The sequence below is a fragment of the Pan troglodytes genome, chromosome 1 (genome assembly GCF_028858775.2).
Source record: "Pan troglodytes isolate AG18354 chromosome 1, NHGRI_mPanTro3-v2.0_pri, whole genome shotgun sequence".
Taxonomy (NCBI): Eukaryota; Metazoa; Chordata; class Mammalia; order Primates; family Hominidae; genus Pan; species Pan troglodytes.
In genome coordinates, this window is record NC_072398.2 from 163860234 (window position 1) to 163993261 (window position 133028).

Consider the following 133028-nt stretch of genomic DNA (forward strand, 5'->3'; position numbering starts at 1 on the left):
CATCCAATGAAGGGCTTTTGGATTGTTTTGACGATTTTACTAGTAAAAATAAAGCTGCTTAAAAAATAAAATAAAGCTGCTATGGACATTTGCATCCAGGTTTGTATGAACATGAGTTTCCATTTCTCTGAGGTAAATGCGTGAGAGTGTGATTGCTGGTGCGATCTTTCTCTTAACTTTAGCGAGATCAAAGCCGCAAGATTTGGTTTGAGTTCCCCCAATCCAATGGGTTTCTCCTCCCTGCACCTCAGCCCTGAAACCACCTCCAGGAAGTAAGCTGGGCTATTAGAGGGTAGACCTCAGTTATTTCCCTTCTTTCAGCGATCTGTCCTACTCTGTTTTCTAATAGCTGGGGGCAGTTGTTTTCATATATTTTGCCTGAGCTCCTAGTTGTTGAGAGCAGGAGACTAATTCCCATAGTGCTCCATCTATTGGCAGAAGCAGAAGTCCCCCATATCCTTTGATTTTGCTTTCAGGGTTTTCATCTCTTTATTCTTTTGTGCTATGCTCTGAGATAATTTTTTAGAGAAAACTTTCGGCTCCTTTACTCACCTTTTAGCTAGATCCTTTTTCTTCTTCAATCCATTTGTATAAGGATTTTAACAAAGTCCTCTTTTGATTACTTGCTTCACTCTATTTCTGGCTCTCACGACTAGAGGAAGATTGGTGTGATTCATCGTGCGTGTGGCTACAGGAAGCGGAGCAGGCTGGAGGGACATGCCTACTATGGTTCCAAGAACTCTATGTATCTAAATATGTAGGTCTTTCCTTAAATTCTGTACTTTAGAATTAGGAGGGAGCCTTAATAATCCTCAAGTCCTACCCCCACATTTTACAGATGGGAAAAGAACGACTCAGGTCACACAGCAAAGGCATAAAAACAGTTGGTGCACTAGACCCCCAATTTTCAGTCTGTACTATTTTTCCATTATTGCCTGCCACCTAAATTCTGTGTGTGTGTGTGTGTGTAAATTGAGATTTTTTTTTTCTTTCCACCTAAGATTTTCCCCATATAAAGAGTACTCTTTTTTTTTTTTTTTCACTTTGGCTTTGCTGCAGATAAACAGGCTTCAGAGTAAAGGAAGAAAAACAACTATGGCTATACCCCTGACATTTGATTTTCAGTTGGAATTTGAAGAAGCTCTTGCTACATCTGCGTCTAAGGCAATATCAAAGATCAAAGAAGACAAGTCATGCAGCATTACAAAATCAAAAATGTAACTATCATAACCACCTTAAATTTTCAGTTCAGAATTTGTTTGTTTGTTTGTGAAACAAGGACTCACTCATTGCCTAGGGTAGAGTGCAGTGGTGCAAACATGGCTCACTGCAGCCTCAACTTCCCAGGTTTAGGTGATTCTCCCACCTTGGCCTCCAGAGTAGCTGGGACTACAGGCATGCACCACCATGCCCAGCTAATTTTTTGTATTTTTTATAGAGATGGGGTTTTCCCATGCTGCTCAGGCTGGTCTTGAACTTCTGGCCTCAAGAGATCCACCCACCTAGGCTTCCCAAAGTACTGGGATTACAGGCATGAGCCACCTCACCTCGTCCAGTTCAGAGTTTTAAAACATTACTTTATATCTGTCTTAGATTATGCAATGTATATTAAATGAAAGTTTTATGGCATATTTTATAACGGTTATGAGTTAAAATATACTAGATTAGCTTTCTGAATATTTCTAGTTTATAAAATATTTATTATGTATAATATTTTACTAGCGTAGATGGTAATTACAATTGTGAATTTTTAAAGGAAGGCTTTTCTTGAGCTCAATTATATTGCCCCAAATTAATGTCAGGATTTATTGCAAACTTTAACTGATATGCTTAAGAAAAAGTCTGCCTAGAAAACTAAGTAAGGCAATTTCTCTGTGCACTTAAAAGGGATAGCCTAAATATGTCATACTTGGTCTTTCACTGGCATTTAGTACTTGCATAATGCTATAAAATTTTTCCAAGCACATCAGAATTGTAAAGGAAAGTTCAGAAAAAAGAAGTACAAAGATGTGGAATCAACAGAACTTCAAATTAATTGGACATTGGTAGTAGTGTGGATACTGTCCTTATCTCATTTATTCTGGGTAACAAGTTTTCCTCACTTGTTCTCTGCCTAAGTACAAAGCACTACTGTGCACCCAGTTGCCAAGCCCAAAAGCTCACAGTCATCCTGTTGAATAGGGTATAGTAGTGATGAAGAGAGCACAGGCTCTGAAATCAGACTGCTAAGGTTTAAATCCAGACTTGCTACTTGTTAGCTATGTGACCTTGATTTTCACACATAGTTTAGACAGGCAGCAGCTATGACACTATGCACTAGGCAGCCCACGTGAGCACTATGACATCTGTGGGCCGGGCATGGTGGCTCACGCCTGTAATCCTAACACATTGGGAGGCTGAGGTGGGCGAATTGCCTGAGGTCAGGAGTTTGAGACCAGCCTGAGCAACATGGTGAAACCCTGTCTCTACTAAAATATATTTTTTAAAAATTATCTGGGCTTGGTGGTGCATACCTGTAGTCCCAGCTACTTGGGAGGCTGAGGCATGAGAATTGCTTGAACTCGGGAGGCAGAGGTTGCTGTGAGCTGAGATCATGCCACTGCACTCCAGCCTGGGCAACAGAGCAAGACTCCATCTCAAAAAACAAACAAACAAACTATGACATTTGCATCTAAGACCACTCCCACTTACTTACATTTTCATGTAAGTATTCTGATTAAGGCCTACCACCTGATTGTCTCGAAGTAGCTTTCTTCATGCAGCAGTTTTGTACTATTGCTCAGAGTGAAACAAACTTTTTTAGCTCAATGTTTTAGTGCAGTTTTACAGATGAAAAACCTAAGTCTGGGTGAGGTTAAACAATTTGCACAAGGTCATACAGCTAACAAATTGAAAGGCTGGATTTGAACCTTAGAAGTCTGATTTCAGAGCCTATGTTCTTCATCACTACTGTACCCCATTCAATAGGATGCCTGCAAGCTTTGGGTCTTGGTAACTAGGTGCATTGTAGTGCTTTGTACTTAGGCAGAGACCAAGTGAAGAAAAGGAGATTGGGGTGGATAAGAGGATCAAAGTGAGAAGGGCTGGGATTTATTTCATAGATGTTAAGTTTTAGATGCCCATAGGCATCTAAACATTCAGGTAGAGATATCTGGAAGAAAGCTGCCAGCATTGATGAAACTGTGGCAGGCAAACTTGTTAGCTCGTAAGTAGGGTCAAATCTCAGACTCTTAGTGGTTTTTAACACCTACTTCTAGGGAAGCTTAGGAGTAGAATAACTGATACTTGGATCCTCCTTAGAAACTGTGGTAAAAGTAATTGTATCTCAGTCTCCAGTGAGTTATAGAACACCCTTATCCAGGTCCGTGTCAGCCTAGAAGGAAACTTTATATCCATTTTATCTATCCTACAATTCTATCTGCTTCTAGATAGCAGAATTTATAATTTAGTTATACCTCAGCCAAATAAAAAAACTTAATCTATATAATAAAATGGAAACTTTAAAAAATATGACAAGAGACTATATAAACTAGAAAAGAAAGTCAAGATCAGTTGAGGACAGGATTTGTGTATAATTAATCTCATAAATCAAATGTATAATACTTAGTTTTTAATTCAATACATTGCTTATAAACCATGTTAAGTATGCATTTGTTGGAGGACTAAAAAAAAGAAAAGCTGTCAATCTCCCAGTATGTTCACCAAACTTTGGCTTTCCTCTCATAAGCGCGCTGAACTTTTTTTTTTTTTTTTTTTTTTGAGATAGAGTCTTGCTCTGTTGTCGCCCAGGCTGGAGTGCAGTGGTATGATCTCGGCTCACTGCAACCTCCCTCTCCCGGGTTCAAGCGATTCTTCTGCCTCAGCCTCCCGAGTAGCTGGGACTACAGGCATGTGCCACCACACCCGGCTAATGTTTTGTATTTTTAGTAGAGATGAGGTTTCACCATGTTGGCCAGGCTGGTCTCGAACTCCTGACCTCAGGTGATCCACCCGCCTTGGCCTGCCAAAGTGCTGGAATTACAGGCGTGAGCCACTGCATCCAGCCTAGCACACTGAACTTTTAAGAGTACTTGGGAAACTTAGTATGTTTAACACCTCCCAAAAGAATGTTAAAATGACCACAGTTTGCAAAATTGAAGAGAAAACAATGGCAACATAAAGGCACAATATTGGTAATCAAGAAGAAGCTATAGCCATGGATATGGAAGACATTAAAATAATTATAATGAATGCTTTGTGTAACTACATTGCTTTGACACATGGGTGTAATAATGGATGAACTTTTGGGAAAATATGAAAGGGAAAAATCTCAACAAAAAAGAAAACATAAATAGATCAATAACTGGAGAAAAATTTGAGGAAGCAGTCAAAGAATTCTTTTACAAAAGTGCCACTTTGAAGCTGTGTCAAAGGTGAGTTTCTTTGTAGTTTCAAAGAACTATTTAAATAGTTTTGGAACACAGACAAAGGTGGAACAGTTCTCAGTTCTTTTTTGCAAAGGTAGATTTGATCCTTAAGTCTGACCACAAGAATAGAAAGCAAATATAGATTTTTAAAGAAATATAAAATAAAATGTTAGTTTTAACTATTTCATTGCTTATTCTTGATTCAGGGACATTAAAACATAAAGCAGCCCAGGCATGGTGGCTCACACCTGTAATCCCAGCACTTTGGAAGGCCGAGATGGCCTGATCACCTGAGGTCAGGAGTTCAAGACCAGCCTGGCCAACATGGTGAAACCCCATCTCTACTAAAAATACAAAAGTTAGCCAGGCATGGTGGTGGGCTCCTGTAATCCCAGCTACTCGGGAGGCTGAGGCAGGAGAATAGCTTAAACCCTGGAGGTGGAGGTTGCAGTGAGCTGAGATTGCACCATTGCACTCCAGCCTGGGCACCAAGAGTGAAACTCCATCTCAAAAATAGTAATAATAATAAAGCAGTTTTATATTTCTCTAATTTCATCCTGATCACTTTGGTTATTAAAAGTCTGTCCAACTTAGTATTTTGATCTCACCCGTCGTCATGGCTTTCCCGTCCCTATACAAGCCAGTCTAATGACATGGGGAGCTGAAATGTAGAGGGGTATGGTCAGCAATTTGATTACTCCTCGTCCCTCAACTGAGAGTAGGAGGTTGATATGGCCTTCTTCTAGCACAACTCCTCCTCACTCTTCTTCTAATTTCTTTTTTCTCTTATATGGGTACAGTGGTGTGCTAAAGCCAGCTCCTACCAATTCATTAGAGCTGCTTGTTGAATTTTCAGCAATTTTGTGAGATGTTTATTAAACACTCACCATTAAAAATTATGTAAACTTAAAATTCAATGGCATACCAAAAATAAAGATAATACTCAAAACTCATCACTTCCTAATTATTGTACATTTTACTATTATTCATGGTTTTGAAGTTATTTACATCTACTATATCCATATGGTAGAAATTTGTATAACAGTATGCTACTACACATCTCTTCCAAATTTCACATTTAATTATATCACATTGGTAGAAATTGACAACGGGAGTATTTACACCACAGCAACTGGCAAACACTACAAATCAAGGCTTGAGTCGTTGTCTGTCTAGATTTAAGAAAGTGAGGAAGAAAATGTTAATGATGAAGATTAAACTTAAAAGTAAGTCTTACCAAAAAAAGTATGCCTTACCTATAGCCATTATGCTTTGAATAGCATGAAAAATAAGGAAATATTCAAAAACTATTATTTGGTTCAGCAAAGAAGTAGCTTACACCATTGATGAATGAGTAAAATTCCACATTAAAACTACACCCAAAGGCAAGGTTATTAAAATTTTACCAGCAGATCCTCCTGTATGGGAGTAAAGGAGGAGGGAGAGAGAAGAAGACAAAAGTTCTTATTTCTTTCTGGACACTGTTTCCAACTTTTCCCTTAGTCATCAATCATTTTCTGGCCAACTTTAGTCATAAAGAGCACATATGAGAGATCCTCAGAGGAACACATTCTCCAACCAAGGAGAGCAGCTACAACTCTTCAAATTCTCCATCAACTCCTATACTCTCCAATATACTCCACAATTTCTTCTGCAAAGGATCCCCAGGCTTTCAGTCAGCAATCTGGGTAGAGTATCAGCAAATTGACCCAAACACAGTTACTACCTCAGTATCCATTTGACCCCCTATATTAGTCAGTTCAAGCTGCTATAAAGAATACCATACCCTGGGTGGTTTAAATAAATTTATTTGTCATAGTTCTAAAGGCTAGGAAGTCCAAGATCAGTGTCTGGTGAGGACACTCTTCCTGCTTTGCAGACAGCTGTCTTCTTCTTGTATCTTCATACAGCAGAGAGAAAGAGACAGATAGCACCTCTCTCATGTCTTATAAGGGCACTAATCCCAATCATGAGGCTACACCCTCATGACCTAATTACCTCTTAAAGGCCACACCTCCCAAAACCATAACTTTGGGCATTTAGACTTCAATATATGAATTTGAAGGGGGGATGCAAATATTCAGTCTGTAGAATTCCACCCCTGTCCCCCCCAAATTTACATCTTTCTTACATGGAAAATACATTCATCCCATCCCAATAGATCCAAAATTCTTAACTGGTTCAGCATCAACTCTAAAGTCCAAACTCTCAACTAAATATCATCTAAATCAGATATGGATGAAACTTGAGGTAAAAGTACCCTAAGAAAAAATTTCTCTCCAGTTGTGAACCTGTGAAGGCAAACAAGTTGTTTGTTTCCAAGCTACATTGATGGGATAGGTGTAGGATAGACATTCTCATTCCAAAAGGGAGAGATAAAAAAGAAGGGAGAAATGACAGGTCCCGAATAATTCTAAAACCATGCAAGCGAACTCTATGAGATCCTAAGGTTTGAGAATAATCCTCTTTGGTTCAAAGCTCTGCCTTCTAGATTCACTAGACTAGTGGTCCTGCCTCCAGAACCCACTCAGGCAGTGGTCTCACCTCTGAAGCTCTGCCTAGTGGGAGTTGCACACCCATGGCTCCACTGGGCAGGGGTCTTACCCTTTGAAATAGAAGTGGAGGCAGCCCTGTCCCCTGAGCACATGCCCTCTGGGCCTGTTGTGGGAGTGGCATCCCTGATCATCTTTGAATTGCTTTTGAGGTCCTTCTTCCCTTGTCTTGAAAAATAGTGCACAGTTATAGCTGAACAGCTGCATACAGTAGCTCTATGATCTGGTCCTGTAGAATCTAAGAAGTTCAACAGTTTTCTTTCATTTTTTCCTACTTTCTCTGTTTCCCTAAGTCCCAGCTGGCAGTGTTTCTGCTGGTATAATCCCATCTCTATTCCTGGCTTCTGTTGAGATGGCTGATTTGGTCCTTGGTACACATCCACACTGACCTACCTATCAAACAGTCAACTTACTATACCTTTAGTGTTCTCTCCCAAGCATACTTTTTCATTCTTTTGTAATATGGGCAGGCTGAAAATTTTTCAAATCTTTAACTTCTGGTTCCTTTTTCCTTAATAATTTCATCTTCAATTCATTTCTTTCCTCTTGCATTTTACTATAAACATCAGTAGGAACCAAATCACTCCTCAACACTTTGCTTAGAACTAACCTCAGCTAACTATCCAATTTCATTGCCTGCAAGTTCTACATTCCACAAAATACTAAAACACAAACACAATTAAGCCAAGTTCTTTGACATTTTATAACAAGCACCACCTTTCCTCCAGTTTCCAATAACATGTTATTTACTTCCATCTGAGATCTCATCAGAATGGCCCTTACCATCCATATTTCTACCAACATTTTGTTCATTATTATTTATGGATTCTCTAAGAAAATGGAAGCTTTTCTCTTTTCTTTTTGAGCCCTCACCAAAGTCACCTTTAATATCTCCTTCATGGCAATGTCAGCATTTTCTAGCATGCACTTCCAAACTCTTCCAGCCTCTACCCATTAACAAATTCCAAAGCCACTGCCACATTTTCAAGTATTTGTTACAGCAGCACCCCACTGCTCATTATTAATTTCTGTCTTAGTATGGGCTGCTACAACAGCACACCATAGCCTGGGTGACTTAAACAACAGAAATTTGTTTCTCACAATTCTCGAGGCCAGGAAGTCCAAGATCAAAGTTCCAGCAGATTGGGTGTCTGGTGAGGGTATTCTTCCTGGTTTGCAGACAGCTGTTTCTTTGTATCTTCACGTCATGAGGAGATAGAGAGAAAGGCAAATAGAGAGACAGGGAGAGAAGGAGTTAGACCAACTCTTCTTAGAAGAACACAAATCCTTTTCATGAGGCTATACCCTCATAACCTAATTATCTCCCAAAGCTCCCACTTCCAAATACCATAGCGTTAGAGATTTAAGCTTCAGCATTTGAATTTGAGGGGGATACAAACATTGAGTCCCCAGCATTTCCCCAGAAACTCAAGTATCCTGGCCATGCCAAACAGTGTGGTGCAGGGTGTCTACTTTACTTGCTTATTCCACTCACTCCAAATTTGACATGGGGCAAATCAGCAAGTGTGGTGTCTAACAGATGTGCAACTGAGGAATAAGATGCCAGTGTCTATGAGTGATTCTTTGGGAATTCCCTCATCAGTTTTGTGGAGGAAGCATCCCTGCCCCTCCCACACTGAGAAAAGAGGAAAAAGCCACAGCAGACCCTAACAGGTCAATGACTCACAATTCTGATATTTTTCTTTTTTCCCTCACCAGTTTTCTTTTATTTGAAGGCCTAAAAGAATCTCTTGCTCCAAGTATTGGTGGATCTTTGTAGAATACAGAGTATGTATTGCTCCTTTTTACTCAGCTATGGAGTAAAAAGTCACCTGGTCACCAATTCTAAGGCAACGGAATAATTGCCACTCAACAACTTATTTTAACAAAATGAAATCCAACACTATATTAAATAAATATTACTCCACTATGACTAAGTGGAGTAAATTTCAGGAATAAGAAAGAGCATCCTCATTTATCTCTATGACATTTTGTTGATCACTTTCTAAACTTTATTTTACATAATTCTTACAACAATCCCTTGAGATAACTATTAACCTTATTTGACACATGAAGGACTGAGATTCAGAGTATTCAATACTCTATGGAAGTTCACATAGAGTCAAGATGCAAAGTAAGGTCTAACTTCAAAGCCTATGCTCTTTGGTTCACCACAAGGAAATTCGTATCCGAATATCTTTATATACTCTGCAAATGAATTTGAAAAACATACTTTAGCAACATAAGTATTTTTAAGATAAGGATAAACTATTACCTCCTTAACAAGACTATATAGCCAGCATCATCCTTAGAAACCCTTGACTCATTCTCATTCAAGTTAGAAACAGAACAATGCCCATTCTCACTAGTATACTACACTCTTCTAGAAGTCCTCCCCAATGATATTAAATAAGAACATAAGATACATTTTTTGAAAGGAACAGATAAATTGTTTTACGGAGATTACATAATTATTTATTAAAAGAAAGAACAAACTGAAAACCCATTAAAAAGTATGATGATAAGAAAGTTCAATAAAAATTTACCAAAAATCTTAGGCATTCAATAATTTTTTTTTTTTCTTTTGAGACAGAATCTCTCTCTGTCACCAAGGCTGGAGTGCAGTGGCACGATCTCAGCTCACTGCAACCTCTGCCTCCTGGATTCAAGCAATTCTCCTGCCTCAGCCTCCCGAGTAGCTGGCACTAGAGGCACATGCCACCACACCCAGCTAATTTTTGTATTTTTAGTAGAGATGGGGTTTCGCCATGTTGGCCAGGCTGGTCTTGAACTACTGACCTCAGGTAATCCACCCCCCTCAGCCTCTCAAAGTGTTGGGATTACAGGCATTAGCCACCGCACCTGGCCTATTAGGCATTCAATGAATATTAAACATGTACTATATACCAGTCATGCTATAGGTGCTAAAATACCACAGTGAATAAAACACATAAATAGTGTGCCCTCAGAGTTTACAATCTAGGATAACATTGGGAGAGAGATTATAAACTAAATAAACAAATGAATATATAATATAAATTTACCAGTGATGAATTCTATAAAGGAAAATATAGTAAATTAAGGGAATTAAAATCAACAGGGATTACTATTTTAGATGGGGGAAGTGGGGTGGGCCGGAAAGATCTTTCTGAAGAGGTGGAAATGTGAGTGGAGACTGAAATGAAAGAGTAGGCCACGTCAACCCCTTGTGGGGAGAATACTACAGGCAGAGGAAAGAGCAAGGTCCTTAAGTGGAGCCTAAATTCCTTTCCCTGAACCAAACAGCTAGAAAATTTGCTCAGCGTTCATGTGGAGCTGAGAGGTGAAGGGGTATGCAGAGAGAGGCCTGGAGTGGCATTCAGTGGAAATTCTGCTACTTAGAAATGAGAACTGGGGGAAAAGTTTCTGTCTGTTAGGGAGCATTTTGAATTTTAATCAAGTCTGATAGGAAACAGTTGAAGGAAATGATAGTCACGTTTGTATTTTACAAGTGTTGCTATGGCTGTATTGCGAAGAGAATGTTGAGGACAAGTGTAATAGCAGGGAGAGCAAACAGACGAAGGCTAGAGACATAGGGAAGGGGTTCAGATGAAAAATAAAGGGGTCTTGGATTTGGATGGGAGCAATGAGGAAAGAGGTGTTTGGATTTGGAATCTATTTCAAAGAAAGACACAGTATTTGCTGATAGGTTGGGAGTGGAAAAAGAGAGAAAGAGAAATAAAAGATGTCTGCAAACTTTTTGGCCTAACCCTCTGGTTGAATGGAGATGGGGAAACCTGGGTGAGGAGAAGATCAGGAAGGGGATGGTGGAATCAATAATTTGGTTTTGAATATGTTAAGTTCAAGATACTTATAATTAAGCTAAGTGCAGGAGTCATGTGGGCAGTTGGGTATATAAATCTGAAGTTCAGAGAAGAGGTTAGAGTCTGGACTATAAATTTGGGACATTGGCCTATAGACAACAGTTACAGTGTGGGACTGGCTTATACCAACTAAGGGTGAGTATCTGAGGTCTGAGGGCTGAGTCATGGGTTGTTCTAGCATTTAGAGGTCAGAAAGAGTATCAATTATGTAATACTATTAATTTTCTAATATACCATCACTAGCCAGTTAAGGACTTTAGAGGAGGATAATTTGTCTTTACAATAAATAAATGCTGTGATCCTTTCTAGTATCTGAATTCCCTAATTCTATGTCCCACCACTTTGATTCAGGTCCAGTAATGTCCTCAATGTCTCACTGAAGTAATTTCCAGCATATTTTTCTGAAAGGGTTAATCAGCTTGTGAATAACAGTTTCTTGGAGTGCCCTCAATGCTATCACAGCAGCAAATAGTTTTCTGTCCCCCTCCACTTTAAACGACTAAAACTAATATTTTCAGCTCCTATTCAATCAGTCCAATGTTTCACACTTGCTACTGTGACAACATTAACATAACATCCAAGTCTGTATAACTAGGACTTCACATTCCTCCAAATTTAGTTTTTAGATTTATTTTGTAATTTTTCTCATTATTTTAATTTAAATTAATTTTTATTTCTTCCAGGCATGTCTCTTTCAAATGTGAGCCTGAACCTAGAAAGAGTAATTTTGAAAAGTCAAATTTAAGACCATTCTTTGTTCAAACAAATGTAAAAAATAAAGAAAGTGAGTCAACAGGTAATGCTTTGTGTAACATATTTACTTCTTTGATTTATTAATGGGTGCTTTATTTATTTTATTATTTACTGATGTGTGTCTTAAAAGTTCTTGATAATTTGATCTCTGTCAAAAGCATTTCCATGAACTATAAAAAAGAACTTACTAAGAAGAAGAGATGTTAAATATCAGAATGGACAATTTATACAATGCACAAAATAGGAATGTATTTTTATGTTTATAGTGTTATGTGTTGTTTTCTTCTAGAAAGAAAATCTCTGAGTTTCCTTTCAGCTCAATGCTGAGAATTTCCTTGTTATTGTTTTTTAAAAGTCAAGTATGAACAGCTTGCTTAATAGAAACTTACTTTCAAGTTAGAAATTTTAGGAATCTGGCTGGGTGGGCACACTGGCTTATGCCTCTAATCCCAGCACTTTGGGAGGCCGAGGCGGGTGGATCCCCTGAGGTCAGGAGTTCGAGACCAGCCTGGCCAACATGGCGAAACCCCGTCTCTATTAAACATACAAAAATTAGCTGGGCGTGGTGGTGCATGCCTGTAATCCTAGCTACTCAGGAGACTAGGCAGAAGAATCGCTTGAACCCAGGAGGCAGAGGCTGCAGTGAGCTGAGATCGTGCCACTGCACTCCAGCCTGGGTGACAAGAGCGAGACTCCATCTCAAAATAAAAAAGAAATTTTAGGAATCCGTGAGCTAGGAATCAGCATTATCAGTTCTCAGAGAATTTGAGCTTTTCGTGTTGCCTTCGTTTTTCTCTTTCTCTCCATTATCAAACAATCATTCAATTGCATAATTCTCATCAACCTTCTTAACTGAGGTTTCTTGACTCCACATCACCCCCTATTGCTTAATTTCTCTATTATGCTTCATAACTTGATTTCTCAAAGGATTTGTTATACACATTGTTATTTTATTTCTCATGATTCACTTTCATAATGTCATATTTCCTTACGTGTCTTATTATCTTTGAATGTGTGCTGGACAGTATTTGGAAAATTATTTATAGGAACAATTTGAGAACTAGGGTGATGATACGTTACTCCAGAAAAGATTTTTTTTTTTTTATTGTTTATGCCAGGTATATGGAGGCAGTACTTGTCAGAACATACCAAAGCATTCAAGGCTTCACTTTCCCTAAAACATCCAGGTGGCAAGCTTAACTATTCTAGTTCACCCTAAGGTTGTAACCCTTTTGGATCCCAGGTAAAATGAATAGGTGTGGGGGTTTTTTGTGTGTGGGGGAAGGGAACTGGAGAACATTTAAATATCAAAACTTTGGACCTTTGGTCAGCTTTTTGTTTTTTTCTATCTCAAGCCATGAAGCTTCCAAAACTTGATCTTACTTTCACATCACAAATACTCTCAGGGAAAAAGTGGCTTGGCATGTAGGGCTTCCCTATCTGAGTTCTTATCTTCTCCTAGATTTAAGACCAGGGATCCCTTATCATCTTTTAAGTCAATGATTCTCTTTAGACTTTAAAAAATATTCCATCTAGACTTTTAAGGTGTTTTCAGCAGGAGGGCTGTTACTAATTACCTGGCCTTCCATAATGGTAGCAAAAATCTCTAATCCATTTTCTTTCCTTAAATCATATAGTGATCTTTTCAAAGTAGGCTGATCCTGATTAAAGCCTCTTCAGTGGATTCTCATTGTACTTAGTATGAAACTTGTACTTCTTACAAAGACCTGGCCGGGCACGGTGGCTCATGGCTGTAATCCCAGCACTTTGAGAGGCCAAGGCAAGTGGATCACTTGAGGTCAAGAGTTTGAGACCAGCCTGACCAACATGGCAAAACCCTGTCTGTACTAAAAATACAAAATTAGCCGGGCATGGTAGTACACACCCGTCATCCCAGCTACTTGAGAGGCTGAGGCAGGAGAATCCCTTGAACCCAGGAGGCAGAGGTTGCAGTGAGCTGAGATTGCACCATTGCACTCTAGCCTGGGCAACAAGAGTGAAACTCCATCTAAAAAAAAAAGAAAGAAAAGAAACAAAGACCTGTATATTGTGATCTTTGTGTGTGTATTCAGCCTCATTCCCTACCTCCCTGGCCTTCATTTAAATTGCATCTTCAACCAGGCAGGGTGGTTCACACCTGTAATCCCAGATCTTTGGGAGATCAAGGTAGGCAGATCACTTGAGGTCAGGAATTCGAGACCAGCCTGGCCAACATAGTGAAACCCCATCTCTACTAAAAATACAAAAATTAGCCACGTGTGGTGGTGCACGCTTGTAATCCCAGCCACTTGGGAGGCTGAGGCATGAGAATCACTTGAACCCAGGAGGTGGAGACTGCAGTGAACTGAGATGGTGCCACTGCACTCCAGCCTGGGCGACAGAGCAAGACTCTATCTCAAAATAAATAAACAAATTGCAACTTCATTAGCCTCTTTTCAGTACAGCTACCAGATTGCCTGAGAGGAATATATATTTTCCCCTCTGCCTAGACACACCAATACTCTATTCATGCAACTTATAGCTCATTTGCATATTTTGGTTAATGTCATCTGTTCAGAGAGGCCTCCTCTGACTACGCTATCAACAATATACCTCTTTTATGGTTCTCCCTCACCAAAGTGTGTTTATTTCTGTTACAGAATAAATTTCAATTTTTCACCCCTTGGTTTTTTGTTTTTTGGTGGTTTTCTTTTTCTGACACGGTCTCACTCTGTTGCCCAGGCTGGAATGCAGCAGTGTGGTCACGGCTCACTGCAGCTTCGACCTCCCTGGGCTCAGTAATCCTTCCACCTCAGTCTCTTGAGTAGCTGAGACTACAGGCACACCACCACACTCAGCTAATTTTTGTACTTTTTTTTTAGAGACAGGGTTTCACCATGTTGCCCAGGCTAGTCTCAAACTCCTGGGCTCCAGTGATCCACCTGTCCTGGCCTCCCAAAATGCTGGGGTTATAGGTGTAAGCCACTGCACAAGTCCAATGTCTTGTTTTTTTGTTTGTTTATTTTCCATATTACCCACTAAAATGTATGCATCATTGGGCATGAGTCACAATTCCAGAGTCCATCAGTGTCTGGCATATAGAAGTTGATCAACAAATAACTATTGATTGAATGACTACCAGACTCCGTATTAAATTTGTTACATCTATTATTTCATTTAACTCAGAAAGTATTTCTATAAGTGCTATTGTTTCCAGTTAACAAATGAGGAAAGTAAGACTCACAGATGTTAAGTAACTTTCCTATGGCTATGGCTATGTAACCCACACAAAAAGGTGCAATTTGGACCCAGGCTATCTAAGTCCAAAGTCTGTATGCCTGACCCCTGCACCATACTTACTTTAAGAATATCCATTGGATGATAATTCAGATTAATAAAACTCATAACTGAATATGAGAGAAATGCAGGTAGAAGGGACTATTTCTATTTCTCTTTTCAAAGGAATTAGCCAAAATATTTTTTGAATAACACATATGATTCTATTTTATTTAGAAATCCATCATTTTCCAAGACAATATAGCTTTATCGTATAATAGTAAATAATTGAAAGTTATAGTCTGTTAATAGAAATTCACTTTTAGGGCAAATTATTCTAAAATAGATTTAGCTCTAACCATGTACAAGCAATGCATATGTAAGTAAATAAAATTATTCTTTTACATTTCTTAAAAGTTTACTGCAGTGGAGAAAATGGTTGATTGGGTTTAATTAGAAGTAACTTAACAGCATGGAAATACTTATGTTTGTTTCTTTAGAGCCAGTAGAAGAACATCTAAAATCAAGATCTATTAGACCCTATCTTTATCTTAAGGATACAACTGAGGTAGGTGTAATTTGTATACTCCGTAATTACTTAATAGAAATTCAAACTAGTCCTAACAATTTTATATATGCTCCTACAAATCCAAAATTCAAGTGAATTTTAGGATTCAAAATGATAAAATGTTAAAGTGATTTCATCTCTGATATTATGTAAAACTTTATGTATGGAGACAGTAGAGAAGATAATATATTATTTGTTGGAGATATTTCAATACAGTAGAGATTATCGAACATGGTAAGGACTAGCACTTATAAAGTCAGTTAAGACAGAGCATCATAAAAAACATACATGTATAACTTAAACATTCAAATTTATTAAATAAAAATATATATCAATTTGTTAATCTTTTAATGTGTAACCAAGACCTTTTTTTGAGTATGCTATGTATGGTGGTTAATCAAATTACATAATTGCAATAGCAACTACCACAAAGAGGTTTGGAACCAACACTATTGACTCTTGATAATCACTTCAGCAGAAGTTCATGGGCATGCTGAAGAGTGACTAGCTCTGAGCATTGAGTGTGCCTTGGACATCATTCAGTAGTTTTTATATAGGGAACTATAGAGATAAATTAAACCAGAGAATTAGCAAGGGAAAGTCACTTTAGAGACTCTCTTAAGTATTAATTTTTGTATTTTATATATATATAATATATATATAAAGAAATATGGAGAAATACAGACTTAGGGCCATAATTAATAACAAATTTTTGTTGCATATTCCTATATTTTATAATTTTAAAAATATTAAAAGGATTATCAGTTTTATCTTCATCTACATGGTTTATTTAATTTCATGTTTTATTTAGGTTCGTGGTTAATAAAAGTCCCCCAAGATATGTATTACAACATAACATCACAATCAGGTTACTTATCATAATACATTTACTAGCATCTTATGTAAAAATTATAAAATTTTAGTTTTTTAAAAATAAAACTATCCACGTGATATTTTAAATGCAAATAGTAGAGAAACACTAATAAGCACACACAGCCCTTTCATTCTCTGCTTCCTCTTCTAATTTCCTCTTTTCAGAAGCAACCAAGTTTAACCTTTTTGGGTTTCAGTACCTTATAAGATTAACTCCATATTTCTAAAGAATGAGTTTCTACTGCTGATTTTAATTTATCAACTTTAAACATTATCTAGTGAAAATCAATAACAAAGATTGTTTATACCACTGTGCATCCTGCCTCTCCCCACTTTCCTCTTCTGGATCTTTGATAGTTACTTTTTTCCTTTCTTCTATTGTTAATTTTTGCAACTTGAAATAATATATCTAACTTTTTTCCCATCATTTTTAATCACTAACTCCTGATTCCCCTTTATATACGATGAAGATCTTAACAGTTTTATCCTGTCTTCCAACTATCTTCCACACTTCTTCCCTAGGTCAAGTATATATTTATTTACTTTTACATTTTTAAGTCAACTATTATATTCAGCTTTGAACTCTGATTAAGTTGTTTGTAGGTTAATTCTAAAACTCAAAATACTATTAACAGCATTTATATTATTATTTATAAATGATCATTTCATTTACATTATAGTAATGTCTCTGTAATAATCATTACCGAACAAAGTAATGTGCTTGGATTACCTTTCTTCTCAGTGGGTACAATTTAACAACAATGGACTCTTTTTTCTCTATCTATTACTAAAAAAATGCCATGTTTTAGTTTCCCTCATATTTAGACCTTAACTCTCCAGTACACTTTTATGCTTTTTCTTGGACTTTCTAATGGCCTTTCTTTTTTCTTGTGGGAAATGATGATAATAATATCAAACATGTAATTGCATATGTGCCTCAAGCACTATTCAAAGAAAAATTACATCCTCAACAACCCAATGACGTAAATACTATTATCCCTGAGAAAAAAGAGGCACAAGGAAGATAAGCAACTTGCCTGGGATCAAATAGTATATGACAGAACCAGGAAGAACCCAGCAGTTTGATTCATGCTCATTGTCACTAAGATCTGTAGCCTCCAAAAAAGAAGCATGTAACTTTCTTATCATATGTCAAAATGATCAAGTTTTTTATTCATTCTCTCTATTGTGTGTAATCCATTCCAATGTTCTTGGAGGAATTGTTCATGAAGCCCAGTGACTTCTTGTTCTAAATTTGACCTGTTACCTATAAGCCTACTTTTACATTGTCATTCCATTCCTTGGCTCAGTTCCTCAGATTCTAGTATCCCATGTCTTCTTATTCTTTTTTTTTTTTTTTTTTTTTGAGACGGAGTCTCGCTCTGTCGCCCAGGCTGGAGTGCAGTGGCGCCATCTCTGCTCACTGCAAGCTCCGCCTCCTGCGTTCAGGTGATCTCGGCTCACTGCAAGCTCCGCCTCCTGCGTTCAGGCCATTCTCCTGCCTCAGCCTCCCGAGTAGCTGGGACTACAGGCGTCAGCCACCATGCTGGCTAATTTTTTTGTATTTTTAGTAGAGACGGGGTTTCACCGTGTTAGCCAGGATGGTCTCGATCTCCCGACCTCGTGATCCGCCTGCCTCGGCCTCCCGAAGTGCTGGGATTACAGGCATGAGCCACCGCACCAGCCTACTTTTAATTCTTTAAGGTATTTTCATACTGTTTTCCATAGTGGTTATACTAGTTTACATTCCCACCAACAGTGTAAAATTGTTCCCTTTTTACCACATCAATGCCAAGATCTATTTTTTAAAAAATTTTTAAATTATGGCCATTCTTTCAGGAATAAGGCAGTATCTCATTGTGGTTTTAATTTGCATTTCCCTGATAATTAGTGATGTTGAGCATTTTTTCATTTGTATGTCTTATTTTGAAAATTATCTATTCATATCCTTTGCCTACTTTTTGATGGGATTATTTGTTGGTTTTCGTTGTTTGTTTGTTTTTTTGAGACAGAGTCTTGCTCCATCACCCAGGCTGGAGTGCAGTGGCACGATTTCTGCTCACTGCAACCTCCACCTCCTGGGTTCAAGTGATTATCCTGCCTCAGCTTCCTGAGTAGCTGGGACTACAGGTATGCACCACCATGCCCAGCTGATTTTTGTATTTTTAGTAGAGATGGGGTCCATGTTGGCCAGGCTGGTCTTGAACTCCTGACCTCAGGTGATTGCTGATTTTTGTCATATGTGGTTGCTATGGTCTGAATGTGTACCCTCAAAATTCATATGTTGAAACTTAATAGCCAATGTGATGGTTTTAAGGAGTGATGCCTTTAGGAGGTGATTAGGTCATGGGGCAGAGCCCTCACGAATGGGATTAGTGACCTTATAAAAGAGATTCTAGAGAGCTGTTTGCCCCTTCTACCATGTGAGGACACAGCAATAAGGCACCACCTATGAATCTGAGAGCGAGCCCTTACTAAACACTAAGTCTGCTGATGACTTGATCTTGGACTTCCCAGCCTGAGAATTGTGAGAAGTAAATTTTTATTATTTCTATTACCCTGTTTAAGGGATTTTATTATAGCAGCTTGAATAGAATAAGACATTGGTACATTTTTATTTGTGATATTTAAGAATGAAGATGCGGTTAATTTTTCCAGGAAGCTGCCACTAATTTTACAAATAAGTCTATCCCCAGAATGAAAACCTAACTGTTCTCTGTATATGGCAGAATTCTCAACCACCTTACTTTAGGATATGAGGGCAGGGAGTAAGCAGTTTGCCTGGCAGCCTTTTTTGCAGATGCTACTATAAAGAGAATTTTGCTCTCAGGAGCCAAAACCCACACTAGCAGGAAGTTTATTAAGAGAAGGGCACTCTTTGTTTTAGTGATCTCGGCTCACTGCAACCTCCACTTCCTGGGTTCAAGTGATTCTCCTGCCTCAGCCTCCCGAGTAGCTGGGATTACAGGCATGCGCCACCACGCCCGGCTAATTGTTTGACTTTTTAGTAGAGACAGGGTTTCTCCACGTTGGTCAGGCTGGTCTCGAACTCCCCACTCACCTCAGCCTCCCAAAGTGCTGGGATTACAGGCGTGAGCCACTATGCCAGGCCAGATGTCTGTCTTATCTGATATTTATAGAACCACTGCAGCCTTCTTATGCATCCCGTTTACATAGTATATATTTTTCCATCAGTTTACTTTCAACTTATATTTATAGTACATTTTTTAGATACAGCATATACTTGAGTCTTGCTTTTTAAAAAATCTATTCTGACAATTTCTTTTAATTGAAATGTTTATTTTATTAATGTTTAATGTAATTGGTGATATGGGTGAAATTAATCATTTTATTCTTTTTTGTTTGTCCCTGTGCTTTTTGTTTCTCTGTTCCTTCTTTCCTGCCTTTCTTTGGATTATTTGAATATTTATCAAAATTTCACTTTAATATATCTGTTGGCTTTTAGTTTTGTCTCTTTTTATTTGTTTGGGATTTTTAGTGTTTTCTGTATAGATTAAAGTATACATCATCAACTTGTCACAGTCTACTTAGAGTAAAATTGAACTACTTCACATAAAGATGTAGAAATCTTTAAATTGTATAGTTCCATTTACTTCCCCAAACCTTTGTACTATAGTTTCTGTATGTAATACTATAAACCCTACAGGACAGTATTATAATTTTTGCTTTCAGCAACTTGCTGTGTTTTAAAGAAAGTAAAGGGGACAAGAGTCTCCCTCTGAGGCTCTTATTAAACATGTCAGACTTTTCATTATTGTCCTACAGGTTCCTGAATCTCTATTTTTTCATATTAAGTAATTTCTATTGATCTATCTTTAAGTTCTCAGATTCTCCCCTCAGATATTTTCACTTTGTTTTGAGCTCAACCAGTTAACAGATATTACATGTTTTAATTCTATAATTTCCATTTTAAAAAAGTTTCTGTTTCTCCGATAAGATTCCCTATGTTTTTCCTTTACTTTGAACATATTTTACTTTTTTCATGAAGCATAGTTTTTGTTTGTTTGTTTGGTTGGTTTATGTTCTTGTTTGTTAGATGAAGTCGTGCTCTGTCACCCAGGCTGGAGTGCAGTGGCGCAATCTCAGCTTGCTGCAACCTCTGCCTCCCAGGTTCAAGCGATTCTCCTGTCTCAACCTCCTGAGTAGCTGGACTATAGATGTGTGCCACCACTCTCAGCTAATTTTTTTTTCTTTTTTTGTATTTTTAGTAGAGACAGGGTTTCACCATGTTGGCCAGGCTGGTCTCGAACTCCTGGCCTCAAGTGATCCACCCGCCTCAGCCTCTTAAAGGGCTGGGATAACAGGCATGAGCCGCCGTGCCTGACCCATCAAGCATAGTTATAATAGCTGCTATAAAATCTATTAATTCCAATATCTGGGTCATTTCAGGCTTGGTCTTGTTGGGTTATCTTTTATGTTAACACTAGGTCTCACTTTCTTGGTTCTTTTAGGTCAAGTTGGATTGATCTTGGGCATTGTGACTATTATATTGTGAAGACTCTGCACTCTCTTGTTGTCCTACAAAAATTATTGATGTTTTTGTTCTAGCAGTCAATTATCTTGATTGTACTCAAAATACAAAACGACTCGTGAACAGCAGCTCAAATTTTAGTTCAGTTGTTTTATCCTTAGCTGTCTGCTTGCAGGAGTTTCTAAACATGCATGGTTTAGGGGTTAACCAGAGACTTGAACAGGTAGTCCCTTACATATAGGAGTCTCTCATGCAGGGAATGGAGCTGCCATCTTTGGCTCTCTTCTTTCTAGCATTCCTTTCTCACTTTCCAGCAGCTCTGTTTGTCCTAACTTTGTCTTCTGGTTCTTCTGGCCAGAAACAACATGGTTTTTCTAGCAGAATTTTAGATGCTCCATGCAATGCCAACTTCAGTCTGCCTTCAGACTAAAAGCTATACAAATAGCAGCTCCACCCCATGCAAGTCAGTTATACCAAGTGTCAATACTTTTTCTTTGCCACCTGCTTTTGTTTATTCTCCAGGACCTTAAGGTCATGTGTGTGCATGCATGTGTGTGTGTGTGTGTGTGTGTGTGTATTTTGTCTAGAGCATTTTGTCTAGAGTCTATGGTTTTCATCTGTGGGAGGGTAGGTCTGATAGAGGATTACTCAGCTATGTTGAATCAGAATTCCCCAGTCTTTACTACTTTTATTATCTTTTCCTGTTGCATTACTGGGCACTCCCTAAAAATTTATAAATAATTGTGGTGATAGATGTTACTGTTGCCATGTCACAGACTAATATATTACCATTAATGATGATGTTGGCTGTTACTTTTACATATATATAGAATTTTTAAAATTATGTTTAAATTTTTTTTTTTTTTTTTTGAGAAATAGTCTCGCTCTGTTGCTCAGGCTGGAGTGCAGTGGCTTGATCTCAGTGCACTGCAACCTCTGCCTCCCAGATTCCAGCAATTCTCCTGCCGCAGCTTCCCGAGTAGTTGGGACTACAGGCGTGCCCCACCACGCCCGGCTTATTTTGGATTTTTAGTAGAGACGGGGTTTCACCACGTTGGCTGGGCTGGTCTTGAACTCCTGACCTTAGGTGATCCACCCGCCTCGGCCTTCCAAAGTGCTGGGATTACAGGCACGAGCCACCGTACCTGGCCAATATTCTTTATCACATTAAGAAAGTATTATCTTTATGTAGTTTTATTATAGTTCTTATCGATAATAGTTGTTAAATTTATCAGATTTATCAGTATTGCAGCTATTAAAATAATTACAACATTTTAATCCTTGTTGACTTATGGGTAATGAGTTATAATAACATATAGAAACCTTTAATTTCTTGATGGTTTTATTTGGCTATTGTAAATTTGTACTAGTCTAGTGTTGATTGGTATTTTATTTTAAATTTGTGAAAAATCCTGAAGTCATTGGTAAGATTAGCTTGTAAGCTTCTTTATTTTTCCAGACTTTGGCTTTTAAGACTATGCCAGCTTATAAAAAGAACTGAAAAGCTGTTTACTTTTTAATTTAATTGATATTATATTGCATGAGAACAATTTGTTCCATGAAAGCTGAAAACAACTTATTTGTAAATCTATCCGGGGCTGGTTACTCTTTTAAACTATGTTTTAAAGGTAGTTATTAGAAACTCCCTTACATTCCTTTTAAGAATTATTGATATGCTCCAATTTTCTATTCCTCTTAACAATTTTGTTAATTTTTCTTTAGGATAAATTTGCTTTATTTGTCTTTCAAGACATCTGTGGTCTATCCCTCTCACAACTCGTCTTCTTACCTATTTGAACTTATCTTTTAATCCCAATAAATAATAAATGCCTTCCTGCTATAAATATGCTATTTTTCTGCCTGTCTTATGAACATTCCAGGCTTATGCTGTTGACCTCGCCTGCAATGCCCTCATCTTTTAAATCTTAGCATTTTCTTCTTCTTCTATGAAATCTTTCCTGTCTATTCTAGTCTTTATTGATATCCCTCCCTTTTTAAACTCTTCCTCATTTGTAGATTGTATTGATTGGTTTGCTTTTTAGTAATATTACTCTATTTTATTTACTACTGTTTTGTGTATGCAAATCCTATCTATACCATAAAAATGTGAGGTCTTTGTGGCCTAGACTTTTGTCATATACCTTATTTTTATTTCATATTATCCAGAACTAAATATATTCTGTGCCTAGTGTGAAAAATATATGGGTTCTAAACATTTATTTGTTTAGCTTGTTAACAGAGAATCACAAAGTATTCAGTTTATATTAACATGTGCATATGTATATTTTGAGCGCCTAGATATGTACATTTTAATAAAAAATATATGGACCCAATCTGCCAGTCTGATACTCTAGCTTAGGAAAAGCCAGATCATTGTTTTTCAGTTTCTTCTCTACTCAGAACTGATCTGCTGTACCTACTCTATGTTAGAGAGAGTAATAGTTTGTCAAAACAGAGAAGGCTTTATTTCTCAGCATTTGAACTTTAGACTTTCCCTGAACTTAGAGAGATGAATTTTATGTGAATATAAAGGCTAAGTTTTATAGACAAAGAAAATAAAAATTAGTAAAAAATGTGAGCATAAGCAGATCTTTTAACTTCTGAAGATTTGTTTTTTTATTGATAATGCCCATCTCATAGTAGGTTTTTTTGAGAATTAAATAAATCACATTTGAAAATATTTAAAGAACCAGACAGCTGTTAGTTATCATAATTCAATATTGCAAATGTGAATACTCAAGCATAAATTATTTATTAATATACACGGAAAGAAATAGTTTCTAAGATAATTTTCCATTTTTCCTGATGTTTAGATGGAAAATGCAGGGCCTTTGAATGTTCTATATTCACAGCATAGACAAGCATGTAGAAGATCACTGGGTTCTACAGACTTTTCTCCTATGTTCAACATTCAGTCTAATGCTCATAAAAAGGAAAAAGACTCTACTTTATTTACAGGTATACAAATTGCATGTTTACATTGAAATAACTGAAAATTATCTGCACCTAAAATTAATGTGTAAGCATTAAGAAAATCTTTAACCAAGGAATATTAGTCTTTGATCACATTACCATAACGATCTTTCTCCAGCCTTCTTTTCTTACTCTTAAACCTATCCACACCACACTGATTCTAGTCATATTTAATAGGCTGTTTTACTTAGTTAACCAAATTACTGTGTGATTTGATTCACTGTCTGTTGTCTATGCTTAAAACATATGTTTTCACCTGATGGATTCCTGATTGTCTTTAATAGTTAAGAGATTTTAGCCCTAAGTAAAAGAAAATCCAACTGCCTGTAGCTTAAACAGTAAAGATATTTATTATCAAAAAAAAAAAACAAGAAGTCCATCAGAAAGGCTTTTGCAGGGTTGACTCATTCAGGGGCTTTATAATGTCATCAGATATTCAGTTCCATGCATCTATTTGACAGACCTGGAGTAGTTACTGTCTGCTGCTAAGGTTTCCACTACAGATGCAAGAAAAAAAATATTCTCGAGTTTTCTGTCTGTCTGATTGTGGCTGCTGAGATTGAATAGAGGAATACAGTGGGGGAAAAAACGTCCAGTTCCTCTCTCTTTCGTCAATGGTCTTAGCAGGTAGCTTGTCCTCCTATCCTTGCTGTACAATATGATGACAACTATTCAAGATAGCTTGTGTGACTGGAAATGCTTTTTATGCCTTGGTAAGAATGAAAAAAAAATGTTTTCCCAACGCCAACTCCCCCTTATGTTTCTTTGTCTCAAATAGCCTCATGCATCCACATCTAAACCAATAAATCATCATTGGCTTAGATCACTTTTTCCAACTTTTAACACGGCCACAGTAAGAAATGCTTTTTATATTACACACACACACACACACACACACACACACACACACACACGGAGCAGAAGATTCATCTTCCTAGAGTCCTAATTATCTCTCTTTCTCTCTGTCAGTTGAATTTGATTGTAGTATTTCTGTATTTTGTACAGTAATTACTAAGAATCCAGATGATACATTCTGTTATACTCTATTCTACTTCATTTTTTAAAATGCTGTTCAGGATACACTAAATTGATTTCGCAAGACATGAATGGTTTGTAGCTCACTATTTTGAAAAACACAGCTTAGATTACTCAGGATTTACTCTATTGAGCGGGGAAAGATCCCAGCCTTCTTTGAAGGACGCGGTTGCTTGGAAGGAGATAAGATTGGAGTGCTGTTAGTAAAGAAGGGTAAAAAAGAACTGTGAAGTAGGCAACCCTCTGTTTACTACATTATCCTTTAAGGTTCCATTCAGATGCCACATCTTCTCTGAAGTGTTCCCTGAAAGCAGTGACAGCGTGTTCTATTAGTTCAGCAAAGCAATCTCCCTTTAGAAAAGTTCTTAAGCCTCTCTAAAGAAGCATTTTATACTTTTTATCAAAGTCTCAAAGTAAGACTTCTGGGAAAGTTGTCAACATAAATACAAGTTCAGTTCATCCTGGCCAAAATGAGTAACACAAAAAGAAAATAAGGAAGAAAAATTTATTAAATTGAAAGTGGGACATTTTATCCCTAACTCAAAGAAAATCTGCCTCATATTATAATATGAAGCAGTTTGAAAGAATCTTCCAGAAGTCAGTGCACAATTCCATTTCTTAGGAGAAAGGAATAACCATTGAAAGAGCCAGTAGAGAATATTCTGAAAAAAAATCCCCTGTTATAACCACCTACTCCATCACACACACACACACACACACACACACACACACACGTACACACACACACACACACACACACTCTTACATTCAACATAAAGAAATGGAGTTTGTTATCAATGATAGGTCAGAGAAAGATGCGAAATTCTCCCCCTTGGGATTCCTTTCCTTATTGTAAGTCAGCAGCATTCAAAGTCTGTGTTAGCAATATTTGGAGAGAAATGTAACGATCATAACTTGTCACTTTTTTTCTCTGGCTTCCTCGTATTGCTTTAGATGTACTCAGAGCTAGGGTAAAAACCTCCTAACTTGAAGGAGCAGGGACTTGAAAGGAGGGTTGATAACAGAAGAGACAAAATACAGTTTTCTAGGAACGATTTTTGGATTGTGACCAGCGATAACTGTGCAAAGAAAAAACATGATTCCATCAAATAGCCTGTGAGCCATGAGGCCCTTACTTGACTAAATTCCTCCCCCAACTACCAAACTAAGTTGCTTACCCCAAGAGAGAGATAAAAAAATGAAACCCAAGTGACACCTCACACATAAACAGAGTACTCACCACCACCACCACCCTGGGGTCATGAAAAGGTTTCACAAAATATACAGTGCCCAGAAACAAACTTCTCCACGATCTTCCAGGGCTCCAGCTTCCTTAGCAGCCTACTGAGGTAGCTAAGTGCCTGAACTCATAATATAAGGTAACAACATCTGGATTTACATGTTAATTTCTAAGGGGAGAGTTTAACAGTGCCCAAGTAAACAAGGAGAACATCAAAAAAATGTACATCTATTGTTTTTGGACAAATAATAAGCCCAGATTTAAGTGATCTGATTCAAAGTTGAGTAGAAAGAAAAATAAGAACAAATCATGGGACCCATGAAAAAATTCCGCAGCAAAGAGAGGTCATAATTTAAAACATAGCTGATGGTCACATTTTGGCAGAATTTGTACCCCATGAACCAGGAAAAAACTTAAACAATAATTGCCTTATATGCTGAAGGAGTTAAAGAAAATCAGAATTCTGTGAAATAAGATTTGGAAATGTAAAAGATAATCATCAAGGATGAAATGATGCTACCAGAATTTAAAAATATTTTTAAAGAAACAAGTAATGCTAATAGGTAACTTAAAATTATATTAAAAGCAGCAAAGAGTAAAATAAACATTGAAGTAAACCGAATTGAAATCTGAAAAGCAGGTGTAGGAATATATACAACGTGCATTGTAAGGGGACAAAAATATGACCACATTAGACAAGATAGTATTTTGAGGGAAGAAAACAGGTATCCAACACTGAGATAACCAGTGTGTCTGAAGGAAAGAACAGAACAAATCAAATAAATTGACTAAAAGGGGGCAGGGGAAAACGATCTGAGAATAATGGAAATACTCTATATCTTGATTTTACTTACATGAGTGCATATATTTATCAATGTTTATCAAACTGTGCATTACATTAAAATATGTGTATTTTATTGTATGTAAATTATACCTCAGTAAAGCAAAGTTAAAGAAAAAAACAAAAGGCTGACATGACAGAAGTCTAAAACACCAAAAATACAATAGATTAAAATAACTGCAAAAAGCTTATACAAGTGCAGCAAATATTCACAATATTTCATTTAAAATACAAAATACTGTTCGTTTTTAAAGACAGTGCCAATTAAATACATAGTAGTTTATCAAATTCTGTGCTCATCATTGACTCCTGTATTCTGCCATTTGTGGTTTACTTATTTATTTCTTTTGAGACGGAGTTTCACTCTTGTTGACCAGGCTGGAGTGCAATGGCGCAACCCTGGCTCACTGCAACCTCTGCCTCCTGGGTTCAAGCGATTCTCCTGCCTCCTCCCAAGTAGCTGGGATTACAGGCGTGCACCACCACGCCTGGCTAATTTTGTGTTTTTAGTAGCGATGGGGTTTCACCATATTGGTCAGGCTGCTCTCAAACTCCTGTCCTCAGGTGATCCACCTGTCTTGGCCTCCCAGAGTGCTGGGATTACAGGCGTGAGCCACCACACTCAGCCCCATCTGTGTTCTATTACATTTTTCCTGAAGAGCATGTGTTAGTCATTCTTTCAATGGTGACCTGTTGGCTATTAACTCTTTTCATCCTTGTATATCTGAAGTGCCTTTATTTTGCTGTCACTCTTGAGAATGACAGTTGAATTTATGTAAATGTCTACACTGTAAATTATTTTTTCTCAGCACTTTACAGATAATTTTATTATCTTCTTGAATGATTCATAGATTAGAATTCTGTTCATGGTCCAATTGTCATTCCTCTACAGACAAGCTTTTTAACTTTTTGGTAGTTTTAGGATTTTTCTCTTTATTCTTTACAATCTGCATTTTTAGTACAAAGTATCTGGATATAGACGTATTCTGTCTGTCATCTTCAATCCTTGAAATACACTTCTATCAGTTAGAATTATTGGTTATTATCTCTTCAAATATAGATTCTTTACCATTTCCTCTATTTTCTTCTTCCAAAGCTATTGGAGAAATGTCCAAGACTTGCAGTCTGTTTTTCATGATTTTGAACTGTTCTTTCAGGTTTTTATTTATCTTTCTATGCATTCTTGGCGAATCCCTCAACATTTTCTCTCAATTCATTAATTCTCCCTTTGTCCATGTAATCTAGATTTATATTTCTTACTTCCAAGATTTCCAGTTTTTAAAATATTGACCTGTTTTTATTTTTACCTTAGTCTGTTTTTATCGAATACTAGCTTATTCTCTAATGTATTTTTTATTTATACCCTTGAAATTTCTAAACATATTTCATCAAATCTAAGATGTCACCAATTGACACTGTTAATTAAACTATGACGCATGCTAATATACATCTTAAAATTGAGGTGTATATCTTAAGATGGCAAAGGTTTTCAGGTTATTTTTAGATTCTTCTATTTAATTGTATTGCTGACCCTCTTGTAGATTTTGTTGGCTGCCTTTCTAAAATTTATATTTTTCATTTTTTTATTATAATTTTTTTTTGAAACTGAGTCTCACCCTGTCGCCCAGGCTGGAGTGCGGTGGCACAATCTCCACTCACTGCCACCTCCGACTCTGGTTCAAGCGATTCTCCTGCCTTAGTCTCCCAAGTAGCTGAGACTATAAGGCGTTCGCCACAATGCCCAGCTGATTTTTGTACTTTTAGTAGAGATGGGGTTTCACCATGTTGGCCAGGCTGGTCTCAAACTCCTGACCTCAAGTGATCCACCCACCTCAGCCTCTTAAAGCGCTGGGATTATAGGTGTGAGCCACTGCACCTGGCACTATTTTTCATAGGTTTTAGAATTTTAGAAGGCTCTCTGTCTCTTATTCACCACTCACTATATGTCACTCTTTCCTTTCCAGAAGTTTTGTAGTTGCCATTACTCAGACCTCGTGACCCTCAGGCCAGACCAGATTTTAGAGTTGTGAATGGAATTCGTCTGCCAGGGTGACAATTGGGATATGGTAGATTGGCAGATTCAGTCATCCATCTCTTGTGTGGTTTGACTCAGTTCCAGGTTAGCCAATTGGCAATGGAAAGGAGTGATTTTTATTCTCCTTTCACAAGTCAGGGATCCTTAACCCAGCACCTTGTTTCAGTCAGTGGGCCTGTTTTTCTCTTACCTATCCCATTCCTGCAAATGGGAAAAAGTTGGATCTCCCTCTAGGTAGAAACTGAAGCCAACGATTTCCCACCACTTACACTGCTACAATCCTTATTGAGTCCACCAACATGTTCATCTAGACAACAACAACAGCCTCCTAATTGGTTACTCCATTGCTGCTCTTGCCACCCACATTCCCCCTTCTCCCCACAGACCATCCATCACTGAGCAAGCAGAGTGATCTTTCTAAAGCATAAATGAAACTGCATTATTGTTCTGTTGAAAACCCTCCTAAGGATCTCTATTGTAACCAGAATAATATCTTAACTCTTCACTATGGCTTATGTGACCCTAGATGACTTTGCCCTGCTACGTGTTTCAACCCATCTTACTCCACTCTCCTCCTAATTCACCACACCCAAGCAACACTGGCCGCTTTGTTCTTTCAGCATTCCATGCTGGCTTCACACTGAGACCTCCACACTTGCTGTTTCCTCTGCCTCTTTCTCTTTACTCAGATTTCAACTCAAATATCCCCTCTTAAAAGAGGCCTTCTATAGCCACCCTAGGTGAAGTACCATGGTTATATTCTTCCATGGTACTTGAACGCTGCAAATACTTCCAAATTATTCGAAATTATATTATACATTTATTTGTTGGTTGGTTTACTTGTTTTTGTTGTTGTCGGGTTTTTTTTTGTTTGTTTTTGTTTTTGTTTTTTTGAGATGGGGGTCTTACTATACTGCCCCAGCTGGCCTCAAACTCCTGGGCTTAAGCAGTCCTCCCACTTCAGCCTCCTGAGTAGCTGGGATTACAGGGGCATACCACCATGCCCCTTGTTTACTTGTTTATTGACCATTTCTTCCCTCTAGAACAGAGCTTCCCAAATAGAACTGTGGTAACCTGTTGTGCTTGGAGGGGGTTATAGGTGTGCTGAAATATTGATTCCTTAGCCATCAAGGCTGCTCAGTTGGCCCTGTGGTAGCCTGCCCAGACTCAAGCATGTATTCCAGTATACTGTACAAATAATATTAATTAGTATGCTTGCCATTATATGGGAAAGACTGGGAAGTACTGAACTAGAATATAAACTACTTGAGGACAAGGTAAAAGCTAAAACTGTTACTAATAGCATGTGTATCTAGAAAAATGCTGGAGTGGCCACCAGACATATTTGGAAGAGATCAACCTTGGATGATGCTTACTTCATGCCACGTGGCAAGATCTGTTTGATATCTGCAAACTGTCTTCCCTGCCTGCCAAGTGATAAACGTCTGAAGCTTCCTACTGGTTAATAATGACTCCACATATCAGAAAGATTTGAAAATTTAGGGATGTCTTTCTTCCACAAAAAAATCTCCAAGACCACTTTTATGTTTGATCTGTTTTAGCCAAATACTAGGGCTTCGATCTCAGTCTTTTCCAGTTCTATCTAGTTCATTCAAGAAATATTTACTGGGTAGCTACTACAGACCAGGCACTATACTAGGTGTTTTCCATATGTTATTTTAAATTGTAAAATATTTTGTGCAAGATATTTTCCTAAATGTCAGAATATCTATGTGTCTTTTATGAAAATCTTTTAAAATTTCAGCTCAAATTGAAAAAAAACCTAGGAAACCATTGGATTCTGTTGGTCACTTAGAAGGTGATAGAAATAAAAGGTAATTTATTTTAAAATGCTTAATATTTTGTTCTGTTTAATGATGTTTCTAGTAGGACACATTTTATAATTGACAGGAATAAATTTATTCTGCCTTATTATTTAGTTCCATAGCACAATCCAATGAATGGTCCAAGACTGCTTAGCCACTAGATATGACATCCAGACCTTGAGTGTTGTTAAATGGAGAGAAAGGCATGGGAAAATGAATAGAGGGAATACAATTTTTTTTTAGTAAATACACACATTTACTTACATGACAACATGGACATGAAAAAGTAGCTTTTCTTTGGATAAAGTTCTCATTTTTCTCATGAACCCTTCCATCTCTATATAATGAAAAAAAATCATTAATCCAGTGTGTTTCAAACTTTGTTTGAATCAATAATGAACAAGCACTTTAGGTTTAACTCAGTTTAAAAATTATATTCTGTCTCTGCCTGACCACACTATTCTATCCTCTTAACAAAGCTGGGGCCACCCTATGTTGGCATGAAGCTGCCCTGTGGAGCTTCTTCCAGAATTTCAACATAGGATGTTGCAAATACCTCTCTACCTTTGGTGTTCTCCTCAACCTACGTAATAATACAATTCGTCCCCATTCAAAATCCAAAGAGGCATATATATGACTCTCTTGCTTCCACTCCTAACTCTTGCTGTTTTCTCCCACAAACCAGGCAGGACGGGATGATCTTGTCAGTTTGAAAGTCTGTGGGAGAGAGGTTGGTGCAGAAGTTGGCAGTGACTTCCAGGGATAAAAGGAGGCAGACAAGAACTGACAAGCTGTAATCAGCCCCATGAACACTACCCTGAACTGTGTTTATTTTCAGAAAAAAATCTCCACGGATGAACGATTTTAATATAAAAGAAAACAAATCGGTCAGAAATTATCAATTAAGTAAGTATAGGTCAGTAAGAAAGAAAAGCTTGCTCCCGTTGTGCTTTGAGGATGAATTGAAAAATCCACATGCCAAGATAATCAACGTTAGTCCAACAAAGACAGTAACTTCTCACATGGTAATAAGCATATCATCTATCGTTAAGTAAATATGTGTAGTCATATGACTTATGGGAATCACCCATATATTTTAGTGACCAGAATCTTTGATAAATCCTTCTTACCTCTTGGTTTCATATTCCAAAGTGATAACAGCACTTAAGTTCTTAATGCACTTTGCACAACCCCCAAACTGGGGATTCCTTTACACCAGCTGAAAATTCAGTGTTTTTCTTTATGAAGAAGCCTTTATCAAATTTGCTTGATTATAATAGAACTGTAGAATAAAAAGAATTTTTAAAAAATGGCTGTACCAATCTAGCAGAATGCAGTGATGTGCACCTGTAATCCCCGCTACTCTGGAGTCTGAGGCAGGGGAACTGCTTGAGCCCAGGCATTTGAATCCAGCCTGAGCAATATAACAAGACCCCAGTTCTAAAATGATGGGACCATGACCATGTGTCAATTTTTCTAACAATCTGTTTTGGCTTTTTCAACCAGAAAGTGCATTTATTAAAGGCTATTTAGTAACTCATGCTCTCTAGAGAGGCGGTATGGCTCGAAAGCTGTCTAGTCAGGAATCACCTAATTATATAGCCCCAGACTGCTCCACTGAGGCCCATGCTATTGTCACAGATAAAAGTTTACAACTCTGATGCTGAGCAGGGAATACTCTAAGACATTTGCTACTGCTGTCATTCAAAGCTAGATGTAACTCCTACCACCCTCACTAGAATAGTTTTCCCAATACTTTTTCACAGTGCTTGCTTTCTCTGAGCTGAAGACTTCATAGGTGTACCTGAATGGCAGAGCCTAGGGCAAATGCCTATGTCCTAACCTCAAAGAAGCTGACAAACATGGTTCTTGCCTCTACCTAAGGGTACATAGACTTGTCAAGTGGAAAATTCCCTAAGGTGTTGGACAGACCAAAAGCATTACAAACATCCATTACTATGGCTAAATAGGTAATATTGGCATCACCAGTGGATTGCAAAACTAGATCTTTGTCATCTTTTCAGTAATCATAGCAGACTTGGATATTACTGTGATAAAAATGATCTATTCTTAAGTCAATCTATTACTTTGGCTATTTTATTCCACAAATATATATTGAGCACTTTTTAGGTGTCAGGTATTGTGCTAAGTATTAGGGTACAATAATAACAGTTGTAGAGATAATTTTTAATTTTTTGAATTATTTACTAGAATATCCAGATTTGTAATTTTGGCTTGTAATCAGTTATGTCTCTTCTGAACTTTGACTCAATCCATTTTTTGGTATGCTTTTTAATTTCTAGAACATGGAAACCTAAGAAATGCCAGAACAACTACCTTATTTCTCAATGACAGTACCTCAGATATTTAACAAATATATTAATGTTTTCGTATTCCAATTTATTTCAAAAAACATTTAAGGCCAAAAGTTCAAGTTTTATCACTAACATCTCTATAGAATATTAAGATAAGAAGGATGTATGTTACATACAAGTACAGTATTTTCATGTATTTGAATAATGCTACTGTTCATATTAAATATTTGTATGTAGTCATTTTTAGAATATTTTACAATTTTATTTACATGTTTTAAAATATATGGAGCTTTCTTGACTCAATGAACTTATGACTAATTATTCTTTTCTTTAATCTACAGGAACAAAAGGACACAAATCCCATAATTTTCCATGACACAGAATATGTACGAATGTTACTTTTGACAAAAAATAGATTTTCTTCTCATCCTTTGGAAAATGAAAACATTTACCCACATAAAAGAACAAATTTCGTTTTAGAAAGAAATTGTGAAATCCTCAAATCTATAATTGGCAATCAATCTATTTCTCTTTTCAAACCCCAAAAAACTATGCCTACAGTACAGAGAAAAGATATACAGATCCCTATGTCTTTTAAAGCGGGCCACACAACTGTAGATGATAAACTAAAGAAGAAAACTAATAAGCAGACACTAGAAAACAGATCTTGGAATACACTCTATAATTTCTCACAGAATTTTTCTAGCCTAACAAAACAATTTGTGGGTTACCTTGATAAAGCTGTTATTCATGAAATGAGTGCCCAAACTGGAAAATTTGGAAGAATGTTTTCTGCAGGAAAACCAACCAGCATACCCACATCCAGTGCCTTACCTGTCAAATGTTACTCAAAGCCTTTTAAATATATATATAAACTAAATAATGTAACACCACTGGATAATTTGTTAAACCTATCAAATGAAATTTTAAATGCCTCATAAAATATCATGTATGCAGCAATATTTGAGTAACAAGAAGCAAATATCCAAGTTCCAAAATTATAAAAGAAATTCTTATCCAAATAGTAATGTTCTAATTGATCATATAAGAAAGCAAAGCACAGACATTAGAATTATAAGTCAGCAGTGGTCTGTTCAAGAACAATCAACATTTTTAGAAAATAATAGGACAAAATTAGGAAATAATTATCACCAAGAGGATCTAGTTCATGACTTTCTATTATCTCAATTAGATTGCTCAATCATCAGCCTTCCTATACTAAACTCTGATTCAAGACCAAGAAAGGCATAGTCTGACTCTGGAAATGCGCTGTTGGAAGCCAAATAACATCAATACTCTTGTTCTATAATTGAATATCAAATAAGACAAATTACCATTAATTTAATGACTGTGGAGTTAATTGTATACCGGCATTTCAGCAAATCATCATCAATAGTATTACATTAGCAATTTATGCAATTAAAAAGGCTTTGTAAAACTTTGAATAGATTTTATTGTTGTTAGTAGATGTTGGAACTTCATTACTATATAATGTTTTTGCAAACTTTAACTTTTTTCTAAATTGTTAAATAAAAGAATAACTATCCTTAATCTAAATAATTTTGGTAGCAAATCCTATAAGGTATTAAACATTTTAAGGTATATTATTACATTGCTATTTTACTGTTTCTCATTAACCCAAACAGTTTAAAGGCAGAATTCAACTTAGAAACAAGTTGCATTTTGAAAGTTTATTTGTAATCCATTTGTTTGGAATTCAGAAATGTATTTCACATAAAAATAATCTTGGAAGTAATAAATTCCAAAATTAACTAACAAAAGCTTACTTAAAATTTTATCCCATAGAGCTTATGTGAAAATCGTAAAAAGCAATAATTTTGTAATTCCAATAACTAATAGAGAAAACTGAGTAAGGAAAGAATTTTTCAATCTTGACTGTTACTACTTGAAGAGAAACAGATTGAATTCAATGCATTTAAGTTAAGAAAAGGCTTTCGGGGTTCTTTTGGAACATTTAAGGGTGAGGAGGTAAACTGGTTTAGGTTCCTCTGCTTCTACTTCAGACTGGAGATTTTCTTTATTGTGCATAATCATCAATACCACTCAGGAGCATCTTTACAACGAGAGGGAGGTTTGGACTCTCAAAAAGAATGACAAGGAGAGAAAAATGGAGATGGAAGAAGAGAGATGTACCTGGAGATTGTGTGAATGAGAGAAGAGAAAGAGAGAAAAGCTTCGAGATAAGGTGTTGGGCTCGGATCTGTAGGAGGTAGGGAAGGGGCATAGCAGGTTCCCTTGCTTCCAGTTGCTGCCTGGGAAAAGGAGAAGCTGCTGCAGCTCCAAGTCATGAAGCTGTCTTTCTCTTTTCCCCTTCATTCTTTTCTGGTTGCTGTTATACGTTCTCCCCCTGTTTTCCCTCCATCCAGACTTACTGCAAAGCAGAACAGCTTCCCGAACTACATTGCCAACTTAGAACATAAAACACAAACTCTTTTTAAGCACTAACGATCAGAATAACAAGAATTAGAAAATATACCTAATATTAGTACTAGTCATGATGGTAGTTTCTGTTGATACTTAGTATCAGAGAAGCAAGTTTGGGCCTTGGAATAGGGCAGATAGGAGCAAATTGGGGCAAATAATGTAAATTATCTGTGCTTCAGTTAAATTGTATCTCCACCTTAAAATGGAGACAACAATAATTTATTACACTGCTATTCTCAGGGTTAAATAAAATAGCATCTAGTACTTTGAGCCTTGTAGCATTCAATAGAAATTTCCTTTCTACTCCCTCCCTTTCCCTGTAAGCCTGCTCTTAATGTAAATGTGATTTCTTTTCTTTCTTTTTTTTTTTTCTTTTTTGAGATGGAGTCTCGCTCTGTCACCCAGGCTGGAGAGCAGCAGTAGTGCGATCTCAGCTCACTGCAACCTCTGCATCCCGGGTTCAAGCCATTCTCCTGCCTCAGTCTCCCAAGTTTGCTGGCACACACCAGGTGTGTGCCACCACGCCTGGCTAATTTTTGCATTTTTAGTTGAGACGGGGCTTTTACCATGTTGGCCTCAAGTGATCCACCCACCTTGGCCTCCCAAAGAGCTAGGATTACAGGAGTGAGCCACCACGCCCAGCCAGTGTAATTTCTAAAAAGATACTCCCAAAAGTCTCTCACTCCAATCTTTTCTAAATTAAATGCTAAAAACTACAGTATTCAGATTTTAACCCAAGGTGGGCTGAAACTACTACTGAGAATTTCTGTATTCGTTATTTTTGGGAGTTTCTGCTGGAGCTTGTGAGCTTTGTCCTTTAAGAAGGCACTAAATTAACTTTAAAATTACATTTGGCTAAGGATTCTCCATTAAAGCAGCTCAAGAACAAGGAGCAGTGGATTCTGAGAAGATGACAACCTAAGCTCTACTCCAGCTTTAATCTATCATCTCCTAAACTAAACAGCTACTAGAGTCTTCAAGCAGCAGAGTGCAAGGCCAGACTTGGTTTCTATTCTGATACTGAGATCTGAGTATGGCCTTGGAGGCCAGTCTCTGTTCCAGGGAGAGGATGGAGTTTGTGCTGTTTCCTGGACTCGTTGGGATCTGTGGATTACTCTAGGTAAAGGTTGTCTTTGTCCCTCTGTAAATGCTCCTGGTCTTATTGGCCCCTAGGACGCCAAAAAGGAGCCACTATGTCTATAAGATAGCTGGGAAACCAGAGATCCATGAATTTTCTTTCAAATGCCTCATCAGGGGACTGTGGTCTGCTTACTTCTGTTAAATTAAATAAGCAGGAGGCCATTTGCCTGAGGTTGTCTCTGTATTTTGAGTTTTTATATGACAAACTGCAACCTAATTTCATACATAAGCAAACTGAAACTTAGGAGTATAATAAATAGTTGAGTTTCATCTGATCACAAGCAGCCAGATTTCAGCCAGGTTTCTGCCAATCATAGGCAGCCAACTCATCACACCAAGCCCAAATAAGGCAGACACTTAGCTGTAGCCAATCAGGTGATTTCTCTATTTTGCTTCTGTGTTCAGCCTATAAAAGCTTCCTACTAACAATGCTAAGCAAAATCCTTCATACCTCTTCTGGTTCTGAGTGCTGCCCAATTCATGAGTTGTTCTTTGTTCAGATAAACTGTGAAATTTAATTTGTCTAAAGTTTTTCTTTTAACATTTTTATAGTACCAGCCCACAGTGGGCAAGGCATTTGCCTTCCACCCCTTATAGAACTGTGGTCACTAAGGTACTACAATAAACAGAGCTGAACTTCCCTGAGCCAACTAGAAAAAATAATAACCCATGTAAAGGACCTAGCAGCCAAATGTTTTTATCTTGACACATAATGGTCTTGGAGTTAATTAATATGATGATTAAAATGTATTTATCTGAAATAAGAACTTCTGGCTACAAAATTAACGCTGTTTACCAACACTCCTAGGAGAAGGCAAAAAGGCACAGTACTGAAGCAATCTGAAAAGGTAGGAGCGAGACTTCCCTCGTAGCTGCTTATCTCATTTCCAAGGGGTGATAGATAGACCCTGATTGACCATAAACTTAATGATTAAGATCAAAAGGTAGGGGAAAATTAGAATGAACATTTATTTCCCCACTCCTCTTGTTTCTCATTGGAAGAAAGTTTTATCTGTAGAAACACTCATAACCTCCACCCCATCTATTACTTACTTTTCCCCACTGATGAGTGTGAAATCTGATTTGGGGTGACAGCAGTTAGCCCGTTTCTGAACTGCAAGACTACTTTACTAAAAGACTGTAAGCACTAGACAATTGATTACTTTCTTCCCTTTTTGTCCCAGTTTAGAGGGAACAGCATTCCTTGGTTGATGTGTGCATTTGGTAGACTCAAATGGTCTACTGAATCTCCAACTGGATGAGCAATGCCATACTTGGAGATTGGGAGGAAGAACAGTGTCCTAAACAAGTCCATTCATCTTTGAACCTAAGCCATGCTGTGCAAACATGTAACTATGTTATAATTGCCATCAACCTACCTGCTGCAACTATCAATTGCTTTCAAATTTGGGTGGTGAAGACAGGCATTATTTTTTAGTCCCCTCAAGCCCCAACACATATCTTCCAATGTGCTTTCCCAAAAGGCCTCTTGTCAAATATATTGATTTCATTACATAATATTTAAGATTTAAAAGATCACTCAGTTGATATTGTCAGAGGTGGGAAAGTCTTGTAGGGCAGATCTATGTCTTACTAGTGATTTTTGGATCCCCAGCATCTGACACAGGTACTAGCCCACAGTGAGTGTGGATGGGGTGGCAGGGAGAACCACTAGAGTAATTCAAACTGTTTACAAGTCATCAATCTCCCCTTCCTTGCTGAGCCACCCTTTCCTGGAACTGAGATTCTGGTAACCTGGGCCAGCCTCACCCATTTCCATACCTACACCAGCTCTTAAAGCACCAGGCAGCGCAATGGCTCACACCTGTAATCCCAGCACTTTGGGAAGCTGAGGCAGGTGGATCACTTGAGGTCAGGAGTTCAAGACCAGCCTGGCCAACATGGTGAAACCCCATCTCTACTAAAAATACAAAAATCAGCTGGGCATGGTGGTGCACGCCTGTAGTCCCAGCTACTCAGGAGGCTGAGGGAGGAGAATCGCTTGAACTCAGGAGGTGGAGGTTGCAGTGAGCTGAGATCGTGCCACTGTGCTCCAGCCTGGGTGACAGAGCAAGACTCTGTCTCAAAAAAAAAAAAAAAAATTAAAAAAAAAAAAAAAAAAAAAACCAGCCAGGGCTGAGCATAGGCCTCTACTTGTTCTAGCATGGGGACTGAAATTTAACATGGGTTCTCTACCACAAAGAAGGCCTTTTATGAGAATATTGCACAGTTAAATCTGAGATGACATTTCACCATCTTGATCATACTATAGGCAGCACATCCGGAAACTTTTTTCTGTTACATAGAGTACTAAGTTCTTAGCATATCCAAGTTAAATCTATACCTGAACACAAGACTAGTATATTCTTACTCGGAGCACACAGTTAGGTAGTCACATGTTTTAAAAGCAGACCTAAACATTCACCAATTTTGACACATTTTGTTACCAGTGGACCTTTGTTCTTAGAACTCCCAAGATGGTGACAGGCTGCTCCCAAGATGGTGGTGTCCACTCCCAAGATGGCAGCAAGCCTTTTGTTCTCTGACCTGGGGTTCTTGGCCTCACGGATTCCAAGGAATGGAACCTTGGGCCATTTGGTGAGTGTTATAGCTCTATTAGAAGCCGTGGGTCGTGGAAGAGAACCGTGGAACCCAGTGACTAGTGTTCAGCTCGATTAGGATGAACCCAGGCACTTAGCTGCACAGGAACAATGGCGAGCCTTTAGCCCAAACGGGAGCTGCAATGGGTGCCTCACTGGATCAGAAAAGGGGTGGACACCCTGCCAGATCTGGAGGGGTGGAAATCAACGGCGGGTCTGCCATGGCAGCAAACAGAAGTGGTGGACGGTGAGCAAAAGCTCAGCTCGAGCCAGAATAAACACAGACCAGAAGAGTGTGCAGTTGCAAGATTTAATAGAGTGAAAACAGAGCTCCCATACAATGGGAGGGGACCCAAAGGGGGTTGCCTACTCCCAGCTTGAATGCCTGGGGTTTATATCCCAATCATTGTCCCTCCCCCTATGCTCTCAGGTGATATATGATTTGACTATTTCTTTACCTCCTGCTTTTAGCCTAATTTGTGTTTTAGTGAGCCCTCTTTACTACCTGATGGGTCGGGTGTGAGCTGAGTTACAAGCCCTGTGTTTAAAGGTGGGTGTGGTCACCTTCCCCAGCTAGGCTTACAAATTTTTAGTCGACCTAGGAAACCAACTAGTCCTGTCTCTCAATTTAATCCAGCAAAATCTCTCCCTCATTTTCAGCCCTCTCTTTTACTAACCTAGATGTCTCTTCCAGACCATCAACAAACCTCCCTTGGCTACATATATGGTAACACGACAATATGTTTCTCCTTTCTGACATTTCTCTTTCCCAATCCCTATCACTCCTGCATACAACACACATGCGCGCACACACACACACACACACACACACAGAAGCAAGATAGCTTTTTGTAGAGCTTTGCAGCCTCCATATTTAGAAATCATAGTTGTACAGTTTTGCCTTCTCCCAGAGCAGAGAATTCCTTCATGGCACTAGTGTCTTCTGACCATCTAGCCTTGGCTTGAACACCCCTGGAATGGAGTGGAGTCACTTTTCTAAAAGCAGCCCATTCTATTTGCAGGCCTTGCAACAGAAATCGGGTGGTACAAAAGTGGAATTTAATAAGGGGCCATTATGTGAGAAAACCACAGAGATAATGTAGCTAGCAACCACCCCAGGCCTACCGAACTGAAGAAAAGAAGAGATTACAGGAATCCCAAAATAGACAGCAGCATGTTGCCCATCCAAGGCAAAATCCCACGGAGGAATCTGGAGTAATAAATACCAGAACCCCACTCTCCCCTTGCCCTCTTGAACCTGTGTACCTCCCATTGGCTAAAATTGATCAGAAGTTGGGGGTTAAGACAAGACTGGCACTACTGTGAGGCTAGGGAGGTAAGAGGCACCCGGGGCAAAATTAAGGAGCACTTAATCCAGGAGCAGTACCTGACCAAGTTAGATTTCTTCTAAGTATACTTTTCAAAAAGTTAAAAAGCATGACTCTCATAGAAATATAACATGAATGTGTCAAAGATTTTATTCCACCCATTAGTGAATAAAGAGTAAGATGTTAAAACTAGTTTGAAGGAAAATATAAAGACAGATTTATGTAGTCAAGGCAGTCAATACTAAAGTGAATATGCTAATACGTGCAAAACTGGTTAATACCCTATAAGGTGATAAATTGAAAATTTTAGAATTATCTTTTCTATCAGGGGAAAATCAATTATATCTCTATAGATAAATTCCATTTGCATTGCTATGGGCAAGAATCATTTGCACTGCTATTGGTTTTCCACCAGTTAACCTCTTCCAAATAGAGTCGATCAAAGGTGCACAACCTTATAGACTTAATTCATTGAGTATCCATCCAACAACTGCCCAGCATTCCACTGAAAGGACCTTCAGTAATCACCTCTCTTATTTCTAAGTACTGGATAATTTTTAAAAACATTTCTGTTCTGCCTGGAAGCTATTCGGATATTTTAAAATACCAGAGACATCTCATTTTTCTCCAGAAATCAGGTGCCCAGGATTGGATGCAGGTGTGGTATGAGCAGGAAGGTGTTTCATTTCAGTACTCAAAGGGAGAATTAAAACCAGTCATTATTAAAGCTGAAGGGATAATAGTAAATGTAAATCCCATTTACTCTCTATTGCACTCTGAAGTGTCTGCCAAGAAAAGAGGTAAGACTATGCATTTATAGCTATAACAGCAGGATAACAAGAAAGAAGCACAGGATTAGTCAGACAAGTAATGCACAGCAGTAGATTACAAAGCAGCATCTAGTTTGTCAACATGCCCACAGAGAGACAATAGTTCATTTGATCCAAATACCACACTTTTGTGGGAACAATAAATGCAGAATCAAAATATGAGCTTTCTATTTCAGTAAAGAACTATGCAGGTTTAAGGGCTTTAATCGGAAATTAATGCCTCAAAGGCAGTTCTATTTTATTTTTTTGCTTATTTTTTTCATTGTCTTTTTTGTCTATCTAGTAAGGATAGTAAGACTGATCCTTACTATCTTGCTCTTTTTATTGTTTCTTTCACTGTTTTGCTTAGGACCTCAGAGGTAAAAAGAGTCTTGAAAATCTCCTAGACTAGAATTGTCTGATAGAATGACGATTAGAAATGTTCTATTATCAGGGCTGTTAATAGCTACTAGTCACAAGTGACTACTAATCACTTAAAATTTTTCTAGGGCAGGATTTCTCAAACTCAGCATTTTTGAAAGTTGGGACTGGATAATTATTTATTAAAATTCCTCTACTGGCTGGGCCTGGTAGTTCATGCCTGTAATTCCACACTTTGAGAGGCCAAGGTGGGAGGATAACTTGAGGCCAGGCCAGGAGTTCAAAAGCACCCTAGGCAACATAGCAAGAGCCCTCTCTCAAAAAACAAAACAAAACAAAACAAAACACTAAAAAACCAGCTGGTTACGGTCGTGCATGCCTGTCACCTGTCATCCCAGCTACTCAGGAGGCTGATGTGGGAGTATCACCTTGAGCTCAGGAGGTCAAGGCTGCAGTGACCCAAGATGCCACTGCACTCCAGCCTGGGTGACAAAGCAAGATTGTCTCATAAATAAATAAATAAATAAATCTACCATGCTGAGTAACTGGTCCATGGGCAATCATCCTATTCAACTTCTTCCTCATTCTTCCAACCTTCAACAATCTTCATGTTCAACTCCTATTGTCTTCCCCTCACACATTCTACAGTGACTGTTCCAAACTTTCTACTCTGCTCAAACTCTTGACCTCACCCTGCCCACCAGTTCCAAGAATAGGAGCAAAGCAAAACAGTTGCAGCTGTTATATGAGATTACTTCCTTGCGTAACTCCGATATTCACTTAAAATTTTCAGTTCCCACAGGGTGATAGAGAATTGCGTTCATCTCTGGATTTCTCCATGCTGTGAGAAATTCGTACTGGGGTTACCTGTCTCCTTGGATCTGAGTGGAAAAGCCCAATATAGGAAAAAAAAAAAAAACACTGAATGAAGATACAAGAGGCCAGGGTTCTGCAACAGATCCTGTTAATAACTCATGATTTCTGGGCAAGACCCTCAATCTTTCAGGCCTCAGATTCGCTACTGCATAACAGGGAAATTTTTTAAATAATTTTTTTTCTAAGATTTTTAGATGATCTTTTTCAGTTCTAGACCTTTAAAGTTCTACCTTCTTCTTTACCGTTCAACTTTTAAACAAAAAATGTTTGTAAGTGTTTACTATGTTCCATCACTGGGCTAACTGCTAAAAATGCAACAGTCACTAGAAAAGATTTGTTTTCTGCCCTCATGTAGTGTTGTGGGAAAGCTGACTACCTGTCCAGTGCTCCAACCTAGGAAAGCCCAACCCTAGAGAGCCATCAGTCTAAGCAAATGGTTGTATTGCTGTATTCCTAGGCTAACACACAGGGTACCAAAGAGTGAGACTAGGCCTCCCCTCAGTTCATGGTTTCTTCCATACAGCTATGTTGACTGCTCAGTAGAACCACAGAATATATGCAAATGACTCAACAATGAGCACAGTAAAGGTGTCAGCCTATTACAACAAACTTATGGCTGAAGCAGGATTTGACCCTAGACTTACTCTTTTAGTTGCTGGGGATCTACGGAATTCCAGATTAGGGGCTAGAGTGACCATGGCAGTAGGTCAAGTCTTGAAGGAGTTGGGGAAATTACTCTTTCCCAGCTCTTATGGAAATATTTAAATATTCCAACTACAGGGTAGCCATACCGGTATGTTGCTACTGAATATCAACCCTAAGTAGAATTGATGAGCCAATGTAGACACACAGCTATGTGATTTATCAATAACACTTGCCTTTCCAGAGTCACCAGGAGAAGACTTCAGGAACCCCAACATTTCTTAGAGGTGCTTTCTTGGATTTATGTGTGTATATAAACCTTTAATCATAACTTTAGTTTCTTCTTTTGACTCTATCCAAATTTCTTCTACCCAGTACTCCACTCTCCTGGGCCATATCATAGTTCTTCCTTCTTCTGAGTCCAAAGTAGGCTCATCCATTACCTCCTTGTATTGACTTGTTCTCTTAAAATGTGGTGGAGCTTAGGGTCCTAGACTACCTCATGTGTCCCAGTGTAATGTTCTTCCTTGGAAATAAGTGTAACACTAGTTGTTTTCTGCCAAGTGTAGGAAAACCATGTTATGCTTCCATAACACAAATTATGCAAAGTACTATTCCACGTCTTCTCTTCCTCTTTCCCTTCCTCCCTTACCTCCCTTCCTTCCTCCTTTGCTTCCTTCCTTCCTCCTCCCACTCCTTTGTTATTTATTCATTTAAAATATGTTTATTGTATACCTACTTCATGTAAGGCACTATTCTAAGTACTGAGAATATAGATGTAACCAAAAACAAAGTCTTCTACTCTTAGGGACATGGATGAAAAACTAATGAAGTTTAAGCTTCAGGGCTCTTCACTTGCATGAGATTCTTCTTAGGCCCCAAAAGGGGCCCTAGCAACATATTCAACTCATTTATATATTTTTTAAAAATTATGAAATCTGCAGAAGATATTTTAGTTGCAATTTGTTAACAATGCTGTCTCCACTCCAATTTTTTCACCATTATACTTCTTTTTATATCAGGTAATATTTGAGTGGCAGAAGATATTTTTGGACTCCATCTAAGGAGAAGTTGGGTTAGGAATAGATCTAATCCAGTCTTAAAAGGGTGTATACAGGTGGTATGCAGTTACTTCTGTATGAAGTTATTTTGTTGTTCTAATGTAGGGATAGCTTCCAAGGATACTACCACTGCTTATTATGCTAATTTACTAACTGTGTGACACAACAGTACAGACCCAAAAAATATACCATGAAATAAAATTGTCCTACAGAAACAAGTTCTAAAAGTCTGTAACCAGAGTAGGAGAAGCAAGATTGAAACAAGATTTAAGTCAGAAGCTAGTTGTGAAACACTTTTCCAGTCATTAGACAAATATAATCATTAGAGAGAATTTGAGTTACATTAATTCTTACTCAAAAAACTTCTCTCTTCTTGGCAATATACTCAATAAAGTGTACAGTTATAAATGCACTATACATTTCTTAATGGGAATTGTACAAAATAGAATTCATTAGAATTCCTGTGTTTGTAGGGCACAGATTTGTAGCAATATTTCAGTAGGCTTGTCTGGGTGTTAGGATGCATGTTTTGGAAGTTCCATTTATCAATAATAAAGACAAACTGGCCAGCCGGGCGCAGCGGCTCATGCCTGTAATCCTGGCACTTTGGGAGGCCTCCATGAGTGGATCACCTGAGGTCAGGAGTTTGAGCCCAACCTGGGCAACATGGTAAAACCCCATCTCTACTAAAAATACAAAAAAAAGAAAAAAAAATTAGCCCGGCACGGTGGCTCACGCCTGTAGTCTCAGCTACTCGATAGGCTGAGGCATGAGAATCGCTTGAACCCAGGAGGTAGAGGTTGGAGTGAGCTGAGATCATGTCACTGCACTACAGCCTTGGCAACAGAGTGAGACTCAGTCTCAAAAAAAACCAAACCAAAACAAAAGAAAACTGTCCAAGTGCTAGAAGAAAGACTGAATTATGTTTCTATTATCTTTATCAGAAATATATTGCAAAATTATTTTCACATACAGAGACAGTCAAATTAATATGTAGCCCCAAACAGAAAAAAATGGAGAAGCATGACAGGTGCTGAATTAATATAAATATTGTATTAATTTTTTGCTACCTAGATTTTTAAAAAGTCTTTGTTCTGATTTCTTTTCTTATTTTAATTAGATACATATTTTGTACCTCATTTAACATTCTTTTTCTTATATAGGGCTCACAAAATCTTCTTGTTTGTGAATCATAAAACTTGGATCCACTCCTTCTCATAGAGCTGACATTTTGTTGGGAGAAGACAAACAATAAACAAATATAACATAGTCAAGAAGTGGCAAAGCTAAAAAGAAAAATAAGACAAGGGTAGAGGACAGGAAGCCCAGGAAGTATGACATTTTAGATAGATTGGCCAAGGAAGAGCACTAAAAAAAAAAAAAAAAAAAACAACACCAAAATTTTCTTTGAATCACACCAGTTTTTCTACAATGTCCTTTTTCTGTTCCAGGATCCAATTCAGGATATCCCACTGAATTTAATCATCATGTCTCCAAACTGTTCTCCAATCTGTGATAATTGTTCAGTCCTTTCTTATTTTTATGACCTTGAGTGTTTTGAAGAATATTGGCCAAATATTTTGTAGAAGGTCTATCTGATGTTTTCTTATGGTTAGACTGGGGTTATGAGTTCTGGGGAACAATACTATAGAAGTGAAGTGTTCTTCTTATCACATCATATCCATTAGAACATGTCAACAACATAACTTTACTGGTGATATTAAACTTGATCACTTGGTTAAGGTAGTGTCTTCCATGTTTATCTGTTGTAAAGCTATTATTTTTCCTTTTCCTCACTCTTATTTGTCAGAATATTTGCTAGAGTCACTAAAAGTCAGCATGCATTCAAGGGTAGGAGAAATAAGCTCTGCCTCCTGAAGGAAGAAATATCAAGTATTTGTGAACACATATTGTAATAGGTGTGTAGTGGTATTTCATTGTGGTTTTAATTTACATTTTCCTAAAGAAAAATGATGTCAAGCATCTTTTCACATATCTATTTGCTAACTATATATCTTCTTTGGCAAAGTGTCTGTTCAGATGTTTCCCATTTTTAATTGCTTATTTGTTTCTTATTAATGAGTTGTAAGAGCTCCTACATTCTGGATAGAACTCTTACACAATATGTAATTTACAAGTATTTTCCCTTTGTCTGTGGCATGCCTTATCATTCTCTTAGCATTGTATTTGGCAAAACAAAAGTTTTTAATTTTGATAAAGTCCAACTTATCTGTTTTTTAATTTTATGGAATGTGATTTTTGTGTTGTATCTTAAAACTCATCACAAGAGGCTGGTATCAGCAATATGGCACAATAGGAAGGCAGAGAGCTTCCTTGGCCTGACAAAGACACCAACTTGCAGCAACAATGCATGGACCAATTTCCTTTATGAGAATTCGAGAAACCCCTTAAGATGCCCCTGCACTCCTGAAGAGCATGAAACCAGCTGCGTCAAAGCCAATGTGAAAATTTGTGCCACTCACTGACCATAGTCCTCTCCCTGAATCAGTGTGGTAGGATCAGGATAAAATTCCTAGCTTCTGCCTTCTCCCTGTAGAGAGAAGGTGAAGATTGAAGCATACATTAAACATTTGATTTTTGGGGGTGGTTGCTCAAGGGACTGGTTTCTGTCTTGCCTAAATCTAGGTGGTAACAGGAAAGTCTGTGAGGATGGGGACCACTAAAGGTGACAGTGTGAAGTAGCATGCACTTATTCATCATAATTCCTCCTGTTGGCTCAGTGCAGAACAAGTGGAAGAAAACCCTCAACTCCTAGCTTCTTCCTGGGAAGGGAAAGACTTGGAACATGTATCCAATGTTCTGGCTTTTCAGGGGACTGATTTCTGTCTCTCCTGCCTCAGAGTATGGACAAAATGTAGTATGTTATAGATACTTCGTTGTCAGGGCCACTGACAACAAAAGATAGCTAGACAATTTGTTGCTGCTCCAGAGGATTTGTGCAACAGCAGACAAAAGTCATACAGCTCAGCAACCTCTCCTTTAAAGACAGAAGGAAACAGTGGATTATACATCCAATGCTCTGGCTTTTCAGGGAGCTGCCCAAAGAACTGGTTTCTGCCTTACCTGACTTGAATTGCTGATAGGATTCAACATACCCTAGAAGCCTAGGGGGCACTGAGAAAAACCAAGAGCTGAGTGGCTTGCATAAGCTCTAGAGAACCAACAGCACTACAGACAGACACCAAAGAGAGCAAGAGATTAGGGCTCCTGAAAAAAAGAAACCAGTAAATCCTTCTATTTGGGAATTTATATGCACAACTCCAGAGAAAATGCATCCACAGAAAAGGTTTGAGAAACCCTCACAGTCTTTAGCTGGGCTGCTTGATGAAGGTCTTTCTCTGTATGAAGATAGTCCATAAAGACTGGAAGGGGTGGTGGTTGTTTTTTTCGGTGTATAAATATCAGCACAAAGTTATAACACATAAAGAAACAGGGAAACATGGTCCAATTAAAGGACCAAAATATCTCCTAAATTAACCCTAAAGAGTGTAATTACCTAAAAAACTCAAAATAACTGTCGTAAAAGTGTTCAACAAGCTCAGGAAAATGATTCATCAACAAAATGAAAATATCAACAGAGATAGAAAATATTGAAAGGAACCAAACAGGACTTTTGGAGCTGATGAATACAATAACTGAATTGAACAATTCACTAGAGAGATTCAACTGTCAACTTAATCAAGCAGAAGAAAGAATCAGCAAAGACAAAGACAAGTCATTTGAAATTTTCCATCCAGAGCAACAACAACAACAACAAAGTAGAATGGGTTAAGAAAATCTAAGGGACTAATGTGACAATAGCAAGTGGGCCAACTCATGCATATGGGAGAAGAGGAGAGAGAGAGAGAGAGAGAGGCAGAAAGTTTATTTGCAGAAACAAAGGCCAAAAATTTCACAAATCTGGAAAATGAAATGAACATCCAGATTCAGCAAGCACAACACACTCCAACCAGATGATTCCAAAGAAGTGTACACTGTTAAAGCAAACTAAATATGGCCTGAGAAGGACTCCATACATCTATATGTGAATCCTTGTGGATGAACCATAACATAGCTTAATAGTTAGACAAGATTTAAAACCTAACTTAGGAGTATGTGCCTGTAACAATAACTGAGTCTTGGCCAATCCCAGCGGCCATACTTTAACCAGTCATAAACTGTTAATTGTTCAAACTGTGTTCAAATAAGGCAAACACCAACCTGTAACCAATCCAGCTGTTTCTGTACCTCACTGCTGATTTCTATATATCATTTCCTTTTTTTTTTTTTTTTTGTCTATAAATCTTCTTCCACCATGTGGCTGCACTGAAGTCTCTGTGAATCTGCTGTGATTCTGGGGGCTGCTCAATGTGTGAATCATTCATTGCTAAATTAAACTCCTTTAAATGTAATTTGGATGAAGTTTTTCTTTTATCAATACCAAAATATATTATAATCAAATGTCAAACGGCAAAAAAAAAAAAAAGAATTTTGAAGACAGCAAGAGAAAAGGTACTCATCATTTATTAGGCTATGAGCGAATTTCTCAGCAGAAACACTGCAAGCCAGAAGGAGGGGGGATGAATGTTCAAAGTGCTGAAAGAAAAAAAAATTGTCAGCCAAGAACAGTGTAACTGACAAAACTATCCTTCAGAAATTAACAGAGCTGGGGACAGTGTTGTGCACCTGTAGCCTCAGACATTCAGGAGGCTGAGTTGGGAGAATCATTTGAGCCCAAGAGTTTGAGGCTGCATACTGCACTATGATATCACCTATGAATAGCCACCGCAGAGCCACTGCATTTCAGCCTCGGTGACATAGTGAAACCCATTTCTAATTAAAACAAACTACAAAAAAAAAAAAAGAAGAAATAGAAACTTTCCCAGGTAAACAGAAGCTGAAGGAATTAATCGCTTTACAAAAAGTGCTAAAGGGAATTCTTTAAGTTGAAAAGAAGAATGCTAAACAGCAACATGAAAATATATGAAAGTAGAAAACTCACTTATAAATATAGAATACTGTAATACTGAAATGGTAGTGCATAACATACTTTTAATTTTGGTATAGAAGTTACAAGACAAAAGTATAAAAATAACTGTGACTATAAAATATGCTAATGTTACATATTATAAAAATACATAATTTGTGACATTAATAACATAAAGTGTGTGAGGGGATTAAAAGAGTAGAGATTTTGTATGCAATTGAAGTTTAACTGTTAGCAACTTAAGATACACTGTTATAAGATTTTTTATGTAAGCTCCATGATAGCCACAAAGAAAATACCTATAGAAAATACACAAAAGAAAATGAGAAAAGAGTCACAATATGTAACTAAAAAATCATTGAAACACAAAGGAAGACAATAAGAGAGGAAAAGAGGGACAAAAAAGTTATAGGACAGACAGAACACAATTAACAAAATGGCAATAATAAGTTCTTCCATGTCAGTAATTACTTTTTTGGGGGGGGGATAGAGTTTTGCTCCTGTTGCCCATACTAGAGTGCCATGGCACGATCACGGTGCACTGCAATCTCCACCTCTCAGGTTCAAGTCATTCTCCTGCCTCACATCCCAAGTAGCTGGGATTACAGGTGTCCGCCACCATGCCAAAAATTTTTGTATTTTTAGTAGAGACAGGGTTTCACCACGTTGGCAAGGCTGGTCTCAAACTCCTGACCTCAGGTGATACACCCGCCTCCACCTCCCAAAGTGCTGGGAACAGCACCTGGCCAGTAATTACTTTTAATGTAAATGGATTAAACTTCCCAATCAAAAAACAGAGTAGCACTGAATGGATTTAAAAAACAAGTCAACTATATGCTGTCTACAGGAAACTCACGTTAGAGTTAAGGACACACATAGGCTGAAAGTAACAAAGATGGAAAAAGATATTTCATGCAAAAGGTAACAAAAAAGAGCAGAGAGAGTCATACTTATATCAGAAAAAAAGAGACACTACGTTTAAAAAGTCACAGGAGACAAAGGACGTTATATAATGATACAATTGCCAATTCATCAAGATATATACAATGATAAATACACATGTGCCAAAGATCAGAGCACCCAAATATCAGACTCAAACACTGACAGAATTGAAGAGAGAAATAGACAGCAACACAATCATAGTAGGATAATTTGATTATCCACTTTAAATTTAGTGGATAGAACATCCATATAGAAGACCAATAAGGAAACAGTACTTGAACAACACTAAAAGAAGCATAGGGGAAAATCTCCACGACATTGGTCTTGGCAATAATTTCTTGGATCTGACACCAAAAATACAGGCAACAAAAGCACAACTAGACCAATAGGACTTTAAAAAACTTCTGTGTAGCAAATGGAATAATCAACACAATGGAAAGACAAAATACAGAATGGGAAGAAATATTTGCAATTCATATATCTGATGGGGTTAATATTTAAAAAAAAGGAACTTCTAAGACTCAATAGCAAAAACAAACACAAATCCTAGATAACCCAATTTTATAAATGGGCAAAGGACTTGAATAGACATTCCTCCATAGAAGACATACAAATTGCCAACAGGTATATAAAAAGCTGCTCAATCTCACAAATCATCAGGGAAATGCAAATTGATTCCACCTGTTAGGATGGCCATTAGCAACAAAATAGAAAATAGGCCAGGCATGGTGGCTCACGCCTTGTAATCCCAGCACTTTGGGAGGCTGAGGCAGGTGGATCATGAGGTCAGGAGATCGAGACTATCCTGGCTAACACGGTAAAACCCCATCTCTTCTAAAAATACAAAAACTTAGCCAGGCGTGGTGGCACACACCTGTAGTCCTAGCTACTTGGGAGGATGAGGCAGGAGAATCACTTGAACCTGACAGGCGGAGATTGTAGTGAGCCGAGATTGCACCACTGCACTCCAGCCTGGGTGACAGAGTGAGATTCTGTCTCAAAAAAAAAAAAAGAAAAAGAAAGAAAATAACAAATGTTGGCAAGGATGTGGAAACTTTGGTATTCTTGTGCACTATTTGTGGTAATATAAAATGGTGCAGCCACTATAGAAAACGGCATAAAAGTTCCTCAAAAAATTAAAAAATAGAGCTACCATATGATCTCATAATTTTACTGTTAGGTATATATCCAAAAGAATTAAACATAAGAACTTGAAAAGACATTTGCACCTCAATGTTCATTGGCAGCATTTTACAATAGTCAAGAGGTAGAAACAATCTGCATGTCCATCAGTGGATGAATGAATTAAGAGAATGTGGTATATATTTACAATGGAATATTATTCAGTCTTTAAAAAGAAGGAAATCATGTCATATGCTACACCTTGGATGAAACTTGAGGATATTACGTTAAGTGAAATAAGTCAGTCACAGAAGAACAGTCATTGCATGATTCCACTAATATGAGGTATCTAAAAATGTCAAACTTTTAGAAGCATAAAGTATAATGGTTGTATTAGTCCATTCTCATGCTGCTCATAAAGACATACCCAAGACTGGGTAATTTATAAAGGAAAGAGATTTAATTGACTCACAGTTCTGCAGCGCTGGGGAAGCCTCAGGAAACTTACATTCATGGCGGAAAGGGAAGCAAACACATCCTTCTTCACACGGCAGCAGCAAGTAGAAGGGCCAATTAAAAGGAAAAATAGGCCAGGTGTGGTGGCTCATGCCTGTAATCCCAGCACTTTGGGAGGCCGAGGTGGGCAGATCATGAGGTCAGGAGATCGAGACCATCCTGGCTAACATGGTGAAACCCCGTCTCTACTAAAAATATAAAAAATTAGCAGGGCATGGTGGTGGGCACCTGTAGTCCCAGCTACTCGGGAGGCTGAGGCAGGAGAATGGTGTGAACCCGGAAGGCAGAGATTGCAGTGAGCTGAGATCATGCCACTGCACTCCAGCCTGGGAAACAGAGTGAGACTCCATCTCAAAAAAAAAAAAAAAAAAAAAGCAGCCCCTTATAAAACCATCAGAATTTCATGACAACTCACTATCATGAAAGCAGTATGGAGGTAACCACTCCTATGATTCCACTACCTCCCACCAGGTCCCTCCCATGACACATGGGGATTATGGGAACTACAGTTTAAGATGAGATTTGGGTGGGGACACAGCCAAACCATATCATTCCACCCTGGCTCCTCCCAAATCTTATGTCCTCACAATTCAAAACACAATCATGACCTTCCAACAGTTCCCCAAAGTCTTAACTCATTCCAGCATTAACTCAAAAGTCCAAGTCCAAGGCAAGCCCCTTCCACCTGTGAGCCTGTAAAATCAAAAGCAAGTTAGTTACTTCTAGATACAATGGGCGATACAGGCATTGGATAAGTACACCCATTCCAAACGGGAAAAATTGGCCAAAACAAAGGGGCCACAGGTCTTATTCAAGTCTGAAATCCAATAGGGTAGTCATTAAACCTTAAAGTTCCAAAATGATCTCCTTTGACTCCATGTTTCACATCCAGGTCACGCTGATGCAAGAGGTGGGCTCCCATGGCCTTGGGCACCTCCACTCTTGTGGCTTTGCAGGTTATAGTCCCCCTCCTGGCTGCTTTCACAGGCTGCAATAGAGTGCCTGTGGCTTTTCCAGGTGCCCAGTGCAAGCTGTCAGTGGATCTACCATTCTGGGGTCTGGAGACAGTGGCCCTCTTCACACAGCTCCACTAGGCAGTGCCCTGGTGGGGACTCTCTGTGAGGGCTCCAACCCCACCTTTCCCTTGTGCACTGCCCTAGCAGAGGTTCTCTATGAGGGCTCCCCTGTGCAGCAGACTTCTGCCTGGACATCCAGGCCTTTCCATACCTCCTCTGAAATTTAGGCAGAGGTTCCCAAACCTCAATTCTTGACTTCTGCACACCCACAGGCCCAACACCATGTGTAAGCTGCCAAAGCTTGGGGCTTGCACCCTCTGAAGCAATGGCCTGAGTTGTACATTGACCTCTTTTAGCCAAGGCTGGTGCGGAAGCATTTGGGATGCAGGGCACCATATCCCAAGGCTGTACACAGTAGGGATGCCCTGGGCCCAGCCCATGAAACCATTTTTCCCTTCTAGGCTCTGGGCCTGTGATGGTGGGGGCTGGGGGCACTGCTATGAATGTCTCTGACATATCCTGGAGACGTCTTCCCCATTGTCTTGGTGATTAACATTTGACTTCTCGTTACTTATGCAAATTTCTGCAGCCAGCTTGAATTTCTCCCCAGAAAATGGGGTTTTCTTTTCTATAGCATTGGCAGGCTGCAAATTTTCCAAACTTTTATGCTCTGCTTCCTCTTGAATGCTTTGTTGCTTAGAAATTTCTTTCCCCAGATACCCTAAATCACCTCTCTCAAGTTCAAAGTTCCACAGATCTCTGGGGCAGGGGCAAAATGCTGTCAGTCTCTTTGCATAGCAAGAATGACCTTTACTACAGTTCCCAACAAGTTCCCCACCTCCATCTGAGACCACCTGAGCCTGGACCATTGTCCATATCACTATCAGCATTTTGGTCAAAGCCATTCAACAAGTCTCTAGGAAGTTCCAAACTTTCTGACATTCTCCTGTCTTCTTCTGAGCCCACCAAACTGTTCCAACCTCTGTTTGTTACCCAGTTTCAAAGTCACTTCAACATTTTTGGATATTTTTACAGCAGTGCTCCACTCTCTGTGGTACTAATTTACTGTACTAGTCTGTTCTCACATGCTAATAAAGACATACCCAAGACTGCATAATTTATAAAGGAAAGAGGTTTAATTGACTCACAGTTCCACAGAGGCTGGGTAAGCCTCAGGAACCTTACAATCATGGCAGAAGCAAATGGGGAAGCAAACACATCCTTCTTCACATGGCAGCAGCAAGGAGAAGTGCCAAACAAAAGGGGGAAAAGCCCCTTATACATCAGATCTTGTGAGAACTCACTCACTATCATGGGAGTAGCATGGAAGTAGCCACCCCCATGATTCCATTACTTCCCACTGGGTCTCTCCCACAACATGTAGGGCCTCTGGGAACTATAGTTCAAGAGGAGATTTGGGTGGGGACACAGCCAAATCATATCAGCATGTTTTTAAATGAAAAAACACAAAATTCATCATCAAATTCATAGAGATTTTCTCCTGTTTTCTTCTAGAAGTTTTATGGTTTTAGGTTTTACATTGAGACCTATGATCTATTTTTAGTTAATTTTTATATAAGCTGTGAAGTATATGCTGAGGTTCCTTTTTGGCATATGAACATCCAATTATTCCATCACTATTTATGTAAATGACTATTCTTTTTCCATTGAAATTGTGTGCCTTTGTCAAAAATTAGGCAACCATATTTGTGTATTTTTTTCTGGGTTCTCTATTCCACCCCACTTATCTATATGAATATCCTTATGCTAGTACCACAGTCTTAATTACTGCAGCTTTATAGTGACTCATGAAATTGGGTAGTGTGGGTTCTACAAGTTTTTTCTTCTTATTTATAATTTTTTGATCATTCTATTTTCTTTGTCTTTTCATATACATTTTAGAATAATCTTGTCATTATCTATAAAAAATCTTGCTGGAATTTTGATAGGAATTACCTTAAAACTGTAGATAAATTTGGAAAGAATTAATATCCTAACAATATTGAGCATTTCTATCTATGAATAAATAGTATAGCTCTTCATTTATTTAGTTCATTCATTTCTTTTTTCAGTTTTGAGAAGACCACTTCGATAAGGAGACATTTGAGTTAAGACCTGAATTAAGTGAGGAAGTGAACCATCTGTAGAAAGAGTGTTTCAGGCAGGCAGTATAATAATAAGTGCAAATAGTGTTTCAGGCAGGCAGTATAATAATAAATGCAAAGGCCTTGAAGTAAAGTGTGGTTGAAGTAGTCTAAGAACAGTAAGGAGGCTAGAGGAGGAGGTGGGAAATTCTTCTTGTTTGATTCCTGGTAGCATTACTCCAACAATTATTTCTTCACCCCAGCAGCAGCAAAGTCTTCCCATAGCAGTAGCTGAATGGAGTTTGTAGTTCTTCTTGAATTTGCAGAATTAGCCTCACTACCACACCACCCCTGCCACCTCCCTTACCACCCTCATTAGTGAACAGCACCAGCCAGTGGAGTGGAGTGAAGTGGTGTGAAGAGGAGTAGAGGATCATATCACAAAAGTAACAAGAGGCCAGATTATATAAGGTCTTACAGCCACTGTAAGGCATTGAATTTTATTCAGAGAAAGAACAGAAGTGATTGAATGTTTTTGAGCAGAGGAGTGATATCTGACTTATCTTTTAAAAGATCATTGAATGCAGTGTGCAGAAAGGATTGATGGGAAAATATGAGTCCAAGATAGAAGCAGGGAACTAATGATGAGACAATTACAATATTTCAGCAAGAGCAGATGGTGGCTTGGACTAAGGCATGAGTACAGGAAGTAATAAATGTTGGAATATAGATCTATTTTAAAGACAGCACTGATGTGAGTTGCTGAGGGTTAGATGTGGGCTGTGAGAGAAAGAGAGGAATTAAAGGTTTTTGTTCCAAGCAACTAGAAGGATAGCATGTCCATCAACTAAGTTGGCGAAGACTGTGAGAGTAGAGGTTTCCAAATTGTATATCTAGTTTAGAATGAATAGGCAGGGGAAAAAAGATTCCAAAATATTTATTAAATATTTATTAAATTTTAAGTACAGAATCTAAGAACCTGCATCATACATCTTAGTACATTCTAATAGCAACCATCCGGGATAAACAGCAGCCTATGCATTATGGCTTAAATGTGAATGGTGAGGGTAAGGCAATAGGCAGAGGGGAGGAAAATAATATTTTAATTAGTAACTCCAGTTATTATGCCTCTAAAGGAGCATGTAGGAATGATATCTGGGGCTCAGGAAGACCTCACTGAAGATTATGTACTTTACTTGAGACTTAAAGGAGTTAGCCAGAGGAGGAAGTTGGAGTTTGTAGGAATGGGAGGTTAGTCCATAAGCCAAGTGATGAACAGATGCAAAGGTCCAAGAATGAGAAGATGTGTTTGACAAAGTAAAAGAACAACAAGCATAAATAGAGAAGGGAGAGCAAAATTGAGAGTATTGTGAAATAAAGCAGGAGATAGATTTTATTCTAATAAGCAGATCTGCATTTTTCTTTTTTTTGAGATGGAGTCTCACCCTGTTGCTTAGCCTGGAGTGCAGTGGTGTGATCTTGGCTCACTGCAACCTCCACCTCTGGAGTTCAAGTGATTCTCCTGCCTCAGCCTCCAAAGTAGCTGGGATTACAAGCATCCGCAACCATGCCCGGCTAATTTTAGTATCTTTAGTATAGATGGGGCTTCAGCATGTTGGCCAGGCTGGTCTCAAACTGCCGAACTTGTGATCCGCCAGCCTTGGCCTCCCAAAGTGCTAGGATTACAGGTGCGAGCCACGTGCCCGGCCCAGATCTGCATTTTTACAGAATGAATTGGAGAGGAAGAGTCATCTATCCTGAAGACTAGTTCGGATGTCATTGCAGACATCTTGATAATGATGGCTATGGTAGTGGATTCAGACTTGAGAGATATTTAGCAGCTTATATATGGCAAGTTAGAAGAGACAGGTTCTGAGAATGACTACTAGACTTCTAAGGTGGCAACTTGGCATATGGCAATATGTTTACTAAAATGGGTGTGCCACATATTAATTGTCTCTCAGCTGCAAACCTACTCTTCTATATTCTACTTTGTGAAGCTGATGCTTGTATTTTGCAAAACACATTTCTGCTTTGCTGGCTGGCTCTACGTAAACTCTTCCATACGTGGCACTAGAGGGATACTGGGTAGCTGTAGGAGGAGAAAAGAAATGCTTTTTCCCATGTGCTTCCTAGTAGCCTCAGTCTAGCAATGATTCTTCGTCCCAGAAGTAGCAAGTTCTTCCCTTAGCAGTAGTTGAATGCAGTTTGCAGTTTTCCCTAAATTTAGAGAACAGCCTATATCACAACACTGTGTTCCCGTTCCACTCCCCCTCCTACCCTTCCCTCCCCTACTCCCCTCCCACCCCATGTGACACTGAGCCCACAGCACTAACCAGATAGTGCTCTCTCTTCAAAGGTCTGAATTTCAGGCTTATGGGGATCCTCTTTTGAACCCAAAGACCCTAGAATCACTTGAGCAGCATTTCTTCCTCAGAAATCTTGAGTTTTAGCTATTGGAGTTCCTCCTCTAAGTTTCTAAGTTTTGATAATTCTAGCCTCTTTCCTTTGTTCCCTCAGCCCTTCCTGCAGTTGCTACCTCCATGATACCTTATGGTTTGGGGGGCTTTCGAAGTGTTTCTTTTTAAACTTTCATTTACCTAGTTAACATTTTTTAATGTAAAATTATCTCTAATCAAATAACATGTGTGGTTTCTGTCTCTTGACTGGACCTTGATTGACATAGAAATTGGTTCTAGAAAAGACTTTAGAAGTTGGGATTTGGGATTTGTTTGGTTCTGTCCTTGAGCTTGAATGAAGTGCTGAGCTCCCCACTAATGTGAAATAAATTCTGGTAACCCATGTCATGCAGAAGTATCATGATTCATTAAATTGTCACCTGCAGTTAATTGTGATGACATTCCTACTGAACCAAGTGCCTTAGGAGCATGGGCCTGCTGCATCTAACTGTTAGCAGTAGTAATGACTGTGAGGACTATGGTGTGGGATAGATTCTTGAGTTTAATAAAACACATACAGAAAGAATAACAAACTTGGGTCTTTACATTCTTCATAAAGTCTCATTAGAGTACCAAAATGATTCTATGGCAGTCCTAAAAGAATCTCTCTTTTCTTGCAGCCACAGGGCTGACATTGTTAAAAATAAAAAAAGGCTTAATAGGCCAGTTTACAATTTTTACAACATCAGTTGAATTTACAACCTTGCTAGGTCTCTCATGTAGAAGTTAAAAAAATGGAAAGAAAATGACCCTAAAACTTGGAATGAGTACACATTTGTTTGGGCTTAAATGGGGTTAAGAATTTTGAATTGTCAAGTCATTTTGAGCCTCTTCTGACAGTGGGAGCCTCCTGTGTCTGAGAGATTAGCCTTCTCTTGCTTGAAAACTCTATCCACTATACCCATAACTAGGTCAGATATCAACATACCCCAAAGAGCCAGCATGAAGTTTAACTTAGGAGGAAGCAGGTGGTAAACCAAAAGAATTGCAAGATTTTTCTAATTTATATCACCATCAACCTAGGGAATATGTATAGGAATGGAGCTTAAGGAAGATGAAATATAACACTGGATTCAGCCAAATGTATTGATAAGGGTGTACTTACCTGAGGTTCTGGATTTAATGTGTTGGCTCATGCAGGTGGAAGCATTCTAACAATTTAATATGTTGGTTTACTGACAGTTGGGCACAACAGCAGGGTCTATTTAATGAGGTTGAGATACCAGAACTTTCCATATTATAATGTTGAGGAAAAGATTCCAGTGCCTAGGGAAACAGGAATGGTGGAGCATATTTATCACATGTAATCTACACACCCATCCCTCAACAACATCCTTCAGAGAATCCAGAGGAAATCCCATAACTGACATGTGGAGAAACACACTTGTGTATAGACCATGTACATCCTTGAGAAGTTCTGTTGTGGCTGTGCTCTGTAAGCTAGGTATAATAGGAATTTTCAGTATTGAGATGGGCTCCGCAATTTAATAGAGATGTTGGAAGTTCTGGAGTATCAGAGGCAAGCAGTAGTACTTAACCACAGAAGACAAGGTGGGGGCATATTTATTATAAAAGGAAAGCAGTAACATAGTGGTAATCATAGTTTTAAGCCATAGGAATTTTGGGCAGTATCCTATTGATTATAATGTCCCTAAGAATGAAATAGTTAGACAACCTAGTAAAATGGTCCTTAATCTCTATAACAGTAAAAACCAGACCTGACAGCAAAGAAAACTGCCTGGAGTCTCAGAAATGGACAGTCATGGTCTTTTATTCAGTTTCCAGACCTAAGCCATGTACAATATGAGAATCTCTTGAAGTAGAGATCAGGTCTCTTTGAGGAAGGCCCTATATCATAGCCACAACTGTATACTGTATATCTTCTTTCAAGTCTTCCTCAAAGGAAGCTGCAGCCATTTACTAGGGTGACTGTGTAGTAACAAAAAGGAAATACCCAGACCTTTTGTGGGATTATCAAACACTGGCCAACCGATACTAATTCCTGGGCACTCACAGCCCTGCAGTCTACCAGTTAAACTGGGGGCTTATGTAGCGTCTTAGTCAGTTCAAGCTGTTTTAATGAAATATTATTGGGTAGCTTATAAACAACAGAAATTCATTTCTCCCAGTCGAAGGCTGGGAAATCCAAGATCAAGATGCAGGCTGATTTGGTGTCTGGTGAGTGCCTGATTTCTGTTTCATAGGTGGTATCTTCCAGCTGTGTCCTCACATGTTGGAAGGGGTAAAGGGTCTCTCTCAGGGCTCTTTTGTAAGGGTACCAATTCTTTTCATGAAGTCTTCACCCTCCTGACCTAATCACCTCCTAAAGGCCTCACCTCCTAAAACTATCACCTTAGAGGTTAGGATTTTGTGAACATCGTCAGATTCAAAATGTAGTCACTTGTGTCAAACCCTAGCAAAATGGAGCTAGAGAAGGCTATGCTGGTAGGGCTCTCACACACAGTTTGCCTGATAACACAAACTATCACAGGACATTTTTCCAAACCACAGTTTACTACGTGAGTCACACAAAGACAGCTGGCAGCACAAGGACAGCTAGCCGCTTACACAAGAACACATGCCTGACACACTGACTCACAAACCCAATTCTAAATGTAAAGGCCTAACTGAAACTCCAAGATTACAAGTCCTTCCTAAGGACCACTGACATTCACATATCAGAACTCTTCAGCTCTTGTAAGATGCTGCCAGCACCAAAAAACCTTCTTTTAAAACAACTTGCATAAATCTCCTCTTTCTCCAATAAAATCCTAACCTTTTACTCTGTTCTCCATATATACTGGAGGCCATCCTGGTTTGTATATATGTCCCAAATTACAATCCTACGTCTTGTATACTATTCCCAAATAAAACCTTTTTACTTAGAGATTCATCTCTATTTTCACATGACAATTTCAATACATGAATTTGTTGGGGGACACACACATTTAGACTATAGAAGTGAGTCAGGTGATAATTGGAGACCTAGCCCAACTTTGAAACATGATATGCTCAGTAGGTCCACAAATCCACTGTGTGTTTTTGTCTCCAGCTCTTGAATGTATAATTGGAAGAGACATATGTTTAGGCATAACAGATATGCTAGGCAGCTGGTAAAATCCTCACAGTGTCTGTGTGACCCATGGAATAAGGACCACGATAGTAGAAAGAGGAAGCCTCTGGAGCTTTCCTTCCCTTTCAGGACAGTACAAAAAAAGATATACCACATCTTTAGAGGAGTTGCAGAGATTACTGCCATCATCAAAGACTTGAAAGATGGATGAATCCTATCACATCTCCATTTAAGTCACCTGTTTGTCCAATGCAGAAGAGAAATCTTAGCAAATAACTGAGTGTGGTTATAAACTTAATCAGGAGGTGACTCCAATGTTAGTTGATGCTCCAGATGTAGTGTTACTAGGGCAAATCACCATGACATTTCCTGACACCTAGTGTGTAGCTATTAACATGGCAAATGTTTTGTCTCTATATTAATTTATAGGGTCCAACTAAAACAGTTTACCTCTTACATGTCAGGGCCAGCAGTATAGCATCATTGGATTGACATCCAATCTTTTACTCTTTGACATAATATAGTTCACAGAGATCTTGATCATCTTAATATTCTCATACAAAATAAACTGGTTCAACACATTGATTAAATTATGTTGTTCAGATCTGATAAATGCAAAGTAGTAAGCATTTTGGATGGCAAAATAAGACAACTAGGATCTCAACTGTCAGGATTCATTACCTGATACAGTGAAGAACAATAGAGAAGCAGAATGTTGGAGTAAAAGGGATAATGACAAGATTAGTTTCAGGCATGTTGAGCAGCATAACAGAGAGTTATCCAAGTGAAGATATTCAGGAGGCAGTCAGACACATTAATCTGGAGTTAGAGAGAACATAAGTAATGTAGATTTGGTAAGCACTGGCAAACAATAAGTCATAACTGAAACCATGGAATGGAATGAGATTTAGTAAGAATACATAGAATAGAGAAGACCCAAGACTGAGCCCTGAGGAATGTAAAACTTTAAAGGTCTGTGAGAAGAGGAGGAACCAGCAAAGCAGGATGAGAAGGAGCAGCCAGAGTACGAGGAGAGGTTTCAGAGAGTATGGGGCTCCAGAAGTCAAGGGAAGAGGGTGTAGCTAAAAGAAGGGAGAATACCAGCAATGTAAATGCTGTAGAGTGGTCAAGCAGGAGGACTAAGAGTGTTCATTGGGTTTAGTCCCATGGAGGTCATGGGTAACTTTGCAGTGAACAGCTTCAGTGTAGCGGAGGGGGTAAAACTAGTTTGGTGGGGGTTAAAGAGTGCTTGCAGGGTGATTATAGAGAGAGCAGAACCACAGTAAATAGGTGGATAGTGAGGTCAATTCACTAAAATTGGAGATTCAAAGAAGCAACTTATTTGGGAGAGATTTATATAAAGTTCAGTTGTAAACACATTGAGCTGGAAATGTCTTTGTATTTCCAGTGCCTAATTTGGTGTCTGGTATGCTATTTGTGAATGAGTCATGATTGACTATGACTTCAACACATTACTGTTCCTTTATCCTGCTTATCCTTCTTCATAGGGTTGATAAACACTAAACTTGGTCATTGAAGAAAGCATTGACATTGCCAGAACGTCTTGTAAAAGTAGGTCTTGTCCATCTGCCCCAAAGGAGGCAGGAGTGTCCAGTGGAGGAACACAGAATAAATGCTAAACAGACCTAGGACCGAATCTGTACACAGTCACTTAGAGCTGTGGGATGCAGTGTATGTCTAATACTCCCTCTCAGCCCTTGTTTTCCTGTTTATATGTTGTTTCACCATACCTGCTTCTCATAGTGGTTAGGGTGAAATGAGATAATGAATTACAAGAGTAGCACATTGTGAGGCTCATCATCAGTGGCCAATAAGTTCATTCTTTGCAGTCCAATGTAGAAAAGTACAAGGCACTGCAGAGAAGAGAAGCTCCATGCTCTCTGATTCTCAGAATTTTTAAAGTATTGTTCAAATAGGAAACATGTATGACCTTTGCTCCTTGACTATAAAGTAACCAGCTGTGCAACACAGCAGGTCACTGGGTATGATCTAGGTTGGCAGTGAAATAGGAAACTGGTGAATGCAGGTGGATAACAAAAGAGGCCTATATACATTCCACTATGAGAGGAGCAAGTGGGCCAAGGAAAAGGGAGAAGCGTGGAGAAAAGAAGTAATATAAGCTATGTTTTAAAGAACTGTGTACAGAATCAATATTCCCTCAGTGAAAAACAGGATACTTAACGGCAATGTTTTGATAAAAAGACATCATTTAATACTAAGAAGAGTTTTTGCTAGTAATTCTACCCAGTAAGATGTAAAATTTATCAACCCACAAAGTTGACCTTTCCAAATAGAGTATACTTGTACGTAAGTGAGAACATTTAATTCAGTCTTTCTTATCTTGAACAACTTTTTAAGATATATTTCAATATTTATTCAGTTTCACCCAATGATGTGTAAATACTCCATATATAATTCTGTGATTAATATTACTGAAGTGAGGAAACAGATCTGAGGACCTAAAATACCAAAATTCACCCCAAAGTCTAAGTACCTATAACACGGGAAAGAGATAAAAATCCTACTAGAGATGGCACCTATCTTATCTTTGTGGGTACCTAATGAGAATGCTTGACTCCATTAAACTCCATAGCATTTTACTGGGGGTCCACAGCAACCAAATCATTACTGGAGCTGAGAAAATCCAACACAGTTCATGGCCTGTGATAGGTCTTGAATATTTGTTAATTAATAAAGTAATCATGCTGAGAAAAACAGTAGTTGCCTGGATCAGCACTCTTATTTTTATTTTCTGTAATCATAACTTATGATTTTGAAAATTTGTACCTGGCATTTCATACTTCCACAGGGTAGAACTTGAAATATTATCTCACCTCTTCCATTGTTCTCCATTGGTGCCCTCTTGACTTTATAAAAGAGGGTTTCATTTTCATACCGTGTTAGCAGGAATAAAAAATGAGTATAAACTCTTTGGAGGTTGTTAATTTGGAATTTCCTCAATTCTATTAATTTTTTTATTAAAAAGTAGCCTTAACTAAGCAATTCTACTTCTAGAAATTTATACTTGCACAAAGTTGAATGGACAAGCATTGTTTGTACACTGAAAAATGGCAATAACTTAAATGTCTATAGGGTTACATGATGATGCATCCAACTAATGGAATACTCTGAAGCCTTTGAAAAGAATGAGGTTAAGTTTAAGCGTTGCCACAGAAAGACCATCAAGGAATAGTAAGTGAAAAGAGGAAGACTGCCTAATAATACTAGTGATAACAGTAATTGTAATAAACACTCATATTATGTTCTAAGCACTTTACATTCATTAACTCATTTAATTCTCATTGTAACTCTATGAGGTGGGTACTATTGTTATCCCCATTTTACAGGTGAGGAAATTGAAGCACAGTGATGTCTAGTAATTTGCCCAAGGTCACAAAACTACTAAGTGTCAGCAGCAGTGTGTGGCTTGAGGATTAGTGTTCTTCTCTGGTTCTATTCCAGGTATGTTTTTTAAAATGTGTAAAAATGTGTATATATGTATATATTTGCTTTTTATTATGAGGGGCATTGTTACTTCTATAATATTTTTTTCTGCAAGGATGTTTCTTAAAATACAATGTTTTAGTTATTTTTCCTTTTGAAGCTAGCAGTCAAGGAAGAAATTTAATCATTTTCCTTGTTTTCATTGATTCAATCAACTAAAATATCTAAACTGTGTTAGGCATCCTTGCCTGCCCCTGTCCTCAAGAAGCAACTGTCTAGTGGAAGAGAGTGATATGTAAACATGTAATGCAGAGCCCCTTTGCTACGGTCTGTATGTGTCCTCCAAAATTCATATGTTGAAACTTAATCACCAATGTGATATTATTAAGAGGCAGGCCCTTTAGGAGGTGACTAAGTCATGAGGGCTCTGCCTTTGTGAGTAGGATTCATGCCTTATGAGAGAGGTTTCACACAGTGTTTGTCCCTTTCTGACCTTCTGTCCCTTCTGCCATGTGAGGACATGGTGTTCTTCCCCTTCAGAGGATGCAGTGGTTAAGGTGGCACCTTGATCTTGGACTTCTCAGCCTCCAGAAGTGTGAGAAAATAAATTTCTATTTTTTATATGTTATCCAGTCTCAGGTATTTTGTTATAGCAGCAGGAGCAGATGGACACTCTACAAAGGGGGTATATAAAGATGCGGTAGGAGAGGCACAAAGGAGAGAGATCAATTATGTAGAGGGAAGTGGGGGGCAGTGTGAAGGCTGCCCAGAGAAGAGGTACTGTTCTGCCAAAATACGGAAGGAAATGTAAGAGTTTTTCAGGAGCTGGGTGAGAGGAGGAAGAGAAAAAGCAGCCCAGATGGAGGGAATAATGAGAGTAAAGACACAGAAGCCGGAACCCACATTGTTGATTTATCTGCACCTTAGGGGAGGGAAACGTGAATAGCACCTCTGGAGATGTGGGTAGGAACCACATTATCTAGGACCTTGTAGGCTACGTTAAGAACCTCATCCTGTGTGCCAGTTTTTTAAGAAACACTTGAAGAACATAGGTGTTCTCAAAGTAACTCAAAAGATATAAACCAATTATACACATATAATTGAATATTATTCAGCCTTAAAAAGGGAGGACATTCTAACATATGCTACAACGTGGCTGAACCTTGAAGACATTATGTTAATGAAGTAAGTTCATCACGAAAGGACAAATACTACATGATTCCACTTACATGAGGTACCTAGAGTAGTCAAATTCACAGAGACAGAAAGTAGAACACTGGTTAACAGCAGAGAGGGAAGGAAGTAGGGAAACAGGGAGTGATTGTTTAAAGGGGAAAGAGTTTCACTTTGGGATGGTGAAAAAGTTCTAAAGATGGATTAGTGATGATGGTTGCAAAAGGATGTGAATGCGGTTAATGCCATGCAATTGCATACTCAAAAAGGGTTAAAATGATAAATTTTACACTTTGTATATTTTGCCACAATTTATTTCTTTCTTTAAGATGGTCTTGTGCTGTTGCCCAGGCTGGAGTGCAGTAGTATGATCATAGCTCATTGCAGCCTTGACCTCCTGGGCTCAAGCCATCCTCCCACCTCAGCCTCCTGAGTAGCTGGGACCACAGGCGTGCGCCACCACATCTGGCTAATTTTTTTATTTTCTTGTAGAGACAGGGTCTCACTTTGTTGCCCAGCATGGTCTCAAACTCCCGGGCTCAGGCATTCCACCTGCTCCCAAAGTGCTGGTATTACAGGTGTGAACCACTATACCTGGTTTACCAAAATATAAAAATAAGAAAAAAAAAAAAAGAAGAAATTTAAAAAGATACAGACCAAGCACTTAGAAAAATAATTCAAAGTTCTTCTTTCCTAATCTATTAAAGTTCAATATGTAATTTCTTTGCTTAAACCGATCATAATGATTTGCTTCTGTTATATAATAATGACTACCATTTACCGAAAACTAGCTCTTTGCTAGCTACACATCCACAGAGATCAGGTTCAGGGAAGTCATCTAATTGGTCCAAGACACACAATAAGGAGTGTGTGTGTTTTGGGCGGGGGGGGGGGGGGGGGGGGATCGTCATTTCTAGGAATCCTACAATTGGAAATCAAGTCTTTTAGGCTCCAAACACCTTGTGCTTTCCCCAATCCCCAAGCTGCTTATCTTGCTACTTTTTGGGATATGTCAACATTTTTCTTAAAACAAACAAACGAAACTTCTCAATCTGAAAAGAAAGTATTGTTTGGTGTTTTCTGGGTTCAGAAAATGTAAGAAGCCTGAGGCATTGCAGAATGAAATTTTCGTTGAGTGTTTACTGTTGATCCACATCTGATACTTTTGAAGGGTTTTTACCCCCTGCAAGAGAGACTAAAAGAGCATTCAAAATTAGTCTAGACGCAGTGTATGTAACTACTTGGCCGGCCAGCTGTAACAGAGGGGAGGAGGGTCTGCACTTAGTTGCGGGAGTTATCCGGAGAATACGGCCTTCCAGCCCCTCTGCCACCAGACTCCCCCCGCCCCAGGTACGCGCCCCGCGGAGAGACCCAGCGCGTGCTCGTGCGCAGGCGCAGGGCGACTGTCACCCGGCGTCTGTGGTTTGTCGCCCGGCGCTCTGGTGTCTCGATGTAGTTCCCCTGGCTTCTCCTTATCCGCCTCGGGCAGGGGGGTCGCCACTGCCCCTTCTCCAGGCTCTCTCCAACCCCTGCCCAGGCTAAGCCCGGCGCGGCCCTACTCTCTGACCCCGCGTTGCACAATGCCCGAGCAAAGTCTCCAGGGGTGTGAACCCCGGCGTCCCTGCCCCTGGGCGGGGACAGGCGGCGGCCAAGCGGGGAGTCGAGGCGGCGAGCGCGCAGCTGGCCTAGTCTGCGGTCCCCAACTCCTCGAGTCCCCTGGGAGCCGCCGCTGCAGGACCCCGAGCCGCTAGGCCCCGCCGCCAGGCCACCGCCGCTGCGGCAGCCATGGCGGAAGTTCATAGACGTCAGCATGCTCGGGTTAAAGGAGAAGCCCCCGCGAAATCCTCCACACTCCGAGATGAGGAGGAGCTGGGGATGGCGTCGGCCGAAACGCTGACCGTGTTTCTGAAGCTGCTGGCCGCCGGCTTTTACGGCGTGAGCTCCTTCCTGATCGTGGTGGTGAATAAGAGCGTGCTCACCAATTACAGGTAGGGCCGAGGCGGCGGCGGCCCAGGCCGCGGAGGAGGAGCGGGCGGCGGCGCGGCGCCGGCTCCCTGGACTTTGACTGCCAAAGTTAAAGCCGAACAAAGTTGGGCGGGAGCTGGGGAGGGCGGGCGGCTGACGCGCGCGGCCCGGGCAGCGGAGCCGGCCTGGCGAGCGGGCCTGTGGCCGGGGTCCGCTCCCTGCGCGGAGCTCCGGCCGGCCCGGCACGTTTGGGGCTCGCCTGCCATGCCCTGGGCGCACCGCCCCGAAAACCCTGCCCTTCAGAGAGATGGAGCAAAGTGATTCGCTTGGTGACTTTTGAGCCCTTATGCCTGTCGATCAGAGAGGAGAGCGAGGGAAGCCTCCCTCCTCCGCAGCCTGGACAGGGGGCCGGGGCTTCAGTGTCCCCTGCACCCGCTGACAGCCTCTGGGGACGTACGCATCCTCACCCCAGCAGACAATTATTCCCTTGCTAACACTGGGACCCAGAGGCAGAAGTTGGTTTTTTTTTTTTTTTAAAGGTGTGTGAAACCGTTGCAGAGATCTGTATCTGCACTGCCTTGAGAAATCCTTTGCAGGCAGCGGACTGAAACTGTAGACTCGGACAAGATGGGACAAGCGGCCGCCCGAGGCTACATCAGCGGGGTGGACTGACAACCAACAGGCAGAGTTTTCTCCCAAGATTTTTGTTTGATTTAGGGGCGGACGTTGGTGTGGCTTGTATCGGAATGCCTTATTAACGTTGCCGATGTGCAAATTGAATTCACAGAGCTAAGTTAGGTTTGTTCTGATCTTGTTTTTTTCTTTGCCCTTTTTGTAGATTTCCCTCCTCACTATGTGTTGGACTTGGCCAGGTTAGTTGGAATCCTCACCGTTACGTGGTTTATGTTGTTAGAACTTCTGTGTGTGTCTTTATGTGTAGAACAGTGAATCTGTGTTCTCTTGTTTACAGATGGTGGCCACAGTGGCAGTTCTCTGGGTGGGAAAGGCGCTCAGAGTAGTCAAGTTTCCTGACCTTGACAGAAATGTACCTCGAAAGGTAAAAGAAGAAAAGCGATACTTTATTTTGTGAAATGAAGTCAGTATGTATTAACATATTTTATCAGTGCCTTGCGTATTTAAAAATTGCAGCCTCAAAATTGCCCAGTCTAGAGTGGTTATAATGAATGTAAAGAATAAAAGTAGTAATATGTGTCAAAGAAGGCTTACAATCTCTTTAAACTTAAGAGAAAAAATAACATAGGAATATTCTTCTGTTTTTAATTAATGCACACTTGTTGAGAGTACAATAGTTTTGCAGTTTCTCTATCCATCTAATCTAGCCAGTGTATCCTGCATTCATTATTCTTTGGGCTTATTTTATACTGTCTGCCTCTGCTTGACTGCAAACGAAGATGAAATGCCTTTACTTTTTCTGCTGACATTAGAGCCATGGGCTCTAATACATTATCATATTTTACAGCAAATGATGTTTCTGTCTCACATTGATCATATTCATATTTCTGTCTTTTCTCCCTGCCTTCCTCCCTTTCTTTCTGCTATAGTAATGTTGTTTATCCAAGCATAAGTGTTGTTTGGGTGTTTGGGTGTCAAAATTGTGTATGATAACTAATCTTACGTTTTAAGTGGAAAAAATTTTGATCATATAAACAAAATTGTTTCTGTTTGAAAGGACCTTGTTTTAGCTATCTTTATTATTGAGTTTTGTTATCCCTTTTTAAATTTTCTAGACGTTTCCACTACCTCTACTATATTTTGGGAACCAAATCACGGGACTGTTCAGCACGAAGAAACTGAAGTATGGATAACTTTATTTTACTAGTGAGGTTAATATAATGTATTCTTAAAATTGTACTTGAATGTCAAATATTTAACACATTGTTATTGATTCTGGAAAAAAATGAAAGGACCAGAAAGCTTCTATTACTACTAAATAATGAAGGTGGTGCCAAAGGTTTTAGTTTATAGTTTATGCTCTTTTCTTTGAAGAGAAAGAGGAGTTTTTTGTTTTTGTTTTTTTACGCCTCATTTTGAGGTTAGAAGTCTTAAAATGTTATAAAATGCTATGATAGGAAATTTTTATTATTTTTCTAGAGCCACAATAGTGAAGATATATACTAGGCTTCTGGGATTTCAGTTCTTTAATATAGTTCATAAATATTTTAGGCAACTTCCACACAGCAAAATTAGAGGGTAGGCATAAGAACTTTTGCAGTTTTTCTTTTAATGTGAAGTAAGGTAACATCAGCTAGAACCCTGATAAAAATATTATTAATATCTTACACATGGCATGTAACTGTAGAGGCAACATACTTATTTTCAGAGAGAAGCAATAGCTCTCCTCTCCATGGTAACACTGTCTTTCCCTCTAACCTCCCGGTTTCTGGCTTCTGCTCTTATTGTAGTGTACATATCGGTTGTGTGTGGTATTAAAATGACACAAATAGAGAAAACATTTAACAGAAACCCCGTGGCTTCACCACTACCACACAAGCTAAAACCCTGGCATTGTAAAATAGAATGGAGAGATTTTTGAGAATCAGGGACAAGGTGTTTTTCATTTCTTCCTTTAAAACCCGAGAAACCTGACAGAATGACCAAGATGATATCTCTGAAGAGGGTTCCAAGGAGGTCAGATTTATCATGGGTGGGACATTTTTTTCCATTTCATTACCCACCAGGAAAGAAATGCAGGCCTTCTGCAAAGTGCTGCTTGTGTAGAGTTTGCTTTTTTTCATCCATCTCATCCAACCATTCATTCACACCTATCTTTGATTGCCAGCTAAGTATAAGGCACTTTGGAGTGAGATAAGATATATTCAGAAATAACTATATTGCAAGAGGCTGTATGTTTGATTAGTATAAGCAAAATGCTCTGGGAATTTAGATGAAGACAAAATTACATCCACAAAAGGACAGTCAAGGCATTTCATGGGGTAAGATTTTCATAGATGGTTTTTGGGTGGTCTAGGGGGTGGGAAGGGAGGTCAGACTAGTGAAAAAATGAGAAGGAAGCCTTTTTCTACTAAAAACTGACATATTTACAGCTTAGGGTTTTGCATAATTAGCAGAATAAAGTTTTGTAGTTAATTTAATGTTTCTCACTTCTAGTAGTTTTTTAAAAGCAGCTGTTGTAGGCTTTCAAGTAGGAATTGCTTCTAGAGAGAAGCAGGGGTTTAACCATAAATTAATCTGTATGGAATTTCCATAATGGAAGAATAGCATTATTTTAACTACCAATTTGGAAAATCTTAGTTTAAAACAAATTGTTAAATTCTATTTTACCTAATTATCTTTTTTTTTTTCCAGCTTGCCAATGTTTACAGTTCTGAGAAGGTTCTCCATCCTGTTTACAATGTTTGCTGAAGGAGTTTTACTCAAGTGAGCTAAGTTTCTAATATATCTGTTCTTTAAATCACCTTGAAAAGGTGCCCAGCATATGTGAGATATTAAATTATTTGTCTTGTTCCTACCTTACCTTTTGAGAAGTTTAAGCAACCCTCTCTCTTGGCTGCTGGAATTGATAGTTTGTGGGAGTGGTAGTTGGGAAGGTTATGAATTAGAGTTGAAAATCTTATCTGAACGTGAGATTTACTTTCTAGAATTTCTGTACTACTGCCACTGGGAGAAGCTGGATCAGAATCATAGGTATAGGTTTTAAATAGTGTTCATGTCTAGCTCCAAATGAATGTGACATTTTTCTGTTAAAGAAATTCTGCTTCACAAAAGTTCAAACTCACTAATAATAACAATAGGTGAAAATTTTAAAAGTGGGTGTAATAACTTACATAACAATAAATTTTTGCTTTATCAAAGGGGTTCTTTTAAATATCAGTTTCTCAGAAATGTTTAAAATATGATTGTTTATAGCTTTTGAGAAAGCGTATCCCATTTTTTGCTTCTGTTGTAAAATGAGTGTGGGAGTAAAGTCGTGTGTATTTTAAAATTTTTTGTTTTGTAGGAAGACTTTTTCTTGGGGTATTAAAATGACTGTATTTGCAATGATTATTGGAGCCTTTGTAGCTGCCAGGTAAGATGTGGGCCTATGACTAGCACATTATAAATTGTCAATAATTATTGATAATAAATGATTACTTATCAATAACAATTTTTTATTGCCTAAATAAGAATTATATCTTTGAAAAGCATCTAGAAGACTCTTGAAAAGGTTAAATCTTTTTGGCTGTATTAAGATAAAGGTTGACAAAAATAAGATTCTTGGGATTGTTAAAATTTAAATTGATGTAATTTAGAATTTGTTACTGTCGTTGTGCTGAGCACATAGCATGTGCCACACAATATGTTTGGCATTTTACACATCTTATTATGTGTTCTTCACAACACCTCTGAGAGGTATGGGTATAATTTTCCTATTTTATAGTTGAAGAAACTAAAACTTAAGTTCAGTAACTTGCTTAAGGTCACAGGGCTAATGGCAGAGCTGAAATTTGAATCTGTGGCTTTCTTCAGAGCCTGTGTGTTTTTATAAACCATGTGGCATTTCTTTTTTTTTTTTTTTTTGAGACGGAGTCTTGCTCTGTTGCCCAGGCTGGAGTCCAGTAGCGGGATCTCGGCTCACTGCAAGCTCCGCCTCCCAGGTTCACGCCATTCTCCTGCCTCAGCCTCCCGAGTAGCTGGGACTACAGGCGTCTGCCACCACACCCAGCTAATTTTTTGTATTCTTAGTAGACACGGAGTTTCACCATGTTAGCCAGGATGGTCTCGATCTCCTATCCTCGTGATCCGCCTGCCTTGGCCTCCCAAAGTGCTGGGATTACAGGCGTGAGCCACCGTGCCTGGCCTGGCGTTTCTTAATTTTGCATGCTGCTAAAGAAAAGCATGTCTCCTCTTCTGTGAGGTGAGGAAAACGACTATGAAACATTTGCTTGCCTTTTCGAATAATGAATAATAACATTGCTTTAATTGGCCTCACATAAGATATGTCACAAATGCCATAACTTAGATATTCTATTAGGTTATTAAAGCTTTTCCCATTTTTCTTAAGTTTTAGTTTTAAAATACATGAGGAAAATGTATACCCACAGACCGAGAAAATTATAATGATGCTAGAAGTCTTCTACAACATTTTAATCAGCCCAGGGCATGCATATATGTATTTACTAATGCCACACATTCTGCCAGACGTATGTTTTCCATCCAGGAGTTCCAGTGTACTTCTTGAATTGACTCATTTACCATCATCACATTCCCGTAGTATAGGTGGAAGAAAGTATTATCAGTCCAGTCCTGTTTTACAAGTCCAATCTCCAAGTAAAATTTCATTCTAAAAAAAAGAGAGTGGCGTAATTGGTTACTAGAAATTGGCTGTATAGCTAACTGCTTTTCCTTCTATGTCATATTCCTCCCTTGGAGAAAAATTCTATACTAGCCTCCTACCTTTCTTTTTAGAGGTGCCCTGCTAGTCTTTGAAACATTTCCTTGAAGCTGATGGGACCCAAAATTGTACCAAACAACAGGGGTTCCTCAGGGCTTTCTTGTGTCTACAAAAACTTCTGAAAAGGATTACTGTCTGGACCAGCCTTATCTGGTTAGACCCTTTGACTTGGAAAAAGATTGAAAGGAAGGGAACTCAGACCTCTGAAGTCAGTCAGAAGGTTGTTAGACTGCTTGGGGTAGGGAGTGTGCATTAAGTTAGTCCTGCCTAAAATTGCAGTGGCATAGAACTCATTAGATAAGTCTTGGCTCCTATACAGTATCTCTGCAAAATCAGAGTCTGTGCAGCCACTATTTTAGCTAGGGTGCTGAAGTATGCTGAAGGCATACCTTTCTCAGATTTTCATTTATTCTGTTTAATTTACTAAATTCTTATCTCGTGCCTGGTACTCTAAGTTCCAGAAATTTTCAGTTTCCCTAAACCCCCAAGTTATACTTCACAGGTTCATTGAGCAATTATTTAAGTATTTGAGTTCCTGCTATGTGCTTAGACATTGTTCTAGCTTGATCTCAGAACTAACCATGATCCACACTTCAGAAATTTCACCCAGGGGCCCAACTACCTATGCAAGATAGTCCTACCTTTCATGTGGACCTTCAGAAAATGACTTGTTAATGGCCTCATCCTTTTGGTTTTCTTGTCTATGGAATTGAGCTCTGCCTGCTTCTGCCTGCTTCACAGATGTACTTAATGGTAATTTGGTGCTTGTTGTCATCTGGGTTTGAATGCAGAGCGGTGTGCTATTAAATGACATGAATGATTGTTGCTAATTATGTGTTTAAATGTTAGTGCCTCTTATTTCTGAGGAATCCCTTATTGAGGTGAAATTGCAAACTATGACCAGAAATCAAGAAATACTAGTAGCTGATAAAATGCCTAATATTCACTTCCCTAGATGAGAATATGTTCTTGTAAATATTTTAGCTCATATCTGTTTAAAATTAAATGCATGTTCTTTAAGTTGTTCTTAAAGTGTTGCTTATGTTTTGCAGCTCTGACTTGGCATTTGATCTGGAAGGATATGCTTTTATTCTGATAAACGATGTCCTGACAGCAGCAAATGGTGCATACGTAAAACAAAAATTAGATTCAAAAGTAAGTAGCAATCTAAAGCTTTAACAGGTGTGTACTGATGTTGGAATGTCAATTCATAGGAGAAGAAGTGGGGAATAAAGAAAGTACTTACTGGGGATGAGAAAGACATAGTGGCTCTCTGAGGGTAAAATTCCTGTACTTTAGTGTTCACATAAGAAACTTTATTTTTTAATTAATTAGCAATTAGGTTTTATTCCAGGCTTTTCTGGGATTGCGTGAATTTTGACTTCGTGTGGGGTAGGGAAAGTAAAGCGTGTTCACTGCAGTGTCTTTAAATGTTCATGGCTGTATTCTAGAGGACTTTCCGAGGGACCTGGGAGGCAGAAAGAGAACTACTTGGAAACCTTTGGGCAGACTTGAAGGGAAATGAATGTTGGAAGGGGCTTCAAAACAAAAATGGCCTTTATGTATTTGCCCTATAAATAATGGGAATTTTTAGGGAGCATTAGTATCTCTGTCTCTCTTAGGGGCAATACAGTGTTTTCTGGCCTTGGCTTTACCAGATATTGTTTATTTGTTTACTATATACTTTAAATATATTATTTTTAGATCAAGCCAGATTATTAGAAAGCTGAGTATTTGAATCATATTGCTTTTGCAACATTATGTTATGAGATTACATTACTGTAAGAAACACCTAAATGGATCTCAACTTTATATATCCTAGGGTGGCTAATTGAAGGAATTGTCCTTGATACCATAATGTATCCTATATGAGGACTCATATGAGATACTTATCTTAGATGTCACCATAGTTTTTCCTGAGCAGCTGGTACATTTTTATCTCATAATTACATCTTGTAACTGACCATGACTTTATCTTATTTTCCTACCCATATTTTCTCTTTAGTCAGATGACTTTAACTGCTTAGTTTTTAGTCTTTTCTATTATGTGTAGAATGTTTCTGAAACTACTTAAGCTCCTTTTTGGGAGCTTAGATAATAAATAACTACAAGTGTCCTACCTGCTTGATAGTACTATTAGTATTGAATTGATCTTGCCTTGGCCAGGGGCTTTGCCTGCTCCTCTAGAAAAGAAGTGTAGATTCAATGTCTATCCCAGTAGGTTTCATTATTTTGCAGATAGTTTATTTTTTTTGTTTTGTTTTTGTTTTTGGAGTAGGCTTGAAGAACCAAGGATGGTGTTGATTTGTTTCCAATCCATTTTCTTTAAATATGCATGTCTTGGCCTCCATTTATTTGCTTTGATGAATCTATATGATGGTTGCATTTTAATGGAAGCTACTAGTAAGAATTTTTATCTTTTTAAAATAGCTAGAGAAAAGGTAGCAGTTAGTGATTGATCTTACTCTTCTCTTCAGCCCATTTGCTGCTTTGGAAAATAGATACTATTAATGACATTTGATTTGTCCAGCAGCTTCAGTTGTCTAAAACAGCACTGTTAATAGAATTTTCTGTGACATTGGAAATTTATATTTCTGCTTTCCATTAACTGGTCATTAGCCATGCATGGCCCTTGAGCACTTGAAAATAACTGAGAAACTGAAATCAGTAGTTTTATGTGATTATAATTAAATTGGATTAGCTACATGTGGCTAGTGGCTACCATATTAGTACAATCTATAGTATATCCTAGAATCTAGAAAAAAAATCAAAGTTTCTGAGTGTTTTATTCCTAGGAGAGCCCTTCAGTTTCTCGCTTAGAAATCACTATGACTTATTCATACTAGAACTTTTAAGTTCATTGATTACTTTTCCTAGCTCATATCTTATAAGCAACAAACTAGAAGGTAGAATTCTATTTAGAGGCAGAGAGGTTTACCAGCAGTATAAAAGGTCAGCTAACAAGAGAAACAGATTATAAAAGACAGAAATACTGAAGAAGAAGAAAAAGATACAGGGTCTATTAAACAGCCCTAAGGGCAACACTGAATAAGAACATAATACATAAACATAATAATACAGATTTATGATGCATAACAATGTATCATAAGATGTAATAATACATGTTTATAATGATGCCCTAAATGTAGTTTCAGTCAGTGTACTTTAAGAAGGCAGGGAGAAAGACATTCAAAACAATTAAAATGTATAAAGAAAAACAGAAGTTTTGGCATTTAAGTTTTTGCTGTTTGTCAGTTTACTGGATGATGTGTATTTGTGTGTATGTGTGCCTCCATGCATATCATCTGCTTCCTGGATAACACTCATGTCTCTTGCTGACTGGGCACCCTTCTTAAAGGTTCCCAGTATGGCTTTTTTTTTGCTGCCGTACACATGAGGCACACCTTTACACTGGTGCTTGTGGTGACCATAAGCAATCAGTTACTTGGTTTATCCCAGAAGCAGTAAGGCAGTACGGCCATGCTGAGGTGCTTTTTAATACATCCGGAGTTTTCTTGTTTTCTTTTGTTTTTAGAAGTAGAGAAACAAAAGAATGGCTACTCCATAGGCAGGGCAGCCAATCAGGAGTTTTATTACTGATAATATCAGGACTGCTTACAATCATAGTCCATTGAGTATGAGTCATATGGCATAAAGATTTTGTGCTGCATTTTAGACCTGAATGTGGCTATCGAATTTAAAACTTTTTAACTTTAAAATATTATATAAAATAATGCATGTTTATGATAGAAGTAGTAGAAAACATGGATAAGCAAGAGGAAGAAAACATAAGTCTCCCTTAATACTATCATCGAGTGAGAAGCACTGTTTTGGTGGATATCCTTTATTTTGTGTGTGTATGTGTATGTGTGTGCACACTTATCTATATGTTAAAATTTTAAGCAAAAAAGGGATGATATAGTTTCTAACTTGTATTTTTCACTTAGTACCATTTCTTGAACACCTTTTTATGTCAATCAGCCTCATTAAACATTTTTAGTGGCTGTGTAATGTTTCATTGTATAGCTAGTTATAGTCTAATCATCTAATCAGCTAGTTTTCCTTCAGGGTTTTTTTTTTTTTTTTTTTTTTTTTTTGAGATGGAGTCTCACTCTGTCGCCCAGCCTGGAGTGCAGTGGCACATCAGCTTACTGCAGCCTGTGTCTCCTGGGTTCAAGTGATTCTTGTGCCTCAGCCTCTTGAATAGCTGGGATTACAGGTGTGCACCACCACGCCAGGCTAATTTTTGTATTTTTAGTAGAGACGGGGTTTCTCTGTGTTGGCCAGGCTGGTCTCAAATTCCTGACCTCAGGCGATCCGCCTGTCTTGGCCTCCCCAAGTGCTGAGATGACAGGCATGAGCCACTGTACCCAGCCTAATCAGCTAGTTTTCTATTGTTGGGTATTTATTTCCAATTTTTCAGTGCTGCTTTTGAGAAGGCAGTTCGACTTTTCTCATCAGTCAGTAATCTTTCAATCACAGGAGTTAGGCAAGTGTTATGCCCCCATCCTTACCACTCCCTCACTGTCCCCACTTCCCACCTCTCAAACCCTGGCCTGCATTTTCAGGAGACTGCTTCATGCTGAATGTCCCAGAAGTGTGTGAATCAAAGGTGGACTCAGAGTTCTTACAGGCTCCCTGTGTTTGAAGATGTGTGTTGTTCTTTGTTGCTCCCTAGTAGCTAAGAACCCAGTAAGTCATATTGTGTTCTGGGAGTTGTAGTTATAGTAATCTTAATCTTCATTGTACTTCATGTACACATTTTCGGAAATACTTTACTGAGAAGTGCTGTCTGTTGGTATTGGTCTAGGCCTCACTCTGTGTGTCTGAATCTGGCCATCTTTTTTTGTTTGTTTGCTTTGTGCTTTTTGTTTGTTTTGTTTTTGAGCCAGGGTCTTGCTCTGTTGCCCAAGTTGGAATGCAGTGGCACAATCAGAGCTCACTGCAGCCTCCCTTGGATTCCTGGGTTCAAGGGATCCTCCCACATCAGTCTCCTGAGTAGCTGGGACTACAGGTGCACACCACCATTCCTGGCTAATTTGTTTTTCTTTTTAATTTAAGATAGGTTCTTGCTCTGTTACCCAGGTTGGAGTACAGGGGCACAATCTCTATCTTGGCTCACTACAGCCTTGAACTCCCAGGCTCAAGTGATCCACCCACATCAGCCTCCCCAGTAGCTGGGATTTACAGGAACGTGCCACCATGCTCGGCTAGGTTTTTTTTGTTTTTTTTGTTTTTGTTTTTGTTTTTGTTTTTTGAGATGGAGTGTCTCACTCTGTCATCCAGGCTGAAGTGCAATGGCACGATCTTTGCTCACTGCATCTCCACCTCCTGAGTTCAAGCGATTCTCCCGCCTCAGCCTCCCAAGTAGCTGGGATTACAGGCACCCGCCATCATGCCCGGCTAATTTTTGTATTTTTGTAGAGACAGTTTCACTATGTTGGCCAGGCTGGTCTTGAACTGCTGACCTCAGGTGATCTGCCTGCCTCAGCCTCCCAAAGTGCTGGGATTACAGGCGTGAGCCACCGCGCCTGGCTGTTTTTGTATTTTTTGTAGAGACAGTGTTTCACCATGTTGCCCATGCTGGTCTTGAACTCCTGGGCTCAAGCAATCTATCTGCCTCAGCCTCCCAAAGTGCTAAGTTTACAGGTGTGAGCCACTGTATCCGGCCTCATCCATCTTTCTTAAATGACACTGTGCTAGGCTTCTGAAAAGCCCAAGACATACTCAGTCTTGATTCAGTTCTGGAAAGAGAATGGCTTCAGAGAGATGTTTTGATATTGCTGTGTGTGTGTTTGTGTGTGTGTGTATGTGTTCAAAATAACCTCTTTTCTACTTGCTATTTTGAGGCAGCCAGTAGTCATTTTTATTTCTCTGATCTTAGCACTTGAGGAATTTATTTCAAGTAAGTATAAAATTTTGTAAGTTTGCTTTGTTTGGTCTTGAAAGTTTAGATTATTTCTTAATGTTTGCAAAACTTCTAACTTAATTCATTTGCTGTGTATGTTGTAGGGGAGGGTGTGTGTGTTTGTGTATTTATGTGTAGTTTGAGTGGTATTTTGTACAGTGTTGTATCTGCTAGAACAAAATGCAGATGAAACACCTAATTATTTACTGTCCTAGGAGCTGGGAAAATATGGACTGCTCTATTACAATGCACTGTTCATGATTCTGCCCACCCTGGCCATTGCGTATTTCACAGGAGATGCACAAAAGGTAGGACTTTCTAATTACGGTTTAATGGCTTACGTTGATGAACTGCATTATTATTTATGATGAAAAGATAGGCTTTGTTGTTCAAAAGAAATATGCTTATTAAGTGACCAAAAACTGAGCATTTACTCTTTAAATTGCTAATGTCATGCTAACCTCTTTTCTTGGCGTAAACATTGGATAGTACTAAGATGACTCAAAATAGCTCTGCTGTCAACATAAAAATAGTGCTTGCCAGCTAGTGTCTTTTTCTTACATGCCAGAAGGATAGAGGAAGGGAATTTTTACATTTCTGCTAAACTATAAAATAGGAATAGTAGTAAACTATCCTTGAGAAACAAAAATCTTGAAATAGTAAAATTCTCCAAATCCTAAACAAAATGCTAGGCATTGCTAGAAGTTCTCAGTTTTAGTGTACAGTTGTCATTCTGGTTTAACTCCCAACTTGTTTTTTTTTTCTCAGGAGATATTTAGCATTGTGTGGCAACTTAACCTTATAAAGAACAACTAATATAGTAGTTTACCAATTTTCTGCAAATGTCTAGCTAAATAAATACAGAATAGAGTAGTAAAATAAATCTGGAGAAGAATTTTTGTCTAAAACAAGCCCATATAGGAGACAAATTGATAACATATTGTCAGAATTCACAAAATTCTGCAAACTAAATGGAAATCCAGAATTATGGCAAGGATTTCTGTACCAAGATTCCTTCTAATGATTCCCCTGGCTAGTAACTTCTTCAGAATAAGTATGTTGGTCATTTACTCTAAAGACCGTGATTTTTACAAGTTTGTGGAAGCTAAAATAAAAGAGATTTTTAAAAGCTGTTGGACTATTAAATTGTTCTTGAACCAAAGGCTGGAGACTGACAGCTTATGAAGCTGTTTCCCCCCCCCGCCCATCATACCTCTTTCTTTTAAAGAACTGGTACAGGTCATCTTGAATATACGTGTAAATGTTTTAATGAACTGTGACCTACCTGCCAGCAGGCCTAAAAATGACACCAAAGTAGGAAACAGCTATTTCTCTAATAAAGAGTATTGAATAAGTATTTTGTGGCTGTGAAAAAAAATGGGACAAGAAACTAACGTTTATTGAATCCCTATTATGTGTTAGTCACTTTGTATATTTAATATAATGTAGTTTTTATAACAGTCAAGAAAATTTTAATTATACCTATTTTACTAATGTGGAAGGAGAGGTTCAGAGAGACTAAGAAACTTGTCCAGTGTCATACTATTGGGGAATAGTGGAGTCAAGATTTAAACCCAAGCCTGACTCCAAAGGCTGTGGGCTTTGGAGCAGACTAGCGACTAGCAGAAGCACCCCTCACTCTCCAGCTTTGGGACAAGAATATGGTCTGATATATGGTTCTAAATCTTGAGGCCAATTTGAGAAAGTTGGAAGAATTAATTTGCTTAGAGAATATATAAAGTTTCTTTTAGCAGACATTGAACCAAATGGACTAAGAGAGCAATTTGTATGGCGCTTTGGAGGGAGAGTAATCTAGGTCAAGGAAGAGTAGGTTCCAAGTCCTGAGGTGAGAGTGCTTAGCATTTTTTAAATGGGCAAATACCAGGAAAAGTCAAAGTGGGCCTTGAAGAATGCGGAGGAAGAGAAACAAAAGGTACATTCCAGATAGAACTAACAGCATGAGCTCAGGCATACCTGCAAAGACCAGACTCTTCAAATTAGAAGGTAGAAGTCAAAGACCTTAGAAACATTAGCAGAGACCTTAGAGAGCATCTGGTTTGAGCCTCTTATTTCATAGTTGGGGAAACTGGGCCCCAGAGAGGACTAGAACCTAGATTTTTAAATTCTAAGCAGGTGTTATTACCATTCCCACCATACCACACCCTGATTCCTTCTAAATTAGGACCAATGCTAGACACAAAAATTTGACATTTACTCTGCAGGTAGTGACAAGTCCTTAAAAGTTTGTGACAAAGGGCTGGGTGCAGTGGCTCCCACCTATAATCCTAGCCCTTGGGGAGGTGAGCAGATTGCTTGAGCCCAGGAATTCAAGACCAGCCTGGGCAACATGGCAAAACTCCATCTCTACAAAAAATTCCAAAAAAATTAGCATGCATGGTCGGGTGTGTCTGTAGTCCCAGCTACTGGGGAGGCTGAGGTGGGAGGATCACTTGAGCCCAGGAGGTCGAGGCTGCAGTGAGCCATGATTGTGCCACTGCACTCCAGCCTGGGTGACAAAGCAAGACCGTGTCTCAAAAAAAAAAAAAAAATTGTGATGTAAGTGGTACAGTGGGGAGAATTTAGGGCTCTCAGAATGCAGAAAACTAGCTACCTCCAGTTCTGTGCCTGACCACCATCTGACTTTGGATAAATCCCTTCTGCTCTCCCACCTAGCTTTATCATTTGTAAAATGAGTCTCTAGGTACAGCCCTTTCTGGGGTTGAGACAGAGTTTCTGAGGAGTAAAAGCCATGTCATTGTGGAAACAGGCAGCTATTCTCACAGCTGGCATGAGCCCACTACTCCCCTATAATCAGTGCTGATAAACTGCTCTCGTTTGTTGGACTTCAGACTTTCCTGACCCACTTTGAATGGGGGCCACTTTGAATGGAAACTTTCTGTGTATTGAATGAAAAGATCTCCAAGATAAATGGTTAAATGAAAAAGCACAGTGCAAAATGGTGCATGTGATATCCTACCTTTTGGGTAAAATAAAAAGAAAAATAAGAATACCCCCCACGCGCGCGCGCGCGCACACACACACACACACAATTTTTTCACTTATTTAAATAAAGTCTGGAAAAATATACATGAAACTAATAAATAATTTTTGTGCATATTGTGGGAACAGGGTAAGTAGAACAGGAATGGGAGGGAGACTTCTCAAACTATTCATCTTTCTATATTTTTTTGATTATAGGACCATGTAAATGTATTTAAAAACTATATCAAAGGAACAATAAGGAAAAGATAGTTTTTATATAAATGACTACTATCCTGTGATTAACCCTAAATTTGAAAATAACTGGGGACATGGCAAGTCTGTTTGTTATTATCCTAAGTTGCAGACTCTTGACCCACATTGCAATTTGAAGCAAAATCAATGCAAATTATTCTGAAAGTCTCACTGTTAAATTTAGTAGGCAGAAGAGGGAAAACTTCCCTTTGTTAGGACAAGAATCCAACAAGGGGGCTCTGAAAGGCCAGCTCCCCAGAGAGGCAGGAGTTGGATACAGCAGTTGATGGGGTTGATACAGCCTTTAAGCAAGAGTTGGAGGCCAACGATGAAAAAAACGAAATATATTACCATAAAAATGTAAAGGAAAGTTCCAGTTGAAAAACTCGTCCCAGTGAGCACATAATGCAAGGTCTTGGCAAAGCATTTTGAGAAACCAAACTAGTGTGTGTGTGTGTGTGTGTGTGTGTGTGTGTGTGTATACATATTTAAAGTTTATCCAAGGTTCTCAAAGTTCTGGGTTTACCAGAAACCAAGGAACAAATAAATATATTCAGCACTTAGTTTTTAAAACATGTATCTTCTAACTTAAAAACATTTTTTTAAACTATGCCTCGTGCAAAAACCAGCTTACTGTTAATAAAAGATACCTAGTTAACATAGATAAAGGCAGAGTGGACATCACTTGACCAATGACTTTCCAAAGCATCAATACAGATTGTGTTTAAACTTACTAATTGCTACCTCCAGATGGGATTTTTTTTTTAGTACAAAGCCAGTGATTCAGTCACAGGAGTTGGAGCTTGGCTTTCTGGCAGCACACCCTGCTAGGTGTTCTTACATAGAGATGGAAGAACAGACCACTTGCTGTACATCTCACAAGGCTAGTTCTGTGGTACGCTGTATAATGTCTCCATTATATCACTGGCTAAATTATATGGTTTAGGGGAGTTATAGGAAAAGTTGCTGCACAAATTGTCTGCCTGGAAGTGTCTCATACTAAGCATTGCTGACTAAATAATGAAGAAATTTTAGGCTGTTAAGTTAGCCTGTTTAGAATTATTCATCTTTTCTGGATTGCTCTGTGGACCATACAGATTGATTTTTAGACTCTGAATTATTCTCACCACATAGAGACAGATTCCTTCTGTTTTCTGGGCCTTGGTGTTCCCATGTGTAAAACAGGTGGGTTGGATCAATTATTCTTTAGTTATGAATGAATAGAACTTTCTCTTTGCCAGTATATTATTTGACTGACACTGTTATGTTTTTAACCATTCTTACCTCTGAGATATCTCTTTTTAAATAAGAGCAAGTGACCTGCTTGGCAAGCTGGAATGTGTAGTTTTGACACGATCTGTAGGTTTTATTTTATATAGGTGGCACCACTGACATTATCTTCTTTCTGCCTTAGCAAGTTTCCTCACAGTTTACTTTCAGATAAGGATTCAATTTTTTTCTTAGTAATTTTTCAGGGAAAGAATTTTCAGGAATAGAATATCATTTATTCATCTTTTTTCTTTACCATGACATGCAAAGTCAGTGGTTTATTTTTAGACTTCATGGTAAACAGAGATGTATCAAAACACTAAGAAAATATCTGTCACACTTTGGATTTTAGTTCAGATTTCAAATGAGTTGATGATTCAGAAATGGGGAATGGTTGCCTCAAGTGGACATTGAAACTTTTCCATACTTCTGACTAGATTAGGGTTGGTAAATTGTAAATTGGTGCTAAGTTATCCTGTGCTCATTGTAGACATTACCAAGTAGTCACAACACTTTCTTGCTATGCTTACACATAGCCTGAGACTGTTTACCAAGACAGGAGTCTAGACAGCTAGAATCAGTTGGTCAGAGCTGGTACAAAAGACAAAATCTGATTGCATCCCTGGATGAGAGTTTAGCCTTTGTATTGATTGTGTAGTTTTTGTGCTAATCTTACTCAGATACTCCCTTTCTCTCTTAATTTCCTTAACCTAGGCAACAAAAAAACCCACATTTTTAAAATTAAAAATTTTTTCAAATATTTTTATTTAACTAAAAGTTTTCAACAAAATATCTACTTATACACTGTGACTGTGGTATGTAAACTACTCTTATTTTACATATAAAGACAAAAAGATGAACCCATCAAAAATAATACCTACAACAACTTTTCAACACATTGACAGTACAATAAGATATCAAGAGAAACAATAGAAAGTTAAAAAGTGAGGGGATGAAATTAAGGTGTAGAGTTTTTATTAGTTTTCTTTTTGCTTGTTTGTTTATGCACACAGTGTTAAGTTGTTGTCAGCTTAAAATACTGGGTTATTAGGTTGTGTTTGCAAGCCTCATGGTAATGTCAAATAAAAAAGCATACAACAGATACATAAAAAATGAAAAGCAAGAAATGAAATTATACCACCACAGAAAATCACCTTCACTAAAAGGAAGACAGGAAGGAAGGAAAGAAGGAAGAGAAGACCACAGAACTACCAGAACAAAATGGCAGGAGCAAATCCTTACTTAACAGTAATAATATTGAATGTAAATGGACTAAACTCTCCAATCAAAAGACATACAGTAGCTGAATGGATAAAAAAAAGAAATAAAAAAAAAAGACCCAGTGATCTGTTGCTTACAAGACACACACTTCACTTGTAAAGATTCACATAGACTGAAAATAAAGGGATGGAAAAATATATTACATGCCAATGGAGACCAAAAAAGAGCAGAAGTAGCTATACTTACGTCAGATAGTATACATTTTAAGATAAAAACTGTAAGACACAAAGAAGGTCACTATATAATGATAAAGGGGTAAATTGAGCAAGAGGATATAACAGTTGTAAATATATATGCACCCAACACTGGAACACCCGGATATATTTTAAGTTATACATTAACTTAACCAAATAAATGAAAGATCTCTACAGTGAAAACTATAAAACACTGATGCAAGAATGCACCGATATATAAAACAAATACTACTAGTGCTAAAGAGAGAGATAGATCCCAATACAGTAATAGCTGGAAACTACAATACCCCAGTTTCAGCATTGGACAGATCTTTCAGACAGAAAGTCAACAAAGAAACATTGGATTTAATCTGCACTGTAGACCAAATGGGTCTAATAGATATTTACGGAACATTTCGTCCAGTGGCTGCAGGATACACATTCTTTTTCCCAGCACATGGATCCTTCTCAAGGAGAGACCATATGTTAGGTCACAAGACAAGTCTTAAAACATTCAAAAAATTGAAATAATATCCAGCATCTTCTTTGACCACAATGGAATAAAGCTAGAAGTTAATAATGAGGGATTTTTGAATACATGGAAATTAAACAATATGTTCCTGAATGACAAATGGGTTAATGAAGAAATTAAGATGGAAATTAAAAAATTTTTTGAAACAAATGATAATGGAAAACCAAAACTTATGGTATACAGCAAAAACAGTACTAAGAGGATAAGTTTACAACTGTAAATGCCTACATCAAAAAAAAAAAAAACTTCAAATAAACAACCTAATGATACATCTTAAAGAACTAGAAAAGCAAGTTCTTTTGGGTTCCAAACCCAAAATTAGTAGAAGAAAAGAAATAATAAAAATCAGGGCAGAAATAAATGAATTTGAAATGAAGAAAACAATACAAAAGATTAATGAAACAAAAAGTTGGTTTTCTGAAAAGAAAAAATTGACAAACCTTTAGCCAGGCTAAGAAAAAAAGAAGACCCAAATAAATAATATCAGAGCTAAAAAAGGAGATGTTACAACTGATACCACAGAAATTCAAAAGATCATTATTGGCTACTATGAGCAACTGTGTGCCAATAGATTGGAAAAGCTGAAACAAATGGATAAATGCTGGACACATACAACCTACCAAGATTGAATCATGTAGAAATCCAAAACCTGAACAGACCAGTAACAAGGAATGAGATCAAAGCTGTAATAAAAACTCTCCAAGCAAAGGAAAGCCTGGATATGGCTTCACTACTGAATTCTACGAAACATTTAAAGAAGAACTAATGCCAATCTTACTGAAACTATTTCAAAAAATAGAGGAGGAGGGCATACTTCCAAATTCATTCTGCAAGGCCAGTGTTACCCTGATACCAAAATCAGACAAAGATGCATTAAACACACACACACACACACACACACACACACACACACACAAAACACAGAACTGTAGGCCAATGTCACTGATGAATAGTAATGGAGAAATCCTCAACAAAAATACTAGCAAACCAAATTCAACAACAAATTAAAAACATCATTCATCATGACCAAGTGGGATTTATCCTAGGGATGCAAGGATGGTTCAGGATACACAAATCAATTAATGTAATACATCATATCAACAGAATGAAGGACAAAAACCAAATGATCATTTCGATTGATTGATGGTGGAAAAAACATTTGATAAAATTCAAAATCCCTTCATGATAAAAATCCTCAAAAAACTGAGTATAGAAGGAAAAACAATATATGACAGATGAATGGGTAGTATCATACTGAATAGGGAAAAATGGAAAGCCTTTTTTCTAAGATCAGAACACAACAAGGATGCCCACTTTCACCACTGTTACTCAGTGTAATACTGGAAGTCCTAGCTAAATCAATCAGACAAGAGAAAGAAAGGGCATCCAGATTGAAAAAGAAGTCAAATTATCCTGGTTTGCAGATGATATGATCATGTACTTAGAAAAACCTGAAGACTCTACCAAAAAACTACTGGAACTGATAAACAAATTCACTAAAATTGCAGGATACAAAATCAACATACAAAAATCAGTGGCATTTCCATATGGCTATAGCAAACAATTTGAAAAGGAAATCAAGAAAGTAATTATATTTATAATAGCTACGAATGAAATAAAATACTTTAACTTAAAATTAACCAAAGAAGTGAAAAGTCTCTACAGTGAAAGCCATAAAACACTGATGCAAGAAATTGAAAAGGACACAAGAAAATGGAAAGCTATTCCATGTTCATGGATTGGAAAAATCAATATTGTTAAAATGTTCATGCTGCCTGAAGCAATCTACAGATTTAATTCAACCCCTGTCAAAATACCAGTGAAATTCTTCACAGAAGTAGAAAAAACCATCCTAAAATTTATGTGGAACCACAAAAGACCCAGAATAGCCAAAGCCATCCTAAGCAAAGAGAACAAAACTGGAGGAATCACATTACCTGACTTCAAATTATACTACAGAGCTATAGTAACCAAAACAGCATGGTACTGTCATAAAAACAGACATATAGATCAGTGAAATCTATGTGTCTGAATAGAACACAGAACTAAATCCATACATCTAGAGTAAACTAATTTTTGACAATGGTGCCAAGAACATACACTGGGGAAAGGACAGTCTCTTCAGTGTATGGTTCAGGGAAAGCCGGGTGTACATATGCAAAAGAATGACGCTAGATCCCTATCTCCTGCCTTGGACAAAAATCAGATCAAAATGGATTAAAGACTTATCTAAAACTTCAAAGTATGAAACTAGCAGAAGAAAATATTGGGGAAACTCTCCAGCATATTGGACTGGGCAAGGATTTCTTAGTAATACCCCACAAGCACAGACAACCAAAGTAAAAATGGACAGATGGAATCACATCAAGTTAAAAAGCTTTTGCACAGTGAAGAAAACAACAGTCAAGAGACAACCCACAGAATGGGAGAAAATATTTGTAAATATTTGAAAAACAGCTCTATAGGAAAAAATCTAGTAATCTGATTAAAATAATTGGCAAAAGATCTGAGTAGACATTTCTCAAAAGAAGACATACAGATGGCAAACAGTCATATACAAAAAGTGCTAAACATTGTTGATCATCAGAGAAATGCAAACCAAAACTACAATGAGATATCATCTCACCTTAGTTAAAAAGGTTTTTATCCAAAAGTCAGGCAATAACAAATACTGGCAAGGATGTGAATAAAAGGGAACCCTCATACACTCTTGGTGGGAATCTAAATTAATACAAGCACTATGGAGAACAGTTTGGAGGTTCCTCAAAAAACTAAAAATACAGCTACCATACAATCTAGCAATCCCACTGCTGGGTAAAACCCAAAAGAAAGGAAATCAGTATATTGAGGAGATACCCCTATTTTGTAGCACTATTCACAGTAGCCAAGATTTGGAAGCAACTCGAGTGTCCATCAACGAATGAATGTATAAAGAAAATGTGGTACATATAAACAATGGAGTACAATTCAGCCATAAAAAAAAGGAGATGCTGAAATTTGCAACAACATGGATGGAACTGGAGGTCATTATGTTAAGGAAATAAGGCAGGCACAGAAAGACAAACTTCACGTGTCCTCATTTGTTTATGGGAACTAAACATTAAAACAATTGATCTGATGGAGATAAAAAGTAGGTGGTTTACCAGAGGCTGGCAAGGGTAGTAGCGGGGTGCGGAAAGCTGGAAGGGTTAAGAGATACAAAAAATGGTTAGAAAAAATGAATAAGAACTACTGTTTGGTAGCACAACAAGATAATTGTTCATTTCAAAATGTAGCTAAAAGAGTATAATTGGATTGTTTGTAATACAAAGGATAAATGCTTGAGGGGATGGATACCCCATTTACCCTGATGTGATGATGATTATTATTGTTATTATTTTGAGACGGAGTTTTACTCTTCTTGCCCAGGCTGGAGTGCAATGGTGCGATCTCGGCTCACTGCAACCTCTGCCTCCTGGGTTCAAGTTATTCTCTTGCCTCAGCCTCCTGAGTAGCTGGGATTATAGGTGCACGCCACCACGCCCAGCTAATTTTTGTATTTTTAGTAGAGATGGGGTTTCTCCGTGTTGGTCAAGCTGATCTTGAACTCCTGACCTTAGGTGATCCGCCTACTTCGGCCTCCCAAAGTGCTGGGATTATAGGTGTGAGCCACCGAGCCCAGCCCGTGATGTGATTATTACACATTGCATGCCTGTATCAAAATAGCCTCAAATAACCCATAAATATATACCTACCATGTTATTTAAAAATAACAATTAAAAAAATTAAAAAAAAATAAAAGCGTAGTTATAGGTAGTGGTAGGTCCATATAACATTTGCTGTCTCCCGTTGATTATGGGACATTGTTTTCACTCCTGGGGTATTTACATTATACTGCTGGCACCTGTAGCACTAAAGACTTTATTCAAAACAGAAGGAAAGCCTAAGAAGCATCTTTGTATATTAAATCTGTAATCACAGCTACCAGTCAGCCAAGACCAAAGATTCCAGGCCTTGTGGCAGAGAGCCTGTTTAGTTCTGTGTCACACACAGAATGACCAGGTAGGTCATTCTCTTCACAATGGCTCTTTATCAGAGCTTTCTCTAGAAGCAGAAGTTCTGTTTCATTTTAAATGTTTTGTTTTTTTCCTGATTAACAAAATGTATGTTCACCGTGCCTTCTATTTCCTATCTTAGGGAGAATAAAAAATTCGCTTGCAAATCTACCACCAAGAGATAACTGGTGGAAGTTTAAGCGAATAATTTCTTCTGTATGTAAATTCTGTCTACATTTAAAGTGACTGCATTTTAGTCTCTCAGTTGGTCCTCACAGGAGGCAGATACAGCAGACTGTTTTCTACATTCATAACATAGGTAGAGGCTCACTGATGTTAAATAACTATCATGGCCACATGGAAAGTTAATGGCAGTTAGAATTAGAACTCCTGCTATTTGACTCACTGGTAACCACGTGGAGCCATAAAGGAAAAAAAATTGAGAACATGTTGCCTTGCCTTTGGTTTTTTTTCCGGCAGTACAGATGGAAAGACTATAGGCTATGGAGCTGAACAGGTACTTACTAGCTAGATAATTTTGGAAAAGTTACTGAATGTTTCTGAGCCTGGTACATAATAGGCACTTAATAAGCAGTAGTTTTTAATTTTTTTTAATGCTGTCTTTATGGCAGGGAGAATGGGCTCCTTTGCACTGTAGGGACTGCCAGGGTTCTGTTTTTCCTACAGCTGTACTTTCAAATGGCTGCTGCTGCTTTCATTGCAGCCAAAGATCTATTCCTGTGGCGAAGCAGAGGAATGCAACAGCGTGCTTGTGCCATAGACTGACTTTCTCCAGAGACAGGCCAGATACTTAGAGAAATTAAAAAAAAAAATCCCATGAGAATTATTTTTCTGTTTTTGATTTTTATCTGAATGGAACCATATCCATGAGATTTATTTTAATATCCTGCAGATATCATTATTATGTCCCCAAAGGAGACTGTGCAGTATATATTTGGGGCATTTTTCTGAATCAAATGTAACATTCAGTGTAGACAGCCTTGGGGCTTAGCATATGTAGACTCATGTTTACCATATATAACCTGTGTGGCCTAAAGTAAGTTACCCATCTTCTGGGTATAAGAAGATCTGGCCTCTCTGTCCCACAGGTTGTCATGGCAATCAAATGACATGATACATGGAGAAGCACTTGGTAAACCATAAAGCACTCCAAAAATGTATGGCAGCACTTTTTAAATCATTTGCTGCTTGATTATCAGGAAGCCTGATTAAACCATCTTTAGCATTGTGCCTCAAAGCCTGCCTGGGGCCTGGCACATGGGACTTAATAGATGTCAGAATTGTACACTGAAAGCAGAGGAGATATTTAGAGCTAAAGGAGAGAAGAAACTTAGGTTTATGAGAGGTTTATTTGAGGTCTTTGCCAAATAATTCTGATTACTGAACCACTGATTAGGTCACTGATAAAAAAAAAAAATTAAAAGTAATGATTATATATCGTAGCTGACATCATTTATTAAGCCAGATTCCCTCCATGTCAGTGATTTTATCCATATATATATTTTTTGTAATTCTGATAACAACCCTGTAGGTGAGGCCTTATTATTCCTCTTTTTACATATGTAGAAACTAAGGTTCAGAGAATTATCATTGTCCCTTACAACAACTTATTCTCTATTCTTAATGACTTTGGGATAAAAGAATAGCTTAGCCAGGAAAGGAAGATAATTTAGAGCTAGAGGAAAGGTTTTAGGGCTGAGATTTCTTTTATGTGTTTTAGCTTGGGTAAAATAAACTCTCTACTTTTCAAGCTGATCTAATACTCTTGTCACAACTGGAAGAAGCCTTAATACCCATGCAGTTCTCCTTTACAGAAGCTCAGTCTAGCATAATGAAGCAGTGGTGAGGTGGTACAAGACACCAGGCTTCTGAATCCTGGTCCACCTACTTTTCTAGGTACAATGGCTTTTCTTGCAGGGTATGCGTAACCTTTCCATTGCCTAATTGTTGGCTTACTGGGTTATGCCTTGTCTGTTCAAAGGAAAAAAAAAAAAAAAAACTTAGTGCAAAGCTAATGAGTTATATGCAGTTCAAATGACCTTTAATTATTAGAAGAAAAGTTAAAATTATATATTTTGTTAACTATACCTTAATAAAGCTGGGGGCGGGGTGCGCAGGAAACAGGGCAAACTGATAGTGTAAGAAACAGTTAAAATGTGAACAATTAAAATGTAAACATGCTTGAGATTCTGGTCCAGTTTCAGATAAATGTGAAATAAAACTTTTTTTAAAAACAAATTATGTAGATTTAACATTCAACTTAAATACACTTAGTAGCATGTACAAGCAGGTGTGTGGGTGTATTAAAAAGCAAAGTTCAGAGAGGGTCAGGGATTAAAAAAAAAAGCAAAGTTCACCTCATCTGTGTGTAGAAAATGATGCTGGGCCACAGATCATGGATGCTTAATCCACTACCACTAGTATTTGTGCTTAGCGCTTCTAAGTGCATGGAACTCTGCAGAAATGACATGTGACACATTTCCTGCTCCCAAGGAACTTATAGTCTTGCTAGCAGAAGCTGGTCTCCTGAGTCGTAGGCCAGTTTATTGTGTGTTACTGATTTTTCATCAGAGAGGAGGTTGTGTTTACAGGTATGAAAGAGCATAGCATGAGATTGTATGCATGAGTTCTCATGTCTTCCATTCATCCAGCAAACAGTTATTAAACACCTACTATTTTCTGATCACTTTGTTAAATACCATGGATACAGAGATAAATCATCAAGGTATTTGCAGTGTCTGTCTGGAGAGATAGTCATGTACATAAAGATGTCCATATATGTACACATACTTAGGAACCTGATAAAAGTAGCATTTAGTCTTCTGTTGAGTTTGGCAGGAAAGATACTAATGTGCAACTTAGGTTTTTGTGAAAGCTTCCTAGTGGAAGCATCATTTGGTACAGGTTTATAATTCAAATCAGGAACTGAATGTGGTCTTTCATTTCCTAGCCATGATGGAATAACACGGACAGGGTTTACCTTCCTACATTAAGGTACTAGAAAATCAAACATTTATCAAACAACATTTTTCAGTCTTTGGATGACAGGCTGTGAAGGATTGTTAAGAAAGGATGAGAAGAGAAAAGAAAGCTATAAAAAAAGACTCAATTGGAACTTTTAGGGATGAAAAATATCTGAATTGAAAAATAAAGTGGAAGAAATGAAACAGCAGATTAGGAGAAAAGATCAGTGAATTAAAGACAGTAATGGAAACTGTCCAAGATGAAGCGTATAGAGGAAAAAAGATTGTAAAGCAAATGAACACAATATTAGTGACCTGTGGGGCAATATCAAGAAGTCTATGAAGGGTGGGGATAGAAATTTTTTTTCCCCAAATTTGATGAAAACTTTAAAGACACACACACAAGGAGCTCAGTAAACATAGAATGTAAAGGAAACTGTACCATAAAGAGGAACATTTCATAATGATAAAATGGGTTAATTCCTCAAAAGGACATAATGCTCCTAAATGTATATATTCTTGATGAGAGAGCTCCAAAATATATGAAGTAAAAACTGATAGAACAGAAAGGAGAAATAGACCAACCCACAATTACAATTGGGATCTTAATATTTTTAACTCAGTAATTGATAAAACAGTGAAACTGGAAGTCAGTAAAGTATAGAAGACTTGGATAATACTGTCAACAAGCTTGATCTACTTGACATTAAAGAACAATCCACTCAACAACAGCAGCATACACATTCTTTTCAAGTGCACATTGGGTATATACCAAGATAAACTATATTCTGGGCCATAAAACGAGTCTTAATAGTTTAAAAGAATTGAAGCCATACAAAGTATATTCCCTGACCAGAACAATATTAAGGTAGAAATTCATGGCATAAAGATATTTGGAAAATCCCCAAATATTTGCAAATTAGCACACCTCTAAATAATTCATAGACAAAGAAAAATCACAAAGAAAATCAGAAAATATTTTGAACAATGAAAATCAAAGCACAACATAGTGGCTGGGTGTGGTGGCTCACTCCTGCAATCCCAGCATTTTGAGAGGCTGAGGCAGGTGGATCACTTGAGGTCAGGAGTTTGAGACCAGCCTGGTCAACATGGCAAAACCTCGTGTCTACTAAAAATACAAAAATTAGCCAGGCATGGTGGCTCACACCTGTAATCCTAGCTACTTGGGATACTGAAGCACGAGAATCACTTGAATCCAGGAGGCAGAGATTGCAGTGAGCCAAGATAGCACCACTGCACTCCAGCCTCGGCAACTGACCCTGGTTGTTTTTGTGTCTGTCTCAAAAAACAAAAAAACTACAACATAGGAAAATTTCTGGAATGCAGCCAAAACAGTATATAGAGGGAAATCCATAAAATTAATTATATAAATTAAATCCCTAAATGCTTATTTTAGAAAAGAAGAAAGATCTAAAATGAGTGATCTAAGCCTCTGTCTTAAGAAAGTAGCTGGGATGAGGTGGCTCATGCCTGTAATTCCAATGCTTTGGGAGCCTGAGGTAGGAAGATTACTTGAGGTCAGGAGTTCACGGCCAGCCTGGGCAATATAGTGAGACCTGTCTTTTAAGAAGGAAGAAAAAAAAAGGAAACTAGAAAATTAAACCCAAAATAAACGTAAGAAATGTAAGATTGTAAGATAAGAATAGAAATCAATGCAATGAAAACCAATGAAACTAAAAGCTAAGATTTTTTTAAAAAGATTAATAAAATTGCTAATTCATAGCCAATTAATCAGGCCAAAAAGTGAGTTTACATAAATTATCAGTATCAGAAATTAAATAAGGACCTCATTACAGAGCAGGTATATTTTAAAAGAATAGTAAGAGAATATTATGAACAATATTATGCCAATAAACTTGACAACTGAGACAAAATAGATTCTTGGAAAAGACAAACTATGTACCAAAGCTCACTCAAGAAGAAATAGGTAATGTATGAATAGCTCTACTCTGTTAAGTAATTGATATGGTTTTGCTGTGTCCCCACCCAAATCTCATCTTGAATTGTAGTTCCCATATTCCCCATGTGTCGTGGGAGGGACCAGGTGGAGATAATTGAATCATGGGGGGCAGTTTCCCCATCTTGTTCTTGTGATAGTGAGTTCTTACGAGATCTGATGATTTTATAAGGGTCTTCCCCCTTTGCTGGGCACTCATTCTTGCCACCCTGTGAAGAGGTGCCTTCTGCCATGATTGTAAGTTTCCTGAGGCCTCCCCAGCCATGCAGAGCTGTGAGTCAATTAAACCTCTTTCTTTTATAAATTACCCAGTCTCAGGTATTCCTTTATAGCAGCATGAGAAGAGACTAATACAGTAATTAAATAGGTCTGTTTAATTGAAATTAATCATAAGCCTTAATTAATAATAGGGCTAGTATAGCCCTATTTATGTTAAAGAAATTGAATTTGTAGTTAAAAACTTTCCTCAAAATAAAATTTCAGGCCCTGATTGCTTCACTGGAGAATTTTACAAAAAATTTAAGGAAGAAATAATAATTCTACATAAATTCTTCCAGAAAATAGAAGATAGAACATTTCCTTGTTGATTTTATATGGCTAGGATTACCTTCTGCCAAAATCTGACAAAAACATTACAAGGGGGGAGAAAGTACAGTACAAAAAAATCCAGCAATATATTAAAAGGGCAGTATATCATGACCATATTGTGTTTATCTCAGGAATTAAGGTTAGTTTAACATTTGAAAATCGATCAGTGCAGTTTACCATATTAACAAGAATATAGTAGAACTATCCTAAATAGATGCAGAAAACCTATTTGACAAAAGGTGACACCCACTCATGAGTGTAAAATTCTCAATAAACTAGGAATAGAAGGGAACTTTCTCAGCGTAATAAAGGACATCTACCAAAGAATCTATTGCTAACATATTTAATGGTGAAAGAAAGACTGAATACTTTTTCACTAAGATTTGAGAACAAGGCAAGGATGTCTGTACTCATATAGTGTTCTATTCAGCGTTATGTTGAAGAACTCCATCTGTATAATATAGATTTGAAAGGAAGAAGCAAAACTGTGTGTATTAAAAACATGATGATATATGTAGAAAATCTTAAAGAATCTAGAAAAAAGTGATTGGAACTAATTAGCAAGTTTGCACAGTACGAGGTCAATATGCAAAAATTAACTGTAGCTCCACACAACAGCAGTGAACAGTTGGAAGCTAAGTAAAAAATACCACTTATAATAGCTTCAGATTATAAAGTACTTGGGGGATAAATTTAACAAAATATGTTACCTGTATGCTGAAAACTACAAAACACTAGTGAGATAAATTTTAAAAGACCTAAATAAGTGATTTTTATGTTTATTAATTAGATGGTTTGATATAATTTGTCAGTTCTTAGCAAATTCATCTATAGATTGAACACCACCCCAACTCTATGGGAAGATTTTTGTAGATATTGACAAGCAGATTTTTAAATTTATGTGGAATTGCAAAGGACTTAGTATAGTCAAATCAGTTTTCAAAAATAAAAGCTTTAGAGGATTTACCCTACTTGATTTCAACACTTCTTATAAAGCTTCAGTAATCAAGACACTGTGATATTGGATTAAGAGTAGACAGACCAGTGAAACAGAACAGAGAATCTAGAAATAGAAATATACCATGTGGGCAATCATTTTTGTCAAAGGTGTGAAAATAGATCAATGAGGAAAAGATAATGTCTTCAACAAATGTTGGTAGAACAATTTGACATCTGTATGCAAAATAGTGAACCTTGACTATGACCTTGTGGAATATACAAACATTAATCAGGAAGGTGTTATAGGTTAAATTGTGTCCCTCCCCTTCCAGATTCATATATTGAAGTCCTAACCCTTAGTACCTCACAATAAATCTTATTTTGAAATGTGATGATTGAGGTGTAATTAGTTAGGATCAGGTCATACGGGAGTAGGGTGGATCACTAATTCAATATGACTGGTGTTCTTACTAAGAAGGGAAATCAAGGGCCAGCAGGGTGGCTCACACCTATAATCCTAGTGCTTTGGGAGGCCATGGTGGAAGGATCACTTGAGGCCAGAAGTTTGAGACCAACCTGGGCAACAAAGCAAGACCCTGTCTCTACAAAAGAACTTAAAAAATATTAGGCAGGTATGGTGATGCACACCTATAGTCTTAGCTATTCAGGAGGCTGAGGTGGAAGGATTATTTAAGTCTCGGAGTTCAAGGATGCTGTGAGCCATGATCACACCACTGTACTCCAGACTGGTTGACAAAGCAAGACCTTGCTTAAAAAAATGGTTGGGGGGTGGGGTGGGAAATTAGGACACAGGTATGCATACAGGGAGAACACCATGTGAACATGAAGTTAGACATCAGGATGATATCTCTACAAGCTAAAAAAATACCAAAGATTGCCAACAAACCACTAGAAGCTAGGGGAGAGGCAAGAAAAAGATTCTGTCTCAGTTCTTAGAAGGAGCCAATCCTGTAGACACTTTGATCTTGGACTTCTAGCCTCCAGAACTGTGAGACAACAAATTTCTGCCATTTAAGCTACTCAGTTTTGTGGTGCTTTGTTATGGCAGCTCTAGCAAACTAATGTTAAAAGGTTCGTAGACCTAACTGTAAAAGCTAAAACCATAAAACTAGAAGAAAAGATAGGAGAAGATCTTCGACTTTTGGTTACACCCAGGTTTCACTAAAAAGTTATAAGCAAGAATTATAAAAGACAATATTGGTGTTAGACTACATCAACATTAACATTTTTTGCTCTTCAAAAGACACTATTAAGAAAATGCAAGGTAAGGCCAGGCATGGTGGCTCACGCCTGTAATCCCAGCACTTTGGGAGGCTGAGGTGGGCGGATCACTTGAGGTCTGGAGTTCAGGACCAGCCTGGCCAACATGGCAAAACCCCATCTCTACTAAAAAATACAAAAATTAGCTGGGTGTGGTGGCATGCACCTGTAATCCCAGCTAGTTGGAAGGCTGAGGCAGGAGAATCACTTGAACCCAGGAGGCGGAGGTTGCAGTGAGCCAAGTTCGTGCCACTGCACTCCAGCCTGGGCGACATAGTGAGACTGTCTTAAAAAAAAAAAGAAAATGGAAGGTGAGTCACAGACTGGGAAAAAATGTTTGTATTTTATGTATGTGTGTGTATAGCATATGTATGATTAAGGACTTTTATCTAGAATATATTTTTAAAAACTTGTGCAGCTCAATAATAAGACAAACAATGTGAATAAAAATTTGGCAAAAGAGGCCGGGCACCTCTTTTGTACCTCTGTAATCCCAGCACTTTGGGAAGCTAGGGCGGGCGGATCACTTGAAGTCAGGAGTTCGTGACCAGCCTGGCTAACATGGCGAAACCCTGTCTCTACTAAAAATACAAAAATTAGCCGGGTATGGTGGCATGTGCCCGTAATCGCAGCTACCCGGGAGGCGGAGGAAGGAGAATCGCTTGAACCCAGGAGGCAGAGGTTGCAGTGAGCTGAGATCACACCACTATACTCCAGCCTGCGCGACTGGGTGAGACTCTGTCTCAAAAAAAAAAAAAAAAAATGGCGAAAGATTTAGACAGACATTTCACCAAAGAAGAAATGCTAATGTCAAAGATTAAAAGATACTCAATATTGATAGTCTTTAGGGAAATGCAAATTAAAATGACAAAATATCACTTAACCACTTATTAGAATGGCCTGTAACAGTTCCAAGTGTTGGTGAGAATATAGATCAGTGGGAACTCTCATATAGTGCTGGTGAGAATACAAAATTGTGTAGCTACTTTGGAAAACAGCTTGGCAGTTTCTTACGAAGTTAAAGATATACCTAACCAAATGAACCAGCAATCCCATTTTCTAGCTATTTACCCAAGATAAATAAAAACATGTCAATTGGGAGACTTGTAACTGAAGGTTCAAAGGTTCATAATAACTTGTGGAAATAACCCAAATAAGTGTCAATTACCTGGTGTTTGGATAAACAAATTGTGGTATACCCATAAGATAGAATACTAATTGGCAGTAAAAATGAATGAATTACTGATACATACATAGGATGGATGAGTCCTAGGAGCATAATGCCAAGTGAAAGAGAAGAAAGACACTAGAGTATATGCTATACAATTCCACTTGTAGGAAATTGTTGAACAGCGAAGTTATAGTAACAGAAAGCAGATCAGAGGTTGCCAGGGGCTAGAAATGGAGGGGAGATTGACTCAATGGGGAGGAGGGAACTTTGGAAGGAGTTGATTTCTTTATCGTGATTGTAATGGTGGTTACATGATTATACATTTGTGACTACTCATTGATTTGAACACTTAAAATTAATTTATTTTTCATGTATTCTACCTCAACAAAGAACTATAAACAAACTGTCTGTCAAGCACTGTTAGGAATATGATTAGATAAATGTGATGTGGGTCGTCCCTTCAGGGAGTTCATTCTGTAGACATGGTATAGAAAGATTTACAGTTCGAAGAGACAAGGGCTCTAGAGAGGAGTACTGAGGCACAGAGGAAGGAGTACTTGATCAGGAAAGGCCCCACAAGGGAGCCTTGAGTTTTAATTTGATGACTGAACAGGAGTCAGACGAATGTTGAGGGGAAGGACATTCCAGGCAAAGGCATGCAAGTAAGAAAGTGTATGGTATGTTTTATAAGCCACAGAGAGCCTGGTATTGTTGGAGCCCTGGTGCCATGAGATTTATGTGGAAGTAGCAAAAGTTGAAGCTGGACAGGTTAGCAGAGATAAAAGGTGGAATGTTTCTCACATTTGCTTATCAAACTCCTATTGCAAAAACAACTAGGTACTTGAGAATCCATTCCTCTTGGACAAGAGATGAGATGGTCAGTGTACCCTTTCATTTCTCTTTATTCCTTTCCTTTTGGCTTAACACAGACAACAACAACAACACAAAATACCTTGTTTTTAGAATGAACCGTTTTAAAACTAATTCTCCTTGAATAGACCTCAGCTGAATTTGTATAACTAAGGCTGTATTTAAGCTTTCACATGTTACAGGAAGGAAACATGTTTTAATGTTTGAGAAAGCCTTTAGTACTAGCACATTAATAGCCATCTGAAAGAACTGAGATTAGCCAAATGTGGCTTGTGCCTTCAAGGAAATACCAGTTTCTTTGCACCAATAGTGAGAAGTGTAAAATCCCCACATTACATTTTGGATGGGAGAAAATCTTATGAAACTACTTACTAGTTCAACTCTGTATACATGAAATCTTTGAACATCACTCCCTATCCTTGGAGTAATTCAGGGAAACATATACCTCTGTGTGTGTGTGTGTGTGTGTGTGTGTGTCTGTGTTGGAGGCAGACTCGTAGAAGGATTTACATTAAAACGGGATAGCTGATTTTGAAGACCTGGTCTAAAATTTAATGCTTTCTTGTGTGTTGCAGGCTGTGGAGTTTGAAGGCTGGGCTGACACCCTCTTTCTTCTGCAGTTCACCCTCTCCTGTGTGATGGGGTAAGCCTTTGTTACCTTGTTAGCAGACAGTTTTCCTAAAGAAATAGGTTAGAGAAATTTGCATGCCTCTTTTCTCAATATCTTCAGGTCTCCTGAGTGTGTCAGCCTAGGATAATTAAGCCTCCAGATTCAGGTGGTTTCATAGCTCTTGGGAATGTGCTCTTAGGGCTACTGAATTGATACCTTAGAAGGATGAAGAAAAGAAACAATTTACCTGATAACCTGCTGTTTAGTAAGCACCATTATATTTCAACATGCATTATATAGTTTTATCTCTATACTGACCAGTTGACAGATAGAACTTTAGTAAATTGTCTAAATTTGCACAGTTTGTAGGTGGCAGTGGCAGCATTTGAATTTGGGGCAGTTTGACCCCTCTTTACCATGTTTTCTTCCTCATAGGAGAGAATATGTAGAGGTTAAGAGGATACCTGCAAACATGCCTCTTATCCTCATGTCCATATTTCTTTAATGTGTTTTTTTTCCTCAGCCAGTCAGTTTAGTTGCTATTTGTGACTGGATCTGGCACACAGTGAGCAGGTGCTTCAAAATAAAGTTGACCTGATACCTTGGTACTAAGCTCAGAAGCCTCAGTGTAAATCAGAGAGTTCCAACTGCTGCCACTTAGTTGTTAAGTGAACCTGTATCCCCTCTTAAAGTAGTTTTAATTTGGTTTTCTTCAATATTTAAGGATCTCTCTTGTCTTCCTCTGGCCCAGAGGACATGTTGTCCTTATGGAAGGTGCACAACTGCATTTTAGGGTCTGTGAGCTCTGAGCTTTCTGTCTGGCTGGCTTAGGTGTATTAGTAGGAAGCATGATCTATAAAAATAGTCATGATTGTAAGAGATGGTTCAGGGTTTTAATGAGGGCAGCAAAGAAAAACTCTTGGTAAGGAGATGAATGTGTTTCTATTTAGTGAAATTTTAAAAATTCTGAAGCTGCAGTATAAGAAGCAGTGAGGTGGGAAAAATTCATAGCTGGTCAGTGACTAGAATGTGCTGGCTTGGCCAACACTGATTGTTTTTCTTGGCTAGAGATTACTATAAAGTGAGAAACTGGATTTTATACCTCTTTCTTCATTCTAGGTTTATCTTAATGTACGCCACAGTACTCTGCACACAGTATAATTCTGCTCTTACAACTACAATAGTTGGCTGTATTAAGGTAAGTAGAAAAATACTGTTACCTTTTGGTACCTGCATTATTTGAAAATTGTTCCTTTAAGATAAGAGTCTGGTGATGGCCTTAAGACCCAAATCGTTATTTCCTCACATACTGTCTTGGTTTGACAAATTGTGGTGATAGTTTCTGAAATATTCTTTAAGAATGCAGGGAGGGCATAGTCTCTACTTGGAGGCAGCTTAGCTCTGAAGAGCATGGGAAAAGGAAAATGTATTATCTGAATAGAGGAAGGAATAGAATTAGGTCTATTTCTGACAGGGCAGATTAATAGCTTGGTAGTGATAAGCCTGTCCCTTTAACCCCTAATGAGAACTGCTGTGTTCTCTGCCTCACTGAGATCTGGCTGTTTTGTAGGGAAAGGATGCTGGCCAGAAGCTAATTGGGGGGGTTTTCCTATGCCTGAGCCAAACCTTAAATGGCTCACTTTTGAAAGCTGTGTCTGACATTTCCAATGATCTCATTTCCTCCTGATCCATTTTATTTGAGGCAGACTAATTTGTCTTCAGCCAGGAGAGCCAAGTTGACTTGAATATTGAGCTAAAGTTGGTGGCTTGAAGCCTGAGGCCTCTTTCATCTGACTTTGTGATTCTAGTGCTTTATGATTCAAGAGGCCACAGCTTGTCTGAATTCCAAATGAATTAGCCAAGTGGGCCTGCTTCCTTAAAAAGGCAAAACCCAGAGAGGTAGGTCCTTAACGTTTGGGGAAAAGAGGGCCATTACCCTTGTGACTTCCTTTCTGATGCCCCATTACTCAGTAGTGAGGGAAGAGATTTCAGAGGTCAAGTTTTTACTGCTCTGCTGTTTATCTTTGTAGTCTCAATAGAGTGGTGCCCACCTGATCTCATTTTAGAGACTAGATTGGGTTAAAATCCAGAAAGTCTGTGGTTTCAAATCATGAAATTGAACTGTTTGTTGTGAATAGAATTCCAAATTAAGCTGTAACAGGTCAATTTGTGTGAATTCCTTTAGAAAGCTAGAGACAATCTATATGCCAGGGATTGGGCTGGCTGAGACAGTTTTAGGCCCCTCCCCCAAATTAGCTCTAGGTATGTTTTGGTTTTGTAAAGTGAATGCCTCAAGGGCAAAGTGGATGGCTTTCGTCTTCAGCATAAGAGTAGCGAGAATGTGAGAAATAGGCCATGTTTTTAGTTAAGGAGACGGATGATGCAGGAAAGCCTATGTTTAATTTTAATAAGTAAACCTATTTGCCTGGGATTTCTTAGTGTACTTTATCATTATCAACATCGGATACAAATAAAGTCAGTCTTGCTTATATAAGGTTTATACTTTCCTTTTGATATATGTTTCTCCTCACAGTAGTCCAAGAACTCCATGGATTTACTCATTCCAGGGTGATTAATTTTACTTACAAACTCCACAGGGAGGCAAAAACTGAATTGTCTGATTAGTTCACTACTGCTCTTGCTTCATACTGGTGCAGGGTATCACTGTTGAAGGATGGCTTGCACATGCAGACAGATGGGAATCTGCTGATACCCTTGCAGGGTCGAAGTCTCACAGGATACAGTGCAGCTTCTGTCATTAGCGTCCCAGTTATAACCCGTTTAGCTCAGCCATTCCTCCTACAAGAGGCTTTAAGCTTCCTTCTGTGCTTGAGAATCCCCTGCAAATCCTTCGGTCAGCATTCCTTCTTCTCTTCAGCATGGTGGGAAAATCACTTAGGATAACTCATTGAAAGTAGGAATTCCAAGGCCTACCCAGATAGACTCAGTCAGAATCTCTAGAGTAAAGCTTAGAAATGTTTACAGGGTTTCCAGGCAATTGTCGGGTATACTAAAGTTTGAGAATTGCAGTCTTAGTTTTGAGCTATCATGACTCTTCTGTGCTTCTTGATAATTTCTTTTTTGAAGACGTTGGTGTCTTTTCTTGATAGCCAGCCTTGCTTAGGATACCCTAATATACACCTACAGGTTTTCCAGCTTCTGATTTTGAGCAGCATGGGTTGGATTCTCTGTCACCTTCATTTCTGAAGTTCCTTGGGCAACTTACATAAGTTAATCCACTTCCCTGGATCTCTGTATTCAAATGAGGTCCTGTTATACACTTTCCTAAGTTGCCTGCTAGCCTTGTTTATTGTTACATGATACTTAATTTTATGTTTTCCCTTCAAATAATAGGAAAATCCTTTCTAAGGCAACCTCCTGTCTTCATCCTTAGGCCTAGAAGAGGCTGACATAATTTTGAAGGTTCTCTCAAAGGGCGTTTTATTAGAAAAATAATTTTGAAGTTTTTGGCCTTTTTCACTGTATCAATTTACTTTATGTCTCATAGGCCTAATCTAGAGGCCTGTGAGAAATAAGTCAGATAAATATATTTTGGGGTAAAATATTTTAATTTCCTTCAGTCCTCACTTTAAAACTTCAAAAAGTTTTATATATTAAAAGCCATTTGGGCCAGAGGTCATCAGAGATAGACAAAGAAGTGAAAAAACAAATTTAGATAAGCAGAAAAAAGTAAATTTAAATGTATTGCCCCATATCTTTTTTAGTCATAGTCCTAAGAATGGATTAAACATTTGTGTCCCATTTTAGAAGGTGGCATTGTGGATACACTAGGCCTCTGTGTATGATGAAGGGAAACAGATCTTTAATAAGAGATGTTTTTGTGGAAACAGAAGAAAAAACCAAGGTTAACGTCTGGAGTAGTGTATAGAGTTTTTTAGAGTCCTTGAGGTATCTTCAGATTGCAGTGGCAATCTGACAGATTTTACTGGATTATAGTTCAAATCAGCATTGAAGTGAACTTTCTGAGTATTCTATACATCAGTAGGCATGAAGGCTGTTTGTATTTAACTTCTGATTTTTCCTGAAGTTTACATTGTCTAGTTTCAGTTTGTAGGGCTTTAAGAAAAGCACAGTTTCAACTTTCAGTGGCTTAAAGTAAAAAATGGAAGAAAAATGTGAAAATGTTAGTTTGGAAACTTGTAGCCAGGAAAGAATTCAGGTTTTAGTCTAAATATTAGAGAAGTAATAACAACAATAACAATTAATGAGGCTAGAATCTAATTTAAACAGATGTGCTATAGCTTTATTTGAAACATAATTTTTTTCCTCTAGTCTCCCATTTTTACCAAAGATAAATCATAGTAGGATTATTTGTAAAATAAATTTTAGTCTTATTGTACTTGACCTGCTTATTTGTATAAAGTGTAATAAGAATAGCAATTGGCCATATAGGCTCTTCTTAGATTAGTTTTATTGGAACTTTTTAATAAGGAATCTTAGATTATTAGACTTTTAAAAGCCTCAAGGCCAGGAGGCTAAGCCAAGGATTTCCCACCAGACTCTAATACCTGTAGCAAATTGGGTGAATCTTTCTCCTTTTGATATCATAAAATAACTCGAGGTCCCTTGGTCTGTCAGAAAGTTACATTTTTTATCACAGGTCAGGAAGCTTATAAAGGAACTGTGTAGGCAAGGGTCTTTTTATTGGCTTTATAAAGTCAACTTTAATTTCTTCAAGTAGTCTGGTCATATCTGCAAATATTTTAGTCAAAGTATTGGTAAAATAACCAGTGTCTCTGTGTCCTGTTACAAAGAAAACAGATGTGTATTGAACTTATCTAAATAATTATATTCTGATAAGTTAAGAATATTTATAAATAGTTTTTAAATTTGGAGAAATTAGTTAGAAAGATGTTTTAAATTTGTTCACAAAGTATATTTTACCCAATTGTTGTAAATTATAAATAGTTTAGAAGAAAAAAAAGTTTTTTGACTGGAAAACACAGCATTTTTTTTGAAGTCATAAAAATTAGTCTTTTACTAATGTAATTCCGTGTAATTCTCATATTGTTGGATGTTAGGTTAGCAATCCTCATGAATACATCAGTTTTTTAACTAGAGTACTGAAAGTTTTTACCTAGTCTAATGGTCTGATCAATAAAGTTACCAGAAACCTATATTTACAACTACTTATCAGGGTCTTTTTTATTAATTTCTCCGAAGAAGAAGCAAATTTTGGACTCTACCGATTGTAAACTACATTTCGAGAAGAATCAAAGTAAAGCAGTGATTGTCAATGGAAAACAAAAGTCTTAGAATAGTTAACAATTGACAAGGAAATTTGATTATTTCATTGGCATATACCAATTTAACATAATCATAATTATTACTGATAATATATCTGAAGACATTTCAAATCTTTAGGAATCTCATACAGGTTTAGAACATATATTAATAACACATTTATATAAATATAATGCAGTGAAAGTTAAGCACCATTTTTTTTAATGATTTCCATTTGATTTTAACATACTAGATAAGGTTAATATGTTTCTCTTGGACTTCTAGGGGCCCTATTATCTAAAAAGTTAGTTTGAGGTCAAAAAAACTGAATTTGAAATTTTGATTTGGGGAAATATGTCAGATAACAAAGGTTTAAAACAGGATTGCAGGCCACTAAAAGATATCATTAGTCAACGTGATAATTTAAAGATTTTAAAAAGCAAAACCTTTTACTCTTGGTAGAGACTTATAAGACATAATAAAGATACCATGAGTCATACTGAATCTGTTTTTCCCTCTACCCCCTCTTTTTTGTAATTTATTTAGAAGGTAAATAAAATTTTAAAAATTATTTTTTATCAATAGTACATGAAAATTTTGTTTGAAAGAGAAAACTGCCCAGGCTTCGTGGCTCACGTCTGTAATCCCAGCACTTTGGGAGGCCAAGGCAGGGGGATCACTTGAGGCCAGGAGTTTTAGACCAACCTGGCCAACACAGTGAAACCTGTTTCTACCAAAAATACAAAAATTAGCTGAGCATGGTGGCATGCGCCTGTAGTTCCAGCTGCTTGGGAGGCTGAGGCAGAAGAATTGCTTGAACCCAGGAGGCAGACGTTGCGGTGAGCTGAGATCACGCCACTGCACTCCAGCCTGGGCAACAGAGTGAGATCCTGTCTCAAAAAAAAACAGAAAAAATTAGATTTTATTTTTGTATTAGTGTATTATTAACATTAAAGTTAATTTTTAATAAAGCCTTGTAAATAAATCTATTTAATTTTAATTAGTTTGACCATAAGATTTTTGTACGTTTTTAAATAACCTCTTAAATTTAAACATTTTTAAAATTTTTTATTTTTGTTTTTTTAATTAAAAACTTTTTAAACGTTTATACTAGGCAAAATCTTTTTTTTTTTTTTTACAAAAACACATTTTTATGTGTTTTATAACCTTTTTTACTAAAAACACATTTTCCTTTTTGAATATACTTTGCATATGGAATTGTTTATTTTAATATCTAGCAGTTTTAATTATATATATTAATTATGATAGTATCTCTTAGTAACTCTTAGTAACTCTTACTTCTAGTGAAAAACCTACGAAATAAGTAATTTTAACTATGTGCAGTGCAAGACAAAGAATAGAGCTGTGAACACAATGCCTGGAGATGTTAATCCTTAGTATGGCCAAGAGACATGGTTGGGCTAGGGGGGACAGGGCCTGGGTGTGGTCCCCAGACCTTTTTTGTCTAGACATTAGAATCTAAAGTCTCAAATTTACAGACATAAGCTCACAGATAAATTAAGTAAGCATTAAAAATATTATAGAAGTAACAGTTCTGTGACCTTACAACATTTAGTAGAGACAGTATAAACCTGTCTGATCAATCCAACCAGGCCAAAAAAAAAAAAAAAAACTAAAAATTTGAAGATATTTTAATTTTATTTTACTAATAATTTTTAAACTTTTAATTTATTAAGGATTACTAAAAATCACGTGAACTTGAAAATTATTTGGGCCTATTTAATTTGTGAGTACTAACTTATAAGTTAATTTGATATTATGTAGACAGTATATATACACATAGACATGTATATATAAAAATATAGATGGACACAAATAAAGACTTTATAGCTTTGGTTTTTAAATTTTAGCCATAAGACCAGTAAAATTCACTAGTTTAAAAGAACAGTTGGATTTAAACTTTGTATTTGTAAGTGAAAAAGATTAAAGTTTATCTGCCTCACATGGCCCAAGCCCTTATTGTGTTTTAGAGAAAATAGGGTAGTAAATTATATTTTAAAGTGCAGAGAGAGAATTTATATTTTTTAAAAGGAGTTTGAATGTGTTAGTGGAAGATTAAAAATGGATGTCAAGGTAACAGACTTATAGGAACTTACAGGATTTTATAAGGGGACTAATTTTATTTAGAGGGGCATTGTAAAATTTAGTCTGTTTTTTAACTGGATCACTGAGCTCAAGGCAGAGCCCATTAAGCCACAGGGTCAACAAAGTATCTGTAGTTTTTAGGGCCTAATAATTAAAATATGTGGAAAGTAGGCACCGTTGAAAGGCAAAACATATAGAGCTTTACAAATGTAGAATTTTGCTTTTACATTGAATCCCACATCCCCAGAAAGAAAAATGCCATGAAACCAGGTTATGCAATGCTTGTATAGTGTACTTTGATACAGACATTTAAAAAAGTATTTAAACTACATCTTTTAAATCTAAACTCACAAAGAAACAAGTAGTCTCTTGTAGTAATAATCGTTTACTGTAAACAGCTGTTACCAGTCACCTCTAAAACTGTAGCTCTTACTGTGGTGATGACTCACCACTCATCTCACACACACACACAAGTCACGTTTCTCCTACAGTACAAGAAAGAGGTAGATGGCACCTTTTTTTGTGTTTCTTAAGGAATCTGAATCATTAGAAGTCCCCTCTAGATTCTTTTATGTTGTACCAAAGACAGCAAAGAGGAGGAAGGAGGAGTAGGAAGAAATAAGAGTAAATGGGAGAAAAATATATATTTTTTGAGACAGGGTCTCACTCTGTTGCCCAGGCTTTAGTGGCACAATCATGGCTCACTGCAGCCTTGACCTCCCGGGCTCAATTGATCCCCCCATCTTAGCCTCCTGAGTAACTGGGACTACAGACACCTGCGACCATGACTGGCCAACTTCTATTTTATTTTATTTTTTATAGAAACAGGGTTTTGCCATGTTGCCCAGGCTAGTCTTGAACTCCTGGGCTCAAGTGATTTGCTCACCTCTGCTTCCCAAAGTGCTGGGATTACAGGTGTGAGCCTCTGTGCCTGGCCCAATTTCTAAGAAAGGAAGTAAAATTTAAGAGTCTAATTTTAAAAACATAATTTTAAAAGAGTTTTAGTCTACTGAAAAAAAATTTAAGAACAGGATATATGTATATATATCCTGGATATATGTTCTTAAATTATATATGCATGTATAATTTGAATATCAGTTTTTAATTAAGCTGACTTTTAACCACAGAGCTCTTTTTAAAAAATCTTTTAAAATCTATTGTCAGATTTTAGCTGGGGGAACAAACAGATGATATTTTTGCCTTTTGAATTTTTTTTATTGAAGATACCTTCACAAGTGAAACTAGTAAGACTTAACCAAAGTTATGACTTAACTAAGGATGCACCTGGCATCTCTAAAGAGGTGAATGGGTACCCCAAAAAGTCAAAGTCACATGAATATTGAGCCAAAAGGGGCTGATTCTCTGACCAGGAATTGAACCCAGGCTATGGTGGTGAAAGTGTACAACTTGAATTACCAGCCATAAGGTACAGCAGCCTTTATTGTGAATCCCACAGGGGATCTAAAGCAGGGAGTGTGAGCTTACAAAGGATTTTAACTTTGTTTTAGGTCAGATTTTTGCTCTTTTAATTTTGTCAAGAGAAAAATTTTTAAGACTAACCATGACACTATTATGTGTCTTCTAAAAAAAGTGTGACCTTCTCATCAATTGTTTAGAATAAAAAATCTCTTAATTTTTTTTTTTTTTTTAATTTAGGAGTCTAAAGGATCCATCTTTTGGCTGTTGAATTTTTAATGGTGTACTTATTTTAATAGTGACTCAATCTAATAGTCTCTTTATGGAAAACCTAGGATGTAACTTTTTAGGTTTAGAAATGTGTTCTTGGAGAGGGCATAGAAGAGCCTTCCCAAAGTTCCCATGCCCCTGCCCAAAAAATGTATTGCCAGGAATAGGCTCAGATAGTGAAAGATTCTAATTATCATAGATGGTCTCCAGTAACCCACAGATATGTGGGGTACCACCAGTCACAGACCTGTTAATCTGTGACAATAGGTAGGCCCTCATGGGACTGGACTTTTTTAGTACTAACCAGGCAACAAAGGTTGAGATGACAAAAACCCTTGTAGATGAGACTTTTTATGACAGACTGTCCTAAGAGCTTGACACATTTGGAACAAAGTCTTGGGTTTCTAGCCATTTTTAGACGGGCCACCTGACGTGACTCAAAAATCATGCCCCCAGATGGCAGAGACCAAGAGAGAGTGCTTCCACTTGATCAGAAGTCAAACTTTCAAGGGCACAAAATGACAAGAGAACCTCAAGCAGTACCCTAATTTTTATGACAGAGCAACACAGAAAGACAAAGATAAAGGAAAAGACTATTTTGGGGAAGAAAGGAATCAAACAATTTGAATATTCATGCCACAGAGAACCAAAAGCTATAACCAAGACTTGTCACACAAATCTTTTTCTCCCATTAATCAAGATTTGGGCTCTGTGGCTGTATGGGTGGGTGTGGTGGCTGAACTCCTATAATCCCAGCACATCGGGAGGCTGAGGCGGGTGGATTGCCTGAGCTCAGGAGCTCAAGACCAGCCTGGGCAACATGGTGAAACTTCATTGCTACCAAAAATATAAAAAATTAGCCAGGCATGGTGGTGCACACCTGTGGTCCCAGCTGCTTGGGAGGCTGAGGTGGGAGGATTGCTTGAGCCTAGGAGGCAGAGATTGCAGTGAGCTGAGATTGTGCCACTGCACTCCAACTTAAGAGACAGAGTGAGACCTGGTGGCAAAAAATGAAAAAGATTTTGGAGAGGAAAAAGGAACTGATTGTTTTTTTACCATCCACTTGACCAGATTCCACAGGGAGAAAGAGGTCTGGAGCCTGGCTGGTAAGAAATTTTTATCCTTATGCTGGCTGGTGAGGTCCTGGATTATCTTTGCTGCAGCTTCCAAAAGAGCAGAACAGCTTTGGTGACCCTGCTTACTGCATCAGAACTGTAGGGATGGAGGGAAAATTTGCTTAAAAATCAGCTCACAAAAGACAGACTAGTAAAAGAAAAGGTATCTAATTTATTGATGTGTACATGGAGAATATTGCAGAGTGACTACCTAAACCCCCAGTGGAGTGTAGAAGCTTATATACTATCTTGAAGTTACAGAAAAAATGGGGGCTTAGATTGGGCAAAATAGGTTATGGGAGGGAGAGAAGAGGAGGCTTGGCTAGCTAAAGTGGTCTTGTTATACAGATGAAACCTCACAGGTAGCAGCCCTTGGAGAGAATAGATGATAAATGCTTTTTTAGACCTTGAAAGGTGTTAGACTCTCAGTTAGTGTTTCCTAGATCTGGACAAGGGGAGGCCTGGCTACAGTCAGTGTAGATTTTTCTACAAATGTAAATTTCCCTCACAAAAGACAGCTTTGCAGAGCTACTTCTTTTTGCTGGCTTTCTGACAGCTATCTTAATTACTGTATGTTAAAGAAATATATTTGGGGGTAAAATTTTTTGATTTCCTGCAACCCCAAATCTGAAATCCAAAATGCTTGCTCCAAAATCTAAAACTCTTTGAATGCCAACATGATATTCAAGGGAAATAATCATTGAGGCATTTGGATTTTTGAATTTGAGATATTCAACTGGTAAGTGTAATGGAAATATTATAAAATCTGAAATCTGAAATATTTCAGGTCCCAAGTATTTGGGACCTGATAAAGGATATTCAGCCTCTAGTTTAAATTTTAGAAACTTATTTTTTGTTTTTATGGTCTTAGGATAATTAAAAGGGAGCCAGAAGATGTTTGCACCTGGGAGTGTCAGAAGTGATTTTAGGTATAATATCTTGAGATGACTTCCCATGTGTTTTCTTAAGAGACCAAGGAAGATTCCTCTAAAAACATTCATTGTATTGGTAAAGTCCCCACCATTCCCTTTTTTCCATTTTAGAAGAAGAGGCAAAGATATTTTAGGTTCTGGGGGTGCATGTGCAGGTTTGTTACGTGGGTAAATTGTGTGTCACTGAGGCCTGGTGTACAAACGATCCTGTCACCTAGGTAGTGAGCATAGTACTCAACAGGTAGTCTTCCAACTCACACCCCCCTTTTACCCTCCCACCTCAAGCAGCCCTCAGTGTCTATTGCTCCCATCTTTGTATCCATGTATACTCGGTGTTTAGCTCCCACTTTCAAGTGAGCGCAGGTGGTGTTTGGTTTTCTGTTCCTGCGTTGGTTTGCTTAGGATAATGGCCTCCTGCTGCATCCGTGTTGCTGCAAAGGACATGATTTCTTTCTTTTTTATGGCTGCATTGTATTCCATGATGTATATGTACCACATTTTCTTAATCCAGTCCATCATTAATGGGCATCTTGGTTGATTGCATGTCTTTGCTATTGGGAATCATGCTGCAGTGAACATAAGAGTACATGTGTCTCTTTGGTAGAACAATTTATTTTCCTTTGGGGATATAACCCAGTAGTGGGATTGCTGGGTCAAATGGTAGTTCTGTTTTAAGTTCTTTGATAAATGTCCACACTGCTTTCCACAGTGGCTGAACTAAATTTACATTCCCCCCAACAGTGTATAAATAAGCATTCCTTTTTCTCCCCAACCTCGCCAACATCTGTTGCTTTTTGACATTTTAATAATAGACATTCTGACTGGTATGAGATGGTATCACATTGTGGTTTTGATTTGTATTTCTCCGATGATTGGTGATGAGCCTTTTTTCCTATATTTGTTTGCTGCATGTATGTTTTCTTTTGAGAAATATCTGTTCATGTCCTTTTCCCATCTTTTAATGGGGTTGTGTTTGTTGAATTAGGTTGCTTATCAATTCTGGATATTAGACCTTTGTCCAGTGCATAGTTTGTGAATATTTTCTCCCATTCTGTTGGTAGTATTCTTCAGTATTGGCAAAAGCATTTATCTTCTGGAGAAATCAATTGGGAAGAGGCTAATGTCACTGATTCCTTAATAGTGTTCTTCCTTATACTATTATTAGGGTTGGTGCGTTTTCATTGTTTGTCTTTTGTTTATTTGTTTTTGTATTTTAAGGACAGATATTTGGATGAGTTTTATATATATTTAAGAAGCTCAGTTAAACCTATGTAACAGTATATTACTATTTTTATTTTTAGAATATATTAATAACTTATATTGGAATGGTCTTTGGTGGAGATTATATTTTCACGTGGACAAACTTCATTGGTTTAAATATCAGGTAAGTAAAAATATTTAATTAAATTGCAAAATCGGAATTGGATATTCAAATAGTGTCACGATAAGGTTAGGCTATTAAATTAATGGAACATTTATTTATTATTAAACATATGTGGAGTGCCTTCTATGTGCTACATATTTAATGTCTCTACATAATGCTTTTTAAGAAGCAGGGAGAGGTCGGGCCTAGTGGCTTATACCTATAATCCCAACACTTTGGGAGGCTGAGGTGGACAGATTGCTTGAGCCCAGGAGTTTGAGACTAGTCTGGGCAATATTGTGAAACCCCGTCTCTACAAAAAAAATGACAAAATTACCTGGGCGTGGTGGTGGACATTAGGACTGTTGTTCCCTGGCCACGGGGTTGCTATATTGAAAGCATTTTCAGTGTATATTTTTGGAATGGATATCTCATTGTCGGGGGCTAATGAATATGTCCATGACTGTAGGTTTAGGAGAAGTAGACTGTGTTTGCCTTGCTTTTGAAGATCAAAAGTGGATCAGAGCAGATAAAGTAGATTTAGTGGATTCAATAGATTTGGAAGCAGTTCGGCACATTCCAGTCAGATTTGCAGTATTCTAACAAGGCCCCTGTCTCAGGAACTGTAACTTTGTCTTTTTCTTCTGGTGTCTCCCAGCTGTGTTTGCCACAGAGGTCTCTGTGAGTTAAGAGTTGGTAGTGCCACTTTGGGAGGCTGAGGCGGGCAGATCACAAGGTCAAGAGATCGAGACCACCCTGGCCAACATGGTGATACCCCGTCTCTACTAAAAATACAAAAATTAGCTGGATGTGGTGGCAGGCACCTGTAGTCCCAGCTACTCAGGAGGCTGAGGCAGGAGAATCGCTTGAACCCAGGAGGCGGAGGTTGCAGTGATCCGAGATTGCGCCGCTGCACTCCAGCCTGGCAACAGAGTGAGACTCCGTCCCAACAAAATAAAACAGTTGGTAGTGCTGTTGTTTGAAGATTAGACAGATGGAAAATTGCTTGAAAATTTTTTAAAAGGCATAAACTTAGGCTTGCATAATGACTGTACCTTATTTTCAATATGCATGTTTTAACTTTTTAAAAGAAAAATCTTGTTGACCAGTACTAATACCAGGGGTTCTACTTTTAAAAAATGAATATTTAGGATGATCTAATGTATTAACACCAATTTCATAGTACTAGAAGGTATCAACTTTAATGTGAATATTTATGGGGCCAATAGATTAGTTAAAGGGTCTCTGTTTGAAGTAGTAGAAGATCCTGATTTAGAATCATTTGGTAGTGTTGTATAAAAAGTCAGATATAACCCCTCTCCCCTTCAGATCTGGGCTTTTCCTCATTTTCCCTTTCCCTTCCTTCTAGTTTTCCCCTTCCCCAAAGCTGCTAGAGAGCAAATTATAGTTCCTTTCCAAAGTGTTTACTCATCACTGCGTAACACATAGTATGCTCGTTGATGAATATTCAGTTCTCTTCAGGTGGTTCATGAATTGCCCTTTCCGAAAATCTATATTTGATAATGATCGAGTCAGTAATAAAGATGAAATTAAAAATATTTTATTGTTGCCTCAAGTTACAACCATGTGGCAATAGTGTGCCCCCTCTTTCATAATGTTACATCTCCTTGCTCTATGGTCTGAATGTTTGTGTTCCCCCAGTTTGTTGAACTCTCAACTCCCAAAGTCATGGTATTAGGAGGTAGGGCTTTGGGAGGTGATTAGGTCATGGAATTGGCATCCTCATGAATGAGATTAGTGCCCTTATGTAAGAGATCCCAGAGCATGATGAGAAGATACTGTCTGTGAACCAGAAAGAGAGCCCTCTCTAGACATTGAACCTGCCTTGATCTTAGACTCCCCAGCCTCTAGGACTGTGAGAAATAAATTTCTGTTGTTTATAAGCCACCATTTATGGTATTTTGTTATAGCAACCCAAATGGAGTAAGACGTGTATAATTATAGTACCTTACCTTTTGTCAGCAGTACATCTCCCCTCTGGTTCTGAGTGTCAGGGCTGACAGGGAAGGCAGGGGAGAAGAGAATGAAGAGAAGATTATCCGTGTAATCTCATTTAATCCTCAGACAAGCTTAGATAACATTATTCTTATTTGATGAATACAGAAATGGATTAATTAATTTGCCCAGGGTCACATAGCTAGTGTAGATTGAACATCTATGATCCAAAATGCTCCAAAATCTGGAATTTTTGAATGATAACAGGATGATCAAAGGAAATGCTCTTTGGAACATTTCAGATTTGAGATTTGGATGCTTGACTGGTAAGTATAATGCAGATATTCCAAAATTTGAAATTGGAAACCTTCTGGTCCCAAGCATTTTAGATAAGAGATACTCAACCTATAGTACATTCAGGATTTGAACAAAGACCTAACTGTAGAGTCAGTGTTTTTTCAATACACTGACTATGCTGGGAATATAGGGTCTGGAATTATCATTAGGGCTAAGCCTGGAATAAATTACAGGACATTCTTTGTCTTCTTCTATCCTGTGCTTCCCCAGTATTCCTATCCAGTTTAAATAGGGTTAATATGAACATCAAAGATCATCTTAACAGGAAAAATAAGAAAGCATTTTTATTTTTTAGGTTGTTGTGGGAAGGGGAAGCTAGAGGAAGGTGGGATGAAAGAAAGGAGAGGTAGCCCTTCTACTTTGTTTTGGGGTGGGTTTGGAGGCAAAGGGAAATTGACTGTCATGTGGGTGGGTATACATGTGAACCTTAAAGAACTTTTAGCTTCAGTCAAAAAAGACTTCAGTAAGCCATCTTCTTGGGTCCAGGCCAGCTACCAGGGAAGTAATCTACTTGAGGGACTAGAAAAACCAGAAAAAGTTTCTAGGAGAGTCATATCAAATTCCAGAAAAAATTAAATGGGAAAAAGCTGCTAGATGAAGGAAAAGATGAAGCTCTATGAACATTGGCATAAGAATTGGGTTCATGCTAGGTGTGGTGGCTCACACCTGTAATCCTAGCTCTTAGGGAGGTAGAGGCGGGAGGATAGCTTGAGCCCAGGAGTTCATGACCTGCCTGGGCAATATAGCGAGACCCCATTTTCCACAGAAAGGGGGGAAAAAAGACAAAAAAAAGTGTAATAATTGGGTTCATGAGGCCCCCTTTCCTCAAGTGGGGTGATAGGGGATACTCAGTTCAGCGGTTACTTATTGTGTTGCTAAAAAGTGTCAGGCCAATTGCAAGAGACTCTGTACAGCTAAAAGAATTAAGGCCATGGGAAATTAACAAGATGATAAGGACAAAGCGAGGATGGATAACTAGTATTCAGTGGCGCAAGGGTCATAAGGGAGGCAGCAGTTGGAGTGGAGAAAGACTAACCTAGGTTGTATTCTGGTCCATCATTAGGATGCTTTGTGACCCTGAGCAATTTATCTTATGACTCTGGGACTTTCCTCATCTATAAAATGGACACCTTGGAGGGATATTGTACCTTTCAGGAATATTGCAAAAACAGGAAATGTATGTAAAAAGCTTGACAAGTAGACTTTAATAATTTGATTGCTCTTAAGTGCCGTGAGGTGCAGATGAGGAAAAGGAAGAATCTGGTTGGGAAGGTTAAATTGGAAAAGGCTTTATTTTGGGTTGATTGGAGTCTCAGAGAATGGCTAGTATTATGCGAGCGTGTGCAGTAAAGAACAAGCGCCAGTGCCTGATCCTGCTTTCTTCCTAGTGGGAACAAGAGCTAGGCGTCTCTCACCCTTCTGCAGCCGGTCTGGGGCTGATGTCAGAGCCCAGAGGAGAACAGAACTAATTTCAAATAAGCAGCAAGTTCATGAGTCAAGTGGTTAGGCAGAAGATGAGGGCCAAAACCAGGGCAGAAGAATTGGAGCCCAGGTCAGGCATCCACCTGGCTGGAATCCGAGGGAGTCCTGGGTGGCAGTCTCAGTGGAAGAGCCAGGGAGGACAGGGCAGGGGTGGTCGGATCTGTGAGCTCCTCCAGACTACTTTCCACTTAGTGAATCGGGTAGGAGGCTGTGTATCCTAGGTGAGTTTGAGGTCCCCACAGAGAATGGACCAAGTAATCATTGTCACCAAAGAGGGATCCTTCCTGCTGGTAGGTGCAATGGATAAGTGAGGAGTACCAGCAACCACCTGTCATAGGCTGACGGCCCAGATGATAAGTTCCCCACTGTGAACTTGCTTTTAGTCAGAGAAAAATCAGCTCTGTGAATCTCCTAGGGTCTGCATATTTAACTAATTTGGGATGTTTCCTATTAATGCCTATTTTCGAAATGCAAAAAAATACAAGTAAAAATTTACCTGTAATGTCAGTATCCAGCTGTAACCACTGTTAATATTCTTGGTGTGTTCCTTACAGACTTTTGTCTATTCCAGTGCATATTGATATACATACTCATGTTCATTTAAATAAAATGGGATTAGACAATGCTTGATGTTTTATGATATATTTTCTCATAAAAATTTAAGCTGTCTTACAAAATTTAATGTGTCAATGCCTGTTTTTATTTTATACCATTTTAATGGATGCATAGTACTTCATTGTATGAATTTCCCCACTGTGAAACTTTACCCTTCATCTAATTTTTTGGTGTAAGTTTTTTTACCGAGTAGAGTGTTTACACTAAAACCCTCCCTTCCTCCATCTCTGATAGTGGCTTTCTGTTTTGCAGCATTGCTGGGAGCCTGGTGTATTCCTATATCACTTTCACTGAAGAGCAGCTGAGCAAACAGTCAGAGGCTAATAACAAGCTGGACATTAAGGGGAAAGGAGCAGTGTGACTAGAGGATTGCTTCATCTGATACGTAGGCCTAAGTTTTTAATCAACTCAGAACACTGGCAGTTCCTACACAGACACTGAGGTGTCTTGATTATGGAGGAAATAACCATTCCTTTGCACTTGTACAATCTGAGGATTGATTGCTGCCTTTTAAAATTTTATGAAGAGAGAAACTTATAATTGACTCTATTTTAAATACGTTGTTTGAATTAATTTATATCAGACTGGAAAAGGTACTGGGCTTTTTAATTTATTTTTCTTCTATGCCGACAGTGAAACATCAGTGTTTTGAAAGTATTTTATTTCATAATTTGATATCCAGGTGTCCCTGAGAGCTGCATATGTAATGTTTGCCAACTGGAGCTTCATCATTCAAATTGTTGCTGCATCTGGAGGCAGTTTAGCCTTTCCTCTGCTGGAAATGCAGACGAATATGTGTAATTTCTCTTCTTTGAATCTTATTTCTTATGATTGCATTGTCTTCATCATATCATCATTCCATTTGCCAAGGAAAACAACTTTGGCACTATAAAAATATGTGGGGCTTTGAAGTGTATTGCTATCTATGTTGGCTTCCCTGACTTTCATAGGATGAGCAGAGTGCATTCCTTGAAAACATGTTCTTTTTTTGTTGTGTAGAATGAGGATAATGAAGGGGGTGAGAAAGTAGGCCTTTTACTAATTTTTCATCTATTTGATTTATTGATTCAACTAAAATGTTTTAAGTATATGTGCCAGGCATTGTGCTAAATGCTGGGGATACAGAGATGTTTGCAGAGGTAGTTGAAACATCTCACTCCTGTCATAGTGACTCAGGTAAGGTTGAGAATTTAGCTCTGTTAATCCATTCAGAAGATGTCACTAGGAGTAAGTTGTTTCAGCACTCAAAAGCCGCAAATCTGTAAATTGGATTAAAAACACCTGCCCTACCTACCTGGCAATAGTGTGAATCCAAATGCTGCAATGTGAGATGAGGTACAAGTAAAGATCTGTGTTTTGTAAACCAGTGCAGCTCAGCATTGACTCCCTCTCTAAGTGAAAATTGCAGACAGGCAAGTCTGTTTTCCCTTGCCTCCTTCCTTTGGGTTTGGTTGCTCTTTGGATGAATATGATGAGGTCTCACATTTCTGAATTTATTGGTTTGAGGGGAAAGGCTGGTTAGACGTCTTTGTATTGTCAATGGTTGGTTTTTCTCTGGCAGTGTCAGTGTTAGAGCTATCATCTTCCTTCTTAAATGGCATGAGCAATGAGCAAACTTCCCTCCTTTCAACATTCTCACCTACATCATGTGCCCCTTGGCTCACCTACTGAGCTTGCCAACTTCTCTCAAAACCAGTGCTGCATTTTGGGAGAGCAGCTGTGAATGGGCACTGCCTAAATTGCCTCTTGGGGTAATCTGGAGGGTGGAGGTGTTAACTCAAACATAATCCTATGACTTGACCCAGAGATATCCATTGACTTTGAGGATTAGTGTGTTTGCTCAGGCCAGTTGTACAGCCAGTGTGCAAGAGATTTGGTACCTTTGCACTAATGCACACACCAGTGTCTATTTCATTGGGTTTGGAATCCACTGAACTCTGTTGACCTAAACAGTTAGGGTTTTGATTTTTTTTGATATGCAAATTTATATTGAGATCATTTTCATATTCCTGTCTTTCTCTTTTGGTTTGTGTTTACTAAAGCTTGGCTGGTGGTGCTGTGTCCCTAGAATTATCCCTGCAACCAACTCCCAAGTTACAAGCTTCATTAAGAGCCTTAGACTCACTTTTTTCTAGCATCTTCTGACCTGAGAAAATTCCACTGGGAGTAAAGGATAGTATCTTGTGTCATATGGGTCTTACTCTCCCCATTTTACCAATGAGAAAACAAAACTCAGAGAAAGATGACTTGCTAATACATCAAACCCATGTCCTTTTTATTGAACTATGCTGCCATTTAATTAACTGCCCTTCCCCTCTGAGGGAGTAAGGAAACAGATCCTGAGTTCACTTGAGCACTTTCAAAAAAGCAAGCAGTTGATTGAATTTGGTGTCAGAGAGGAGCATACTTTGCAAATTAGGAAGAGTGACAGGTTACCCTGTCCTGGAACCCTTATCCCACTTCCAGGCTGACTTTAGTTGATAATGCACTTCGGGCTGTACATGTTGCCAACCCTTCCTGGTTTTGCTTAGGTACAGTGAAAGGGCATAGTGAGAGCTATTTTTAGTGATTCTGTTCCTTCTGTCAGCAACATGAAGGAGGGACGTTTGAATAATTTTTGTTGTAGAATATTTCTTCATGAAAGGCTTTTGGGTGTCTTTAACAGGTGTTGGGCTAGAGCCCCACCACGAGTTGAACTGCCTCTTGGGGGTCAGGTTCCCTAGGAGATCTGTCACCTCTTCAGGAGTATTTGAGAACATTGTGTAGTTACAGCTTCACTAAATGCACGTGACAGGCTTCTGTGCCTTGGGAGCCCTGGCTTATGCTGAAACTTCTGGCTGACCAGAGCAGTACAGCAACTTCTGCCCTGTCTGTGTTCTGCTTCCTGGATGCATCCTTCAGCCGCTAACCAGCATTGCAAGATGGAGCAGGGTGAACAAGCTGGAGACTGAATAGTCTTTTGGAGTTTGTGTTTTGATTATTGCAGGCGTGTTATAATATACTAGTGATTTACCTGGTACTGTGGCACCTCCCAGAAAGTCTGGTTTTTGCCCCATGTTTGATATTTACTAGGCAGAAATTCTTTGTCCTGTTAACTGCCTCCTGGGAGAAAAAGAGGCAATACAGAGTTAAATCCTTAATTTGCCCACTGAGACAGATGAGCTGTGGTATTCCAAAAGACAAATTCTATGACTAGTGGCTCCTATTCAATGTAAGTGAGACCCTCTTTGGCCAATCTGCTTCTAGTCAAGGCTAAATGGATTGGAATAACCCTAGTTGGCCAGGCTACACATTGCCAACATGTCCCGTTGAGTTTTAATTGCCTCATGTGGCTGTGGACTTTATGAGTCAATCATTTGTAGGCTCCAGTTTGCACCTAGTTTTTTTTTTTAAAAAGTGCATTTACACGCTTTTGGTAGTCCTGTTTTACCAAGAATCCATGGAGGGTTTTGGTCAGTACAGCTGGTGCAGGATCCTCACGGAGAAACAGTGGAGTTTCACATTGAATTGGTTTGAAATGGCACCCCAGGACTTTGGGCCTGCCTTACTTGATAGCCTCGTTCAGTGAGCAAAGATTTAGTGAGCAGCTGTTGTATGCCAAGTATTTTGCTAAGCTCTGGAAAAAAGATAAACAAGACATGGTTCTTGCTTTCAAGGAGTGTGTAATTCTTTAGCCAGATATGGAAACCTGGACCCTGAGTGGGAGAAAGGAGACAGATGAAAGGAGTCCGTGATTTTGTAACCAAGAGCTGCCTGCATGGTTATGAGTATCACTGATTTTAGGGACGCCCCACAGAGCTAAAGCATTTTTTTAATCTGAGAGGACTTTTGTAACTCATATTAGTTAATCTTCTAGCTCTGAGGTAGCAACACAGCTCTTAGAATTCTGTAAGTAGCTTGAGGCCTCCTCCTCTACTGTACATGTTCTTGCTTTCCCAAAATTGTAAGTTTGGTTTTTCCTATGAACAAGACTGTAATTGATTTTTCTCTCCCTGAGGAAAAAAGTTCGGAATAAATGAGACATGGATATGAAACTACTTAGCACAATGCCTGGTACATATTAGGCCCTCAGCAAATGTGGCTACCGTGTCATTATTTCATGGTGAGACTCAAGGCAAAACAAGATTCTTAATTTATGCTCCTTAAATGCTAGAGGCTTGGGCAATATGGTCTGTCCTGAAAAACAGGACCCTGTGTCTCATTGCCTCTAGAATCCTTAGGTAGCAGTTTCTGTTCACTGTCTTTTCTTTTTTAAAAATATCTGCTGGACACAATTATGGCCATTACATGATGCAGGTGATTCTACCTATTTTTAAAAAAGAACAAAATGCTTTTATATTGTGACGGTACATTTTAATAAAGGAAAATTATTTTCTTCCCCCTACTCCCCCTCCTTTTTTTAAAAAAAAAAAAAAAAAAAAGAAGGTCTTGCTCTGTCGCCAGCCAGGCTGGAGTGTAATGGCATAATCATAGCAGCTCACCACAGTCTCAAACTCCTAGGCTCAAGTGATCCTCCTGCCTTAGCCTGCTAAGTAGCTACGACTATAGGCATGTGCCATTACGCCTGGCTCGTTTCTTCCTTTTTTTTTTTTTTTTTTTTTCTGGTAAAGACAGGGTCTCACTCTGTTGCCAGACTGGTCTCAAACTCCTGGCCTCAAGTAACCCTTCTGTCTCAGCCTCCCAAAGTGCTGGGATTACAGGTGTGTGCCACATGTCCGGCCAGGAAAATTATTTTCTATCTTAAAGAAAGATAGTTACATTTTAGAATGTCAATTCAGTTAAATCTTTCTCAGTTTTTACCTTTAGATGGCTCCTGGAAAGGCCAGCGTTCCTTTTCCCCTCTCTGAATTGAAAGCACTTGACCCCATGCTGCCCCTGCTTCCAGGCCTGTCTCAGTTGTCATATATTGTGAGTCCCTGGCACCATTACTGTTTTCTAAGCCAGTCTTCTAGGTCTTACTTTCAGGATGCTGCTTCATGGTATGAGGATATAGTTTACAGTGTTGTAGTTTTTTTTTTTAAAGCTTTGTTCTTTGAAAATACTTTTTAAAAAGAAATCTACTGGTTAGATTTATTGTCTCACAAAAATGTTTTTAGAGATTATTTTTTTCACAAATGTTTTCTTTCTCATGCTGATGATCAACTGATTTTTGTCTACAGGTGTTAGCTTCTCACAGTATTTTTTCATTTTAGAGTCTATTTACCAAATGATCATTTTTAGTGTTAAAAGGTACTGAGGAATTGAGGTATGTAAATCAGGTGACATAAACATGAAAATTATGTGCCTAAATATTTTTGTAATGGTGTAAAATAAATACTTTTTCCTGAAAACAAGTATTAAAATTCCTTTGTAACTGCATACAGAGACTAATCCAGAGCCAGAAGTCTGCTCATATTTTAGAGGTTGGCATCCTGTTAGTTGATTGAGACTCCGTATGTAGAAAATACTGTTTTATATACAAATGCTTTTATGAATAGTATGTATGACTGAATATCCAGTGTCTTGTGGCATACTTGTGGTAAATTAGAAGGAAAGAAGTGCTAATCTTTCTGTTTTCAGGGTATTTCAACTGCATTATCAGGTTTCCAAGCTCCTGAGTAGCTTTACTCATCAAGTAGAGGCATTTTGGTACAAGCAGACTCAGCAGAGGTGGAAGCACATTAAGGTGTGTCAGAGGGAGAAGCATATTAAACCTTTTTTAAAGAAAAAGATTGTGGTAAAATACACATAAAATATACCATCTTAGACATTTTTAAGCATACAGTTTAGTAGTGTTACATATATTCACATTGTTGTTCAACCAATCTCCAGAACATTTCCTTGCAAAATTAAAACTCCATACCCATTAAACAGAAACTCACCATTTTCCCCTCACCTCAGTCATCGATAACCACCATTCTTTATGTTTCTATGAATTTGACTACTCTAGGTATTTTATATAAGTGGAATCGTACCATATTTGTCTTTTTGTGGCTGGCTTATTTCACATAGCATAATGCCCTTGATGTTATTCCATGTTGTGTAACATATGTCAGAATTTCCTTCCTTCCTTAAGTCTGAATAATATTCCATTGTATGTGTACCATTTTGTTTATCCAGCCTTTGGTTGATGGGTACTTGGGTTGCTTCTACCTCTTGGCTATTGTGAATAATCCTGCTATGAACATGGGTGTACAAATACTTTTCAAGATCCCACTTTTTTGTGTGTGTTTTTTTAGATGGAGTTTCACTCTTGTTGCCTAGGCTGGAGTGCAGTGGCACCATCTTGGCTCACTGCAACCTCTATCTACTTCCCGGGTTCAAGCGATTCTCCTGCCTTAGCCTCTGGAGTGACTGGGATTACAGGCATGCACCACCACGCCCATCTAATTTTTATATTTTTAGTAGAGACGGGGTTTCGTCATGTTGGTCAGGCTGGTCTCGAACTCCTGACCTCAGGTGATCCACCTGCCTCTGACTCCCAAAGTGTTGGAATTACAGGCATGAGCCACTGTGCCCAGCCAAGATCCCACTTACTTTTCTTTTGGGTATATACTGAGAAGTGAAATTGCTGTATCATATGGTAATTCTAATTTTTTTGAGAAACCACTAGACTGTTTTCCATTATGGCTGGCCCATTTTAGAATCCCACCAAGAGTGCACAAGGGTTCCAGTTTCTCCACATCCTCACCAACACTTGTTATGTTCTGTTTTTCAGATTGTAGCCGTCCTAATGGATGTGATATGATAATCTTGTTCTGGTTTTGATTTGTATTTTCCTAATGATTAGTGATGTTGAGCATCTTTTCATATGCTTGAGGTGATGTTTAGTTGTAAGAATTCTTTATATTCTGGATTTTAACCCCCTTAGATATATATGTCTAAGGAGATATATATATATATTTTTAACAGTAACATATAATATATAAATAACAATATTTATGTTATTAAATTAATATATATAAGGATATATATATATTTAACAGCTTTCCTCCTGTTTTCTAAGAATTTTGTAATTTTATGTCTTAAATTTAGATCTTGAATATATTTTTGATTTCTGTATATGTTGTAAATACATATTTAACCCCTTTAGATATAGGGTATCTGCATATATATACAGATACATCTTTATACATCTCTATATCTGTTTGTGTATATATATACACACAGATATATCTAAATCTAAAGGGGTTATATATATATATATATATATATATATATTTTTTTTTTTTAAACACAGGGTCTCACTCTGTCACCCAGGCTGGAGTGCAGTGGCATGATCACAGCTCACTGCAGCCTCAATTTCCTGGGCTCAAGAAATTCTCCTACCCTAGCCTCCTGAGTAGCGGAGTAGAGGTGCATACCACCACACCCAGCTAATTTTTTTGTAGAGACGGGGTTTTGCTATTGCTGCCCAGGCTGGTCGCAAACTCCTGGCCTCAAGCAATCTGCCTGCCTGGGTCTCCCAAAATGCTAAGATTCCAGGTGTAAGGTGCTGTGCCCAGCTCCTTTATCAGATATATTATTTGCAAATACTTTCTGTCATTCTACAGGTTACCTTTTCACTCCTTTGATTATATCCATTGACTTTGATGCACAGCAAAGTTCTAAATTTGTATGTAGTCCAGTTATTTACTTCTACTCTTGTTGCCTGTGCTTTTGGTGGCATATCCAAGATATGCTGCCAAATCCAATGTGAGTTTTATAATTTTACATCTTAAATTTAGATCTTGAATACATTTTGAGTGAATTTCTGTATATGTTGTAAAGTAAGGGTCCAACTTCATTCTTTTGCATGTGGATATTTCATTTTCCCAACACCATTTGTTGAAGAGATTGTCCTTAACACATGTGTTTTAATCAACTTTAAAAAACCCTCTTAGAGTCTGATTTTTTTCTAATTTGTTGAAATTAGAATTCATCTTTTTGATAGCTTCTTGTCTCACTTGGCTTCCTTGAAGCATAGGCTGTCAGTATTGGGCAACGCTATAGATGATGCACTGCTCAGAGGAGAAAGCACAGAGCTAGTGCCATTGTGTACCCACAGTGGGTCAGCAGTTACCAGGTAACTTCAATTCTTCTTTCCTACAGTTCTCATCACTTGGGGCCTATGTATCCATTGGTTCATCCATCCATCAAGCCAGACTGAGTTCACTGGGGTCAGCACCCATCCTCTAGTAGAGGCCTGGCATCTACAGGTGGTGCTCAGAGAGGCACACTTGCCCGGTGTGGTCAGGGAACCCGCATTCAAACCCCCATCAGTCTGTCTTCAAACACCCTTGCTCTTCCCCACCATGCTAGGTTCTCGTTTCTCTTAAGTCTGTCTGTAATAGACTTGGCAGTACCAAACTCATCACCGCTCTATACTTGTCAAATGTTATTTTTCATTCATTGTTCACCCACTGTGGATTTAAAGCTTAAGCATGAGATGGTGGCTGGTTTAATCTGAGAAGGCAAAGCAGCCACGCTTTTCCAGCTGTGCTAAAAGTGCCCTCTTGTGGCAACACCTGCTTTTGGCAGCTAAATGATGGAAAGAAGTTTAAGAGGAAGGAAAAGCAGTATTTACTGAGGGCCGACTATGTGTTTTCACTGGGTTCGGGCTAAAATGTGCCTTCTCATATTTGGTCCTTCCAGCACTTTACTGGTGCATAAATGGTGGCTTTAGCCAGGCTAAGGAATTTGTCCAACTTCACTCACATGAGAAATGTAAACCTGGACTTTGATTCCAAAACCCCTTTCTTTCTGAAGAATATATTTCATATACCATCCCTCGTTGTTAGAGAAAGAAATAGGAGGGTTTCATCAAGAGTGCTTTATCATATCTGCCTATTTATCCTTCAGATAATTTTTTTTGGTGAATATTTTTGAGGACAATGTTCACAAATGATGACAGAATTATGAAAGTATAGCTGAGATATGCATATGAATGTATGGGAGGAGGAATTTCATTCCACCTGGGAATGGTAGGAAAGGTTTCCTTGGAGAAATGGCATTTGAGCTGATTCCTGAAAAACAACTAGGATTTGCCTGAGAAAATACTGGCGGGGACAGCCCACCCACCTTCTAGGGCCTCTGTCCCACTCCTTGACTGGAGTGCATCTTTCGTTATAGTACGCCCCCTCATCTCTGTGGGTCTTCCTTGACCAGCCTATCTGAAATAGGCTCCCCTGCCCTCACCACACCATGTTCTCTTCTCTCCCTTATTTCATCTCCATAGCACTTCAAGCTCTATGAAGACAGAGGTTTTGGTCTGTTTTTTTGTTTTTTTGTTTTTTTTTTTAGCGTAGCAGGGCAGAAGCATGGCCTCATTTGCGTTTTAGAAAGATCACACCGGCTGCAGTATTTGGATTGTATACTGTAGGTCAGAGGTTGGCAAATTCAGATGTCTCACAGGGGCCAGGTGTGAATGCCTAGAGTGAGTGGTGGGGCTTGGGGTACTTACCTGCTCAAAGGCATTGAAATAAAACGAAAAATCTGCCAGCTAGACTTAGCCCACTGGCTACCAGCGTGACTAAGTTGAACTACTACAGATGAGATTTGCACTATGACAGGATCACTGGGATTGCTGCGTGGATGACTGTCAGGTGGGGATCACGGAAGGGCAGGACTGGGGGTGAATGCATCAGATAGAGCAGGCTGTTGTGCTAGTGAGAATGATGAGGTCCTAAAGTACAGTTGTTTCTTTTTACATAGAAAAGAAAAGGGATTTGAGTTATTTTAGGAATTAGAATTAACAGGTGATAAGACTGTTTCTCTTTTTTTTAAAGTAAAGTTGTTTCTTCTTTTTTCTTTTTTTCTTTTTTTGCCTAAATGTGTCTTCAGGAGACCATTTTAACTTTGGGAACATTTTTTTAATTAAGCATTTTATTTAATTATTTTCAAGAAACCACCTTAAATACTTAATTAAAACTTGAGGCCTATATTGAAAACAGGTTTCCTGATAGTGTCCAGAACATTATTTGAAACACCTGTTTCCTCAACTAAGATTTAAAAATTTAATAATCCACTGTAGGATGCTGAATAGACTTCACCCATTATCACTTTGGATTTTTTTTTCTTTTTTTTTTTCTTTTTGAGACAGAGTCTCGCTCTGTCGCCCAGGCTGGAGTGCAGTGGCGCGATCTCGGCTCACTGCGACCTCTGCCTCCCGAGTTCAAGTGATTCTCTTGCCTCAGCCTCCCGAGGAGCTGGGGCTACAGGCTTGTGCCACCACGTCTGGCTAGTTTTTGTATTTTTAGTAGAGACAGGGTTTCATCATGTTGGCCAGGCTGGTCTCGAACTCCTGACCTCAAGTGATCCACCCGCCTCGGCCTCCCAGACTGCTAGGATTACAGGCATGAGCCACTGCGCCTGGCCTTGATTTCTTAATATCTTATTGTTTTCATCATCCATCAGAATTACGAGTTCAGCTTCTCTCTGGATCAAACTGGCAGTTCTCAGGGTGCTGCGGCGCTAATAGTGACAAAGTAGACTTAAGATGGCCATGTGACACTGACAGTGAAACTAATCATCTCACCGGAGTCGTCAGGTGAACGGAACCTTTCCCTAAGGGCTCATGGCCCACCTGTGCTAGGGCTGAGAGTCCAGTGCTGGACATGGCCATCCCATGACCTAATGAACATCTAAGCATGCATGCTTGCAAACCTAAATGTTTTTAAAGCTGATTTTGATCTACCAATACAAGAATGCTGATTGTCCTGCATTTTAGGTAAGCCAGTAAGTTTTGATCCAATTATTTTCACTTACAAAACATAATGGTGTACTTTCACCTAACCTCAATGCTTTCCGAGTATAAAAGCAGGAGGAACGTTTTTGAGGTGACTAACTTATGTTTCCAAGAGTTTTCCAAAAAGGTAATATTAGAAGTGTAGCAAGAAACAGAGTGCCTGCTATACCACAGTAAAAATACATTTATTGAGCCATTTTTACATGCTACACATTTTTTTTTAGCACCTTGTGTATTGACACATTTTAATCCTCTAAACAATCCTTTAAAGTTAGTCCTAGTGTTGTTTTAGAGGTGAAACAAGCATGGGAAAGTTTTATTGTTGGACAGTGGTATTTGTGAGACAGTCTTTGCTTAGAATATAAATTTGCCTTTCTGTAAAGCCTATCTTTTTCTCTGAGGTCACGGAGCTTCCTAGAACAAGCAGTAAAGTATATGATGTTTGAGGGTGAAAGAAATGTCACAGTACATATTATTTTATATCAAAATATATCTGAGTCCCCATCTTGCCACCTACCGGGAAATTCAGTCCCAGTTCTTTGCTAAGGTTACACAAGATCCAGGAGAATTGCCTGTGCGCAGAAGATACAAGAGGGACTCTTGTCTTCAGTCCATCATGGTCACTGCTGAACTCCTTAGTGACCAACTCTAAGGTGTCCTTTGAAGGCAGATGGTACAACAAATTGCAAAGTTTGCCCTGGTAATAGTTTCTACTACTGGAAGTTCCAGTGCGTAGAGTCCAACCTGTTTTGTACTCCATGTAGTTATTCCTCTGATGTCTTTCTAGAGAATGAAGCTCACGTTCCTGCCATTCTCAGAGCCTACTAACGTCTTTTTTCCAACTGGGGGAATTTCTCTTTTCTAGAGTTCAGAGTTGTGGGAAAAAGCTAGGAGAAAGATTGTTTGCAAGCAACATGTTTTCTATTCTACAACACACATCTTCCCTAAACACAAAGACCTGACTTAGAAAAATAGGTAAAATCCAGATCATTGGAAAGAGCAAGTCTTACAACTTCTCAAGGTAGCTCAGTTTTATTTGTAAATTGGGGAAAATAACGTTGTGAAGATTGTTTTATAATTAGTGCTGTGCTTTTAACAGCAATCACTTAACAATGGTAGATAATATTTGCAATAGACTTGTTTTATCTGCCTAATAGTCTTTCTCTGTGACCAGCGTATTTTCCTTTTGAGGGAATGCAACTTCCCCAACTGTTGTAGCCAAATAAACCCAAAGGGTGCTGCCATCTTATGATGAAGACCTACCTGCCTAACCGCAAAGACAAGTTGGGTAAAGCGTAGCTAATAGTATCCTACTTTTCTAGCCATCGGGATTGACTGGACAAGGGTTAAGCCCATGGCTCTAGCCATGAATACGTGTGAGCCATTCAGTGCCATGAAGGAAAAGGATACAGGCATCCGACGTTGTCAAAGAAGCTCAGTCTAAAGTTGTTGAACCTCGAACAAGTCATTTTTCCATTTTCTGCCTTGGATTTTCCCTTCTGTAAGACAAGAGGATTGAGTGAGAGATTCCAGAAGGACCGCATCTGGGCTTTGGCAGCCTATTCTCACTCACCTGCTTCATTTATAGGCTTCCGGTTGCTCTGCAGAAGGCTCAGAGTGTGCAAGGTTCTGTTGTTGCTGCTATACAGGTTAGAGTGCACCTGCTAATTTGTCTCTGCCAGTTATGTAGAAAGTAAAGGCAGTTGGGACCAGCTGCCAAGTGAGCACCAGCAAAAATTTGAAAGCCACTACAAGTTTGCAATTCTGAAATCCACAGGGCTCTGAAAACCAAGCTTTTTCTTGTCGAATTTGGCTACAAAATCTGACCTGAAATTCACGTCAATACATTTTATTGTGGCCATATATCCAGCCATAGGTTTGTTCGAGAATGTGCTGTGATGTGTTTTGAAATACCGCTAGTCACAAGGGTTTTGGATAAGGGATTGTAGACCTGTACTATTACCTACCTGATCATTAGCCAGCACTCTCTAGGGACAAAATATTTTCCCTATAAGGTATCCCATTTATAATCTCAACAGACCTACTGGCACATTGGTATCATCCTTATTTTACAGATGGCCAGTTTAGAGGTTTTGCTTACCACAGATCATACAGTAACAGCCAGATGAAGAGGAGAAATCTTGAAACGTGGCTGAATTTGGATGAGTGGGTATGGAAAAAGGTGGTATGATATTTTTAAAAAGCTGTAAATATTTTGATTGGGAGGATTCTGAATAAAATAATATTTTAGGCTATCCCTTGGTTGAAATGGAGGAACAATAGGAGATATAGTTGGAGATAAGGAAATGCAAGGCCAGGTACTGTGGGCTTTCACTCCTTGTTCTGGAATAGTTAGAAGGACTAATAAACATTAATGTGGCTCCAAGCATCAGATGAATCCACTGCTTTCCCCATTGAACTTATAGGATATACCTTGTGAAGACTAGCATGGATATAAATGACAGTGGTTCAGAAACACTTCCTAAGTTTGTCACATAGGTGATGAGTTGACTTTTTGACAAACTTTAGGGATGGAAATAAAGGGCTCTGATACTGCTAGTATTCATGCCACAAAAATGGGACTGTGACTCTCTGTGGAACCCAGAGGGCAACTGGGACTCAGGCTAGCAATGTGGTCACTGACATCTATGTAATTGTTTCTTCTCTTCTCCCCAGCCTCCCCCAAATCAACAGGCTTTAGAGTGGGAGAATGTGTAGGTATAGGATTACACAAGCAATGGGAGATGCTCTTTTCCATAATTTAACCAGGCAACCCTTTGAAGAAAGAAAAGTTTTCAAAAATCCTAGAGTCGGAGCTCCCCCAAAAAGCAAGTAAAATGGTACCCTCTACCAGTGATGCAGTAACTGGATGAAAACACGTTTATACTACTACTCAGATGGAAGTGAAGAATGGCAGCGGTACAAAGGGCAACTCAGGATGTATCCCCAAAGGCAGAATAGAACAATCACTGGAAAGAGTAGCCAGAGTTAGGCCCTAAGCAGGAGAGACAAATGATTACAGGCTATGCTATAACCTATATGCTAATATGTTCAGTGAGTAAGGGAAGAGGCACTGTGCTTGGGTGTGGGTGTATGATGGTGAGGAAAACAGACTCGACCCTCCCCTTCAGGAGGCTTACTGTCGGAGGGGGAAATAGTCATGCAAAACCAAATGGCACCTGGGACAAGTGCTATGAGACTTCTTTAATAAGGGGGTCTGGCCACTGTAAGTCCACCACTCAAAAACAACCGTTACTTTTGGCGTATGACCTTCATTACTTTTCCTAACTATACATATACACGAAAATAGATCCCTTTGCCAAAACTGGTATCATTGTTTTCAAAGGTATCTACTACAACTCCCATCTGCTGCAATCCTAAGTGAGTTGTTTTATTCTAACCTACTAGCACTAGCTACAAGAATTTTGTGGCCAGGTGTGGTCACACCTGTAATCCCAACACTTTGGGAGGCTGAGGCAGGCGGATTGCTTGAACCCAGGAGTTTGAGACTAGCCCTGGCAACACAGCAAAACCCTGTCTACAAAAAAATAAAAATTAGGGCGTGGTGGCACACACCTGTCCCAGCCACTTGGGAGGCTGAGGTGGGAGGATTCCCTTCAGAGAGGTTGAGGCTGCAGTGAGCAGTGATCATACCACTGCACTCCAGCATGGGCAACAGAGCAAGACGTTGTCTCCGGAAAAAAAAAAAAAATTGCAGATGTAGTCCATGTATGTTCATAGTGTGTTTTTTAAATGCAAACATTTGTCTACTAAACACTAGAGGCAAATGCATAAGACAACAAAGGAGGCCACACAGCAGAGCAGTTCACAAAGCTTATAATTCAGGATGTTTGAAAGCTCAAAACCACCAGCCACCCAAGTAAATTTCTGTCATGTACAAATATGTGCTTAGAGGGGATTAAGGGAGTACCTTTCAAAAATAATAAAAAAGGATACACTTAGAATGACTGGCACCACTATTAGCTCCTAAGCAGAACTAGTTTCTCATGTTCACTCAGCTAAAGCACAGCTGGTGACAAGAGTAGACTAAGGAATTTGAAAAGCCCCTCTTGGGAACAAGCTCTTAACCTAAATCTAGATTTTCTGGTCAAGAATTTAAAGTGGCTCAGATCAATCTATTCTGATGCAGTTCTCTACCTGATCTTGTTTCTGGAAGAAACCACCCCCAATTGAAGGCCCGTATGTTTTCTTTTTAAAAATGTTTAAGCTCAGACATGGTGGCTCACGCCTGTAATCCCAACACTGGGAGGCTGAGGTGGGAGGATCACTCGAGCCCAGGATTTCCAGAGTGGCCGGGGCAACATAGTGAGACCTCACCTCTACAAATAATAATAAAAAATTAGCTGAGCATGGTGGTGCACAACTGTAAACCCAGCCACTCAGGAGGCTGAGGTGGGAGGATTACCTGCGCCCAAGGAGGTCAAGGCTGCAGTGAGCCATGATCTTGCCACTGCACTCCAGCCTAGGCAGCAGACTGAGACCGTCTCAAATAATTTTTTAGAAGTTTATATATTCCTCATATTAATCCAAAGTCAATTTCAGGGATCATCTAACTTTGCTGAGTGAAACCACTTATTTTAGAACTACCTGAACTCTACAAATTCCAGTCAGTGTGCAGAACAACACAGCCAACTCTACATTCAGTCAACCATTCATGTTAACAACGATGAGAATACCAAAAAGTGAATGTTCTATAACCAGGCCAAATTTGCATTAGGCGTCCTCTCTTCCAAACTTCAGAAAATCAGGCGATTCTCCACCTAATAAATAGTAGTGCTCATGGAACAGTGAATGACAAGAAAAAAAGGGATGAGTCCTAAATAATCCACAGCTGTTGTTATGGTAGAACCGGCTCTGCAGGAAATTTTTTTTTTTAAAGACAACATTTCTTAGGGAAAATCATGCATTTCATGTTGGTTAATTTCCAGCAAATACGAAGTTTGACAAAAGAAAAATATTTAGCTAGACTTACATGGCAAAGAGGAAGGTAAACTCATTTTCTTGAGATCGTGCCTATTCCTCTTTTTGCTGTCTCTGTACTCAGAATATACTTTACTTTTCTACCATTAACACTTTGCTGCCTTCTTGAAGAACAGGGCATGCCGCATCTCTGAAGCCACAAGCCAAGCAAACATAGTACCTGGTACAAGTATAGGCCGAAATATTTGCTGGATATTAGAGTATATGGAAACATAATGAAAGCTTGTCATCATGGACATTTAAATGTGAAACTGTCACCATCAATTTGGACAATTAGAATCCATCTCATCTCCAGTTTACATGGCAATTCTTCAATATTCTTCACAGAATAAGTAGCCTTTAAAAGTGTGTTCAAATTACTTCTTACTCAAGAGCAAGCAAAATGACATTTTAATTACATTATACATTCTATAATTCTTTATACTAACTAAAGACAAATTAAAAACAATCATATTCTGAAAAGGAAAAACTCCACGTCCGTATAGTTGGCAAAAGATCAGCACAATACTAAGGGTACATGACAAGAGTTTATGGAAAACTGGTATTAGAAAAGAGGTTAATCAGATATTCAGATACATGAAATCAGTCTGTAAGTGGGTGGATGGATGTGTGGAAAACCCTTTAAGATTTTGCAAAGGATGAACTTGATATTAAAGAAGAGTTAATTTTTACGGTAAAAAGTTGTATCAGTAGAATTATGTGATACAGAAAAAGTCATTTTGAGAGAAGAGAGTCATTTTTAGAATAAAAGGTTAAAATTTGGAAACTCCTGTTCTTCTGTATGTTACATGGTTTTCCACATTGGCATTTTTCATGAATATGGATTATAGTTGGGAAAACCTTACTATCTGATTTGGTATTTAGTTACACACCCCTAGGGTCATCAGCACACATGTAAATATTGCCTATTATATTCACCAGCCCTCAGTTATTCCAAGTGCCCACTCCTAATTATCCATCGATAGCAAAGAAAATATTGTGACAAAACAAGTTTTATTTTGCAAAACATAATGTGATATGAACTCCACTACAAAATACGGGAACAAATTATTTTTAAATTATATAATCCAGCAGAAGAGAAACAGAGTGA

At 38.4% G+C, this 133028-nt stretch overlaps 2 protein-coding genes and 1 non-coding gene across 13 annotated transcripts in view; all 3 read left to right on the forward strand.

Moving 5' to 3' along the window:
* The window catches only part of C1H1orf141 (chromosome 1 C1orf141 homolog), a 49361-nt gene extending 14994 nt beyond the window's left edge, over positions 1 to 34367 (forward strand). For 2 of the 8 annotated variants that reach the window (XM_054684102.2, XM_016920434.3), the window contains exons 4-10: positions 1060 to 1217; positions 11505 to 11617; positions 15330 to 15397; positions 23576 to 23720; positions 30652 to 30721; positions 31551 to 31737; positions 33369 to 34367. In XM_054684102.2, coding sequence (XP_054540077.1) covers positions 1060 to 1217; positions 11505 to 11617; positions 15330 to 15397; positions 23576 to 23720; positions 30652 to 30721; positions 31551 to 31737; positions 33369 to 33968 — 1341 coding nt within the window. In that variant the 3' untranslated portion in view covers positions 33969 to 34367. Of the gene's footprint in view, positions 1 to 1059; positions 1218 to 11504; positions 11618 to 12692; positions 12818 to 15329; positions 15398 to 16740; positions 16793 to 23575; positions 23721 to 30651; positions 30722 to 31397; positions 31738 to 33368 lie in introns of those variants that run through there. The other 6 variants (XR_010153585.1, XR_001707168.3, XM_016920436.3 and 3 more) reach the window with 6 other exon arrangements.
* LOC112207330 (small nucleolar RNA SNORA31) lies at positions 24180 to 24314 on the forward strand. Its single transcript, XR_002941760.1, has one exon. It is a non-coding gene; the product is annotated as a small nucleolar RNA SNORA31 (small nucleolar RNA).
* A 32131-nt stretch (positions 34368 to 66498) lies between the features above and the next one.
* Positions 66499 to 121562, forward strand: SLC35D1 (solute carrier family 35 member D1). 4 transcript variants are annotated; one of them, XR_683066.5, is made up of 13 exons: positions 66510 to 67134; positions 67950 to 67983; positions 68082 to 68168; positions 68860 to 68927; positions 70439 to 70510; positions 71091 to 71159; positions 73577 to 73679; positions 78648 to 78740; positions 99342 to 99409; positions 100496 to 100574; positions 111761 to 111843; positions 116485 to 116825; positions 116915 to 121562. XR_683066.5 is itself a non-coding variant. In XM_001151573.7 (12 exons), the coding sequence occupies exons 1-12, from the start codon at positions 66932 to 66934 to the stop codon at positions 116591 to 116593; spliced, it is 1068 nt and encodes a 355-aa protein (XP_001151573.2). In that variant the 5' UTR covers positions 66510 to 66931; the 3' UTR covers positions 116594 to 121562. The 4 variants fall into 4 exon arrangements, 3 of the variants coding, with proteins under 3 accessions (XP_009458530.1, XP_001151573.2, XP_063656810.1); XM_001151573.7 differs by having other exon boundaries at positions 116485 to 121562; XM_009460255.5 differs by lacking the exon at positions 71091 to 71159 and having other exon boundaries at positions 66499 to 67134; positions 116485 to 121562.
* The last annotated feature ends 11466 nt before the right edge of the window (positions 121563 to 133028 follow it).

What these genes read in the sequence shown, in the direction of transcription:
- SLC35D1 (XM_001151573.7), top strand. Translation starts at nt 66,932, where the DNA reads ATGGCGGAAGTTCATAGACGTCAGCATGCTCGGGTTAAAGGAGAAGCC. An exon ending in GGAGCCTTTGTAGCTGCCAG is followed by an intron (nt 71,160 to 73,576) that starts GTAAGATGTGGG and finishes TATGTTTTGCAG; the next exon opens with CTCTGACTTGGCATTTGATC. An exon ending in AACAAAAATTAGATTCAAAA is followed by an intron (nt 73,680 to 78,647) that starts GTAAGTAGCAAT and finishes TTACTGTCCTAG; the next exon opens with GAGCTGGGAAAATATGGACT.